Source organism: Macrobrachium rosenbergii, chromosome 43 (genome assembly GCF_040412425.1).
Source record: "Macrobrachium rosenbergii isolate ZJJX-2024 chromosome 43, ASM4041242v1, whole genome shotgun sequence".
NCBI classification, from domain to species: domain Eukaryota; kingdom Metazoa; phylum Arthropoda; class Malacostraca; order Decapoda; family Palaemonidae; genus Macrobrachium; species Macrobrachium rosenbergii.
The window spans coordinates 53,732,187-53,876,365 of record NC_089783.1 but is presented as its reverse complement, the minus strand read 5'-3'; the positions used below and the strand labels follow the sequence as shown (position 1 = coordinate 53,876,365).

General features: G+C 36.4%; 2 protein-coding genes across 10 annotated transcripts in view; one reads left to right on the top strand and one right to left on the bottom strand.

The window, feature by feature from the left end:
• Window positions 1-29,766: 29,766 nt before the first annotated feature.
• Window positions 29,767-111,898, top strand: Cdk8 (cyclin-dependent kinase 8). Of its 9 annotated transcripts, none has more exons than XM_067087258.1 (14): window positions 29,767-29,977; window positions 31,882-31,957; window positions 36,012-36,122; window positions 37,762-37,902; window positions 41,209-41,398; window positions 41,531-41,645; window positions 43,419-43,517; window positions 45,431-45,503; window positions 48,050-48,147; window positions 51,050-51,131; window positions 66,201-66,257; window positions 83,012-83,071; window positions 102,116-102,232; window positions 106,076-111,898. In XM_067087258.1, the coding sequence occupies exons 1-14, from the start codon at window positions 29,850-29,852 to the stop codon at window positions 106,157-106,159; spliced, it is 1,431 nt and encodes a 476-aa protein (XP_066943359.1). In that variant the 5' UTR covers window positions 29,767-29,849; the 3' UTR covers window positions 106,160-111,898. The 9 variants fall into 9 exon arrangements, with proteins under 9 accessions (XP_066943359.1, XP_066943358.1, XP_066943362.1 ...); XM_067087257.1 differs by having other exon boundaries at window positions 102,116-102,238; XM_067087261.1 differs by lacking the exon at window positions 66,201-66,257.
• A 5,062-nt stretch (window positions 111,899-116,960) lies between these two features.
• The window catches only part of Nsun2 (tRNA (cytosine(34)-C(5))-methyltransferase Nsun2), a 29,555-nt gene continuing 2,336 nt past the window's right edge, over window positions 116,961-144,179 (bottom strand). The window contains 12 exon segments of the mRNA XM_067087256.1: window positions 116,961-117,374; window positions 121,754-121,904; window positions 125,800-125,877; window positions 127,976-128,197; window positions 130,767-130,920; window positions 132,013-132,167; window positions 134,420-134,597; window positions 137,194-137,269; window positions 137,272-137,322; window positions 139,501-139,735; window positions 139,996-140,173; window positions 141,636-141,871. Coding sequence (XP_066943357.1) covers window positions 117,037-117,374; window positions 121,754-121,904; window positions 125,800-125,877; window positions 127,976-128,197; window positions 130,767-130,920; window positions 132,013-132,167; window positions 134,420-134,597; window positions 137,194-137,269; window positions 137,272-137,322; window positions 139,501-139,735; window positions 139,996-140,173; window positions 141,636-141,871 — 2,052 coding nt within the window. The 3' untranslated portion in view covers window positions 116,961-117,036.

Sequence of the window (144,179 nt, the reverse complement as noted above, 5' to 3'; positions counted from 1 at the left end):
TTTAAGTCTCTGATTTACTAATAAAGAGTATGGAAACGTATAAGTTATAAAACTGCCATCGTTGTCTAACATTGTTTTTTATGAGATTGTGACCATTGGGTTTCTTGAATTTAAAACATTGATTACCTAAATAGTTTGCGACATTTCAGCATCGAAACTTGAACACTGCTTCCAAGGAAAAGAGAATTACGTATTCGAACAAATTCAAATGTATACAATTGCCTTTCTTCAGTATTGTTCCACACGAATAAAATTAGCGATGCCATTTTACCATTCAAATGAAAATTGAAAAGAAGAGAATGCATATACTATAGTCCATTTACATTATATGAGAGATGAGATTGCGAGACTCACCCCACCTTCCCTTAGCTTTACAGCCTCTATGTTGCCCCTTCTCCCAGTATACAAAAGTAACCAATTAAACCCTGGCAAAACCCGGATATATACAGCATAAATAGGAATTTGATAACAGCCTAGCCACCGGAGGACTAAGCCACCCCAACTTGGTGCCAGTTTCAAACCCGTGTAAATAGGGAGGATTGGAGTCAATCTGCCGAAACCGAATATGTAATGTTGCGTTCAAGATAGAAATAGCTGGAGGAGGGTCTTCAATAACGGCGGCCCTTCCTGGGGATTAAGCTTAGGAGAAAATATCATTTGCGAATGTACCCATTAGTTAGTCGACTGTGACGCGGTACGAAAAGGGCAAAGAATAGATGAGGTTGCCAACCTCATCCCGCATGGAGATATTCTTTCTTTGTTGAAAAGATATATATATATATATATATATAATATTCGTGTGTGTGTTGTACGTCAGATCTCTCTGTAAAATCATATTTGATATTAGTAATATTTATATTATATATATATATATATATATATATATATATATATATATATATATATTATATTTATGTATATATATATGTATAGATATTTATATATACATATGTATGTCTATATATAAAATTATGAATATATATCACTAATATCAAGTATGGTTTTACAGAGAGACCTGACGCTACATTGCAAAGCTTACATTCTGAAACCAGTAAACAAGACAATCTCGACATCCATCATGACGTCGAATTCAATCAAAAGTTTCTGCAAACAGCAAAGCATTATTTTCTTCAGCAAAACCCCACAATTACCCTCGAATGAATGAGAGAAAAAAAAATCCTAAAAACAAAATAATTGAGCAGAAGTATAGGAGGGCGACGAAACAAAACGTCGAGATTGTCGAGACGAAAAAAAAAGCAAAATTCAAATTACAGTTTTTCGAGAAATTTTTAGAGGGATATCCTGCCACTTAGGTGCTTGCGATAACAATCATTTCTCTCGGTAATGATGTAAGTAGCAATCTGTTGTGCTTTTTCCCCCTTTGCAAGGACCATTATTGTTGACTCTTTCTTATTTTGATAACTATTATCTGTTTGGAGTCGTCTTTGTCGGGTACAATTTGCCTTATCACAACTGCGGTTATTTGTAGTGCTTCTCAGTTTACTTTAATGAGAGATATTACCGTGTTTTGTGGCAAGGTTCGCAGAACGACAAGGCTGCGATAGTGTGATTTTCGTCATTGTTCCAGGGGATTCCATCCTTCGAATTTGTCTGTTTATACTGTATGTATATGTATATATATACTGTATATATGTGTGTATGTATATATATATATATATATATATTCATATATGTATAATATACATATATATATATATATATTGTATATATATATATATATATATATATATATATATATATATATTTATTTATTTATTTATATATATGACCTTGTCATTTATACTCACCCCTTTTAGGTGGAGCCACCTGCATGTCTGGGGAAACAGCTTAATGATATATATGTATATATATATATATATATATATATATATATATATATATATATATATATATATATATATATATATATATATATATATATATATATATATATATATATATATATATATATATATATATATATATATATTTCTTTTATAAGAGCAGTCATTCATGTTACTACAGTCGAACATCCTCTTCGATCCTCCGGGTTACATTCTACAAAGTTTTTCGTACGGCCGTGACCCTTCTGACCTGGCCCATTGATTATATCAGGAGTGTGGTTCCCATATGTCTCTTTGGAGAGAAGGCATGTCATTTGTATGCCACCGATACCCAATCAGAATGCAAGGTTGTTCGGATGTTGGTATCATTTTTACTGATAGAATATTGGTTTTACTTGTGGGTATTAGAATATTGGTTTTCTTTTTAAATTGGTTTTAATTTCTTATGGTTTTAGAATATCCTTATGGTTATTAGGATATTGGTTTCTTTCTTATGGTTATTAGAATATTGGTTTTCTTTTCTTGTGGTTATTAGAAAGTCTAGAATATTGGTTTTTTTCTTATGGTTTTTTTAGAATATTGGTTTTCTTCTTATGGTTATTTATTGTTTTTCTTTTTAGAATATTGATTTTCTTTTCTTGTGGTTTTTTAGAATATTGGTTTCTTTTCTTTATTAGAATATTGGTTTTTTCTTATAGTTATTAGGATATTGGTTTTTTTCTTATGGTTATTAGTTGGTTTTCTTTTCTTAGAATCTTTTTCTTTGGTTATTTTCTTCATTTCTTCTGGTTATTAGAATATTGGTTTTCTTTTCTTATGGTTATTAGAATATTGGTTTTCTTTTCTTATGGTTATTAGAATATTGGTTTTCTTTTCTTATGGTTATAGGAACCAGCTATTATTTTTACGGATAATTTAGGAAAGAGCCGGTTTCAGGCTGACTGAGAAAGTCACTTTAGTCGTAGACTAGAGAAGAGTTGGAGCGTAATTGAATGGGTCCATTGGCAACTAAATGGCTTCACTTTCTGACGCTCATTTCATATCCATACCGATACCCATACTCATACCCATACCCATATCCATACCATACCCATATCCATATCTCTACTATACCAATACCAATACCCATACCATATCATATCATACCCATGGAAGAAATCCAGAATCTGTCTTCGAATCATTTCTTCCACCTCGTGGAGAAACGCCTACTGAATTATTTACTTACAAGTCTATTCCCAAGATGTCTGTTCACGAATGAAGGGCCTATCACTTATTTAACAGGGCAAGTTGTTAGATTTTTTTCCAAAATATCTTTAATACACTGACAGTTTGTTAAACTCTCCTCAAATTTTACCCTGAACCTTGGCTGAAAAACGTGGCAGTGGGGATTTTAGGATTAGTCAACATCCTAAACCAATCTTTCTCAACTTAACGTGACGCTGACCACAGTTTCCTGTTAGGATATGTTAGTGTCACACACACACACGGAAATTAACATAACATATATATATATATATATATATATATATATATATATATATATATATATATATATATATATATATATATATATATATATATATATATATATTTAAAATGGGCCAGGTTATAGGTTTGGATGGATCCCTGTAATTGCTGCCACATTTTCCAGCTGAGGTTATATATATTTGAAAATACATACATCATGTATATATATACACATAACAAACATCTTATTCAGTGGATCTCATGAAGCTAATCAAATGTCGTTTAGGGGTTTTGGGGTTTTGGGTTTTGGGGCAGAATCCACATGAGTCACCTACTGTAAGAGTAAATATGAACGTTCAGAAACATATTTTCAAAACATAATGGCAATTGGTAAAATTATCACCTAATTTGAAGGGAGTGGGAATGGTTTCTGTACAAAAGTCATAAATAGAATCGGTACCGCTGGGCTGTAATCGATGGCTTTAATACAGTGGTTTGACCCGAACCTTCGAAAAATGGAGTCGTTGGAAGGTACTAAACCAATCTTTCTCGACGTGGATCTTGAGAGCCGGCGGTACGGATCCATTTATATCTCAAAATATATCCTTCGGCGGTATATATCATATATATATATTATATATATATACATATACACATGTATATATATATGAATATATAAAATCGTTGAATTGGAATATCAAACGACATTTTTGTGATAAATAGATCGGTACCGCTGGGTGTCGATTGACCGTCGAATAGTATAAATCAAGGCGTGATAAAAATTTCGGTTTTATAAAATATATATATATATATATATATATATATAAATATGATAAAAATTTCTTTTATAAATATATATATATATATATATATATATATATATATATATATATATATATATATATATATATATATATATATATATATGACATGTTAATCCAGATAAAAAAAATCAGAATTTCTCTCTAATGTGCCCACTGCCCGATGCAGCGTAAGCTAGACTGCGTGGTTACGCAGCAGCAAGTTATTATGAGCAATAACTTTCCAGGACTCAACCACTGGTTTTTTCGTGTCATTTTGAAATCTTATTCGCAGTGCAGCTCTTCTTCCCTTGACATTCACGAATTGCTGTTGGTTATTCAGTTCAGGGAGCCTGATAGCTACCCTCATGCGGACTTAGCACCCCTCACTTTCCGTCATAAAACAATGAAGGTGCCCAGAAGCGTCCATTATCATTTTTGGAACTCCAATATATATATGTAAATAGTACGCCATAAAAAAAACAGTAACAGTAGCGCCGGGCTTTAAAACTACTTCCTTATGGTAAGCCCCTGTCAATAAAGACAGTGGAACCTTCAGTAATTGCCCGCAATATAAGGTGCAGAAAGGATTTACGTCTGCTAAAAACTCACCTCTGCGCGGGCTAAAAAGAAGATATGATCTTAAGAATTAGAGAAGCCAAGATCATCAGCATAAAGATAAAAAAGGAGCTGGCGCTCCCGACGAGGAACCTAAAAGACCTCCGGTTTGATGATTAAGAGGAAAAAGAGCCTGAGACCAGAAGAAGAAGAAGAAGAAGGAAATCAAGAATCTAAAATCCCACATGAAGAAACCTGAGACCTCTGTAAGAGAGGAGGAAGGAAATGCGACCTTCGGAATGAAAAGGAGAATAAAAGGCCTCAGATAAAAGCCATAGACTTACAGAAGATGAAGATGAAGACGTTAAAATCTTCAGAAGTCGAAAAAGAAAATACTCAAGACCAGAAGAAGAAGAAGAAGAAATGAAGGAAAAACTACAATCCTCTTAGAAGACGTAGCTCGTGAAAGTGGTGGGCATCCCCTCCTACCCAGCCAAAGACACCAGATGACCAATTAAGGATGGAAGGGCAGGAGCAGTTTGTGCCAGGCGTTTGTGCAATGACACTGGTTCATATTTCCAGAAGATGACGATAATGATATCTTTTTCTCACCTGCTGTGGTTTGATCCACAACTTTTTTTTTTCCCATCACGTTTTGTTTTGATCTGGTCATTTATGATATACCAGCAATTGGTTTTTTTTTTGGGGCCCGGAAAGGGTGGGTCATTTACGACCATTTTCAATTAGTTTGTGTTTTCATTTTGTCTTATGCTTATAAGAACTCGTAGAGAAAATTCATTTGTTCAGTTTCAAGAAAATATCTCAACCAACATACATAAATACATACACACACATATATAAATAATTGTATATATTATATGTATATATATATACAGTATATATATACATATGTACGTGTGTGTACGTTTCCATGAATCTTTATCACATCAACGTGACTTTTTTTTTTAACAGACATTAAGAAACAAATGTCCTTTAATATCCAACTCTCTCTTCCTCGGAAATAATACCGAAGGGGTATTATAACTGACAATTTGATGTTCACCTTGTGGACTCAACCCACCAGAGGTAACTATTATTTCCGGGGGAGAGAGAATTGGATATCAAATTATATTTGTAATTTAATGTTTTGATTATACATTTTGATATATATATATATATATATATATATATATATATATATATATATATATATATATATATACATACATATATATATACATATATACATACATACATACATACATATACCTAGCTGACGTACCCGGCACTGCACGGTGAAAAACTCAAAGTGTAGAGCACACCCAGACCATAGAATACACCCAAAGCATAGAGCACACCCATAACTTAGACTTCACCTGGTTATTTATTTATCCCAATCTTCTATTAGACAGGAAAAGGAATCAGATCTATCTATAGTGGAATATCAAAGAATTTTTATTTATAGGTTTTTAAAAATATAATTTCAGTATGCAAATTATAAAGTAAAATCTTTCACAAATTCACTATAGTACTACTTTAACAAAAATCTTGATTGTAAACATTTTTAGTTTCACCATCAGGAGCAAGAATAAATAAATTCTTTGGCGAACCCACCCTTGAGCAAGCAACATAAAGTTGTCCGTGGGAAAAACATGACTCTCTCAAATCCACTCCACAGTACTTAATAGACTGTCCCTCCCTGTGCCTTGTTGATCGTGATCGAGAACGCAAGTCTCCCTGAAAATTGCATTCTCTTAAAGTTAAAAGGGAGATCCGTCGGAATAAGTGGTATCTATGGAACAAAAACTGTTTCACCCTCTCCCTTTCCTGTAAGATAGTTCCTTCAATTACATTGGCCAACATTTTTGCCATTTTATATTTCGCTCCTTCTCACCCCGATTCCTATTAGGGCTGAACTTGGACTTAAATGGCATCAGAAGTGCCACTGTTCATCTCAGTGACCTCGAAAACTATGGATTAGACACTAATACCTGTCGTTTTTGACATTTTATTTTTCACCCTTTCTCACCCCCACTTCTTACGGGGGCTGAACTTGGACTTAAAGGGCATTGGGAGTGTCACTATTCATCTCAGCGACCTCGAAAACTATGGATTAGACGCTAATATCTGTCTGTCCCTTTCGGTTATTTTTACATGTCACCCCTTCCCACCCCCACCCCCTTTGATACCATTGATGTCTTACCCCCACAGTATTCTTTTCCAGATAGTAAGTCATATGTATGGTTTGGTTTGGTTGAAATTGCTCAGTGCGTTTCAGAGTTATGCTGGAACACACACACACATACATACACCAATTTTTATATACAGTGTATATATATATATATATATATATATATATATATATATATATATATATATATATATATATATATATATATATATATGTATGTATTAGTATATATAAGCCTAGGATGTTTTATATAACTGATGAGTCTAAACACTCCTGTAAAGTATATAGCACTGGAAAGTGAATATCGAGAGGTCTGCCTCCTTGTCAGTCATATCACATCCTTTGAAAGGCTGCGCGAATCTCTCAGAGGACGTCCCCATAAAACCTATCTAGACCCCATAATCTCGAGGTTATCCGTTACCCTTAACACCAAGAGGGAAATAGATGCAATCACGCCTTTCTATCATGATTTTTCTTAAGTTTCCTTCTTTTTTACCTTACCCACCTCATCGTTCGTTACCTTTTCTCTATATTAACCATATTTATTATCTATCCTCACTTTTTATGTAGGCGGTTAGTTTTCGTTGAAACATTTACCCTGTGCAGGATGTGCGTTTTATTCTTTGCAATGCTTTTATCAATTCATCCTGTTTCACAAACCTTGCTTCGTCTCGTATTCTGTTCTCTGGGCTGTCGGAAGTCACTTATTAGCGTGATCTTCTATAGGAAGAAAGCTACTTAACCGGAAGGCTTTTTTTTTTTTGTAATAAGGAGTAATGAATGCAATGATACCTCATATGTAAGCAATAAAATATATAAATGGCTACCTTAAACGCAGACAAAGGGGAAACTCGCCCATTACTCTCCCCCTAATTAGATCCATTAGATTTCGCAAGAGATCAGGATCGCTTGGTTACATAACAGATTACAAAATCCAGCAAGCAAGAGAAGAAAAAATAATATGGTAATTGAGCTCAATTTTTTCTGTACTTTTCCGCCCCCCCGCCCTCCCCCTCCGCCCCCCACACAATGCAAATGACTTCCCGTTCTCGCCGTCATTTTCCGAGCTAACAGTCACGGAAGTTTCGAGTACTCTTCATCAGGTGGTTTCAAGGCTGCGAGATGCGTAACAACATATTTGGGCTGTTCGAAGGAACAAGAGCACGTGCTGGCAAAAGGCCACCTTCGTGTGGCAACAGCAGAGCTGAGTTAACATTCTTGCTTGTGAATGTGACTTGCGTCAGTTTGAAACGCTGATTCACAATTTCCTTTAAATCATAGAAATCAGCTGATGCAAATAGTAAATTTGCAAGCTTGAAAACATGCCTCTCTCTCTCTCTCTCTCTCTCTCTCTCTCTCTCTCTCTCTCTCTCTCTCTCTCTCTCTCTGTGTGTGTGTCATGACATATTCAACTTTGTCAAACGCATCGTTGTATTCCAGTTTTTGTATAGTGCATGAGATAAAAAAAAAAAAAGGGGGGGGCCGTTCAAAAATTACATAACTCTTTTTTTTTGGTAATTTTTGACCCCCTTCTCACCCATGTCACGCCTCATAACCCATGTCCAGACCCCCCTAGAAAATTGTGTAACATCAACTGGTACCCCCACCCCCACCGCCCCCGAATTAGTATGCTTCCCTTGTTTAATGCAATAATATACTAAAGTCTAGCCTAATACTTGGAAATGATTACCTTTAGGTTTTTCTTAACGCTTTTATGTTATGATATTAAAGAATCACAGATAAATTTGAAATGAAGATGTTCTCTCTTATGCCATGTTTAGAAGAGGATTCATTTAATTTGTGATATTTTTCTAAGTCATTTTTATGCATAAAGTAGAGAATGTCGGAGCTCAGAAACAGGATGAGTTTGTGATATTAATCTATGTCATGTAATACATACATATCGTAGAAAATGTTGAAGTACAAACAAGGGTTGAGTTTGTGATATTTTTTAAACAAAAAATTATGCAGAAAAAAATTTAAATACCGTATTGTCAGTATTACTAAAATATAATAAAAGTCAGTTACAGAATCTTTACCATCTCTCTTTTATACTTCTACATTTACATCTTTTTAAAAGAAACAAAGGAATGAAATTATGAAAATGTTATGTAACTTATGGCTGCACACCCCCTCCCCCCCATTGTCACACTCATAACACTTCACCCTCACCCCCGTCACCCCTTAAAGCGTTACGTAATTTTTGAACGGCCCCCAAGGGATGAAATTGCACTGAGGTCGCTTGTAACTCTTTATAATTATTAGAATATCCTTCTTAAGAGATACTATCAAGTTCTTTTGTCATAATGAATATGAGCATAAGTTCACCAGAGACGAAACCTTCTGCTCAGTCGCTACAAAATGTCCTGATTGTTTTTGAGGTTGCAGAGATGAATCGTGAACCTTCTTGAAGGCATAATTAACTTATACGATGCGTTTTATTATGATAAGAAATATTATGGCTTTATTGCTGCAGGAAGCGAAAGATTTACTTTTTTCAGTATTTTTATTTTATTTTCTTTTTAATCATTTGTAATGTTTCAGTAAAATGGCAAGAGAATATTACTTTTTCTTCTCTCTTTCTCAATAACTTTTTTTCCGCTTTTCGTTTTATTGCTGTTCTTAATTTGACATGGTTTTATTGCATGTGAGGATCAGGCAACTTTGTCAAGGATGTAATAAAGCGATAAGGAGGCAGATTTCTCGATGCTGTTCACTTTCCAGTGCTGTTATTTTTGCGTTTACTGCACTTTCCAGTGCTGTTATTTTTGCGTTCATACTGCACTTTCCAGTGCTGTTATTTTGCGTTCATACTGCACTTTCCAGTGCTGTTCTTTTTGCGTTCGTATTGAAACATCTCAGTCATATAGAATACCTTAATCTGTTCAGACTTCCAAATCTTCTTTAATGCTTCCAGTATCCTATTCCGACTTCCGAATCCTATGAAGACTTTCTAAATCCTGTTCAAAATTCAGTCTTGCTCAGATTTCCAAGCCTCCTTTAGGGTTTCCTGTATCCTATTCCGACTTCCGAATCCTATGAAGACTTTCCAAATCCTGTTCAAAATTCAGTCTTGTACAGACTTCCAAGTCTTCTTTAGGCTTTCCAGTATCCTATTCCGACTTCCGAATCCCTATGAAGACTTTCCAAATCCTGTTCAGAGTTCAGTCTTGTTCAGACTTCCCATATCCTATTTATACATCCAAACCCTACTCAGGCTTCCCAGTAATATTTACAAATTCCAGATTCTAGCCAGAACTCTTCGTACAGTCTGTCCATATTTTGTTCCGTCTTTTAAAAACCAAATATTATTCAGATTTTCTAATTTTGTTCGAAGCTTCAAATCTTATTCAGAATATGGTAGAACAGCTTTCGCGTTATGGAAAATGATTAGAAAATGTGTAAAACACAAGTGGCTGTTGTATGAACAAGGAAAGGCAATTAGATATTTTAATGTCACGTGACAAAGAGCAGGTGCTGAAGATTGTCTGATTAATTTCTGTAAACTGGTGTCACAGCGGCGATGGTCACTGACTCCGACATTGTGGAAATGTATAATAACAAATCACTGGAGGTATATCTGGATTAAATTTCCGTAGGTTGCATTCCCCAAATTTTTAATGAGTATTTTATATAAAAAAAAAAAAGGTCGCATTCCAGAAATTTTTAATGAGTAATTTATAAAAAAAAATGTGTAAGAGCATTGTAAAAAAAATCACCGGCTTCGATTACTCCAGTCCCTTCGCCCAGCACCACACCGAAACAAAGGAAATAATTCTCACAAATCTGTATGAAATAAGATATTTTTAACTCACTTCGGTGTAACCACCCGAGACGTCTTGCCACCCAAGTAGCCTCCATCAACCCGACGTCTTCGAGATGTGGAAAACGCCATTAGAGCTTCATAGTCGCTCGCGTGTTTAAACTCCGACGGTTAGCGTAACCCGGTAATTGACACGTGACCTCCGTCTCCCCACTCGGGGGGAAAAACCGCTCGTCGGTCTCGATCGAGGTCGGGTCTTGGTCGAGTTTTTGAATGACGACGCGTAAGGTTTATAGTCTTGACTGATCGCCATCTGAATTGAGACGAATGGAACACGTGGTAGTTTTAACTCCTTTAACAAAATAAATTGACTCGCTTTACAAAAAAAAAATGTATGGTAGCTTGTTTTTTGTCCTCGGAATAACATAATTCTCGTCTGTATTTTTGAGAAATCAGACTTCATACTAGAATAGAATTATGAATATTATACTCTGTAGGAACAGAAAATGATTTATTTCTCACACTGGTGTTGAAAATCTTGACACCTTCCCATTGTTCTGTACTGAATCAAGGTCATAATTCTATGCTGACTTAGAGGGTAAAGAAGCCAAGGGGACGGGCTTCAGTGAAACTTGGTCATTATCATTCGTAAAGTAAAGCTACGCGATAAGAGATCAATTACCGAATCACATTATTCTCATTTGACTCTCCATAGTAGCTACAATGCACCTTTCCTTTGAATAAAAAAACTACAAGTCTCAAATTTATCCTTAACTTTAAGCTCATGAGTTTTTCTCTTATTTTTTCTCCTTATAATCTGAAAGTTTTATCATGAAAAAGTAGCAACAAAAATGACGTCTCCTAAAATGAAATGCAAAGCAGAAGCTCTCATGAGTTTTTCTTTTATTTTTTCTTCTTATACTCTGAAAGTTTTATCCTGAAAAAGTAGCAACAAAAGTGGCGTCTCCTAAGATGAAATGCAAAGCAGAAGCTCTCGGAGACCTGAATTCCCGAAGAAAGTCTGGGAAGGATAAATTTCCTTTAGTTTAAGTCTTCTCTGACATAAGCTTAAAACTTTCTCAATCTCTCAATCCATAAATGTATCCAGTGAGGCTCGAAGAAGGCAATTTATTTATTGGACTCTAAGAAACCGTATGAATCTAAAATACACATCCAAGATTTGTAAATTAATGGTCAGGTAATATAAAAAAAAAATTCTTAAAGTACACATACAACAAATTCTTTGCGTGTTCTAAGGTATGTACTCATAGGTGGTGTAAAATCTGAGGATAAAGATTACTGGGTAGCAGTTAGAAAGGCTCGAAATACTTAGATGAGAAATATAACGCGTAATTTAGAAAAGTTTTTAACACGTCATTGTTTAGGATAAGGGAAATTACTCTGGGACAGTTTAAGAATACGTTTTCCTAGAACGTAGACCGGAATCACCGAATACTGCAGGTAATTAAAGGCTCATATATGATTTATAATTGGAAGAGGGATAACATAGTATCTTCCTTTGGCAAAATCTAAGTCACCACAGATGCATATTCACTGAGGAGCATAATTTTATCCCCCGTAGTGAGATACCTCCTTCAGTGTACCTCATGTTGGCGTTACCCAAGGTTCTTTGCGGCGTCCCTTCGGTCCCTAGCTGCAACCCCTTTTATTCCTTTTACCGTACCTCCGTTCGTATTGGCTGTCTTATTGTTTCATAGTGCAATTGCAAGAATTTCCTCCTGTTACATCTTTCAAATCGTTTTACTCTCAGTTTCTCTTTCAACACCGAATGACCTCATAGGTCCCAGCGCTTGGCCTTTGACCTGAATTTTGCATTCCAATTCCAGTTCTGTAATTTTATTGATTTTAGTTTCCAAACATCTGCTGTTGATATCTTTAAGTAGCGGTATTAGTCTCCACGTTGAAAGTTGCATTCGCGTTTTTCTAAATATTAGTTCTTAAGTGCATGGCTCTATTTCAAAGCAATATTGACTAAATGAAACGATATAAGTTTGGTTTTTGTCTTAGTAATGTCGCCCCTCCCCCTTATTTACAGTTATTTTTATCTTGCATTGTATTTCCAAACATTATCTGATACTTAATTATTAGTTTACTGCCTTTCCATAGAACCAACTCTGTCTTATTTCTTTTTCTACAAAAGAGTATTTTAGCTTTTCGTTTACACAGAACGAACTTCGATAAGCAGGGAAGCTTCTTTGCTTTTATTTAGATAGAAGAAGATCCGTTGACAATGAGAAATAAGACATACTCGTAAGGGCCACGCACATGAAACTGAGTTTATAAACATTGCACTCTTTATACGAGAATGATAATAGAAAAAATCCCCTGTTGACAATCAAACATAACATTGGTAAAGTACGATACACGAATACAAGAAAATATAAAGAACGTTGCTGAAAAGACTGAAACTAACGGATGTTACTCTTGTAACACCGTTTGCAGACATTGGTCTAAGGAGACCCAGCGATCCTCTTGGACTCGAACCTCGCGCGGCTCTTGACATCTGCGTGGTGGTCGACGTCTGAGCTGGAATCATGATGAAAGTCTGAATCTTCCCGTTGCTGCAACGATCTTCCCCGTTGCTGGAATCTTCCAGGGACTTGCTGGAAGTTCACTTTAGGTGGGATGAGGTTGACGAGTGGATCCTGGATGTTTACTGGGATTTGCTGGTCGTTTCTTTCCCTGTTTGAGATCAAAAGGTTAAAACGCTTCTCTTCGAAAAACAGTATTTAGGAAAAAGTCTGTATACGCCGGGTATTATGCATTATATGCTCATACGTATGAGCATGTATTCTATATCCTGATTCAAGTTCTTAGAGTAATTTCGCTTGAAATCGCGTGATAGTTTCTGTCTCGACTAAATTCTTCCCGACTAGCTCCATGAATTGCAGAGACCAAGGCGAGAAAAGAGGACCAGGTTGCCTACCTCAAGAAGGCTTCCTCGGCTGCCTGTATCTGCTGGAGGGCGTGAAGAGGAGCCGGAGGGGGTGTTGGCAAATGGTCACCTTCTGCTCGGAAGCCAAACTCATCTGCAACATACCTTACTTCGATTGGAAGTCCCTCGGGCGAGATATACCTGTGTCGAACCAAGAAGCATTTTTTAGAGAACAATGATTTGAGTCTATGTAACGAGTTTGCATAAGTGACTGACTTCTTGAAATGTATTCATTCATGTCAGGGTGTTGTTGTTACTTACTTATTCATGTGTCATGCTTGTAGATCAGTCATTCTACTAAGCAAGCATGTATTAACCAATCGTTTCGTTATTTTAACTATAAACCACTATTCCTAAAAAAGTATGTTAACTTATGGAGCAGAAGATATGTTCTGTCATTTACCGAGTCATATGTCAAATCATTTAATCTATCAGATAGACATTAGATTAACCAGTCACTCATTTATCAATCACTCGGCCTAGAAACCGGCTACCAGATTAGCAGGCTACTTAATTATTCATCAGATCATTTTAAAGTCCGTCAGAATAGCGGTCAGTTAAAGAATTAAAACATACGAATAGGATGAATTAAAACCTACGAATAGGATGAAGTAAAGCCTACGAATAGGATTAATTAAAAACCTACGAATAGGATGGATGAAAACCTACGAATAGGATTAATTAAAACCTACGGATAGGATGAATTAAGCCTACGAATAGGATGAATTGAAGCCTACGAATAGGATGAATGAAAACCTACGAGTAGGATGAATTAAAACCCACGAATAGGATGAATTAAAACCAACGAATAGGATGAATGAAAACCTACGAATAGGATGAATGAAAACCTACGAATAGGATGAATGAAAACCTACAAATAGGATGAATTAAAAACCTACGAATAGGATGAATGAAAACCAACGAATAGGATGAATTAAAACCTACGAATAGGATGAATTAAAACCTACGAATAGGATGAATTAAAACCAACGAATAGGATGAATTAAAACCTACGAATAGGATGAATTAAAACCTACGAATAGGATCCCTGCACGGAAAATGCTTCTGGACCAGTCGGTTGGCTAGACTCCTGCCGTCTGATTCCGTCCGCGCTCTCGAAGCTGGAAAAGTAGAAGGAATGAAAATGAGATCAGCTGTAAACCAGTTCAGTGACATTTTATCCTAGTTAATATGTTAAGAATACAGTGTTCATTTTGCGTATTTGACTATGATTAGATCAGGCGAAACGTGTTAACATCAACAAATTACTTTATTTGGATGCGTGCCTTCGGGCAATTAAGCTTGGCTCTCATTTCTTCTCTTTCTCTTTATTGTCTTCCGTTCATTATTTTTTGGATTCAACGAGGCTGCTGTTTCATCTTTACTGCTTTTACTGCTTTTCATATCTCCATATAACATTAATGATGGTCTCTTTTTCATCAAAAATGTAAGTATAGCTGCACTCGAATTCGTTTTTTATTGTTTTCCAACATTTCACTTTCATATCAGTAAAACGAGATACCACCTAATTCGTGAGCCATTAAAGAGAAAGAAACTCGGATAGTACCTTTAACATGAGAAATTGCTCCCAAATGACTTCAGTATTTGATCGGTAATTACGTAAAGCGTTTTTCTAACTCTCGTTTGCCTTTCTTAAACTTGCACTACAGAATTTTAATCAATACCTGTTTATTACATGGCACTCAGTAATCATATTTAGAAAGAAGGGGTGGGACTGAGGAAGATTACCTAAAGCTATAAACTCCAGAAGCGTCAGGCCCATTCTTATCCTCGTAAAGAATGGGAACCGGAGGCGATGCAGCCTGCAAAGGAACCACTTTTGCCCCAAACTGGCCGTGAATATCCGAGCCGAAGCCGAACCCGCCGCCGTCGATCGAGCCTTGGATGAAGTCGCCCGGCGTGAAGCGAGTATTGAGCTGCTTTTGACGCACGTGACCCGTTCGAAATCCAGCCATTTTGAAGGGCTCTTTGCTCACCTGCGACAGGGGTAAACCCACAGCTGCTGAGGATAGCATGACCTGCAACAGATGGAGGAAGTGGGTTTCATGAAACTTTTTTATTTGTGCCTTTTCTTGTGTGGAATGAAATGGCAGGAATGGGAACTTAGCCTAGATTTTCTCTGAACAGAAATTCTCTCTCTCTCTCTCCATAGCGTCTAGATAAACGTAAAGCGTTAAAGAGTCGGTGGATACGCTCTAATTTCCTGCCCTGAGTGTAGAGGCTCTGTTGACAGGTAAATCTGCTGAATGTACGATAAGGCATCGCTCCATTCACCTGATCGGTCGCTAACTTTACCACTGACGACGACGTCTCTGTTGGTGGAACAGATTCTAGGTGTCTGCACCAGGCCTCTTACTTCCTGTCACACCTTACCGCATTTACGTGACGCCCTTTGGGCAGGGGTCTGTGTTGACATAAGACCAACTTGATCTGAACGGTCCAACCGTCAGTGAGTCGAGCATCCTCCCTACTAAAACAGAAGCTGTCATTGTTGTATTGTTAATGATATATTGTAATTGCCATCATTTCGGTTGTTGTTCTTTTATATTTGATAAGCTTTACTCTTGACCAACACCATGTTCCGAATAGAAAAGTATCTTCCGATCACATTAGGCTTATGTGCACTCTCAAGATGTTACATAGATCAATAACGAAAGTGTAGTTAGCAAGATTAAATAGTAAAAACACAGTTAAACTATATGAAATTGCTTTCCTTTATACCTTTAACTTTTAATACCCACACACACACACCAAGTGGGGAAGGGGTATTCATGGTAAAATAAATTATATATATATATATATATATATTGTATATCACTATCACGAATTAGTATGTTACTCAATACACGAAAATTTCAGTAGCAAACAGCAGGACCTCCTCGAACAATTCAAACTCACCAACTTCACTACAAACTCCATGGCGAAGACGAGAACAGAAGGCCACAATGTGTTCGAGACGAAGACTTCGAATGTGACGTCTCGGGAGGATATTCTCCTACTTATATCTTACCAAGGACGTAATTGCTCTTCCATTATCCTATAATGGCGCCTAATTCATCCATACCCTTAGCAATCACTTATAATTAGTTCCAAGCTTCTTCTCAGCTCAGATGGCGATTCAATCAATGGCCCGTTCTTCCTTATTACTTATCTATTAAGTGATTTTCTTCTTCCCATCACTTCAGGCAGCTCCAATCTTCCATGACGTGAGATAGGTCCTGGGTCTCGGTCCTTTTCGGGGCATCATATATCCATAATCCACAGCCGAACTAGATAAATTCATATTTGCTCGTGTTGAGGTTAGGTTCATAGAATTCTATGAAAAACAAAGAAAAGATCAGTTTCACGGAATAAGCTATCTCCATAGCACTCCATGCATTTCTTTTATAAATAATGAAAGTGTAGGACTGGGAATGAGCGACATACTGGCTGGGTGTTAACTGGTTTATTGGTTGTTCCTACTGAGATAAATGTACAGAATCTTGGAAGATGTTATTGAATGGCGAGCCGTTCGTCTACACACAGACAGGTAAAACGGACATAAAAGGTTCAGATCTGTGTTTGTCGGCAGACAAACCGATATCAAGAGACATGATTAACATACGGTGATGAAACATACATCAGTGGAAGGGTCCTCATATGGATTGCATGAGATTCAAGACACATTAATGGATACAATGCAATAGCATAATAAATGTGAAATGGAGAGACCTTTGGCGTCTTCACAAACAGAAACATACCACAGTTTGATACCGTTGGAACATTATGAGTACATGATTAGAATGCTTGCATGGCAATGCAAGTAGTGGTGATTGTTACGTTTACAACAATGCTTAGGGAGAAAAACGGAAATATTGTATGGTTGAAATCGGGTTCCTGTAGAGAAGAAAACGAGACGCTCCTGTTTTGTCCTGTCGACTCCGATGATGACGATCGACGAACACACGAACACACACGTGTTTGGAAGAGACAGCGTCGGGGCTCTTACAAAAGTACTGTCTAACAGGGGAATGATCTGTAACTATTATTTTCGGACTATTCCCATAAGCCCTCCCTCCGACTCTAAATAGGGAAGTTTTACGATTACCGTTTCTTGAAGAAAATATACATTCTTTAAGAAAGTGTTCTTAACGATTTAATTGTTTAGTACCCCTTATTCTGCTTTCCTTTGTTCCCAAGTTACTCGGTCTTCCAGCTCATGGTCACATTTCGTCCAGACGTAGTCATGTACTGGCGTCAAACGGAGGAGGTCATCAAAATGTATGGGGTTAGAGAAAAAAACTGCCTTTATGATAGCCTGCTCTTGTATACCTCCGGCAGTAAGAACACATAGCCATTATTATGGGTAAGAGGCCACAGCTCGCATCACGACCTTCTTTCCATAAGGACGAGTTGACCATTTCTCGTGCATTGCTGAAAGGAGCAAAAACAAGCTATGGTAGATAAAGCAACACAAGAAAGGAAGGAAGGGTGCCGCACGCTATTAGAAAGGGAAAGAGAAAGGGGGGCGTTTTATGAGGAGAACTTTTACTCTAGAGACCTTATAGTGTATCAAAAAAGGGAAATTAAGATACGTTAGCCGCATAGTGTTCAGCTCTGCAGATACCAGTTTGCGCGGACACTGTTAGAAATGCGGATAGGTTTCCACCAGTGCTCTGTTCCGTGATATGACTATAATTTAGACCCATCAGAAGCAAACCATTTTTATCTCCGGATTTTCTTCATAAAAATCTTTCTCCTGTCTTGAAGGAGCTGACGCGGGACGAATGATCACCATATGCTTTACTTCCAATTTCGTTTCAAGGTGAGAGATTGGTAATGGCCTCCCATTGTTTACCTTAGACTGAAGATTGGCCTGAAATCGAGCCGGAGAAAGAAACCTGGTTTTCCCAAACGAAGTTTATCGTAAGAAACTTAGTGGATAGAAATGCAAGTTTTTTATTTTTTTTCTTAGCTAAGAAGCTTTTTATGAGTGTCGAGAAAAAATATGATGTTAAGGTGGGAAGTGAAAGTACCATAACTGTCATCTGGGCAACACGTAATTAAGACAAAGACAATATTGTTTATTTTCCTTTGACTTTCACTAGTGTTCGTAATCAAACTTCTGGACGCCTTCTTTCGTGGAAACAAAAGAAAAGAAAGAAAATATATATGAACCCAAATAGTCTGAGAACTAATATTTCTCTTTTGTGTTCATGATACTAGATTATTTATGCACGTGGAAGTTAGCGTATGGAAAGTTCGGCCCCGTGGAAAACTCTCCTATTGCTACATCTAAAATACCCACAGTCTCCTTGGGCATTTTAGTTATCATAATTGGGTACGTTAAAAAATCTCAATGCACAACATACATTTCACTCTCAAAACTGTCTGTTATTTTTATCCACCAAGTACAATACATATCTTTACGACCCTAACGAAAACCAAGTTCCGAGAATAACGAATCAAGACGTTAAGAATTCTTTCAAGAATCGATATGTAAAAATTATATGAAATTTAACACTAAAATTTGTAAGAATTTTCTTGTGATATTCCTCTGCAATTCAGACACGGTTTAAACCATTTTCCTGTGGTTCTTCCATTCCCGAAATTGAATGAATAAATTAGTAAATAGTTGAATAAATTTGAATTGTTGCATAATATTTTGCAACCCCCTCGCAATTCTTTATTTTTCAAATAATATACTCCCTTCTATATTGTTGCCACTGGATTTGCAATCTTCGTTCACCGTATCATCAACTATTCAGAACCCATTTTAATTGCCGTTTTCATAAACTGAGCAAAACGAGAGAAAAGAAACAGTATTGAATTCTATTTCATGCCAAGCGTCTCGGCGAAAGATACGTAAAAGTGAGGAGTAGTAAGCGTGTGACCACGCCCCTTTTCACTTGCTGTGTCATAGATCTCTTACAATAATAGATGATGATGATTCGAGTGATGGGGCGAAGGTCGTGGTTCTTGATCATTTCCATATCTATTATACTCCACATGATTATATGGCATTCGTTCTCGTATCAGATATTCAAGTGCCATTTTTAATGATTTCATAAAAATCCTGCCATTATGTAATTATGCTTACTGTTCGCATCATTTTATTTTGCAAATTATATACCTAAATAATTTACCCTTTGTTTGAAGTTAATTGTCTGAAAATTGAGGAAATACTGTCCTACCGTACTTGATAGTTTTGCTCACATTCATTCGCGTTCCGCGAAGTTATTTGTTAGTTGACGTTAAGTTTTATCCGTTTTATTAATATCTCAACTGATACTTAATTTGGTTTTTAGTGATTTTCTAATTCTGTTCGTTTGTTGTTTAAGTCTTTATCTCACCTTATCTCTTTATTCTGATTTATGTGTTTGTTTTTTAATATCTTGGGTGAGCATTTAAAGAGCTATAAAATTTCGTGAAAAAGTATTTCAGAAATATTCTTATCCGGTCCATATACTTTATTGCTTGAAAAAAAAGAGTACTGAATGAATGTAAAGAATATTTCCGAAGTGATCCTCAGAGATTTGTGCCACGTTCAGGTAAAAGAAACTTCAATTGCACACCATTTATTCATTAAGAACTTCTTTTAAAGAAATAGCATTCAGGTACACGTGATGGCTTGAGTCATTATCATTTTTTATCTCTTAATATTTACGCCTCTACTGATATATTTGTGAGTAAATATCTTCTGTGGAAATGAAGTCTGAAGTCCTTTAATACTATTGATTCATCTTCATTTGCAACTGCAAGTTTGCCTGTGAGACAGTTGGTTTTTATCTAAGGCTTTGGATCTCCGACTTACTGCAAAGTAAGAGGCTTCAATGCGAAGTTTATAAAAGTATAAACGTATTGCTGTTTTAGTTATTTTTGTGTCAGTATAGTGTTTAAACGTCGCATTCCTAATAAATCATCTATGAGAATTTCAATATTTACTGTGAGATTATTACTATGGAGTCGATGATTTTCAGGATTTGAATGCTACCCAGGCTTCAACATTTTGACGTTCGCCACAAATAAGGAAATATATATATCTAGTATATATATATATATATATATATATATATATATATATATATATATATATATATATATATATATATATATATATATATATATATATATACACACACACGCTGTATATGCGTGTGTAGCGGGAGAGTGGGTATTAGAATTGCGCGCCAAAGTCGCCAAGATTGTATTCAAGTAGAATTTTGTTGATATTTCGTAATGCTTTAAACGATATGAATTAGCCTAAAGCATTGTGACTTACTTTGTTGTAAGACAGCGCGCTAAACTTTGCGTCAGGGGCATCGATATCATTATTGCCAAGGAACAAATATCACGGATCATAAACGCTAAAACTGTCATGTAATGTTTCTTAAGAACGTCTACATGCAAAGGTTCGAATAGATTCTGGAGTATAGACGTTAGCATCTTTCGACGGTTCATTTTCAGTAAAGGAAAGCTCTCTCTCTCTCTCTCTCTCTCTCTCTCTCTCTCTCTCTCTCTCTCTCTCTCTCTCTCTCAGTTCTGGTTCCATTCGCATTCCTAGAAATAAATATTAACGATGAAAGCCGAAGTAATTCAAGATCTTGTAGTGCAGAAATCGTTCAGAAACAAGCAAAAGGATTTCCAAAATAAAAAAAAATTTTAAACAGAAGCACGATTACATTTAAATATGACAAGTTGCAAAAGCCTGGAAGCGCAGACATTTGTTTGCAATCGAGGCGATGAAGCAGTGGAACGTGGATAGCTCGCTTTGACGCGAATCAAAAGAAACAGACGTAATGACATCACCCATTTCTCTTTCGGAAGTAAATAAGCCACGTTCAGAAAAATGACGCCCTCAGGGCGTTATTGATTTGGATGAAGCGATGGAAAAGGATACAGTCGATACGGGAGAATTATTTAAATGGATGGAAGTGAAAGATCAACAGCTAAGCGAAGGACCTTCGCCTGATGACTCTAACTTCAGAGAGGAATGCAAACCATTCTCCCCTCACAGCCATTCATCATTGCCGCAAACAAAGGCAAATAAGTGGAAATGAAATTTCAGTCTCTCGAAATTAAAATAATCCCAGCCTTGCTGAAAATAGCTGCAAATTGTCGGTGTTGACATTTTTGTAGCGGCTGCACTTGGTTTTGGGGTCGGAATGATGCTTGATTAAGGAATCAAATCAGCGCCATCAACAAAGACGGTGGTGCATTTAGCATAACTAACCCAGTTGTTGTTGCGCTCTGAGATCTTATGAAAAATAATCAGTGGAAAATAAAAGCATATGAAACATTGTTTTGAGCTATCAGGAAGTAGAAAGTTTGTAACTGCAACATAATTGAGCTGTAATGCAAGAGTGGATGGCGCATCAAAAGACGCGCTCACTACTTTGTGGTTTCCTGTTTGTTGTAAGTATTCAATAACACAAAGTCAGTGCCTTCAGTCATGTCCTTTACTTTATCTCCCCGTAAGGGTGAGACGAAGGACTGAGACTTAACACACTTAACATAGTTGGAACTCCTGGGGACATCCGTCATCTCGAGCCAATGAATCCTACCTGGGACGAGAAGAGGAAGAATGACGTAGATATTAAAGAGGACAGAGAAAGAGGAAGAATGACATAGATATTAAAAAGGACGAGGAACAGGAGGAAAAGAAGTAGGGAAAAGGTGCAGTGACAAATGCTGATGAGGCTTAAGATTACGAGATGTGGAGGAGCAGGGAATATTTGAATTTTAGCACGAATCTTGTGAATGAAAGCAAACAGCCTGAGACAGCAGACGAAAAAAGGCAGGCGCAGGAGAGCGTTGAAGGAAAATTTGACTTCTTATGGTAAATACCACAGTGCCGACTATGTCTCCGTTAATTACCGGGATTATGTGGCTCAATGCCAGTGCGGCTCTTTGGTCCGTGAGAATAATATTCTTTTACAGAGAAATGCTCTTCATTCTTCTTATTCCTTGTAACTAGTAATTTAACAAAGGAAACGCTTTCCGTCGACAAAATATGCAGGAGTGGAATTACAAATCTGCCAGTAGATTCTGACTTTATAAATGAAAATTTTATCTGCAAACATACCAAAATATGATTAGTACACTGCAGGAGCTTCAACGCGACAAAGATGGTAATCAAATCGTGGCTGAGAATGAGATCTGCATTCAAGGACTTTCTGTGTGTATACCGAAGTAACGCCATCCGCAAATTGCTGTCATTTTCCCCCTGAATGCAAATACGCCATTATTCGCGCGGGTGGAGCCCTCTTAAATTCATACTCATCAGAACAGAAATTCAGACTTGACTAGAAATCCTTAACCTTGAACCCTCGATCACTCCATTTCACCTTGAAAAATGTGCGTTCCTTGACGATGAAATTTTCTTGGTGATTGCGCCTTCTGTGCGTGACGTTCTCTCGCCTCAGAGATATTATATGATGTTCTTTTTTCGCCAAATGAATTGCCATTAGGGGCTTTGTCACCTAAAATGTCTATTCTCAGAAGCTAAATGAGCTTTACCTCCTACGGCTGCCTATTGTCCCTGAGTACCTTCATTTGACGGACGGCCTGACACTTCACGAGATGTAATCTTTGCGAGGGACTATTAACTAATTCATTTCTCTCTTGAATCTTGAATTTGTATCGCAAAAGCAATAATAAGTATGAACTTAGTATGAACTTATTAAAGAAGATAAACGTTGTGCTTTTTTTTCCCTTTCTGAAGCTATGTCGGATTCCAGTCTTGGAATGTCATTTTCGATAACTTACTTGAAGTTTTGACTAACTTAAAGAGAAAATTAACACTACCTATTGGGTTTTGCAAGGCAGAAGTTAAAGATATCTTTAACCTTTTCCGTCCTTCACATACATGCGTACATACATACATATACACGCGAGCGCAAGCACACATAGACACAAACAAAAATATATATATTTTTTTCATATACAACGTGACTTTTTTATATTCACAAATATTAATTATTCCCTTTGGTGTGTAAGTTAGTACTATGGTATCATCCACTAGATGTTAAAGATATTTTTGGCTTAACATTTGTGAATATACATACTATATGTTAAACGATGTGTTTTTGGCTTAATATTTGTGTCTTCATAATACGACATACAGTATCTCAATTGTCTCACTTTTCCTTCGTGGCTGTAACTTTTCGTATATATATATACGTGATTTAAAATCAAACATACATATATACATATATATATATATATATATATATATATATAAATTTCTGGCTCACATCGGGATCGAACCCAGGTCTTTCGAATGAAAGACCAGAGCGCTGCCAACCATTTGAAAGACCTGGCTTCGATCCTGATGTACATCCCAGGGACATTTTAAACTTTGTTGAAAACCAAACCTTCTTGTAATGGTGTGTGTTGGTGGTTGCTGTCACTGCAATGTTTGTAAATGAAACTGCAACAGCGATGGCAGACATGTTCACGAGCTGAACTGAGACGATTTAGTAAAATGTGATTCGGGTATCAATGACAAAATTGTCTCAAATTGAGATTCACGGAATTCTTCCCGTTATGTTGGTCTAGACACTGCTGTTCTTAATATGGTAACGACCTTTTTAGCAGACTATGTTGAAATATAGTCTGTGATTTAAGCTAAATGTACATTTCTTTGATATTTATAATTTAAAAAAACTATAAGCCTTCTCCCCTTAGAAGGTATGGCTTCGGAAGGTGTTCATCCTCCAGTTCTCGGGAATTATCTTTGGATGATTTCAAAAATCAAAGCGACTAACCAGCTTGTACACGATTCACAGCTTAGGCCAACAGAAGCACAACGCTTTTTTCAGAAAACGGGCAGAGTCATTTCTCCTCCGTAGGATTTAAATCTAGTGTCGTACACTGTTCGTGTTTGTGTGTGGATGAGTAACAAGTCGTTTGGCACAAGAAATTTAAGACTACCAGTGACATATTTTTCCTTTAGTTCTGAAGCAAAGATGATATAGAAAAATCCCTCACGAACATAGACTTCTAGCTCTAAATCATTTTGCCCTTAAACTTCTTCCCATGTTCTTGGTATTCTCATTACTCCGTGTGAAGTTTTTCCTTTAAGCCAGCCATCTCAGCGGTGACCCACGTTTTCTCTGGAAGGCCTGGCACATCTGGAGGGGCGTTTTATTGAAAGTTCAGCCGATGAAACACCAGAGACATTTACTCATCTCTGCAAAAAAGATGAAATTTTTTACTTAATTTGTTTTAAAAAAATTGACCTTACAGAGTACAAATGTGGCCTCCCAGAGGGAATACATCAGTTTTCAATTTATGGAACAACCCTCCAAAACCTGAAGACGAACGCAGAGGCATTAATGGAGGACGATGTACCGTATGTGCAAAAGATCTTAAGTAAATAAGAGACAATGTGCAAGAAATTTATATCTACCATTTAAACCTCGGTAAGCCGCACTCGACTTTGAATCTATTCGTTGCTTTATCCACGCAAGTTGATGTTTAGTTGAGCTGATGAGTCACGCCGTCAGTTCAGTCAGACTCAAAAAGATTTTTTCACTAAATGTGGTCTGAATAACAGCTGCGGAAAAAGACTAACATTTTGATTGCCTTCTCCTCAACTTATTTGGCTTAGTACTGATTCAGTGATGAGGTTTCTTTGATAAGTGCAGGAACAGAATCGCTACAGCCACGGAGGAGAGCTCCTAAGGGGGGCGTAACACCCACAAAAAAAAAGGAAAGAAAGGAAAGGCTGTTTTCACTTATCCTGCAATCACTCTGTTGATGAGACACCCGTCCATACTGCCTAAAGCAGTGCGTGACACTTCTTGTTGGTGTATGGGGCACAAAACTGACCTCCCTTTCTCTCACTGAGATCTTCTCTTTCGTGCACTCCTATTATCTTTACTTCATGAACGGTCAAAAAAAGAAAGAAAGAAAAAAAGGGAGTCTTCTCTCCTTGCCATCTAACCAGATGCTTTCTCACGATCAATCAGTTTCAACCATACAATTCCAAAGAGGTGTCTGGCAACCTAAATCACCCCTACCTATTCCCACATTTGTTACCTTTTACATCTTTTGGTACAATCATTTCATTTCTCGTAGTCCATTTACTGATACATTTAAGTATCCACACATCCTCTGGGAGGCTGTTCCGCAGTCCAGAAGGACCTCTGGAACTGTGGAGAAGTTCGACAGCGAGGCTAAACATTTACTGCATATTGGTGCTTCTTCTGTTCAGCGAATCTAGTTTCCCTCTGTGAATAAAGGGGATCAGGGATCAGCTGTGAATGCGAAAGATCTCTGCTGAAATACAACTTACGAAAAAGTGACAATCAAGAGATCATCCATATGCACATGACTTACTATCTGGTGAAGAATACTGTGGTGGTAGGACATCAATGGCGCCCAAGAGGGTGGGGTTGGAAACAGAGAGAGAGAGAGAGAGAGAGAGAGAGAGAGAGAGAGAGAGAGAGAGAGAGAGAGAGAGAGGGGGTGTTAGGGAGAAGAAAGAGGGAAAGAGTCAGGAGGGTTTGAGAGAGAGAGAGAGAGAGAGAGAGAGAGAGAGAATGAGAGAAAGAAGGATTGTGTTAGGGAGAGGAAGTGAAAGAGGGAGAGGAAGTGAGAGAGAGAGAAGGGGTGTTAGGGAGGAAAGAGAGGGAAAAAGTGAGTGAGAGAGAGAGAGTTTATCGGTTGTCATTCAGAGGTATCCGGGCAGCGCAGGGTTAGTCAGCTAGTGTGTATATATATATGTATATATATATATATATATATATATATATATATATATATATATATATATATATATATATATAGAATGCACTCGGTTATACAGTGTATATTTATATACATTTTTATAAATAATATTTTCGCAGTTTTCTTTCTTTTTATTTATTTTTATTTATTTAGTTTTAGTTAGTTAAATAGTCTTTTCAATGTTTTGCTCCAAGTTACAGACTATGGCGAGTCATTTCTTCTGCATGCAACCAATTTTCATTATTTTGATATAGTATATGTTCTTATGTTGTTCATTTTCTATTCTCATATCTCGAATTACGTTTTCTTTAATGAAGGTAGTTCGAGAAAGACTGGAAATCATCTTTCTGAAATCTTCAGCTAAAATCCCTTCTGGACAGAATCAACAGACCACAAACCCAAGAAGGTGCCAAAGGGAAATCAATCTGTAGAGAGAGACAAGTTATAGGAAAAGGTTATATATAATTAAAATTGAAGAAAAAGAAAATAAAATCGAGAGATCTCAGCTGAAACTATTCCACATTTACAAGATCAAGATAAAACGTCAGCAATCTGAATAGTATTAAATTGAATTTGCAGCCTGCTTAGCCCCGTGCTCAAAAATTCAGGTGCAGAAAGATGAGACGATTGTCATTACAGAGAGAAAAAAAAATTAGAAATTTGTAAGATCTTCAAAGCTTATGACGAAAGAGCTAATATATTATTAAAATGTTTGGTTACATGCTTCAGGCTAACTGTCTTCTTCATAGCTAAAAGAAAAAAAAAATTCAACAGAATGTAATGCATTTACTTTGAAAAACAATGTCGGAATATACTTTAATATATATATATATATATATATATATATATATATATACAGTATATATATAAATATATATATATATATATATAAATGAATGTTTGTATGATTGTATGTAACTTTGTGCGCTATAGAAATCCGAACCGTTTGACTGATCTAGACAAAATTTGGCACTTGCCCATCATTTGATCCAACTTAGATAACAGGGTAGGTTTCAAATCTGTACCCCTTCTCCTAATGTGGTAAATAAACTCTGTGGGTTTATCATACCTCATTCATTTACTTGATACCATAGAAATGTATTATTGAAAATGCATTTCTTTCCTGTGATTAATAATTATGTATCAAGATCTGTGTTTAGGTTTAGAGGAAGGTGTGTTTAGATTTAGTGTGGATGTATTTAGGTTTAGCAGGGGATGTGTTTATGTTTAGTAGGGGGTGTGTTTAGGTTCAGTGGGGGCTAAATGGGACAGTCACAACAGGAATATCTGGATAAAATGGGAGGTAACCACAATACTACCTGGATAAAAGAGACAGCCAGTACAGTAATACCTGGATAAATGGGACAGTCAGCACGGTAATACCTGGATAAATGGGACAGCCAGTACAGTAATACCAGGTTAAAAGGGACTGTCACCACAGTAATGTCTGGATAAATGGGACAGTGACTGAAGTAATATCTAGATAAAAGGGACAGTCAGTACAGTAATACATGGGTAAATGGGACAGTCAGTACAGTAATATCTGGATAAAATGGACAATCTGTACATAATACATGGATAAATGGGACAGTCAGAACAGTATACCTGGATAAAAGGAACAGTCACCACAGTAATATTTGGATAGATGGGACAGTTACCACAGTAATTTGTGAATAGGTGGGACAGTCAGCACAGTAATATTTGGATAAAAGGGAGATTTAGTATAGCAGTTCCTGGATAAATTGGAAAGTCACCACGGTAATACCTGGATAAATGGGACAGAGAGCACAGTAATATCTAGATAAAGGGGACAGTCAGCACAGTAATTCCTGGATAAAAGGAACAGTCAGCACAAGGAAGTGCAGGAAGATTTTTTCGAGTCCTTCAGAGTTTTCTCAGGCAGCGCTGGGTTGGTCAGCTACTGTGCATGTATATATATATATATATATATATATATATATATATATATATATATATATATATATATATATATACATGCTAAGTATATAGTGTGAAAAAATCGAGTTAAAATAAAAAAAACTGTCATGAAAAACATCCTTTACAATTAGGTAGTCTGGCTGGAAGCTGTATAGGGTTTAAAAATATTCAGAGACGATGACAAAAAATATGAGAGAGAGAGAGAGAGAGAGAGAGAGGTGTTGGGGTGGAGTTAGTAATAGTAACAGGCAATGTGTAATGGTGTGAAAGTCTGATTAATTATTAAGGGAAGGCGAAAGTTTCTCGGTGACAAGAGATTCTTCAAAAACAAATTAAAAGTAATCGATTGTTTTATTAAGTATTTTGAAATAGAGAATATTAGTTTTATAAGAATTTGAAGTGTTTTTTATGGCGACATTTTGATCATTATGGAAAAAAGAAAAATGAAAATGTTCATAAGTTAAAAAAAAATTTAGACCAGCCTGAAATGTCCTCAGATTCCTGGGAAATTAATGTATAATTCATTGCCCTAATTAAAAGATATTCATGTTTTAAGGCTGATTCACATTATAACATCACGTCACCGACACATCAAGTCACGTCCAAGTACGTGAGAATTTCATACATGTGATCAAATGGGACTTGTTCACACCATCACGTAACGTCACCATCAAGCACACGGCATCCACCGTCACATCACGACACGTTTTCTTGGAAAGAATATTTTGACGTGACGGGGCTTATGCAAGTTTCTTAACGCTAAATCTTGAGTCGCTGAGGTTGGGAACGAAGTTCAATATACCTTGGCTGATGGGACGGTGACGTGAGCACACCACAGTTTTCAGCGCTTTGTACCTTCAGGTTCATTGTAGGTTCGCCTTCAAAAACTATTCAGCTGAAGACAGACTTTTCGTGTTTCAAAACATTTTCTAATACATCTGTAATTGTAAAAGATGTTTGTGAATTATGCATTTGTCTATTTGTTTTTCATTTTATTTCGTTTTCCACTAATCTATACAGAAAGAATTCTATATGTTTAGTGATTTTATATATACTCAAAATATTTCCCGACATTATCCAAGTAAATGCTTTACTTTTGTTTATAAATTTTTATTTTACTTTAGCTTTTAAGGACCAAACGGTAAATCATGCAACTGAATATTTTAATATGTTAGTTCTTCAGGCAAATTTATGGGTAAAAATTCTCGATTTGATTGTATTAAATGTTTTTCATGTAACCCTGATGCTGGAAATGGATTCTTGCAACGCTTGTACAGATAAACAAAAGATTTTGTAGGTCTGAAAAGAGTTTGTTTTTAACGTTCGCATGGGACTACTGGCAGCGTTATCATAAAAATGAGGTATTTTTGAGTAATGTAGGACTTAAAGGATAATTTTAATGTAAATTCTATGAGTTTTAATAAAGAACAGACCTGTATATATAAGATAACATGCAGGTTGAAACATACTAAAACATTTCTTGATATAAGAAACGTATCCAAGTTCATCAACATCGACGACGACCGCCACTCCGCCACAACTAACCCGACTCGTCGCCGTCGAGAAGGATGTCAGTGTAGTTGTCGTTGTCGTTGTGATGGATTATGAATGGAAAGAGAAAAGGAACAATGAACGGGCCAAAGTCGAAGAATTGTTCGGATACGAAGGGTGCAAGGTGGGAAGAGGTACATACGGACACGTCTACAAAGCTAAAAGGAAAGATAGGTGAGCATTTTCTTCCGTTCCTGCCCCGATGGCAACCTAATACCCTATATGTTTCCCCAACCGTAGCCAATATTTATTTGGTTGTTCTGCAGAAATTACGTTTTCTTTTGACGACTAATTAGTATAGAGAAAAGAGGGGGAATTGTTAGGTATTGCGATATAATTTGGGTACAGTTTGCCAGCAGAATCGTCTCGTCCGCGGAAGTAGCGTAGGTCCGTCGAAGGTATTGACCGTGGTCGAATTGAAAGGGGCCATCGAAGAACCCCGTTCCCCTCTGGTTCCTACTCTATATTTAGATGAAAAAATAAGCGCATGGATAGATATACACGAAATGGATTCGTTTTCACCAACTGAAATAGCCAGAAGGGTTAAATTTTATAATTTGCCAATAAGACTCCAGCCAGCCATTTTTGCACGAAAAACCATTTTGGGTTTTTCATGCAGAAATGACTGGGAAATGATAGGGCACTTAAAGAACCTTAAAATTCCAATATAACTTAACCGACGGGTGTTTACTGGTTACAATTTTGCCATATTAGCCATGGAGGGCGAGTGGGCCCGTATTCTTACCTTATAAGTCGTAATTCTATTAATTTTTTATTTATCATTTACGCATAGTGTTTATGGGGGTTCAAAATAACGAGAATGAAGAGCCTGTTTAAAAAATGTAGGTTACAATTTCATGGCATGTATTGGCAACTTATAAAATAATACCATCAGAAGTACTTCGCTTAAAACAATGTAGCCTAACCCTTCATTCTAAAACTGATAAAATTTTTATTTGGTAATTTTCGTTGCCTGTCTAATCTTGCCAATTTTATTTCGCCATCCGTAGTTAATGATTGATTTACTCGGAAATTGGGCATATAGGTTAAACCGTCTGTGTCCATGCCTAAATTTGTTCGATGCTTGCTTAACCTTGACGGTGTTGAGCTGCCTCAAACACCTTGTTGCCACTGACGTTGAAGAAGCATCCAGGCTCTCAGTGATTTCTTAGATTAACTGCTAAAAAAGATACTGATCCATTTATATCTGCAGTCCTTCGGCTTTGAAAATCTTATGCTGTCAGTAGGTTGGAGAAGCTTTATTTTTTTTTATGAAGAATTTGGGGATAATTATGTTAAAAAATAAAGAATGTTTGTTTCATTTATATTATGTGGGTTTTGTATACAGTACTTTACTCCTCTGGTAAGTGTAAGTACAGTAGGTAAAGGTACATACACATTTTGTTAACAAAAATTTATTTTATAGTATATATCTGAACTCAAATAAGTAAATCAGTACTTTAAACTGAGTGATAATTACAAAATACTAGTTAGGATAGGTTCTTAGACATTTAATATGGAATTGCATTAGACTATAAGCTATGAGACTTAGCCCTAGTGTACCCTATTGAGTAGGTTATGTGCCATTCTTTTTTACATAGCTGATTTTGTTACCTACTGCAAGAGGGCAGACCCCCGATCTGTCCATTAAGTTGAGGTGATACTGTAACTCCAAATATACTTGAAAACTGGGTGTAGCAATGTCCTATGCTCGGGGAGAAGACATGTGAAATGACTCACAATTGTTGGTGGCTCTGGGATTCATTGATTGTGGGAGACAGGAGGCTGTTCTTAATCATATGATGTGTCTCTTGGAGTGGCCTTTATAAACTGGGATTGGTGGTAAAACATTCGGTTTAGTTTCTTGAACATACAATCCTTCAGATACAGTATAAAAACCCATTAGAGATCTTGAGCAGGTTTTTTTTTATGGTTAGTGACAGATACATCTTATGATTTTTATTTATACTGCTGAATATGAGGTGTTTTTATCTTTTTTCTTTTTTTAACTGATTAATCAATGACCATTATTGGTTAGGATTCTAGAAATTGATTCGATTGTACCTTATGCTTTTCAGTACGGATACAAAGGAGTATGCCCTCAAGCAGATAGAAGGCACTGGCTTATCTATGTCAGCATGCCGGGAAATTGCGGTAAGTAATTTTCTGTACTTTTGCTTTTATAGAAGGTAGTATTTGTTCCTATGAGGTTAAAAATCTTTGTCTTTTATATGGAGATACATTTGGTTGAAGGTGGCAGACAGGTGAGTTGTGGAGTATGGAGATACATTTGGTTAAAGGTGGCTGACAGGTGAGTAGTGGAGTAAGACCCGCTCACCTTTTGGTAACCCAGTCACTCTTTCTTAGGCGAACATTGATTGTATTCATCTACTCTGGTCATGGATCTCACCTTGGTTTTAAAGTTTAGTTTTGTATTTTGGTGTCGGGTTTTGCATAAGTGTTCAGTAATACAGGCAGTCCCCGGTTATTGGCAGGTGTTCCACTCCGACAGCATGATGATAAGCAAAAATCACCGATAACTGAAAACCAGCAATTTTTGGCACTTACTGGTGCTGATGAGCGGAGATCGGTGTCTCTGTTAGGTATGTATCGGCACCATTAAGCGGAAACAGCGATTTTCAGCGCTGAAAATCGCCGATTTTCATCACTAGACAAGTTCCGTAAAACCGGATCACCAATAACCGAGCCTACCAATAACTGGGGACTACCTGTACTGTACTTGAAGAGTGACTAATTATTTATCTTTTTTATTGCTTTTGTTGTGTTGTTCTTTATGTCCAGTAATACTAAAATAATTAATAATGTATTGTTCTGATCTTTGCAACATTCTTCATTTAACAGCATTGCTTTAAGGCTGCAGATTTTCCAATTAACAACTACTATCAAGAGTCATAAAATTTACCAACTCATCTTTACAGAATGAGTAGGGTTTGTGTATGAGAGAAACATTATCATTGACTGTTCTCATACGTTCTTCAACAAGTGTCGATTGTCAGAATTTTCCAGAGGAATGCTTGGGTTACAGTCTTCCCTCCTTCTCTACTTCCTTCTCAGTCTTTGCACTGGACTGCTGAAAAAAAGTGACGGTTGCTGGTGTCTCTCCTCGGGGTTATTCTTCGAGACTTCATGAGCATTCTCTTCTTTAAATGAAATGTTGGTCTTTGAACCCTTCTTGTGATCAAAGCTTCATGAGAGGCTGTTGATGGGTTGCAAGTTCATGACCAAATGTCAGATTCCTAGGAGGCTCAGTCTGGTTCTGTCTTTGACTGCCGTGTTATTCGTGACTGTGACCATCCCCATTGCTGATGTTTGTCCTTGGAGATGCTAAGGTGTTGACAGAAAGCTCAGTGACTCATCTTTCTCCAAGTAAGATCTTGTCTCCAGATAAACTCATCCCTCCCATGTTCCCAGTCTGATGGCACCTGGGAAGTTTTTGGAGATTTGAGTGAGCCCTTATGCACCTTGTGTCTTCCAGAGTGGTGACTGTGGCGCATGTAAATGCTCTCTTCACTTTGGTTTTTGTATTCCTTCACCAGCCATGATTCTGCTTTGCAATTCGTGGATTGTTCCAGTAGGAATGCCAACCATCACTTCTTATATAGGAGTATTCCTCAGCACAAGCTGGAATTGATCATTAAAACTTGGTAGTTAACTGGTGGTAGGTTAGTCAGGGTAAACACCAATCACTGCTGTCAGCTAGCACTTTCTCTTCGGCTGCTATCAAGTGAGGATGTCTTGCTGTGCTTCTGCTGTCTACCAAGTTTGAAATTTTTTTCCTTTCTGTATGTATGGTGATTTTCTTTGTGAATCATGGATGTTCCTAAGAAGAATGAACAGTGAAAATGTGAAGGACACAAGCAAATGTGTGGTTTTTTCATGACCTCTGTGGTTGTGGATCCCCACAGATTTTCCAAAGGGTAGGGCCTGCAGTCTTGATCATCTTTACAAGGAAGTTGAGGAAGATTAAAATCATTCACAGCCATTGGGAGACATACTCCCCCGTTTAACTCCTCCAAATCTTTTCTCCTCCCCTTACTTCTCCTTGTGCTTTGCAAGCATACACATATGGCCTGGTCCAAGGGAATTTATCCTGGAAGGTGGGTGATCAACTTTTTCATGGCTTGTCGATTGGTACTATCAGATCTGATCATGCACGTGCTCCCATGAGCAATCACAAGGGCCAGCTGATGTGTTGTCCCTTCTTGGGCTCTCAGGGGTTTGATAGGACCAGAGGGTTATGCTCTGTCAGAATCCTAGCAGGCTGAGTTGGAACAAGACTCTCAAGAGATCATTGAGCTCATTTGTGAACATGATCTTCGGTAGGTGGCCTGAATCTGATCGTATTGATTGAGCTCACCATTGTGTCTGCTCCTGGAGTAAGATAGTTTTTTAAATTGCCATGGTCATGGGCAATATGTGGTGTTTTAGACCAAGTACTCTGATATCCATAGCAGATCAACCAAGCCCCTTCCCCAGCTTTTGATATACCAAATGAAATTCTTTGTGCCAAAGAATGCCAAGACTACTCCCTTGCATTTAGACTCGTCCATCTGCAGACTTATAAACAACTTTCCCCTGGAGATCCTTTGGATAGGAAGGCATGGCCCTCTTGTCAACAGAGTTTGCTGCCAGGAGGCAGTTTTGTTGCTTGTCCTCTGTTTGACACACTAATTCTAAGACATTTGTGTCTCATATATGAGACTAAGTATCAGTCTGTGAACAAAGAGACAGGTGGATAACTCTTTAAAGATAGCAAAAATAAAGTTTGAAAAAGATCTTCCATTGCATATTAAAATTTTGTGAGAGAGGAAAGGCACAATGCAAAAATTTTATCTTGATATTATGTGCCAGTCTGAATTGTGGGCTAACTTTGTTTTGAGAAGATGTAACATAATGCTAAAAATCAGAAATAGAACTGTCTTCTTGAGAGTTCATTGTTCAGTTGAAATCCAGCAAAAAACTTGTGTCATTTGAACAAATAATATAGAGGATGGTTAGTTGAGAAAAGGTTTTGGGAACCCCATGTGACTCATTCCAAAGTGTAGAAAAATGAAGAAAACTGCCAAAATTGGCTCACCTTGAAAAGTGGAAAGATAAAAAAATATCTCCTCTGACAGCTGGGAGGGTGACCAAAATAAAAAAACAAAGAAAAAACTGATATTGGTCAACAAAAGATGCCATCAAATTCATCTTGGGTTGAATATTTAGAGATGTAATCAACCCATCACTGCTATTCACCACAACAAAAATCTGTGGGAAAACTTGAGAGAGAAGAACATGGTGACATGCCCATGTAATGTAGTAACATGCTTCATTGAATCCTGCAATGTAAACAATAATATAATAAAAGATAACCTAATCAATACAATTAGAAATTTTGTAAAGTTTCATTGAAATGTAGAAATATGTTGGATTCTTGCCCATGCAGCCATTAAAAGAAATGAAGAAGTGATAAAGTAGCCAAAGACTCAGCTACTGATAGTGATTATAAAACTTATTGTAAACTATGAATGCAGAATACTGTACAGTGTATGGAATGATGAACCTGATAGTAACAAAACAGGTCATAGCAAAAGGAAATAGAGACAAGTAATTTGACCTGTCCTAAATTGGTTACCCTTGTTTGACCCCTGGATATTTGATGAAAAGCCACATGATCCAGTCCCTATAGGTACAGAATGTCAAGTAATATTGACATTTAAAAATTTTTCGGGGAAGTTCCCAAAATATAATCAACAAAATGTCATGCTTTAGAAAATCATTTAATTTTTACTTAGTAAAAAAAAGTCTAACCTAAAAATGATCATGATGATAATGTATTTGTGGAATATGAAAATGTTAATAATTTTTAAATTTTGTTTTCTGATTTAGTTTTGTCCATTTGGTGTACTGTTAAGTATTTTCAAAATACTTGTGTGTTTGTGAGAGTTGTTAGTCTAAAACATAGTAACTTCTATTGTAAAACCTCATCAACTTAACATTCTGATAAGAATTCACGTGTTATCATGTTTGAGGTTAAATTTGAAGTTTACACGATGAATAGCTATTTTGTTTTCATTCAAACTTACAGAGTGGAGTGAAAGTGATTATGTGTGTTTTGAAGACTCATATTTTGTCTTTTGTGAATAAGATCTTGATAAAAGTGGTTTCAATTTGTTTTAATCATGTACTAATATTTCCCTTGCAGTTGCTGCGTGAACTCAAGCATCCCAATGTTATCAACCTTCAGAGAGTGTTCCTATCACATGCTGATCGTAAAGTCTGGCTGTTATTTGACTATGCAGAACATGATCTCTGGGTTAGTACTAGCTTTTAGTAAGAATCTCGCACATTTCATGAGCCATTGCATCGTAAGGTGTTCTGGTTTAGGTTTTGCAACATTAATTTACAATATGTGTAGTTTGGTGATTGCTCTTTCATTGGTAAATATTTAAAATTAATTTTTGAAATTAACCTTACCTCTCCATTATATAGCTTTTACTTCCACAACAGCGGTATTTCGACATAAAAAAAAAAAAAAAAGAGAACACTCGGTTTTCTATGAATGTCCGTTTTCTCTCCATCTACTTCCCCACCCTCACCAGGGAACCGATAGGTACAGTCCAACCTTTTAAGTCCAGGAACCTTGGGACCAGGCCACTGCTGGACCATAGAAAATTCCAATTAGTCTACTTCTATTGCAGGTTTTGGTAGGAGTTCGACAAAATGTACATGATTTTCTGTTGGTTTGTTCTTTATTGTTTTGAATATTCTTTCGGTAAGAACCTGTAAGGTACCAGTTGCCGTAATAGGCATGATTCCAGTTGTGTTGACCCTCATGATATGTTTTTGCTATATGAATCATAGTTGAATGAAATGTGGAAATTGATCGCAAACAGAAAGAGCTGGATAGGTTGTAGAAGCAACTATAGAGGATAATACTAGTAAGATTCAAGTTAAGGGATGCACGTCTTGTCTGCTTCTCCATTTAGTAACTGGTCAGGTCATCTGCTGCTTCTCTTCGATCTGTTACCCCATATAAGCTTCCCATTGATTCAGGGTATGAGACTTGATAGGATGGAGTAATTTTTTATTTACGTTCACTTGGTGTAAGTTTCATGGGTTATTATTATTGTTTTCTTTTCTGCACTGACCTCCCAAGAGTCTCGGTAAGTTTGGGTTGTCTACTGCGTTGGAGGAAGGGTCAACACCCTGGCTTTTTCTTGCCTTGTCCTTGGCATAATTTATCTTCCAACATTGTGGCTTGGAGTGACAGGGAACTGGGACATGTCAGAAAGTAGTGTGGATCTATGACCAATGTCCCCTTCCTCTGTTCAGTCTGGTAGGGAACCAGGTCCAGCATTATGTAGCGACACCAAGTCAAGCACCAGAATTCGTTCTCCGTTAGGATCGTTTGGGTAAGAATAAGAAGAGTCTCCTGATGTTTTTCCTTCTTTAATTTTACTGTATCAGATCGGCTTGGGAGCAGTATGCTTCATCTCTTTCTAGTAGTATTTTAAGAATGTTTAAGCTGCATTGTCGAGAAAAGTTACCTTTTCCTTTGATCAGTTTCGCTTCAGTCCCTTGTAGATAAGGATCTTCGCGGTTTAAGGCTATTATAAGTATCAGTTAGGTTCTAGTGAGACGCCTAGACTGTCTTTTTTTTTTTTTTTAATCTGTCGAACAACTGCTGATGCGGAAGTAAAAGCTATATTATGGAGAGGTAAGTACAGTATTTAAAAAATAAATATCAAATTCAGTATTTATATTTTTATTTCTAGGCAGGATATGTCACATATGTTATTTGCCTACTGATTTTGAAACTAGTCCAGATTGGCCTAGACAATGCAAGTTTTATATATGCTTTTAAATATGAAAATACATAGCTTACTTATGTTTTAGAATATGAAAACACATAGCTAAGTTTGTTATAACTAACTTTCTTTTTCTCTCCATAGCATATCATCAAATTCCACAGGGCTGCAAAGGCCAATAAGAAAACAGTCCAGGTTAACAAAGGAATGGTTAAAAGTCTCTTATATCAAATTTTAGATGGCATCCGTTATTTGCATTCCAACTGGGTACTACACAGAGACTTGGTAAGTGTTGGGTTATGTCATTGTTTTTAATTATAATGAGCTTTTTATGATTGTATGGAATTTATGTGGAAGAATACAAAAAGGGTTTAAGGAAGAGTTGTATAATATAAACTTTTATATAAGTAACTTACCAAGTAATTACAGTACATGGCTACAAGGTTTCCTAACGCAGCAGCATAAAAAATCAAAATTATCAGTAATGATTCAACTAGCTAGTGTAGGTGGTTAACCCTGCCCATTTTCGGGGTAAGAAGAGGTTCGATGTGGCAGAGAGCCTCATTCGTTTTTCTCCAGGATTTTGACCAACATCCTTCATTCCTACAGCCTGCCATCATCGTTGTTTGTGGTAGTCTTGGAATTTGCTGTAACTGAGAAGACATACCGGAGGTTGAAGGAAGGCCAGTAGAGTTTGCCCACGGGTAGTCTCCCCCTCAGTCGCACCTGTGTCCCCCCAGGTGTCGACATTATCCCAGTAGAAAGGTGTTAGAGTGCGTGCTCATCAGCTTTCCACCGACTCAAAAGACTCCAGCCCCAACAAGAGGCGCAGGTGGTGCTATCCTGCCTCCTCTCGCCTTCTTAACAGGCACTCCAATGGTGCAAATTTAAGCTCTCATGAATTCATTGTCATTGTTGCTGTTATCCGTCAGAGGCAGAGAGATAGAAGGGGAGGACACACACACACACAAATTGAGAACAAAGCTTATATGACATGGGTCATGACACACCTTCGTCAGTCACTGAAAATTGATGAACAAAACCGTATGTAATGACATGGTTGCATTTTAACTGATACTGTAACATTCATGAATACTCCCCACTCAGCTCTCCCAGCCCTCCCACCCTATAAACACTTTCCTTGGCCTACCCCCTACATTACTTGGCCATTCTAAAGTGAAAAATATTATGTGTAAGTGACGATGCTTTTGAGCTATATACGCATGCCTATATGAGTAAGAATATATGCATGCATACATGTCTCATTAGCAAAGCATTTTTCCTCTTAAATAGATAATTATCGTCTTGAGAACAAAGATTTAGTGAGTACATTTCAAATTGCTAAACAACATAAGGAATGTAGTGGGTGCTTTATTTTTAATGATTGAGACAAAATTACAAAGATTTTGCAACTGGTTCACTATAGCAGAGCTGCTAATTTAACATTTATCTTTTTTTTAGCATTACAACATTCTCAAATATCAATCAGTTACCTAAATATAAATAAAATTTGGTTCTCACAACAAAGTTCTGATTGTAACTGACTGACAAAAGCACTTGAGTAAGAAATGTCAAAATGATGGGCCACAGTGGCTTCACTTAATCTGGGTCTATGCATCTCTATAAATCTAACATCCTTGCTTCTAGCCCTCCCCACTCACCTCCCCCCCAACAGCTTACCCTGGCCTGTCACCCCACAATACTCCTTTCTCAGTGTGCTTACGACTGTAAACAGTGTTACCATAGAGTCTTTCTGTCTACACAGCTATTTATTGTATAAATATATATATTTTACTTATACACAGTATATACAGCAATCCTTCAGTTATCCAGATGGCCATTGTCTGGAACTCGACTTTATCTGACACACCTAAACCAGGGAACAAGCCCCCCAAAAATATAAAATTTTTAAATAAATGTGAGAAAACTACTCTATGATGGTTGGCAATGCTGCATGGCCTCAGGAAAATGCTGGTAACACTGCTTACACTCATAAACAGACTGAGAAAGGTTTTGGGAAGTGGGGAGACCTGGAGAATCTTCCAAGGTGGGGGAATGTGTTGGATGACTGGGTGCCATGGGAGAGCAGGAGAAATAAGGCTGTATAGATTTTTTATTTGCAACCAAAAAGATAAATGCAATGTTGTGCATATTTTGTAAATGTATTTTATTCTATTATGCACACATTTTTACTCATTTTCTAATTTTTTATTTTTGCAACCATTAGTAAACATAGGGCGTACATATGCACACATTGTTTGGTTTCATGATGTTACATTTAGGATTTTTTTATTTATATTGTACACCATTTTCATATATGTTTTTACGGTATTTTCTTATTTTTTATTTTTACAACCCAAAAGATAAATGTAATTGTGTGCGTTAGGGTATGTACGTATGTGCAGGCACATTCACTGGCATTGGTAAACTTGCTGGAGCCTGTTTTGTTTCAGGTTTGTACATGTATGATTTTCCACATTTTATTAAAGGATATGAACATACTGTGCTGTAACTTGTAATAAAGTATAAGCACAAAAAATGAGATAGATAGATAGATAGAGAACAACAGTGGATATGAAATATCGACAGTGATAAAAGATTCTCTTGTATATTATTATGATATGTGATGATCATAGAATCAACTGAACTTGGAATGAAATACTATGCAGTAAATGAAGCAAAGCAAAAAAGAAAGATGGCAAATGTGATACTGCGCTAAGAAACACACACATGCACACACACAAACTGTGGAGAGACAGTAAAATCATCACTGATGAAACATTATTCATTGAAAATGCTGGACGATCGGTTTTTAATAGACATTACAATGATGTTGTAACATGATGATAATGGAGCATAAATGGATTCAGTAAGTAAAACATCTGTTTCATTACCATTACTTTATCTTAAATGCAGCTATAATAGCCTACAGAATTTGACCTAAGCAAATGGATACTGTAAGTGTAACAACTATCCTAGGTCAGTAGTGTAGTTCACACATACACATTTTGTATCTCCTGTATGATAATGTGGTAACAACTGATAAGAAAGTTGCTGTATATAAAAACACATTAATGGTCATAAAGCCATGGCAGAAATTATTATTCCTTTATATTTTTTACAATTTTTTAAGTTAAAGTATATTTTCATAACCTAGTCAGTGTTATGATAGGATTTTCAATTGCCATAGAGGTAGCATGGCCTAATTGCTATATCTATGTCAGCATTTTGGACACATTTGCACCCCCCTTCTTGGATGCATTAATGCAAATAAAACAGGTGTTACTATGTAAACCTCTTATTGTATTTGAAATACCTCCAAGCCTCTCAAGCAGTTGTTTCCTGTTGCTGAAGTAGTAAGGAGGCTCCCTCTAGTGAAGCTACTGACCTTAAAGGGACATTCAAGACTTCTTTTTTTTTTTTACTGATGCTTACTAACATTTTACTGTATTATCTTTCCCAGTATAGCTTAAGTAAAATGTCTTTATTTGTGGGTTATATAAGTAATTTCAATGTTGATATCTTTTTGGATGCCTTCTCTCAAAAATTATTAAATGTGAAACAAATTTCTGTAAAAATTTTATATTGCAGAAACCAGCCAATATCTTGGTTATGGGCGAGGGAACGGAACGTGGTCGTGTGAAAATTGCTGACATGGGGTTTGCTCGATTGTTCAACTCTCCTCTGAAACCTCTCGCTGATTTGGATCCTGTCGTTGTTACTTTCTGGTACAGAGCCCCTGAACTTTTGCTTGGAGCGAGGCATTATACCAAGGCTATAGGTAAAGAATAGTTTTGTGTGGACATAAAATGTATTTCTGTTTGTACCACTGATTTTTTATGAGAAATAGTGTGTTTATCAACTTTTGTCATTACTGTTTTTTGTTTTTTTAAAGTCATCATTCATGTTCCAGATATCTGGGCTATTGGTTGTATATTTGCTGAATTGTTAACATCTGAGCCAATTTTCCATTGCCGTCAAGAGGACATCAAAACCAGTAATCCATACCACCATGATCAGTTAGACAGGTAAGTTCCCAACTTTATCATGGTTTTTGTGCTCTAACTTCTTTTAGTGCCTTTCCATCTAGATTTATGGCATCCAACCATTGCTGTTGGCCAGTAGGCCCTCATGATTTTGGCAGTGTTATACTGAACACCTGTATCTGCTGAACCACAGGGAAAAGGGTATATAGTACGTGACTTAAATTGCTCATGCCACGCCAAGTGAAAACATGATCAAAACAAAGCATTAGGCAAATTTTAATACCCATGCATGCAGCCATTTTCCTGTGCATTACTATCCTTTGTGCTGCTTCTTCCCATGCCAGTCATCATCATGCAACCTTGTTTCTCACCTTTCATGCTCTAAGTACTTGTCTCTTGTGTGCCACTAGCCTTTACACTGTTCCTTTTCTCATCGCTCTTGTTTGCACCACTATCCAGCACCTCGTTTTCTGTCTTCTCAGGAGGGTTTAAGTCACTTTTCTCCATCAGCTTTATGTTCACCATTGCGGAAACACCCTCGTGAGTCTTTGATTTCTCATTAGCTGGAGTTGATATCTGCGGAGTGTAAGGAGCCGTTATGTGCTCAGACTTCACTTTCCCCTGTATCTTCAACCCAATTTGTAGCAGTAATGCACAAACTTAAGGTTTTTTTGTAGTGTGCCTTGCTCTGTATGAGGATGTGAACCTGGATGATGTTGCAGCTCCTGCTTTGGTGCAACCTGTAAGTAGTGCAGTAACTGATCTGTTTGATCCTGCTTTCAGGTGATAGACAAGACCCTGCAGTGTTAGTGATCATCCTAGAGTTCCTCTTTGTTTTTGCAACCTTTCACAGGGAAGTGCAGAGCTGCATCTTAATGCTACAGACCAACTTTGCAAATTGGCTGTGGCTGTGGGAAGGGACTTCAGTCTTCTCTCTTTTAGAGCCACTCCATGGGAGAATAATTTCTTCTGGTAAAAATTTTCACTCAACAGGAGCTCAACTCCTTGACCAAGTCAGTTTTTCACTTTGTTTTAGGCCCTTTTTTTTTTTTATGAAGCTGTCAGTAGGTTTGATCAGCTTTTTGGTGCATGAGCTTGCTGCTTCAGTTTCTGCTTCATTTTCTTCTGCTGGCAAAGAGGTAGTTGATTGCTTAGGCAGTTTTGATTGGACAATTAAGGATGCCGTGGGAAAATGTTCTCACACGTTCTCCAGTCTTGTCCTTAAGAAGCAAGAACAACTCTGCAGTTGCTTGGCCAAGTCAATAAACGAAGCTTAGAAAGCTTCAGTTTTGTTTCAGCCGACTCTTGGTCGTGTTCCATATCCAGAGGTGTTCTCTGCTGTTGGGAGAAGTCAGGAAAGCTGAGATCAGATCTCTTCTCTGCGAGTTTGCACTCCTTCAGCTCTGCAGCAAGCTCTAGGCAGAACAGTATCAGTCAGTCCTTGTGAGGAGACTCCAGACACTTAGGTCTGCCCAAACATTGATGAGTTGAGCCCTCAGAATCAAATAGGAGGTAGACTGTCCCTGTTATGGACAGTATGGAGGGATCTGAGAGTTGACCCTTGGGTTGTGGAGGTTCTGAGGGATGGGTATGTGATCGTGTTTGTGGGCCCTCCTCTTCTCTCTTTGTTGCATGCAATGCTTAAGACTGTACAGGACATGTGTATGGACAATTAAACTGCGAGTGAGGTCTGTATTTTATTGATGTGTTTATGTACAGAAAAAATACATTTTATACTAAACTAAATTTTTCAGAAGTTCTTTGCATGTAATTCATTGCAGTTTTTGTTTTATTTATTGCTCAATTTTCTTTCAGAATATTCAACGTCATGGGATTCCCTCAAGAGAAAGACTGGGTTGACATCAAGAAAATGCCAGAACATGGAACGCTTATGAAAGATTTCAAGAAAAATAAGTGAGTTCTTTTATGATTTTATTTTCTTACAATTAGATTAAATTGTTACCTGTATTAGAAATTTCTATGAGAACTACTTAACCACTGATCATACAAATGGAGAGTAACCTTTTGAGATTTTAGAGAGGATCCAAAAAATTGTCCATGGTAATACACACACTGTTCTTGCTTAGTGTTCATGAGCTTAGAGGTAACTTTCTTTTATCATTTGCTATGAATTTTTTTTAAATAATAGAGTTCTGGTTTTTGCTGCACTCTAATTTGGTATCTTTAAGGATGTAAAAATGAAATTATATAGTCAAAATTATGCTTTGAAGTTGGAATTTCTCCACTTTTTGTGAACTGATATTAGAAGTATTATGGAGATTTATAAATTTTTTGCACCTTGAAAAAATGGGATAAATATCTTTTCTAGTGATATACAGTATTATTATTGCCATTTACCATATTTTTTGGTGTGTTATAAAAGGGTGCATTAGATGCACCCCTACCCCTATTATTTAAGGGTATTTTGAAGAAAATAACATATTTTATGATGTAGGCAGTGAGTGCGAAAAAAAGAGTTCGGCTGACCTAGTCCCATGTTCTTTAGCATAGGCTATGACTTCTAGCTTGATTTTAATGTTGTAGCAATGTCATCAGTCCTTCTGTGGCACGGATTTAAACTATGAGGAAATTTATGGTAAGAATTTCCAGGGATAAATTAACAGCTTAGGTTTGTTGTTGGTTACACCTTTCTACTCCATGGACTTCGATAGTTGCAGAAATTGCCACCAGTCTGTAAAATGATCTCTCTCACCCGGGGGAGGACACATAAGATCCACTCAGATTTTATTATATATGATAAAGACTCCAGATTAAAATAGAAGGTAAAGTTGGAAAGTGACACAAAACAAAATAAATGCAATAAAAGAAATAATTATACATAAAATCAGGAGGATAAACACCCATGGCAGGATTCAAACCCACACCTGATATGGTTGCTTGATGTTAACCTTAACCATTTGACTGCAAGGAACGATGTTAGCTCATTCCTGTCTGCTTACACATCTCATACATATATCTGTCAAATTCAGGTACATTTAACTAGTGCTGAAATAGACCCATCATGGCCATCACTCCAGAATTTAGAAGTATTTAATGCTTTTTGGGCTGAAGTATATGTAGAGAATCTACTGGTTGTGTTTACGAGAGACTGATATATTTATAAATATTTGTAATACAACAATGACCTTACTAACAATAGTACATAAAGAATATTATTTATGAAAAGGTGAGAAAGTATTATAATATTAAAATGATGATGGTAACTAAATTTTAGCAGTGTGGGCTTTCTTGTTGTCCCATATGCATTGTTACCCAAGCCTCACCCTGTGAATGGTATATTGGTTGAAACCTGTATGATTAGAATTTACCTTACTTAATGGATTAATTCTCATCCCAACATTCATGTGTCTATCTTGCATGGAAAATTTTGTAATACTCAATTAAATAAAAAAATTTTTTAGGATTTTTGGATGTCCACAGAAAGGTTATTGGTTCTTGATTGGGTTTTCAGGTACAGTATTTGATCATGTTAAAAAGTAAAGTAAGCTCTGCACTATGATATGAAAATCTCAAAACTCAAAGTTGTACTGTATTCAACACCTCTTGCACAGGAAGAGATAAATAATGTTGAAATTCTTAGAATGACAAAAATCAGTTGTAAATATAAGGGAGTTTTTCTTGTTCAGAGCCACTGCTCATATTGGAAGATAGCTATTGCCCTAGGAATTTTTTAGCCAACATATGAAAATGCAGTTGACTGATGTGTAAGTCAAGTAAAGAAGTAGGTCATGCAACATCTGTTGATTGGTATGCTAACACAGTATTTGATGTATAACTGTTTGATTCTTTCTTTCTTTATTTTACAGTTACTCCAGCTGTTCATTGATCAAGTACATGGACAGACACAAAATAAAACCAGAAGGGAAAGCTTTCATGCTGGTAAGTGGTAGAGAGTTTTTATGTTATTCATCTTGTGCTAGCTTGTTTTCCGTAGCTCATAATTACAGAGTATTTCCAGGCAGGAGTGAAATACAAGGTAGAAGACTTGTTGAGAGTAATTAAAACCTCATTGTTCCTGCACAATATACAAGTCATTGGTCCTTTACATTAGGAATTACTTACAGTGGAGCTGGAAATGGCCATTGAACTTTCAAACAAGGTGGTTAGGCAGTTAACTACCATCCGGCAGGGGGTGGTTCCTGCCCACCCAGATGTAAACATTCCAATTTGCCTTCGGCCATCATGCGGTGCAGATGTGTGTTCTCCCTTTCTGCCCTGATTGTTGTTGAGCTGTTTTTTCCCGGTGGGATCTTTCTTTCTTTGTTTTTGCCCCTGATGTATGTGTGTTTGTGTTTTATAATGCAAACCCACAAATCTGACAAGTGCTCGCAAGGCAACCTTCCCTCAGCATGTGTCCTGGGGTTGGCGGCAAGAAATGTGGTAGCTTTAGACCTTATGTTGAAGTTGATCCTCGGTTTCCGCTCCCGTCGCCAGTCTTAAGAAGCCCTCTTCTAAGACTGGTGCTGTGTCGGGTGCTCATTTGCGAGACACTCTGAGTACTCAAGTCTCCAAGGAGTCTCGAGTATCCCGAACCGGTGTCAGAGAGACCTCTCACTGTCTTGGTTCAGGCACAGGATGGGAGAAAGAGCTGAGTCATGCAGGTGTCTCTGTTCTTCCTGCTGGCACTACCATCAGTGCTCGGCCAGGCTCCCAGCCTGGTGTCTTGGTCCTGAGGGTCCGAACACCTGGAGAGACAGAGAGGAGGTCCCCTGTCCAGTCTTCTTCTCACAAGGTTTCGGCCTTCAAAGAAAACTGGGGCATATCAAGAGGACAGCGCAAGTTCTCGCCAGCCAGCCGCGCATTTGACCCCACCCAGCCCCTGATCGCGTTCCTGCGATTGGCTCGGCTCAGCTCATGCGAACCTCTACACACTCCTCGGGACTGCGGTTCACCGGGCTTAAGCACTCTCTTGGACCCGTGTTGCCATCACCACCATGGGTTGATGATTGCATGTGGCCTGCCCCTCCTGCTGGTTCTGCTAGCAGGACTGGTAGGAGTGCCTGATCTTCCTCTCCTGTCCCCTTAACCTCTTGGGGGTTTTACTGGGAGGCACGACTACAGAGGTCTACGTTCCAAAGACACAAGAAGATGATTAGGTATTGTATTTGAATATTGTCTGCTGTTCATTCACTTGTAACCGATGAAAAACTGCACACACACACACACACACACACACACACACACACACACACACACACACACACTCTCTCTCTCTCTCTCTCTCTCTCTCTCTCTCTCTCTCTCTCTCTCTCTCTCTCTCTCTCTCTCTCTCTCTCTCTCTCAAAAGATAATGATGTACAATAAAATTTAAAACTAGTATACAAAACAAATAAACATACCGTTAAATATGTATAAAAAAACAGGCACTCTCACAAATGATCTTCATCTTGGCGGCTGGGTTGTGCAGTTATTTTTATGTCTGTTTCCATCATATAAATGTAAAAGACTTGAATTTGGATGATGTATATATCAGTCATCAGTAGCGAAATGGTTAATGTGGAGATAGCAAATTGCACAATAAAATGTTAACTATTTGTTCAGAATAAAATCAGCGTGTGTATATGTACATGTTTGTGTGCATGTGCTGAAGTAAACTGTAATGCACACTTACTCTGCTCAGAAGGGAGTGAGTGCCATTGTTGCCCTGGAGATGATTTATTCACAAAGGACGAGGTGGAGGTGGTAAGTGCACTGGTACCAACTGACCAAAGCATTGGGAAATTACACCATGGAGGAAGTTTGCTTATTCTATAGTGCCTGTTCGTAAGGAAGGAGGAGGGTGGAACCACCTATGAAGAGGCTATTGAAATTTTAAGTCTGGATCTAATTGGAATTTTATCAGTGTTTCAATAAGCCTTTCATTTTCTCATACCCATAAGTTATTGTAACTGTGTCTGTGATAAGTTGTTATGGTAACAGTTGCAGTTTGAGTTCATGTTTATGTATTTTGTGTTGTACACTATGTATAGTAACACAGGTGGTAGTGATGATTTCATGTATGAAGCTGGATTTTTTTTTTTACATAATATTCACATTCTGGGTGTGCTCAGCACTCAGTGAATTAAGTTTTGCATTATGGAACTTGGAATTTTTATATATATACATATTTTCCCAGCAAGTGTTTACAAATTCATCTAAGTGAATTCCAGGTAAACCGAAGGCTACTTACAATATATCCACTTGTAATTACATATCTAAACATTATTGTTGGGAACTATTGAGTAACATCATAGTTGGGAGCAATGGATAGATATAAGATTAATATTGTTCAAAAGTTTTTATCAAAGTCAGTGTGCATCAACTTGACTCATAGAGAGTCATGGTTTTTTTTTTAGTTAAGTAATAGCAATAACTTGTGATTTTTTGTCGTTGCTGTTGTCCTTAATGTTCAATTAAGGTTGTTAATGGAGATGTACTCTTTTCAGCTGCAAAAACTACTGACAATGGACCCCACGAAACGTATAACTTCAGAGCTTGCAATGCAGGATCCGTATTTCTTAGAAGATCCAGTTCCCACTCAAGAGTTAGTATAAGTAAACTGTTTGTAGTTGATGTTACTGTTAGGGTTGATGGCATGTTGAAGGATAGTATTATTAAAATCTTGAAGCACTTGGTTCTTTTAAACAAACTTTGTTGTTCATGCTTCTTTAATTAGAAACATGGCATTATATCATGATTATCTGCAAAGATCTAGAATTACTGTTTTAAGATTACTTCTAAGCTCTTTTATTTGAGATGAATCCCTCCCGCTATTAAAGATAGCTTACATCCTGTGCCGGTAGATGAGTCAGCATTGAAACAGAAGAATATAGAATGGCTGACCACATGTGTTTCAAATATTTTAGTTTTTGTCAGAATTCTCTTTGCGACCATTGTGTATACTGTAGGTGCTCGTTGGTATTTCATGGTTTTTGGCTGTTTTCTGCTTTCACGCTACTGTAAATGTATTTTTCCCAGGATTCCTAGGAATCAAGGCTAAGAACACCAGGTTATGTAGGAATGATTACTGTGTTAGCAGGTTGTCAGTATTTAAGTAGATGGACACACTGTGCCAGCTGCAGGGGTATAGAGTGTGATCTTGAGAATAGATGTGAGGAATCTGAGGATTGTCGTCACTAGACAAGTGCCGTAAAACTGGATACCCAATGACAGAGGCTGCCAATAACCAGGAACTGCCTGTAGTTAGTCAGGGCATAAACCTGCCATTTCTCCCTTTCTCTAGGTCCTTTGTCTGCAGTTTTCCTTACTTGGTCTGTGGCTTTTTCCTCTGCTAATGCTGTATCTAGTACTGAGATTTCCTCTTTAGCTCTACCTTCCACTACCATTTCAGTTCAGGAAAAGCGAATTGAGAACAGGATGTAAACCTGTTAGTCTGAATTTAAGTTAGGGAACCGTTCCAGGTCCCTCCATAGTGTGCGAACATTTTGCATTCCTTTATAAAAGGTAAGGTGTCAGTGTCCTTTCCCACCTGTAGCCCAAACCTAGGACTGCCCTGCAACAGGTGGAAGAGTCTGCTGCCAGGAAACTGGGTCGGTTCTTGGGGCGATGTGGTTCTGTGCCCTTTATCACTTGCCTCTCATTTTTCACACACTGATTATTGTTTATTGCATTGGTCGAAAGAGCGTTTTGGTAAACATAATCTTCGCACCATGTACGACTTCTGTTGTCATCAGCATTTAGTAATTATGCTGTTAGCACCGATAGAACTGATGACTGGTACTATTAATAATATGTCTGTAGTGAGTTGTACTTATTCTGATGTATTGACTCAGTCGATTGTTACACCAATCTCTTCTACATATACTTCTCATTCTAAACCATTTTCTGCTATTTCTCTTCCTCCTCGAAATGCACGTTTATTCTTTACATGCTGTTTCGTTGGCTATTGGCAAGTCTCTTCCTTCTGCATCTGTTAATGTTTGTCTTTCCGATGCTACTAACAGCATCATGTGTTGTTTCCAGGTTAGATGTTATCCTAGCTGCTCTGCTTTCTATGGATGTGTCGATGGGAATGCTCTTAAGTCTGTTGAATCGCTTTCAGGTGAAGCTGGTGTGTTGGTAGTTGCTGTCGCTCCGCTTCTCTGCAACCCAACATTTCTTGTTTTCTTTTGCTCAGTCGACTTGTGTCAATTCAGGTGAGCCACTTCAGACAGCGTTTCCCTCAGCTCCCTTTCATTGAGTTGCAATTTCACTACAAGTAGTCAGCTGTTGTAGCCTCTATTGACCCACCTCCTCGTCTGGCAGAAGAAGAGTTTGAATTAGAGGAATCTCCTAGGGTTTATCAACATTTGCTGGATTGTTGTGCATTCAGTGGAAAGGAAGGAAGCCATGTAGAGAACAGGTCTCTTGTTATCTTCGAGTATTTCAGCATTATTAAATATTTAAAGAAATCCAAGCTTTCCTCTTCAGTTAGAGTGTGTTTTGTAAGTTTTCTTGTACTCAGGCACACAAAAGCTGTTGTTTATTTTTTTGTAAGTTATGGAGGGCCACCTCCTAAGATGCAGACACTTTACCGGCTCTTCTTTCTACTGATCTTTAATCCTCTGTCTTCCAGTACCTTCCTCCTCTACTCTAATTTTGACTCCACTACCCCTCTGTTGGTACTGCGTAACACGATGTCATCATCTCTCTCAACTATAACTAAAACATTATATATTGTAGCATTACTTCTTGGGCCATCACTGGGTGAGTGGGTTCCGTTCTCAGCTACCACTCTGTTGGTCGCGAGTTTGAATCTCCAACCAGCCAGTGAAGAACAAGAGGAATTTGTTTCTGGTGATAGAAATTCATTTCTCGCTATAATCTGGTTCGGATTCCACAATAAGCTATAGGTCCTGTTGCTAGGTAACCAGTTGGTTCTTAGCCACTTAAAAATAAATCTAATCCTTCGGGCCAGTCCTAGGAGAGCTATTAATCAGCTCAGTGGTCTGGTTAAACTAAGATATACTTAACTTAATTTTTTTTATTTCAGTAGTGTTGCATATAAGACCCACTTTCATTAACATCTTTATGACATATTTTTGCTTGTTTCTTTTTTCCTACAACTTTCTTTTGCTTATCATGGCTTTATTAAGCATCAAACAGTGAAGTGCTACTCAGTTTGCCTTTTTCAGGTGTTGAATGTATGTCATTATGTCAGTATAGAAACCTGCAAATAGTCTCCACTATACAGAATGTATTAAAAGTAGAAGTATGTGATGAGAACATAGCACTCTTAAGGATGAAGACATTCAGTCCTCGTGCATATACTAGTTCAAAAGTGTTAATGTAATTTAAAGTTTGTGTAAACTACTAACAAAATATGGTGTGGTAATTTTTTTCTTAGTTTCATTCATTCAGGTAAGATTGCCTTAATGATTCTCAATACTGTATAATATAATATTGAAATTTAATAGACTTTTTGTTCTCTCTCTCTCTTTTTTTAGCGTCTTTGCTGGTGGTCCCATTCCTTACCCAAAACGTGAGTTCTTGTCTGATGAAGAACAGGACGACAAATCGGAAAATAAGGTGAGATACTCCTTCAGGTTTTATATTCTGCAGCTACTGGGATTAACATTCCAATGGCCTGTTGTTTGAAAAACCATTGTTTCTTAAGGCTCAGTTGACCATCTCTGAATTTTTTGTTATTCAGACTTGAAAGTAAACCAGTAATTTGTTGTTTATTTCACATAAGTTAATTGTTAGGTTTTTGCATAGCTTTCCCATTTTATTACAAGGGAATGTGTTTTATTGTTTAATTGCATTAAATTGCTTTAAGAGACTTTGTTTACACAGGGCTATATTTATTAGAAGATGGGATTTTTTCTACAGTATGCAACCTGTCATTACTCTGATTCTTAATGTTGTTGGATGATTGAGTATACTGCACATTATATGGCCATTGTGGAAGACATTATTTTTATGTACTGCTGACTTGCTTAGTTTTGTTAAATGATTTTATGAATTTTATAAGTTTTCAATTATGTAATTTTCCTTACAGATTGTAAGTAGTTGCAGTGGAAAGAGTACATACACAGAAACATTTGTGTACATATACGTAAACACATACACAACATAAACATATACACAAACCATTGCCTGTTGTATAAGAGTATCTTTCAGCACAAGCTAGAAACCGATTGAAACTTTGTAACAAGGTGGTTAACAGGTGGAGGCAGGGGATGCATGACAGACTATCACATTCACTGTTCTTTCGACTGCAGTAGGAAACTCTGCTGCATTGATTACCAGTGAGAACTTGGATTTTTGGATGAGTATTCGGTATTTTCCTGTTCTCTTGTGTCGTCGCCTTGCTTCTTTTATTTTATTCTTAGGTGATAAAAACTTGAATGCCATTTTTGCTGAGACATGGCTGCCTTTGTGGGCTGTTTATTTCTCTGGTAATGACTTTGCTTTTCTAGTTATATTCGTTGCAGTGGAATTTCCTATTTTAGACCTCTCCTTGCTGGAAGCTCATTGTCTGAGATTTGCCAGGGATGTAGGAGCTTCTGAAGAAGGGTTTTACCAGCAACTGTGTCATTCTTTGACATATATACTTATATACTAATAATATTGATTTTCAGGTCTCCATATGACTTGGTAATTATGAAAGTTCCTGCGAGAGTTTGGCCTACCGTAGATTTAGTAATCCTTCCGTCATGGCCTACCTAATTTAACCTAGCGGAGGAAGAAGTCCATTACAATCTCGTGAGGTAGTTACTGATGGTTACTGTGATCTCAGCCTTGTTGCCAGCTGTATTGGAAAAGGATTTTCTGGTTGCAGTATTCCTGCCTGGGAGATTCCTCTGATGGGTGTGACTTAGTCTTTGGTTCAGGACCAACCAGTCCTGTGGTGCAAGGCAATTAAGGACATTGAAGGAAAGATTAGAAGAGCTCTTTTGTCTTGGTTTTATACTTCATTGTCTACCTCCACATTAACCCAGTTCTCCTTCCCCATGCACGTGGGTATATATTGAGAAAGGGGAGGTCTATACCTCATGTAAAAGGTCTTGATAGGCTTTTATGGCAAGCTCCCACTTGGGATAGTGTTGGGATGCACAGTCGCTGATGATGATCGGCTTTCCTAAGCTAGGGTCGGCACCAGGGTGTAAGTCCACTTATATTCAAAGTCTGTGGGTCAGGAATTAACTTCGTCTCCAGTGGATCTTGCGAATCTCTTCCCTGCTGCTTTCATACTAGAAGAGTTGTTCATAATTGAAATGGCAGAGGTGACTCCTTTGGCTCTTTGAACCAGCTTTCAGAACAGTTTATGTTCACCACAGTAATAATTGCTGTGTTGGAGATTGTCTCTACGACTTTCCTCTAGCCCGTTTAGTGGTTTGACCTATGGTTTTCGTGCTAATTGTCTATTCCATTTAAGGCATCTTATGTAGCACAGGGTGGCGAGTATGGAGATGATTGGAGCGAAGGGGTGGGGTGGTCCCCATTGGCCCTCCTAAATGCCATTTTACAGGGTGAACTTTGTTCTCCATAAGAAAGATACTTAGGTTCCGAGATATTAGGAACCCAACCTTTTTTTTTAGTACGTTTTATGATACAATTTATGACGTCAATGTGTTGCAAACTGAAAAGGTTTGAGGATGCTCTCTCTCTCTCTCTCTCTCTCTCTCTCTCTCTCTCTCTCTCTCTCTCTCTCTCTCTCTCTCTCTCTCTCTCTCTCTCTCTCTCTCTCTCTCTCTCTCTCTCTCTCTCTCTCTCTCTCTCTCTCTCTCTCTCTCTCTCTCTCTCTCTCTCTAAACCCGGATTTCTTTTCTCTAGCTAATTCTCATGCAGTCTGTGAGAATTACATAAGGTCCATGAGAATTTTAAGTTTATAGTGTATTCACTATGAACTAACATTTTATGATGAAAGTAAATGTATGGTACAACTTGGAATACATGTTAAGTGCTTACTTATATACAGTACATTAATGTGTTTCCATATGTTGTGAGTTTCCATGAATTTAAAAAGAGATAGGATGTGAACAGTAGTTTAGCATCAGATAAGATTCAGAGATGATGGCATCCACTTTTGTATTCAGAGGTAACTTTTATTTATTGTTTTCACATAGTTTCCTAATTAGAATATCAAATAATTATATCGTGGCACCAAAGTATGTCCCAAAGAAATGTTGGTGATATCTGCAAAAAAACATACAGAAGCATCATTTTGACTTAAAGAGAAGGTAATAGGACTACATGATTGAGGAAAACATGCAATAGTTTGATGTTTCAAATGTCAGATTAAAAGAAAGTATAGTAAATTGTTCTGTGAATGTAAATGAATTTAGTTGATTAATGTCATTAAACATTCATTTTTGGTACCAAGTTTTAATATACCATATATCTTCTTTGTTTTACATAATTGTTAAAAAGAAAAATATACACCCAAAACTGAAAATTTAAGAAAACATGCAATATGTGCAGTTGAGCTTTCCCAAGCTTTAGGTAAATGTTATATGGTACCAAAAGTTTATTGTTATTATTATTCAGTAGATGAAACGTTTTCATATGCAACAAGCCCACGGGGACCATTGACTTGAAATTCAAGCTTCCAAAGAATGTTGTGTTCATTAGGAAGAAATAAGAGGAAGTAAAGGGAAATGCAGAAAGAAGAGATCCCACTTATTAAAAAAGAAAGAATAAATTAATAAATAAATAAAATATCTAAAAATGTATTAAAATGCAAGAAGAAGAGTATTAGGGTAGTAATGTATTGCATTTTCGCTTGAACTTCTGGAGTTCCAACTGCACAACATCCTCTGGGAGGCTGTTCCACAGCCCAACAGTGTGAGGAATAAGGACCTCTGGAACTGAGAAGTTCAACAACGAGGCACATATATTGCATATTGGTGCTGCAGTTCAGCGAATCTGGTTGCTCTTGGCAGGTAAAGGGGATCAGGGATCAGTTGTGAATCTGACAGGTCTCTGTTGAAATACAACTTATGAAAAAGTGACAAACAAGAGACCATCTGTCGATGGTCCAAGTCATAACGGCTACTTTTAGGAAACAGAAATCTGCCACCACAAACCACTCTATCTAAAAGAGATAAAACTCTGGCAGAAGCAGACATCCACACCGGAGAACAGTATTCCAGTAAAGGAAGTACAAATGACCTAAAACAGGCTGTATTGATTTTATCACTTGTTATAAATATATGAGGCCTTATGAACAATACCTAACTTTGTCTCATGCCATTAGAGTAACTCGGCCCTCTTTCCTTGCCAGTCGCTCTCCCATTTTCATTGAGCAGTACACTTCGTGCAACTTTGAGCGGGAATTTTCCAGCAACTCCTGAGAGAACTAGTTTTCTTGCAGGATGGCAAGGAATATATTATTGTATCTTTTAAGATTTTGGTGAATGTGTATCAAGGAGAGGAGCTTTTTCTGTGGTCAGTATCAAAGAAGAGGTTATCTTATCAGATCATAGACTTTCCTGTTTGACCTAGCTGTGTCAGGTAAAGGCTAGTGTTTGCCTTTACAGTTGTTTATTGTATTGGGTTAGACTTCACCTCTTTGAGGTGTTATCTATACTTTTAAGTGTTAAACAGTCTTTGTCACTTTGGAACTTTGGTCTGAGTGACTTGTGTTCTTAATACTTAAGTATTACTAGAGCATCTTTCAAGACTCTGTTCTGGTGTTGAGCAGAGTCTTTATGCTCGGACTGTTCTTTCCTGGCTTTGGCATATACTGTAATTGGGAAAATCTTTAGGACTGATGTATAGCATTCGTCTTATGGTAGGACAGAGATTGCTCTCATTCCATTGGTCCTCAGCATGAATGGTGGCTTAGGACTTCTGTTTTGACGAGAGATTGAGTTTCCTCAATTCTTCCCTTCGAATCAAAGTGGAGCCCTGAATGAGTTACTGCTTTGCTGGCCTGCAATTTTCCATACTATTTGAAGTTATTCACTCCTGGAATTTGGACTGTTTTTTCTTTTATTAGTACTGGAGTAACTGGATTTCATTTATCCTTATTCCCGCTTTCAAGAGAAGCATATGGGCTGAAGTAAATGCTGGAGTCAGGCAAGGTACAGGTGATTGAGTTATGGCAATCTTCTCCCAGTTGGTGACTTGGAGGCACCTCCCCCATCCTCTCATATAACAAAGGGGAGTGGTACAAAGTAGAGTTTTGTCTGGCACCCAATTCTGGGTTTTACCGGGATCAAATTACCTTCTGACATGGAAGTCTCCTAGGGGAAACATCATGGTTCTCTGAATGGATCCTCACTTGAGTAACACCTTGCCTTAGGAGGGGCACTCAGTATGGCCAACCATTTTGCCAGACCAGTAGGAGATTCAGGAGTCATGACCTGCTTTGCTTGCAAGGCAACCAGGATCATGGCACTTTTGTGGTCGTTCTCAATTCCAGCCAATTGAAGGGAACTAACCTCCCACCTAGGAGCCAGTCTCTTACATAATAGGTGATGGTTTGTGTAACGGGCGGTGAGTACCCCCTATCTCCGCCTGCTAACCACCTTGTTATTGAGTTGCTGATTGTGCTGAAAGATATACCCATACAAAAGGCTTCTGGTCGTGTACCTCGGAAAAATACAAATTTATATGTATATATATACATATATATGTATACATAATATATATATGTATGTATACATATATATATATATATATATATATATATATATATATATATATATATATATATATATATATATATATATATATATATATATATATATATATATATATATATATATATATATATATATATTGCATACATTGCCAACTTCACAGTTTCTTCAAACTTTCTGGATATGCTTATCACTATGAAGCTAAGATCCAAATAAAGAACCAAATAAGTTAATGTATTTTGTAGGTAATTTTTGGTGCAGTTTAAAAACTCAACTTCATTTTTTATTTCCATTGTTTTGGTCAGATGATCTTGTTGTTGACTGCTATCAAGCTGTCAAGAATATGCACATATTGCTCACATTTATAGAGACAGTTTTGTAAATTAGCTAGAAGTTGTAAGAAAGTGCTTTGAAAAAAAGTTTGTGTATTGTTCATTCAATTATGCCTTGTTTTTTAACAATCGTTTACTCGAAGCATGGGCTCCAGCATGATGCTAAATGGCAGATGCATGAACCCACTTTACATGCTGTCACCAGAATTTGAAATTCAATCAAGTTTGAATTTTGCACTTATTTAAACAGGTGTGAAACAAATTGACACTGCCGTTCATTTCTTTGAAAGTTTGTAAGTTGAAGGTTTGTATGTAGAGGAATTATAGTATTTAATTTTTTGAGGATATTTGTCAGTTTATCTGCTTTCGAAGAACCTTGGGAATATAGTTTGATGGTGTTCAAAGGAAGTACAGATTAAGGATAGCAGTGTTCATTCATTATGTGCTTTTTATTAACAAAGAGAAACTTGGAGTTCTCAGGAGGGATAGAATCCATAGTATGTTATATGCTCCTGTATCTGAGAAACGTTTGGAAAGTAACACTTAAAATGTGTGAGACAGGACAGGACTGTGCTTTTAAGCTGTGAATTCTAGAGGCAAGATTGGTGCAGAATTTTAATATTTTGTTTCCATAAACCGTTTGAGATTGTGGGAAGTCCAAAATATTGTGTAGGAAGCATACAATGGCCATTTGAGGACCTAGCAATGTATTTTCTTTCATTGCTCATGAATTTTATTTTTATTTAGATGATTTAGTGTCATTTTGAAGCTAAATACCTCTTCATTGTAGTATGTTCAAGATAGAAAACAACTAAGTGATGCCAAAATTTCAAAAAAATGCTTGGCTGGAATCCCAAGGGTTAATGTTTACATTGTGGTGTTGGTTATAATTTTCCCTGAAATTTTGGAGGCTTTAGATATTTAATGAAGTTCTGTTGTTATTATTATTTGATAAATTGAATATTGTAACTTCAAATATCATCGTAGTTGCAAATTATTTTTTTATATACTAAACGGTGGCTTGTGTATAATTGTGTGGTGTTCAGTGGGTTTTTCAAGATATCCAGTACTGTATTATTAAGAATTTTTTTATATAATCAGATACATTTTGCATGAAACCTCTATGAAATTTTATGTAACCAAGCCTCTTCAAGATTGCCCACTGTAAACATTAGCACTGCATGATTTTCTACTTGGTTTTCATTCTTATTTTGCTAATCTGTTTAATTTTAATTTTTTTTTTTTTTTTTTTTTGCAAAAAAAAATTTAGACAGTGAAAGAAGTGGAAATAGAGAAAGTTGATTGAAAACTTTTAAATATTTAAAATTGACACAAAATCATTTCAGTTGGTACATATTGTAAAATGTGAAAGATAGCAAGCAAATTTAATTTTTCGTATTTGTTTTAATATTTTCATAACTGTATTTTACATATAAAATATAGATTATTACCTCTAGGAAGGTTTATGGAAAAGGTTTGATTGGACAGTGGAGAAATGACAGTATGGTTTAGAGGGTTTGGATGGTGCTGAGATAGTTGTTTCAGAAATTTGAGAAAAGCCAAAATATATTGAGTGCAGATTGAATTAAATAGAAATTGGATACAGTTGGTGTAATAGAAAGCATATTTGTTTTAGGAAAAGAGCGAAACCTGCAAAGTGTTAGGTTAATGGTGTTAAAGTCCTAAAATTAAAGGGTACATCTTGAAAGTTTAAGATTGTACATAAGGTAGAGGTGAATGGCTCTGTTTATGTAAAGATGGCTGAAAAGCAGTTGGTGGGATTTTTGTGTTCTGGGTGTAAAATAGCTGTGAAGCAGGGGAAATAGTTTTAGTTTTGTCTGTGATTCAGGGCTGAGAAGGTATGACAGTGCTTTTAGTGCTTTTTTTATTACGAACCTTTCCCATAGAAAAACTGCTAATTTGGTTGGTAAAATACTAATCAGAAAACTATCAATGCTATTTGTAGATGACAAGGCATACCATTCTTGGTCTTTGTTCATTTTGATGAGCTGTGTTTGTACCATAAAGCTAATTCAATGTTATTTTTTTTGTAAGCACATTTGAAACTAATTTTTTTGGATAATAAAGTATTGAAAGTTCTTTCAGATGTAAACAAAAATCTCATACATATTTCATACCAATTCAAGTCAAGTTTTGTCCTGCTTATACAGTATACACTCTGAGCTCAAATCACAGGCATACCAAATCGCTGTGTGCGATTACTAAAAAGACACCATTAGTTCCACATTATAAGCAGCTGAAGAGGACCTGTGGTCAGGCTGTACAGCACAGTATTTCCATATATTTGTGTTGGTGTGCAGAGAAAGTATCACTTGTAATCAAGGACATTCATTAAATAGTTCTAAGTCCAACAAATAGCAAAGTCCTTTCAGTTTGGATCTGCTACAGAAAGGTGCCGCTGTCAAAAGTGACAATCGGAATTAACTAAAATGACACAAGGAGGTAGATAGTGCTTATCATTTTATCAGGTAAGTTTTTCTCCTGGCTTCCTTGGTAATAAGCACGTGAATTAAACTTTTTGCATATAAGTTAGAAAATTTCCATGGCCATTTAGTAACTAACTATCATGGACGTCTGTCATCTGTTAGTTATTAATGGGTCTGTGCTTGGTTCTGTATCCTTTTGAAAAGTGTTGTGACTGTGTTTGAATGAGTCTGTTCGCATCCTGGTTTTTGCGTTGCCAGTGAAGTTGTTGCCTGAATTTATCTTGGGTAGAATTTGACAACATGATACTTTATTGGCATTGGGTAGAATTTGACAACATGATACTTTATTGGCATTTCATTCACTTGGGAGATATATATTTAAATAATGGTCTAATGCATTGATTATCATTGTATGTCATATGTAAGGACAAAACTGTTCTACAGTACACTGTAGTTGTTTTTAGCCATGTGTCAAGAAAGCCAGTGTTCGGTCACATGATACCAAAATGATTATAATGATTTGGACAAATAGTGAAATAATTTGGCCTTTGGAGAGTTCACTGTATCTGTTGTGAACACAGCACATTTAGACTTGCAAAGCTTTTTTTTTTTTTTAGTTGAAAAGTGAAAATTGAAGCAATTTCAAGTAAGAGGTTTAACATGTATGAAAGAATTAATAAAAAGGAAATGACAGAAAGTAAATCAGCTAGCCCAAGGGAACATAACAAAGACATTTTTGTACATCCGATAAAGTGCCAAGCAGTGCACATTGCAGCTAGTATTTCAGTGTAGATTTTCATAACTGAAGAAATTAGTAAAGTGAAAAGACAACATGTAAATGTCAACACCTTTAAATGCCTGGCTATATCAATGTGTAAATGTTCTTAAAATCTCTGGTGGATCAGTTGGCTGAAAAACAATGAAATGGAAAAACTTTTTGAATTTCTGAAAACATTTCTGTAGCTTTGTAGGGCATTCACAAATCTTTATACAAATTATTTTATCAGAATTTTACTTATTTGTATAATTATGGGGTACAGGTATTGTTCTACTTAGGATGAGGTTAGGTTCCAAAAAACCCATTGTTTGTCGGAAAAAAAATCGTAGTTTTAGCCTATCTATACATATATGGTAGCCTAGCCTACACTACAAAGTATACTCCATACATATACAGTATAGTAATTATTAATATCAGCTAATTCTGGAGATTCATGCAGATTGACTTATGATAATTCAATACAAAGAGAAATTGAATAACAAACAAGAATTAGCTCAGCCTACGCTATGGAATATCGCATACATACACGGTAGCCTAGCCTACATTATATTGTACTCTATATTCGCATATTAATATCATATTATACAAGCATCAACATAATGAACATGCATCTTTTCCATGGATCTTTTTCAAAAGTTATGCTTTACTACACTGTATCCAATAATATTGTATGTATTCTCATATTGCTTTTGTATTATTAATTGCTTGTGATCATAACGATCAATGTTTTAGTTTGGAAATTGATTACGCGGTAAGTTTATTTCGCCGTATTTAACTCGGTTTAGAGCGCTTTTCTTGCTTCTGGTTAGCGTAAATGAATCTCTAGATACTTTATGTATATGGGACAATGTTATTTTTCATTATATGAAGTGTTTTTAAGCCAAAATATAACTTAAATACATCTTCTTGTAAAATTAATTTAGCTATTTTTTTCATTAATAGATGACATTGGCCATTTGGCGGCATGTTTGTTTTGTGTAAAAAATCAAGATTCTGTTCACTATTTTCACTTGATTTCATCATTATACGAGCTTTACATATTTATCTTTTATTGGCGGGAAAACAGCAGTAATATGTATTCTTTCATGCCCAGTAGTTTTGATTAAAATACTTTTTTCTCCAATTTTATTTACGGTTGAGTTTCATCTATGTTGCTGATGCACGATAATTTATAGTCATTAGCAGCTTGAGCATAGTTTTCTCAGCTTCATCTACAACTTACTGCTTAAATTTAGCAATATATTTCCTTGCAGATCTTTTATCCGTACCGAATAAGGGTATAATGTAAAAATATATCAGTCGTATTCTACTTTATAGCAAAAAAGAAAATGGAACGGCTTCAATACTATGAGGAAAATAACTAACTCCATTAGTTGTCACACTTCTGTAAAACATTTATTTAATTTGTATTAAAGATTTTGTAGGTAGTTTGCTATGTTTATATTAATATTATTAGTAATTGATTGTTATAAGTCCATTATGCACAGGGAGGCATACACGGTATAAATTTAGCCAGTTGTGTTTGTTCTGAACTTGTATGCAGTCATCTTGTTTCAGCCTTCGGTCAGTGCTCTAGCCCTGTTCTTTCAGTTAGCTTTGCCATAGAGTGCAGTTCTTTACAAGCTTTGTGATATCAGTTACAGTGTCAGTTGGCAGTGTAATTAGAACTTTATTGCGTACAGTCACTCCCTGACTTATGAACAAGTTATGTTCCGGATGGCCGTTCGTGTCTTGAATTGTTTTGTGAATTGGTTAATATGCAGTTCATAATTTTTGTTGATGTTTACGTTCTCGAGTTAACTCTTGAATCATAGACTATACTGCTGTCACTGTATTTTTAAATCATAAAATTATTAAAAAGAATTTCTTTGGATGTTAGAAAGATAAAAAGAAGAAAATAAAATTTTGAATAATGCAACATTTAAAATTTGGTATTTTTTCCATGCTTTGCAAGTTCTGAACGAGGAGAGAATTTCGTAGGAGCAGTGTCTGACATTGGAAGTTCACAAATTAAGCAATGCACACCACCATCTATTGACAAAAATACATACTAAATATTTCCTATAGGGAGAGGAAATATGGAAAATGAGAATTCATCAAAAAACGAGTTAAATCAGGAGGATAGAAATAAGTAGGAATATTTTACGAGCACAGTATGAATGAGTATTCTCATGTAAGAAAAATACATGTTGGTTAATCATGAAAGTACTCAGGATAATCAGGAAGGGGTTAAAAGAACAGGTTCTTCTTCATCCTCGTGTTTTTCTGGTTTTTCCAAAAATTCTTACCAGAGGAATAGGTGCTCAGAGCAAAATTTGAATTGATGGGTGGCAAAGGGTAGCGCTCCAAACACAATTTTAATGTGACCTGTCTGTTCGTATCTGAATGTTCGTAACATGAATGTTCGTAAGTAGGGGTCTAACCACCAGGGCTCTATCCATTAAAAACATGAAATATAGCTCTTGACAAAGGGATGGTTCTTACCCAGGTATTGGTATGATGTACTAATAGACAAGATGGGTTTCATTCTACTGCAGTTGTGCTAATCAACAAGATGGTTATCATTCTACTGCAGTCTTATTTACTATTGAACTGAAGCTCAACAGAAGTAAAAACAGTCTTATGAAACATTTGCATAAGTAACTTTCTTTTAATAAGTTGGGCTTTCTTAATTTTGGTAGAAAGTAGATGGAGGTTATAAATGTGTGGACTACCATCAGTGTGCTTAGGTGACAAAGAATGTTTTTTGTGATTGTGATGTAGAAGGATTTCAGATCCAATTATTTGCATGGACAGTGCTTCCATACACTTTTTCCAGAAGCATATACCTGCAGTATTTGTATATGCTGCTCTCGTCTGTGGGCATTTTTATGATAATGTTGGGAAGAGAATATGATTTCATTTGAGTCATGGGTTTCCTTGATTATTTTTCTTGAGTAATTGGATGTAATGTGATAATCTTTGTAGGTTTTTGAGAGAATAGTTCTCAGCAAACACATATTTTTCAGAACTTTCCTTCTGTTCACTTTCTCCTTATCCTAAGAATTTCAAATGTAATTTTCATTTGGCTTTGTCGAGAGTCGTATGCTAAAATTAAAGACTTTTGAGTCCTGAAATAGTCTACTTTTGGCATGTATATCAATCAGTACACTAGACAAAACTTAAAAACCCAGTCCCCATGTTGGCTGAGTATGGGAGCTATTTCATAGGATGACCATGAATCTAACGTTATATTGTTTATCAATGGTTAATATTGTTAACATTTCCTTTGGTTAACTATCTGTTTTCTGATAGAAGATTAACTAGCATGTTGTTAATGTTATAGTTGTAATATTGTAGCCATTTTACTTGTGTGATATTATGCTAAGAACAGTCTGTTGCAGGACTCCAAGTTCTTTTATTATAACAAATGCATTTTTTTATTTGAGTTCATGACTTATCCAAAATAACATGAATGAGTTATATAAAAACATTATGTGAAATAGTAATATATTTGCTCTCAGTAATCCTAATAGGTACGATGTGGGGTTGATGACATGTCAGGCCTACTTCTTCCTGAGGTTACAGTATGTTTGCAGGGAGTTTGTTAATAGTATTTTACATCACATGGTTGCTCCCATTACATATACTTAAACTGCCCTTCATGGTAAAATTTTCCTGGTGTATGTAAGGTGCTTTAGCAGATAACCAGATTGAATCTTCATTCAGGCATTAGAGGAATTTGGTCTTAAAATAGACTTAGCTGATTTCTTTACTACATAGTTTTCATGAATTCTAAAGGGAAATTTGGAATAGGTTAGCATTAATTATATTATTTAAAAATCTGTGGAATCGGAATTTGTTTCACCGCAAATGCATTATTTACTTCAGCCCATATTCATGGTCTTCATGAATCTTAGAGACATTATTCACAATTCAACAGATCATCTGCTGGCTGGATGGCCTCACCTTTCCTGCATTTTATGGACCCTGGGAGTATGTCCAGATAGGTCCTTACTTTTCATGTGTGTAGCTTGTTGACAAGCTCTGTAATCAGATTGTATCGTAACAATTTCATTAATTGACATTATACTGTATTTCCTGCTTTGATCTTTTTTATTTTTTCTGCTTTGTCTTATGAAAAAGAAAAAACTTGACTTCAAGTACAGGCAGCAACTCAAAATTGTTAGATTTCGGTTTTAGGGGCTTGTCTAGCGATGATTGGGTATTGGCAATTTTGCCAAAAATTACAGAATTTTGCTTATTGGCTCCGAAACATACCTGACAAACATACCTAACAACCGAAAATCGGCAATTTTCAGTGCCGATAAGCCCCAGAAAGCTGTAATTTTCGGTTATCGTTGCGCCGTCAAAACGGAATCCCCACCGATAACCAAGGACTGCCTGTATAAGACCTCACCTATAACAGGTGGGGTTTTAGCTGGCTTCCTCCACCATGTTCAGTACTATAGCATTTCACAAAGGAAGAGAATTTTAGTGGGCTGACATTCTGCTGAAGAGAAGGGAATCCCTGCTTTCTTTAGCTCAGGGACAGATCTCTTCTGACAGTTGGCTGAATCTCAGAAATAGTCTCTTATCTAGTGGGTCAAGTTACTTCTTCCTGGAGCCTCTGAACCAAGCAGTTGTGGACAGGAGGAGGCCAGGGACATTCTCTCCTCTCGACCTGTTAAGTCAAGCTCCTAGAAGAGAATCTTCATTGCCAACCCTCAAAGCAGACAGGCGAGGTCCTCAAGATAAACTTTTCAGCAGAAATTTCATCAACAGGGCTCTTAGTCTTACAGAGGAAGGACGCGTGAAGAAGGAAGATAACCTTACTGTTCCTCTTTCCCCATCCACTTAGGCAGATGCACAGGAATAGCAAAGAGAGGAGGTAACAGATACTGTATGAGAGACAGGCTCCCCATCCACTACAACAGACTGAAGTGGGTGGCTGTATGGGGACCAAGTGGGTAGAGTGGCAGAGGACAGTAGCAGAGGATTGGACTGTACAAACTTTCAGGAAAGGATACATCCTCCCCTTCAGTCAAAAACCACTCTCGACTTTCATCCCATTCAAGTTCCCCTCTTACGAGAAAGACTATTCCAAGCAGAGAGCACTTTTACAAGAGTTCTAGACATGCTAAACTAGGGCACTGTAGAAATAGTGAAAGACAACATTCCAGGTTTCCTGCTGGCTCGACTTGTTGCTAAGGAGCAAAGACATGGGAAGTTGTGGTCCGCAAGCAGGTGCGAGACAGGTGGCGACAGACTGTCAGCGAAGCTTGGGAAACTTCCGTGGCACAAATCTCAGTCTTGTACAGTAGCTTTAAATTGGCCTTTAATTTCAGTCGGCTAATTTTAAGGGTCTTCTCAAGTATCTCATTTCTCTTACCATGGGTTTATTGTGAATTGGTTTTCTTTAAAAATGTAGTTTTTTTTCAGTTCAGGCCCATTAATATCAAATATGTCGCCCAACTTGATTGATTACTTAGACCTACTATAGCCTTGTCTACATGAGAAGTGAAGCTCTTACCTGCCTGGAAACCAGGACCCATTGGGATGCATAAAGAGTGAAAGTTGTCCAGCCATCAGATGATCATTATCTTCATGATAAGCAACAGTGTTTCTAAGTTTTGTGAAAACTACAAATATTGGCTAATGTAAATGATGGGTTTGTGTTGGAAAAATTCTTGTAAAAAAAAAAAACTACATATGATATAGTTAATGAGTGAATGATGTCAGTTGAAATTAAAATTTTTCTGTGCAGTGTTAGGAGATGAAATTGGGTATAGGACAAGTATGTAACACTTAAAGTAGACTGCTGCCTATAAAAAGCATTTGAATGATCATATTATATTGGCTTGCTACTTTATGAACTATTTCTCAGAATTTTTAAGCTGTTTTATTGTGTAGAAGTTCTTGTTCTAATATTTTGTGCAAACAAATGAATAAAACAGAAGATGACGTATATTGAGAGGATGGTGCAATATCTTTATTCCTTTTTGTTTATGTTATATTACCATAGCCATGATTCAGTCAGGGAAGTCTTAATTGAATTTTGTTCAGTAGTTATGATTTTAAGGTGGATGGATTATATTTACGAGTTAGTTTGCTTATAGCCACTTTCTTAGAGAATTACATATATTTTGGACTCTGTAACCAATTTCAGCAAGAACATTATGTAATGGGAACAACGAAACCACTTTTATAACTGAACTATACCAACTTAGGATCTTATAAACTTGTATGTATACATGTTGGAGCAGATTATCTCAAACCCCATGTCATATATTTTATTCAATAGAGTTGGTTTCTCGGAAGTTCAGAAAATTTGAGTAGAAACATTGAAGTGGCTTTGTCACCTGGTGATCATGACTTTTTCTCATTCACATTTTGTTATGTGTGAAATGAACTGTAGTGTTTGGTGGCCATGGCCTAGTGATGGACACTGTTTCTCTTGGTTATTACAGAAGAAGGTTTTCATGGAGCAAGCCTGGACAAATCAGCAGAGAGCAGCAGCAGCAAAGGTTAGACAGAGTTTTTGGCAGGGGGGGTTTTTTCATTCACTCATCCAAAATATGCAGAATAATTCATGGGAATTTGTGTGTGAGACTAAAATCCTATTGTTGATATTGAGCTCATCTACTGTTGGTTATTATTGTACTATGTTTTTCTCACTCTTTTTAGCTTCATTACAGTACAGTATATGTCTGCAGCAACCAACTGTTCAGTATTTCATTTTCTTGTAGATTTCTTTCTGAGTATTTTTATTTGCTAATTTGTATGCTACAAAGCACAGAAAATTATCATAGACTTGGAGGCTATGGTTACTATAGCTTATTTTGAAGTTTAAACCCATATTTCAATCTTTGCATCACTTAGATTCTGTAATTTTACCTTAGAAGTGTGGTTGTTTGCTACAGTAGTTTAACAAAAGTTGACTTTTTTCTATTTGAAATTCGGTGTTTGTAATTGCAGATGTGATTGAGGATGCATATTATTTTGGTTTTTAGGTAGGATTTCAAGTATGTAATGTGGATGATGCAGTGCTTAGTACCCATCATCGATTACCTATATGTTTAAAAGTTCATGCGATGCTTTTTCAGTACATGCAATTTTTTTGCCATTGCTTGATGTCCTCTGTTGTTTAGCAACAATAGGAAGGCTTCCTAATTTAAAAAAAAAAAAAAAGCCTATATCAAGTACTTTCCTCAAGTTTCAAGATCAAATTATTTTAAACGCTGCTGAAAATATTGCATTGTGTCATTTTCTGCTTGTGCGTTGTGCCCAAGCTGTAAAATTAGTAGAGTCTTTATTGGATTTTTGAAATTTCACTCTTGAACATTACCAATTTGAGAGCTATAGTGCCTATGTGTGTGTGGTTAAGTTTCCAATTTCCTGCTTTGCAGAAATTTAAATTAAACTACAGTACAGTATTTGTATCGGGGACATGCTAGTTGTATCATGAATATTAATAGGGTACATATGAAATTCGGAAGATATCATGAACATTTTTGAAGGGTTAAGCAAATGTCAATCTGTTAAGGTTTTCAAGATAAGTTGCTATGAACATGAAAACAATTCTGAAAGAAATCATAGTTAGAAATCTAGCTAGGCATTAACTAGTACTGTAAAATCTTTCATATGTATAAGAGGATTTATATTTTTATATGAAAATTAGCCTTTGAAGACTTTTTCTTTACTCTTTTTACTGGTAATATAAAGTAGACATATATATATATATATATATAAATATATATATATATATATATATATATATATATATATATATATATATATATATATATATATATATATATATATATATATGTATATATATATATATACAGGCAGTCCCAGTTAATGGCGGGGTTCCATCCCAGGCCAAGCGCCACTAACCAAAAAACCCCGGTTAATGGTGCTGTTAATCGGAGATCACACCGAAAGCCCCACTCAACGGCACTGTTAACCGGAGATCGCGCCGAAAGCCCCTCTGAACAGCACTGTTAACCGGAGATCGGTGCCAAAATCCCCACTTAACGGCGCTGTGAACTGGAGATCGGCGCCGAAAGCCCCACTTACCGCACTGTTAACCGGAAAACGGCGCCGTTAACCAGATAGGAGCCGTTAACTGCGGATCAGCGCCGAGAATCTGGTTATGCCATGGCCGCTAACCAAGTGCACTTAACATATAAATATATATATATAATGCCATATATATATAGCTAGGACTGCCTGTATATATATATATATATATATATATATATATATATATATATATATATATATATATATATATATATATATATATATATATATATATATTGTAGCTTTATGAGTAATAATGAGCAGCTAAGATTAAAGAATTTCTTTCAGTGAATAAGAGGTCTCCACATTCTAGATGGCTTTTGGATAATATTTACAAAATTGACAATCCTAAAAGTTGCAGTAAATGAGACTACAAACACATACTAATAGTCTTTACAGAAAGTAGGTGTAATTGAGAAATAGATGGCGTATTGTTGAGGAAATTGCAGAAAGGTTAAATGGTGACAGTCCTTGCAAGATAAGGCAAAAGTTTGAGTTTATTGTCGGCAGTTTTAGGACATGCAAGAATTTTATCTTGAGATTATTGATGTTTTCTTTAAGAATGTTTAGAGTATATGCAGTTTGTGTCATTAGTGTACACATTTAATAGTCGTGGAGATGAAAGTGAGCGTGAGTGGTACTGTTGCAAATTGGAAATTTTATATTGGGTAACTGTTTCATTATTTAATCTATTGTTAATTATTTTTTTAATTTGATTGTACTTCAGTGTAGATATTACCTTATTCAGCTTTCAGCTTGACATTTAGGAAATTAAGAGTTTTCTTTAAAGTACAGAAATTGTCTGTAGGTGTAGGGTCGGTAATGATGATTAATAGGATCTGAGCGCTGAAAGAAAAGCACCATTTTGTCCCTGGAACTGAACAATGAATTTGCAGATGTGTGTCATCAGAACTTGAAATCTAGAATTAGAAACCTAAATTGAATGAATATCTCTTATAGAGAGACCTTTTCATTTTTAAATACAGCATTATTTTGTTCTCCAGAAATCTTTTGTTACGAGCAGTGTAACTGTTAATAAGACTAGTAACACATTGGTTTGTTAAGTAGATTTAAGAGGGCTTTTGAAGTTTCTTACTGATGTTATTAGCTTACAGTTTACAGCTTAATGTTTTAGAAATAATAGTGGCCAGGGTACAAGTTATGTATAGTACAGTATCAATGTAAATCTTGTAAGGTTTTTTAGGATTTTCGACATTGCTGTGTGAGCTATGGTCTTTATTGTCTTGATTATAAGAAAGGCTAGGGAATGACCCATTGATTGTTCTAGAATGAGGTGGATATAATATCCTTGTATTTGTGTGTCCTCTTTGGCAAGGTTTGACTTTAATATTGGAGTATTTTCATAAAAGGTCTTAAAATATAAACATTAAAGTATGAGAGTGATTACTGTGCTATGTTCTTATATTTTAAGTTGTTTGTCTTTTCAAATACTCATTACCTGGATTTCATGCACATTCAGATGTAATTTTGAAGAAGTGTACTGTACAGGAAAATGGAAGCTACATTCTGGAAAATGGCCTTGTGGATGCTGCTTAAGAGAATGGTGAATGCAACACCTTATATCAAATGTAATGAATAGTGTTGCAGATACTTGTGACTGTAAGAATGAAGTAAAATAAGGGATTTTCAATACCCGTCATCATCTGTAGGAAGAGGTAATGGTGCACATTTGCTGTGGTTGAGCGGTAGAATTTTTTTTAACTTGGACATTATACGGGACTTTGAGGTCACTAAAAACTAAAAAAAAAAAAAAAAAAAAGGGACAAGATTGATCAGTCAGATGAAAAGAGCATTCTATTTGTAAACAGGATAAGACCTATAGGCAGCCGAGACACGAGTATTTTCAAGGAAAGTTGGAGATTATGAAGTTAGAAATACTGAGATTCATGACTGAAATTAGCAGAGATGTGGTATTGAAAAGCTGGTAATGTAAGTGTGGTGGCATGGATGCTTTGATAACTAGGAGGATAGTAGATATGTAAGTAGCAGAATGTACAATGGTAGAAAGGCCCTGAAGAGATTGCAGAACAAGCACTGGTGGAAACTGAATCAGATGGGCTTTTAGGCAGAGAATGTACAAGGTAGAAGAGAGTTGAGCTCATCAAGACATCTAGTTAGATGTGTAAAACCAAGTATAAAACGTTACTGATGTTGTGTACTTTAATTTTTGTAATGTTCATTGGTAGTGGATTGCACTTACTTGTAAAATTTAATTTTAAGTTTTACTACACTGTAAAACAGTGATTTAGTGGTGTCTTTGAGGGCGATGTTATTCTCATATGTCTGTCCAATCCTGTCACTTTTTTTGTCACTTTTTTGTTGCTCTTTTTCTTCTTTTCAGCACTTACTTTTCAAAGTTATTTGAATTACAACCACATTTTAGAAGGAAAGCGTGACTCGATTTTTTCAACCATTTTTCTTTACCCATTCCAATTGGCTAGAAATGTGGCACCCATTTCATTGAGTAACCTATTGCACGTAGAATTGTCATATTAGACTACCTGTACACTCCAGTTAGAATTTGGAGATGATTGGCAATTAGGCTTTGAGAGCTGTCATTAGCTGTTACAGGGTATGGTTAATAGATTGGAACAATTTTTGTTGTTGTTACTGTGCTGGAGTTATGTTTTATTAAGGCCATTTTGTCAGTGGATGCAGCGTTTCATTACAGGGTACATATAACGTGCACGATAATCTGAATTAGTTTGAATTTAATGATAAGGAGCATAATAATTCTTCAGAGGTTTTGCAGAACAATTTCATTAAACACAGTTGAGTGTAATGTTGCAAGGTGAAGAGTTTGACAAGTTTGAAAATTGCTTTTGAAGATAATTAGCATGTGTTATAAGTGTGATGAATTCTTTCTGTGTAGTAATGGTTATATTAATTGTACATTGTAAGTGCTTTATTTCAGAAGAATGTTGGAACTTTTTTGCATTTTTTTCCAGTTTACTCAGGCAAGGAAGATAGTGTGTATACTGCAGATTTGCTTCCTATTTCTTGTTTGCAGCTTAAAGGTTAACCTTTCCTTAAATACCTTTAATAAAAATCATTCGTTTCCAACAAACACATTACTTATAATTGTCCCATATTCATGGTGGGAGAAAGATGATAGTCACCACTGTACATGTATGAATGGATTTCCACATCCGTGGCAGTTATAACTAGTCAGTGACTGCCTGTGTCTAGTGGCAAACACTGGGTTAATTGTTAGTATAGTATTATCTTATTTTTTTTTTCAAGAATGTTATGCTTTTGTTTTTTTTTTTTCAAGAATGTTGTGCTTTTCTGTTCTGTTGTATTTTTGACACCTCCTTTTGTGTGTATCTTTGCGTATGTTTTAAGCAGTTGACAAAATAGCCTTTTTAAATGGATAAGAAAAGATACTGCTTAATGATCATAGAGCAGGTGATTATTGTTCAGCAGGCATCAAGGATATTTGAGCTCCAACCAGATCAAATTCCCAAGAATGGGTAAGTATGCCTTTAGTGTGATTTTGAGAAATGTTACTTTTATCATATAATCTTGAACACTTTTATATTGTTCGTTAACTAATTGGCAGTAAACTTAACATAAGCTCATGTCCTTGTATTTATCACTTGTGGGACCCATGGATATATGATGAATATTCCACATGATGTAATCCCAGAATGCAGAGACGGCAGACCACTGACAATCAGTGATTTGACAATACTTGATCGTCCAACTTTCAATCAACAATGTTTATCATGCATTGGAAACCTATATTTGAAAGAAATTGTCATAATCCTTAGTATTTCAGGTATCCAGCTATAGAATTTTCAATGTTACAATATATTAAATAAGATCTAATGTAGCTCATGAAAAAACAAACCCTTCAGGCCACCTTAAGAAGACAGAGTTATTTTCAGTTGTCTTGTTATTTCAGTCATAATTATGATTGTTAAAACGATTTCTGTTAGTTTGTTTTGTTATTACCCATCATTACAAGAGCCTCAAATACACATTGGCTGATTTTCCATACCTGCTCAGAAATGGAAGAAGGGTTCTACTTTGCATCTGCACACTTGGGCTCCAGTGTCCCCTCAGATGGCAGTAAATTATTCTAGTTTTGTTGTCACCTTCAGCAAATGTATTTTGTGCGCTCCCAGAATTTTCCAATTTTCCCATTTATTTTCACTTTGAAAATTCTTCTTAGTATTGTAATTTAAATTTCACTCTGGTGGTGGGTTTTGGTAATGTTTCTAAAGAAAAACATTAAACAGTTATAGTTAAGTTTGATATGGGGACAGTTACTTGCTGGTAAGCTTCTGTAAAAGTAAGAGGCTCTTTTACTTCTTAATATCAGCTATCCTAGCTTTTCCATACCAAGGCACAACTTTTACCCAGCTTGGGTCGATGGTTGTTCCACCTAACTATGACAGAGGACAGATGCCACCAGTTCTTTTCACACACGATTTTATTGAAATTTTTACTGGTTCCAACTTTTGCGCTAGAAGATTTGTCTCAATGTTAAGACTGCAGGTTTGTTAGTTATGAAAAATACAAATTATTTTTAAAATATATGATCTTTCCTGCTTTGCATTTTTTCGCAAGTGTTCTGTGCAAACTGCTTCATTAAGTAATGCTTCACAACTTAGTGTTTCACTGGTTTGTAGCAAATTTAATGCTCGAGATTAAGGCTTATGAAATGATTAATGGTTTTCCACATTTTTCATAAGCTTCTCATAATTGAGTGCCTAGTATTTTTTTGCAATTTGTTTATGAGTACAGTGCCACATAATGTTTGATGAGGTTAACCTTTGTCAATCTTTATGATTTTTCATTGGAGCTTAGTGGGCAGAGAAGATTTATTAAAGTGGCTGGTAAACATTACATATTTAGTATTGAGCAAGATTGTTGTTTGAAATGTAGGGTTTATAGAGGCCTTTGGATAGCACTCTTCCATGGATGGAGGCACATCCTGTGCATTAAAGTCTTCGAAGAGTCTCTAAGTCCATCTCATGGTGGTCATTGCCAAATCACACTTTTGGGATGAAAAGAACAGAAATTTGTAATTATAATAATTAAGTAACTTTTTTACTCGGCACAAGCAGAATTTTTTATCTTCATTTTGGGATATGGATGACAAAGCCCCACCTCTTCTTACTGAAGCAAATCACTTCATTTGAGGGAATTAGAAATCTGCTACAAGTGTGGAGGTGCATCCCAGCCACTTGTTTGCATGAGCATGTAACAAGAACTAGCTCATAGAGAGCAAGCAGTCTTTAAGGTTTGTTGTCTGTTGAACAGGTGGATGTTCCTGCTGGTGGTGTTTCCCAAGTCACTGGCTCTATTACACATTAACTTACGACTCCAAAAGTTAGCACTTCCATTTGGAAAATAAGTTTTTTTAACAGATCCTAAGGGAAGAACTGATGTCAGTTATAACTACAGTTATCTGCAGGAAATTCTCTTGCAGGTAGTACTCATGCAAGGATTCGTTTCTAAAACTCCTTCGTTTAGATCTTAAATCCAAACCTTGGCTCCATAGCTGGATGAAAAAAAAGTTTAGTTTAGGGTCTCCAGACACTGTGATCTTATGGAAACAACAGCATCCTTAAGATTTATTAATTTTTTGTAGGGAAACCATCATTCCCCTGCTATTTCTAACAGGTGCAGAATTAATGCAGGATTGAGCTGTGTCATGGGAACCTTAGAATTCCACCTACTGTTCCAGTTAAGGAACCCAGTACTGCTCTAGTCCAGCAGCTTCACATTTATCATACAAAACAAGTAAACATACCATAGAAATTCGCTCATCTCAGCAAGAGAAAGAGAGTGCGAGAGAACTGAGATAGGAAGAGAGAAAAGAGAGAGAGAGGATTATTATTTTTATTTAATATTATTTAATCCTATTAAACTTAATATTAATATTTGAAAATTAGTACTGTAAATCATTATTTTATCATAAAATGTACCATCTAAAAATGCTTATACAACAGGGTTCACTTTATTGAGGTTCCCCTCCATGCTGTAAAGGGGTCTCCTGAATGGAGGGGAGGAAACCAGTTTTTTACCATCTGTTTCTCTGTGTCTTTGAGTTAGTATTGTTTCATCTTATTATTTATTATTTAATCTTACAGTATTATTATTATTATTATTATTATTAATCTTAATAATATTATTTGAAAGTTAGTAAGTAATTTTTTTATCATAAAAAATTTAGTCATGAAAATAACACTGAAATACACTAATTAGTGAATATTTCTTGACGAAAAGGCCCGCGAAGTACCAAATTTTTTGCTAATAATTTATAGATATGTTCCACAGAAAATCCCGCTAATCATGAGAAAGCAAATACAGGGGGTTCACTACTGCTTCTTTTGTTCATTGAGAGGTTTATACTGCCTATGCTTCATTTGGCATTACAGCAGTTTGCCATTTTCACATTTTTATGGTATTTGGTAGTTTAGTGTCAGCAGCTCTAAGCAGTTGCAAGTTAGACAGTTAGTTACTTGAAATTTGTTCAGTTTACCAGAGGCCAAGTGAGGTTGGCAAAGGCTGTGAACTTTAGCTTGCATTTTGATCTGAGTAGATGCACCCAGCGAAGGCAAATGTCTACATTGTGGAGCTAGAGAAGACTCATCCTCTCCAAAACCAAGGAGGAAGGGGATGAGTGGGCTAAATGTTCATTATTGGTTGTTGAAGGGTTTCGTGCATCTGCTCTGGAGCAGAAGCAGTAAGACTGCTTGAGCTAGTTCCAGACTACTTCCTTCTCTGATGAGGCATCTGCTAAGGAGTGGCACTTGAGCAAGCTTCGTAGTACAGGCAGGCCCCATTTATCGGCGGCCTTGGTTAACAGCGATCTGGTTTTATGGCACTTGTCTAGCGACAGTAACTGGATTTTCGGTTATTGGCGCTGATAACCAAAGACAACGCCGATACCCACCTAACAGAGGCGCCGATATTCGTCAGTTTTCTGTTATCGTCACGCCGTTGGGAACAGAACCCCCGCCGATAACTGGGGACTGCCTGCACTAATGGAAGACAAGTGGCACTCGGCACAAGAGGGAAGCTCCTTAAAAAATGTGATGGAATGATTTACTTAAAACACAAAAACAAAAGTATGAAATTAACTACTGTATAGAATAAAAATTTTACCAACATGTCTGAAGCCATAAATAATGAATGGGCAAAAAATACAAATATCCCCTCCCCATAGCCTTTTTAGAAATTCTAGATATTTAGATGAAAAACTGACAAGCACTCAGGCCTTCAATATATGACTAGGCTAGTTTATTAATAAGACTAGAGGTTCTTTCTCAAAATAACTTTGACTGGTAGAAATTGGCATCATACCTCAGGCAACCTTAGGACTCACAACTTTTATTGTTAGGTATGGGACATCAGGCTCATAGAAGTGTTTGTTGCAATGAAACAAGATACAGTATATGGACTACCGTATCTGTAATTTTTAAAACAGGTGGGAGGTTGGTAAGATAACTAATTCCTGTGACTAGTTCTTCACTTATTTTTCATACAAAATCTAAGCTATGGGTGGTGGGATATTACTGCTCTATGTCTCCTCAGAAACCAAAAGGGTTAGCTCTGCACTTTTGAGATTCTCCAGCAATGTCTTTGACTAAAATATTTTGACAATTTCTGCAGGGATAATCAACAGGCTGTAAATGTCCACCCTTTCCAAATGGAAGGGACCACCTTACATGCCGCCCCTACATCCTTAGCTGCTCATTTATCACTGCTTTATACAAAAGAATAAATAACTCTTTATCCTTGGGATATCAGGTCAATGTTCATTTTGTGTCATTGTAGCTTCGTGTTCTCCCCAGCTTCAAGAAATATTCATTCATTTCTGATACTTTGCTGAAGTGGCATTGCACCTTTATATTTTGCAGGCTTTATAGAGCTGTTCGTCGTCCCATAAAAAAACATTCATTAGGCTCTTGAGCATGAGATTTTCTTTCTTGCACTCTGCTTCTTTCAAAGCAACTTTTTTTTTTTGTCCCGAGTAAAACCCACATACTTGACTAAAAATCAACAAGTCTTTTCTTTGTTCCTTATACCACAAGGCAATAATATTTCTCAGATTCTGCAAGCCAGTAGGTTCAAGCAATCTCTTGATGAGGTTATTACTCTATTTTTTCGTACTGTTTAAACACCTGCAAAGAAACTTGTTCAGTATTAAGTTTTCCTTTTTAAACAGCTGTTTTAATTAACTGTAGGTCTTTTGCCATGGAATACTAGTTTCTGTAAACTTTAACTTTGCACAAAAGAATGTTTGCATATCCCACATCAGTACAGTAATGGGTTCAAGAGAAGTATTATGGTTTGTGTTTTTATTAAAACATTTAATTTTTTTATAGATAATTCCCAGCATACCAGTCCAGATTTTATCAGGAAGCTCTCTTCTTTATATTAGAGATAGGAATGATATTCTCCTCATAGGAATGGCTCTTTTTCTCGTGGTGCAAATGCTGTTGTTGTAATGTAGTATTATATGTTATTTTAGTTTTTAAGGGGTCAAATTCTTCACCGCTGCCAGATTATGCAGTTGTATGCCAGAAAACATTAAAAGTGTTGCAGAGTTGGATCACTTTTAAAGGTCCTCTTTATTACCTCAGTGAACTAGTTAAACTAAATAATTGATAGTAATAATAATAATAATAATAATAGAACACTATCTTGAAAACAAACTGAGGATGCAGTGTTATTTCAATCTTTGAGTTTGTTTCTAATCTATTCTTTGTTCAGAAGATAATCCTAAATCATTGATTTGTTTCATCATGAAATCTATTACTTTACAATAGTCTGTTACTTTACAATGGCCTTTTAAGCGCCCAACCAAACTTTCAGACACTCCACAGAACCAGAAGGAAGAGATCCTCCAGTTTCGCCAGTTACTTCATACACATGGGCTGCATTGGCCCTCTAGTGATGGACTTCATTTGCGTATGCCATCACAAATCTATTACTTTACACTAGTCTGTTATTTTACAATGGCCTTTTAAGCTTCCAATCAAACTTTCAGACACTCCAAAGAGGCAGAAGAGACCATCCAGTTCCAGCTGTTACCTCATACATCTGTGCCACATTGGCCCTCTAGTGATGGACTTGACCACATGTTTACTATGCCATACTGTATTGTAAATGCATAGCAAACTGTGCTCCCATATTAATCACCATTTTTCACCCTCCCGTCATAAATTTGTATCCTTCTGCAATCATATTTTTTGTCATTTAAAGTGCCTTCATTTGTCCTAAGAATGAAGTTTCTTCACTGGTCTTGGTTTCAGTGACTACTATATAAATTCCTGGCTAATGTAAGTGTGAAGACTGGCTTTGGATCAGCTGTGTTGTTTCTTGCCTTATGGTCTATTGTAAGTTTGGCATAGATATTTGTATTTTTTGGCTATTCACTATTTATGGCCTAAGATGTGTTGGTAAAATTCTTATTCTATATACTACTTAATTTTATACTTCTGTTTTTGTGTTTTAAAGTAAATCATTCCATCACATTTTTTAACCAGTATATTCTTGATTGTATTATCTTTCCATATAAACTTAATATCCTACGATGATTTTGTGTATTGAACAAGTAAGTTTTTCCGTCCGTTACTTTTTTGTGAGATATCCTATGTTGTATAGTTTCTGATTTGCTTTTTTGAGTATATTCCTGTTAAGGCAGTTATATCCTTACTTTGCAGTTTTATATGTACAGTACACATTTACTATGTTCCCATTGTAGTGTTTTGCTACCAATAATTTTACAAATATTTTTAAATTACTTGAATATTTTTGTTATTTTTATAGTACAATGCAAGTGCATCCTTCAAAGAATCTCATTCAGTATTGCCTGTTTTTTTTTTTTTAAACAGCTGTGTTAATAAGCAGTAGATCTTTTACCTTAGAATATTCCTCTTTCTATAATTATATATTCAGTAGAGGGCTACTGTTCTTCTCAAGGTTGTTGTTGCCTATGCTATAAAGTACAATTTCTTACCTGGAGTTGAGGATTTATGATCAAATTTGTATATTGATCAGTTCACCAAAAATTCTTTGATTCTAAAATGGCAATACTCAGAAAATTTATTATTATTATTATTATTATTATTATTATTATTATTAAAGAGAATGGTGGCATCAGTGGATTTGATTTTATATATGGTCTTTTCAACTCTTCTTATTATTTTCTTCTCATCAGGACTGATATTTGCTAATAACTGGCCGATGTTCATAGTATGGGTAAGGAAATGGTTTTTTGTAGGTTAATTTTAGTATTATCACATATGAAGTTAAAATTGGTGTGTGGTCGCCGTAGAGTTTCTGGGACTCGCAAATTAAATTTGGGAACCTCCTTTGCCATGTTTCTAAGGGCATAGTGGAATTCCAACATTTCTAACCACATCATCAGTTCATTCTTGAGGAAGGGTGGGCTTGTTCTGGTTGGAATGGGGTGGTTACCGGTATTTATAGCATCCCAGGTACTTTGTGTTGTGAAAACTGATTTTTCATTGGCTGGTTCAGGGGATTAAGTTCCTGAGTGAGAATCTCAGAGATTGATGCTCGCAGTGATCTTCACATGCGGATGTTGGAGACTTGGGGGTTAGTATTGGAAAGGTCACTGCCAGTAGATGGGGGCATCACCTGATTGGTCCATTCGTTTGGCTCAGGGGTGCCGCAGGCGGGGCCCTACGCACCACCGTCGGGAGGAGGGAAGTCTCTTGAGTGGTGTTAAGACTAGGTCTCTCCTTTCCGACATGTAGGGCCTGCAGGAGACAAAAGCGGTGGTGGTCTCCTGCCATATCTATAATTCTGATGTTAGGAATTATATCCTTCCATGTTATTCTTATATTATGGGTGTTCTTCGCATGGTTATGGATGGCGCCTTCCAGAGCATGGCAGGAGATCCTTTTGGAAAATCTCATCGTGGTCATACCAGTGTAGGTGCCAAGGCATTCCCGGACAGGGCATTTGTACTGGTAGACCACGTTGGTTCTCTTCAGAGGATCCTTCACTGGGAGTTGGGTTATTTTGCATTATCAGGCCACTGGTCTTTTTGCTTTTGTAATAAATTACCAGTTGAAACTTTTTTCCCGGGTCCGTAGGGGGGTACGTTTCCTTCAGTGATATTACGAAGGGCGCGCTCGTCCTCTTTGTATTTCTTGTGGAACACTCCCTTGTAGAAGAGAGGGACGTCTTCAAGGGCGGCAGGCCGAGGCTCCTGTTGATAGTATTTATCAGTGGTTTTACCTATGCATCTCGCGATGTCCTGGTTGGCATACCCATTGTTAATTAAAACCTGGGCAACACGCTCTAATTCGGTGTGAGTGTCTTTAACAAGACTTGCTTGAAAGAAGGTGTGCTATCTTCATATGTTATTATTATTATTATTATTATTATTATTATTATTATTATTATTATTTATTCACATAATGAATAAATTTTTAGGGTAACTTTTGGTGTCTTTGATGTTCTGTACATTATAAGGGCTGAGTTGTTCTCTTGACCTGTAATGCAACAGATCCTGTATTAATAGATGTGGCTTATTATTCTTCGACTGCATTTTAATCAAGTCTCTCTCTCTCTCTCTCTCTCTCTCTCTGTTTACCCAAAGGATTCTAGTAGAATGTGGGAGATGGATGAATAGATAGATAGATAGAGAGGGCTGGAAGTAGGAATCACACTGCAGTGTATGTTACCTTGATGCTGATTGGCGTGCAACACGACACGCTATTGGTTGGAAAAGATAGTAGCAACCAATCACACAGCCAGATACCAGCTTTGCTGGTTGCTGATTGGCTTGTAACTCTGATGCTTTGTGAGGGTGTGTTCCCTCTTTTTTTTATGATTGATTTTAGTTTAATGTTTGCTGATACTCTATATTCTTACAACTAGATTTTGTGAATTAATCTTTATTTACCTTTGTGTATGTCCTGTCACTGGTGTATTAAATATTTTTAATGTGCAAATGTATTTCTCTCTCTCTCTCTCTCTCTCTCTCTCTCTCTCTCTCTCTCTCTCTCTCTCTCTCTCTCTCTCTCTCTCTCTCTCTCTCTCTCTCTCTCTCTCTGTGGGGTAACATCACACACAGCCATATGTTTTTAAGGGTAATGTTGTAAAATGACTTGGAAATTATATTGAAGGGGTATTAGGATGATGGTTCAATGTATATTTGGTGTTTGAACTATTAAAATAGGCAGTTATAAGTGTTTTTAGAGGGGGGTCTTTGATGTTTGAACTATTAAAGCAGGCAGTTATAAGCGTTTTTAGAGGTGTGTTCCAACTTACCACAGATTTTCACTTAACGCTGTCAGGGTGTGGTCCCTAACCCCCTGCAATTACTGGGGACCCACTGTATAAATAAGTCATGTAATCATATAAACAGGGTTCTGAGTACAACTCCAAAGGTTAACCCTTGGAGTGCACAGTTAATCATGGAAAAAGGAAAGAGGTATTTTTTTTTTCCTACCACCATTCTCTAGAAATACCCGAGTCCCATTGTTGCTGGTTTTCTTGGAGTCCCATTATTGCTGGTTTTCTTGGAAGTAAGCATAATGTTCTTTCTAAAAAATAGGAAAAACTGAAAACTGATGATTATTTCACATTGGTAGAAAACGTGAAAATGATGTTTTAAAGTCTAGACTATTTAAACTGTCGCTAGCAACCCATGGGTTAAGGAAGAACCAAGAGGCTTGATGGGTCAAAATCTATAACAGGTTGTAAATGTGGTTCCTCCGATTAGTGAAGTTATCTAACAAACAGTCTTGTCAAGACATGAATAAGTGATTGCTTGTAACACTGGATTCTGTTGCCACATCTTTCTACAGTAGCAGTGACAGAATTTAGATATCAGCCCACAATCCCTACTAGTCCATATATCCAGCAAACACATACACTACCCATCTCCCACGTGTTACCAGAATCAGAATCAAAGTAGTTCCACAGCCACTGCAGGAGAGGATGGGGTGCTTAGTCTCCTGTTGGCCAGTCATTTTGTTAGGTCCCATTTGCAGACTCATCAGATCTTCACGCAAGACATGAGTGCAGATCTAGAAGAGATCATAGCATGGAAGAATGATGCAGGCCTACCATGGCTTATGAACCAGCCTCATCACAGATTTCTGCAAGGGTCACAGAGCTTCCTTGTGAGAAACACTAACATAGGGTTGATGTAGTATATCAGGTCCACAATAATATTCAGTGGTGAATTATGTTGATTTTATAAAGAACGTTACAAGGGTTGATGGTTAAGTATTTTCTTTTAGCCCTGCAAGCCTTCCTTCATCATCTAAAAGACAAAGGTAGAGGCTCATATTGACCAATTTAACTACATTGACTTACTAAGATTGGTCATTGGCACCCAATAAGCTCCCTTGAGCAGTGCAGAACAGTGTGACTATGGTATCCAGATATCTGCTAGGGAAATTTAACATGGAAACCATATGCCTTTTCTTCTTGGCCCCATTCATTCAGTCAGCAACGTGAGTTCTCCAGTTACACTGTGTAGTGGTGATACCAATGCTTGTATTATGGCCTGAGTAGTAGTGGTTTCTAGTCCTATGGTGTACAGTGTTGTATTAATTTTGTGCTGCAAGACATTGCTATGCAAGCTGCTTCAAAACATTGCCTCCAGAAGCTGGCCCTCAACTTGAGTTTTGGAGGCCATGAGATGAGATTATATCAACAGAGGCTATCCAGCTAGAGAAATTAACCAAGGTCATTGCTAACCAGGAAAGACAGTCATCTTCCCATCTACACCAATAAAATCTGCTCGGCTGAAATTAGTTGAATGGAGAAGTCATCAGTCACCTCTGAACCAGGGTGCTGAAGATAGCAGACTACCATTCTTACATCCTGGTAAGCTGCCACGTCAGCTATTAAGATAATGTATGTATCACCCCCCAGAATAAGTGCTCACTGAACACCATGAATAGAGGAGAAAGTCTTAGCAGGCATTGCTGAGCCACCTGGTTGGGATTGTTCTTTTGTCTTGGAACATCAGATTACCTCAGCTTTTGAATCAATGGAATGTTCTTCATTAGAGAACCTGACCTTCTAGGGCAGTGTCTTGTTCCAGAGGCTCCTTTGCTTTTGCCTGGAAAGGCTAAATAAAAGATGATCTTTTATGTCCATTCAAAGCTCTGATTATTTGTCCTTGGATGATGAACATTGTGGACAAGGGATTCAGTACTGTCCACGTCCACTGTCAGGTCCTTGATAGAAATAAGAATGAGATCTATTTTAAGTTCAGATTGGTATGTGAGTTGCTAGTGATGTTCCTGTAGATCCTGATTGTAGACAAAGTTTCATTAAATTATTGCTGTTTCAGCCTCTTTGGATTTTAGCAGTGTTGTAGCATTTCCATTTTCAGAGCTGCCCTACGAGAATCTTCAAAACCCGCTTTGCTATCTTGTACTGTATTCTGAACCATTAAGCTTATTTGGTGCTTTGGGGGTATAAGCAAAGTGTTTTCAGTAAAAAAAAAAATCTTTGGAGGCTATAAGCTCATTGACCTGTTTAATCAGTCTAAACCATGTATCCGTGACTTACAAAAATATTTCTGTCCAGTTTCTGACCCATTCTTAGTTCCTAGAACTTCCTCCCGAAGTTCTTTGGCTCCACCAGCCCCTGTCTTTTTCCTAAATAGGTTTTCATGCTGTTGTAAAGTAATGGGTTTGTTATGAAGCAAGGACAGTCTTATACAAGCAAAATTTTTGTCATATACAAACTCATTACTTTGCAGGGCTGCCCTCCTCCCAACACCTCCGTACCTTGCAGCTGGTCAAGACAACAAACAGTGATAGTCTGTTGCTAGAAGGCAGGTGGAGCCCAGATGTATGGATAGCCATCTGAAAGTGGATGATTTCTTCTCCTGTGAAATGTCATAAAGTTTGTGTAGATGCACATGGGGCATATTGTAAAGTAATGGATTTGTACATGAAAAAATTAAATTTTTTCCTTGAAAATATTTTTATTCTGCTACTGAAGCCTTTTTCGTGAAGGAAAGCACAAGATGTTTATTTAGATGTAATTGTCTCATGTTCTTATCATTGTAGGACAGGCCTGGCTCTCAGATATGTTTTTCAGTGAGTTTTGTCCATAGTGATCCATTGCAGTTTTCTAAAAGGAAAACTTCAGAATGTAAGTCGCCTTTATTTACAAAGTTATGTTTCTTTTCTTCGTATTTCAGAAGAAGGTATTTATGGATCAGACATGGACAAACCAACAAAGAATTCATGCAGCTTCAAAGGTTAGGAAATCACTGTCATTATGATTAACATCTTTTTCCTGTTTTGGGCATACTTTTATCATGTGATCTGAGACCCCTAATTTAACCCCATCCTTTGGTTAACCCTTTCTTGTATCTCCTAATACCCATTATGTTGTATTTTTTTGTAAAAGTGTATTTGAAGTTTGGATTGTAACTTTGGCCGGATGCTCAGCACAGCAATTGGAGTTGTTAAAAGCAAACTGTTGATGATCTTTGCTAGCTGCGTATTTGTATAGCTTCTTATTTTGTTTGCTCTGATAACTAAAATGACATTCTGCCAGTCTTAAGTTGACCATGGTTACTCATGCATAGTTTTGGCTGTTTATTTGCCTTTTAGTAGGTAGTGCAGTCAGTTTTTTGTGTGGAGTGTTTTGGAGTTCATTGAAATTAGTGGTAGGTAATATGCATATGCATGAGCAATCTCTATATTCTAAAATATGAAAATACAAAATGGAAAGACATTACTACAGTACAACTATGCAGCCGTGTTTATCAGTGTGCTCTTCATGTTCAGTAAATATATATATATATACATATATATACATACATACATATATATATATATACAGTATATATATAATATATGTATATATACATACATACATATATATATATATATATATATATATATATATATATATATATATATATATATATATATATATATATATATATATATATATTAATTAATATGTACAGGCAGTCCCTAGTTATCGGGGATCTGGTTTTATCGACAACGATAACTGGATTTTCTGCGCTGATCTCCGGAACCGGAGATCAGCACTAATATCGCCGATTTTCGGTTATCGTCACACGTTGGGAACAGAACCCCGGAACCCCCGCCAATAACCGTGGACTGCCTGTATAGTATATATATGTTATATACATATATACAATAGAACCCCGGTCCTCGACCATATTAGAACTCGACATAATCGAATTTCAAAACGAAATTTCAAGTAAATTTTGGATTGGAGCTCGAACGACAAACCAGAATCCAATCCGATGAATCATGTGATGTTTGTAAACAAAAGTGTTACAGTCAGCCGCCACTAGTTGGCTTTGCTGGTGGTGTTGTTCCATTTAAAGCCAGCTCACTCAGCTGTTGTTGTTTTGAAAGATATTTTAAAGTGATTTTGTATACACTACTCCAGTAGACTGTATGAAATTTGCCATATTACTGTAATAGGCCGCTAGAGTGGCACTTTGGTTTGTTTACTTTCGCTCATGCCACAAGCTGCCGTAACTTAAGCAGTTTTTCTCAAGTTTATAATAACAGACATAATTTGGGTTATTTTTAATATTTTATTAGTTTACTTAAATAATTAGGCTTGTTTTTCAATGTTTTATTATTAGCAACAGTTTTTGTGCCTATCCGTCACAGTACGTATTGGTGCCTAGCCTAGCCTGTGGCGCTTGGTCAACCATTGGCAATACAGCCACATTGGACGTATGCCAGTGTTTTTGATACAGTATTCATTTAAAAATGAAAAAAAGGTGTGTCTAATACGGTAAGTTGTTTAACTCTGAACTTGTTTCATTGTAATTTATATATATAATGTTGTGTATAAAATGGCAAAGTTAGGGTAATGACTGGTGGTCAAGAATGGATTAATCCATTTTCATTTATTTCTTATGGGAAAAATTGATTCGGATCTCGACGGAATTGAATGTCAACGCTTCTTCTGGAATGGATTAGCGTCGAGGACCGGGTTTCTACTGTATAATATATATATATATATATATATATATATATATATATATATATATATATATATATATATATATATATATATATATATATATATATATATATATATATATATATATATATATATATATATATATATATATATATATATATATATATATATATATATATATATATATATATATATATATATATATATATATATATATATATATATATATATATATATATATATATATATATATATACATATACATAATATACATACACACACAAACATTGTCACCTCAGGTTAGCAGATTTCATTCCTAAAGGAGTCACCCGAATCTGATAAAAATATTTTGTACTTGCAAGAGAAGTGCAGTAAGTATGTGATAAGGTTATCGGACAGTAGACCAAGGCCTTTCAAGTTTGTGCCTCTGAGGATGGAGGGTGAATGAATGAACAAATGCATTCGTGATGCCTGGCACTCTCTTGGCTGTGCCCATGTAGGTGGGTAGCAGACAAATGCACGCGCACCACAAAAGCTTTCCTCTTTGTTCATCATGTTAGGAAACGGCACACTCTTACCGTGGGCCCAACCTCTCTCTCTCTCTCTCTCTCTCTCTCTCTCTCTCTCTCTCTCTCTCTCTCTCTCTCTCTCTCTCTCTCTCTCCCTAATACAGTACTGTATTTCATACAGTACATGAATTCAGTGTTGAATATTTTTCAGTATGTGTTCATGTGTACAAAGATAAACACACACACAGGCATCATGTTAGGATAAACTATACACTTAGAATATGTTTACTTTCATATCTCTCTCTCTCTCTCTCTCTCTCTCTCTCTCTCTCTCTCTCTCTCTCTCTCTCTCTCTCTCTCTCTCTCTCAGTATACATATCTTTATTGAGCAAACACAACAAAATATTTATAACACATTATTTCACTTACAGAATCCACTTATATCTTATCACTGTAAAAATATTTAAAATCAGAGTTTCACATGTAGGCTCCAGTAGCAGTTTTCTGTTATGATCTCTCTCTCTCTCTCTCTCTCTCTCTCTCTCTCTCTCTCTCTCTCTCTCTCTCTCTCTCTCTCTCTCTCTCTCTCTCTCTCATATATCAGTACTGTACTGTACATATCCTTTAATGGAAATATCAATTTTACCATAAACATAAAAAACATGAAAATAAACAAATCTAGCAAGTTCACAACAAATCGACGGAGGTATTGTTGCCATATTTTTTGGTTTGTCTGATTTATTGTATTTCATTACAGGTTTAGTTGACTATGATTATCACACATACTATAACAGTACACAAGAGAACATTTTATCACTTGATATTTCATCTCTAATCACCTTAAAAATATATAAAATCCGAATTTCATACATAGGCAACACTCGACACTCCTCCCCTCTCTCTCCTTTAATGAAAAAGGAATATCAATAAAAACGCTATTTCACTTACAGAACTCTTAGACTTTGACTCTCTCTCTCTCTCTCTCTCTCTCAGTATACATATATTTTAATAAAAAAATACAGGAATCAGTGAATTAATAATGTTGCTCTACAAAAAAAGCGAATTAGTGGCAGTTTTAGAGATGCACCGACACAGAAAAATTCACGAATTAGTGAAAGTTCCTTCGGGAAAAGTGAATGACGTGTTCCACAAAAGTCCACAACAAAGCGGAGCGTGAAAAAGTGGGGTAGCACTGTATATATAGGGTGTCCCATAAGTTTCCATACATAGGAAAAATAAATGTTTTCTGTGAAAAACCATATTTATTTATATAATTTGCTCTACATGACTGCCAGTGTGTTGAAAACACATTTCAGTGCATGTCCTCCACTGCTGAAGAACATGTTCAAGCACAGCTGGAGTTACGCTTGTAATGGCATTTGTGATACGTTGCTGGAGATGATTTATGTATTGTATCTTTTCCTGATACACTGTGGCCTTCCAATGCCCCCAAAAGTAAAAATTAAGTAGGGTAAGGTCTGGGGATCTGGGAGGCCATTCCACAGGACCACGCTGACCAATCCACGCACCTGGAAACTGCTGATGTAACCACTGACGTACATGAATACCAAAATGAGATGGAGCTCCATCTTGCTGAAAGTAAACTGGGAAGTTGCCATCCTCGTATAGCAGGGATGGAAAAATCTCTTGCGACATGTTAAGATACTTATCAGCATTAAGATTCCCATCATCAAAAAATGGTCCAGTAATTCTGTCACCCAATATCTCGGCCCACACCATCCCTTTACCAGCACTTTGCATCTTCATCGGACTCATCCAGTGAGGGTTACCATTACTCCAATAAAGTAGGGTTCGGAGATTAACCTCTCCATTGACATAAAAATTCGCTTCATCAGTAAACAGTATCTTAGCTGAAATGTTTGCATCCTCTCTCAGCTTGCTTAATACCCATTCACAGAATTCCATTCATCTATCTGGGTCGTCTTGACCCATATGCTGTGCCATTTGCAATTTGTATGGATGCCATTTTTTCGTTCTCAAAATGCATCTGGTACTCGATTTGCTGACACCAGTTTCTGCAAACAACCATCATATACTTTTCTGGGGACTCCGTGTAAGCGCTGAGAGTATCGTAGCTGTTGTACCTTCGTCGGTGGCTGTACGTCTTCAACCACATCTCACTTGATCTGTAACACTTTGTGTTTTTTTAAACTTTAAAGTAAGTTTTGCCATGGTTTTGTATTTGATGTTCATTCCATTTTTTCTGTTAAATGCATTTGCAACCATGCAACTGCTTCCTGAACCTGCCCTCAGGATGGTTTCAATTTGTTGCTCTATTCAAACGCATTTTCTAGGATATCTGAAATATGAAAAAATACGCTTCATTCCCATCCCCCTCCCAGCCAGGGGAAACTTCGTTCCTCCGCCACCCACCTTCCAAAACAACCCTATCTCTGGCGGAATCTTTGTCTAAAGAGCCGTACTGCCCCTCCTCTCCAATGGTGCCCATCCATCCTCTCCCCACCCCACCTTGGAAACTTCTCCAGGCTTCCCACACCCTCTAAACCCTTTCTCAGTCACTTCATGAGTGTAAGTGGTGTTACCAGTATTTCCTTAGGCTACACAGCATTGCCAACCATTGGAGAATTGTTTTATCAAATTTCTTTAAATTTGTATATACAGTACTGTATTATATATCTTTGGTCCCTGGTCTGATGTTGCTGTATAATGAAGACTGGATAGTCAAGATATATATATATATATATATATATATATATATATAATGTATATATAATAGGCATTTTTATGGCATCCTTTTATTAGATGGAATTCTGCTTTAACAGAAAATATTTGTCATATATATATGTAGCAATCCCTTGATTATTTCGATCCTCATTATACGGAACTCAACATTATCCGACACACCCAGTCCAGGGACCAAGGCCTGAAGGTATATGATATAGAATTTTTTAAAATTATGAAAAAACCTCTTCAATGGTTGGCAATGCTGCCCAGCCTCAAGAAAGTATTGGTAATGCTGCTTACACATAAACAGGCTGAGAAAGGCTTTGGGGGATTGGGGAGGCCTAGAGAAGTTTACAAGATAAGGGGTGGGTTGGATGGCTGAGTTCCATAGGAGAGAAAGGGCAGAAAGGCTGTGTAGAGGAACTCTATCATTATGTCTCTGTTACCTGGCATATTTCATTACCTACCAGAAAAGGCAGACCCTGAACAATCTGCTAAGTTGAGGTGACACACACACACACAATATATATATATATATATATATATATATATATATGATATAAATTTATATATATTATATATATATATGTGTGTGTATATATGTATATATATGTATACATATATATATAATAAATATGTATATACATGTATAATATACATACACATTTATATACAAATGTACATATATACAGTATATATGTTTGTCTGTATATTATATATGTATATATATATATTATATATGTATAAATACAAGGAAAATTTTTTATGCAACATTGTTTAAGATAGGGTAAAGTTCCGTTGTATGTATTATAATTAGAAATGTTTGTATTTCAAGTTTGATGTAATAAGATGCATATCAAGCTGAATAAAGGGGGAATTAAGTGATTGTCTCAACCATCTGGCAATGAGATCTGTATTTTTAACCATTAGAGGTTACTATGAAGAGTCTCATAAAGTCTCTTCTTCTAGCGCATTGGAAATTAAAAGGCATAATGCTGTCTTAGTGGGAAGGGCTTTTACAGTGGGAGCCTGTGACAGCATTCATTTTTCCCATCTATCCTTAAGATGAATTCATCCGTTGATGAATTTCTGGGGATCAGGATGATAAGTGAATAGTTCTGAAAATTAGAATCATTAAAAAATGCATGACAATGATAGAAAATGAGATTACAGAAATGCTTGATTATTTTTAAAATTATATCTAAACCACTTCAGCTGGATGTTGAATAATGCTATAGAGATAAATGGAATTTTGAATGAAGATTTAAATGAAAGTTGTGGATTTTTCAACATTTTGGGTGTTTTGCTTATTCACAATAAAATTTCTTCCGACTATTGGATAATGTCAGAAACAGTTATGCTTTCCAGTATCATCCAGGCTTAGTAATTTGAAAATCCTATTCCTTGCTCCAGTATTGTGTTTGTTATTTTTTATTAGGGTGGTAATTGTTCAAGGTGTACAAAATATTCTTTGGCATTTTTAAATGAAATTTTTTTAACATTACTGTAACAGGTTAAGAACAAAAAAGTGAAGTTACTGGAGTTTAAAATCTTTCCTTTTATATATCCTCAATCTCCTCATAATTATGGCTTTGTAATTATTGTTTTTAGATATTCAAAAGTTTTGTATCAGTTTTCTGTAATTGTTTATTGACATTATCGGAATCTCAAGGGTTGAAATTTTCATTTTATCAGTGGATAGCATCAGAATCTAAAAGATTTAAATATAAATTTAAGAATAAACAATCAAGAATGGTCTTAAAGTGTTCTTATGTTTCTTAATTTTAATACATAATGGATTTGGTTTTATATTTTGAGCAAAAATGTATTGATGAATGTCCATGGTTTTAGATTTTGGACAATTGTATTGACAAGTATCCCTTGATTGTTGTATAGTTAAGAAGATATAACTTGTAGTTTCCCTGATGGAAACACTTACCTTAAAATATCCTGTCTGCCCCAGTGTCTTTAATTGTGCCACATTTGTTAAAGATGTATTGTTAAAGAATGTGACGTAGCTTCCTTTTGTTTGTGGAAATGTGTTTCGGGAAATTTTCGTAAGCAGACATATATAGAATAAAATGCAAAGTTTTCACGGTATAGTGCAAGTGTTTTTGTACTAATCTACTAATCATGAGTAGTTTCATTTCATTTCTGTAGACAAGGAAATGCCCAGTCACTTACGCTTGTGCTATTCAAGACCGATAGACCTGTGCTGCGAATGCCCAAACCAATGTTTTAAAGTTCCCTGTACTCCTCAGTATTTCATTTAACAAGAAATGCACATCCAGACCATAGGAAAGGAAAGAGGGCATTCTTTCTTATGTTAATGGGTTAGTATGAAAAAAAAGCCATGATTGGTTTAACAAAACGAATGGTTGTTTCATCACAGTCACTTAATCCTATATTATGTGTGCTGGAAATTAGGAGGGAGAATGAAGGAGAAAAAACTAATGGAACTTTGGTAAATGTCTTCAGGAAAGCCATGTTTGAGACCATGGAAATACTAAGAATTTTGTTGTACTTGCTAAGAAAGTTGCACATTTGCCCGACAGCGTGAGGCACTAAGGTAGGTAACTCTTGAGAGTCTTACTTTGAAGTGCACCTCATTAATCTGACTCAACAAGAAGACATCTTTATGTTTGAGTTGCAACTCTTCAGTGCAGTTATTAAAGGTAGAATACATCTTCACATTTCTGTTCAAAGTATGGTAGCAAGCCCCAAATTATGGTACAGAAAATTTAAAAATTTATTTTCCTTGTACCATGTGCATTTGCATATCATCCTCTTTCCGGTGATAGTTTTTTTTCAATTGGTCTTGAGATATTGTTAATGTATATTTAGCCTGGCCTGTAAGTGGTAAATTGGCTCCTCTTTGACAATTGTACTGACTGTCCATCTTTCTAAGGATGTCACAAATGGATGCAGACTGATTCTGCCCTTAGGTCTCAAGTTGATATTAAGATGATGATCTTCCTGAAACAAGCTCCCTTTCATTGGAGAATCCAGAGTTGAGCACCCTTAACCCTGAGACAACCTTTCTAAAACACAAGAACTTAAGGTCTGAAAGGACTGATGGAATGCTCTGTTGTTGGCAGTGGTCCTGTCACTGTTGAAGTTCATGCAGCACCTAGTCTGTCACAGGCTTTGGAAAGTTCACTGCTGGTGTTTTCCAACAGTTTGTAAACAGAAGCAGTTGCTAGACAACGCCTTATGCAACATCAAGTGATTGTCCACTACCTGCCAAGATGGGTGTCAGCTGTGAATTTCAGTGAAACTCTTGGATGGAAGTGGTTAGGCAGTTTATCATGTCTTTAAAAGAACAATCACACTCCATTCCCATGATGTTGGATTAAGTTGCTACATTGGAGGCAGTCAGGTCAGACTTCTTCCAATTCACCTGCAGCTCCAAAGAGCAACATTAACAAAAGAGGTGACAAGAAGTGAAGTGTCTCTTGCCTTGATAAGACCATAGTCAAGTTAATGATAGAGACAGATTTTGAGACCAAGCACCAGCAATTGCTAGCATTATTACAAAATTTGTGGGGCCTCCAGCAGGCCAAAGTAAAGGAAAATGCTAAACATTTCCTTCTCACATAGCTGGATCATGGAAAATCATACTAAAAATATTATAGGTTCTAGGAACTTTTTGTCAGCTACTTTTGAGTACATTTCATACTTGCTGCTTGACAAATGTTTTTCAGTTCATTGCAGCATTGTATGATCAGAGTTTCATTTTAGATTTAGAAATATGTTTTAACCATGAGAAAGTAATTGCTTACAAATTTAACAGTAAATAAAATTTATTTTTGTTTTAGGGATATTTATACCTAAATTTATTATAATGAAGTATAGTATATAGATAGATCTTATGGGTGTTCTCTGTAGTCCTAATGTTACCCAGTTGTATTTACATTTTTGGAAGCTAAATTATTAGCTTATAGTCATATTAATGATAGATGATGGTAGATTAGAACACTTTGTAGTTACACCTGTAGATATATTGATGATTTGCTTAAAAGTAAGTGGATTTGCTAATGTTTGTATGAAAGGCAAGGACTCTGTTAACTGTTAAATTTTTATTAGTAACCATATTCATAATAGATTTCCCTCTTGGGTATCCAAAAAAAAAAAACTTGCTTACAAATAAATGTGACTATAAAAAGTTACTTATATAAATATTTAAACTGTAATAGAGGTTTTTATAGATTTTAGATGAGCTCTTACTATAATACCAAGATTTATGAAATTTGCATATTGGTTTTGTAAATATGAAAATATTACTTGGAAGTTGTGTCTCGTTGTCCATCAGGTAGTCTACTATATACAGTGTTGTAAATGTGATGGGTATTGTTGCTTACCCAACTGATGAAAGATATTGGTGTTTAAAAATAATTTTAGTAACTGTAATTTATATTTTACAGCATATTTTGCATACTTGTAGTTAGTCGTATTAAGTAGTGTTTTTTTTTTCCTTTTGTGCTTTTTGGAATTCAAAGATGGTTGATAAGGTTTATTATTCATAATAAGAGCTTCAACCCAGTACCTCACTGCCTGGTTTCAAGTCCAGGTCTGCATGCATTTATGAAATTCTGATTGCTTAATTTATTCATGTGCTTGTAATTTATTTGGATATATTAAATGTAATGTTATTCTTCCTTTTTTTCTTTCTTATCTCTACATTTCTTAGTTTCTTTTATACAACCTAGGTCTAATTAAAATTATCTTTTGTCTAATTATTGAATTACTATTAACATAGTCATGTTCAACATAATTAATCCATTTTTTAATTAATATTTTAACAGTTTTCAAGATTGTCAGCTGTTTGTTAGAAAGTGTAATATTGAGTGGTATTAAGAACAATGACTTCCTCTTGATTCCGTAAGCATCTTTGTAACAAACCCCTTGGTACCCATAAGTTCCCCCCCCCCAATCTTCAGGCTATGTATTACCATGTGCACCTTGACAGCAACACGATGTCCAGACAATACCTTAACTCTTTAATTGTACAAGCTAAGACTAGACTAGTTTGGTCCTCACTCACTGCTTTGTTAAGATCCTGAGTAAAAAGTCCATTGGAGTACAGTGCTAAACGTGGAATCTTTTCGATACAGAAATGTAGTTTGTGGATATAGAGTAATGGAGAAATGAGAGTCTAAAGTCCCCACAACTTTAGTCTCATCCATTGGCCTTGTTTGTAAATTCATTGATCTTTGTGCTGTCCAGTACTCCCTAAGATCATTATTGTACAGTATCCTTGTTGTATTCATTCCTCTGTTATATGATTAATCAGTAGTGAAGTTGATTTTAATAGTTATTTATTGACCAGAGTATTCCTTTTAATGTTAACATTTAAAATCGTGTGACATTCAGTAATTTATCATTTTATTTTTAATAACAATAATACAGGATAATATTGAGGGTGACATTGTGCCTATTGTCTGAGATTCTGCTCATGAATTTTTATGCCTTACTCTGTTGCAGGCTGATATCTGGTTGAAAATATAGTTAGCTGCTGTTTTTATGCAAGTAGGGAAATTGTCAATTGGTAGTGTGATTTTAATTAGGTTGTTTTCTTTGCCCCATGATTATCTTCTTTTTTTTTTCACTATACTAGCCACAATCAGTAAGTAAGATAAAGAGAGAAGAAAAGGACAGTGATAATGCTTGTGTTGTATTTTTAAGAAACTTAATCTTCAAGTAGCCTTCAATATCTATGTAGTGATTATTTTATTGCTGTATGGTTTGGAGTTTTTAGATTTTTATTATTTTGAAATTATTATATGCAGTAGTCTTTTTGTCTGAAACCACAAAATTAATTGCATTTGTATTTGTAGAGAATACGGCAGTCTCTATTAGGAAAGAATTTCATTGTCATGAAGACATTCTATGCAGTGATAATTTTCAATGACTACTTCATAAAGAATATAATGAAACTTTTTTTCACCAATAAGCTGTTTATTTGGGATGAATTCATAGAAAAATAATAGTTAATTCCAGATTTATCCTCTACTGCATATGTATGCTAGATGAAAGACCAACCTCGGTAAAAGAATTCAATTATATCAGTTGTTCTTGCATCTGCGCTTTGAGTTCATCAGTATCATATTAACACACACTCATCTTGCAAGTGTAATGTACTATTTCGCCTTCTATCTTGTATGCTGTCTTTCATTTCCTGAACATTGCAGATATTTCTTCCTAGTACTTTTGCCATTGTACCAAAGTAGAACTTCCAGGTCTTTATCACATTTTCTAACCAAGTTTTCTTTTAATTATACACCTTTTTACCAACCACTCTTTGTGACCAGAGTGCCTTAAAGTACTGATGCATCATTTTTGATTTATACTACACCTTTTTCACTAACCTGTCCTCATGACTCTTGGACCCCAAAACGCTTGTCCAGCACCTCAGAATTAGTTATACATCTTTTTGCCAACCCCTCTTCTTGACTCAAGGATCCCAAAGCACTTATCTATTGTTTCTGAATTACATACACCTTTGTCACCAACCTGGTTTCATGACCAAAGCACCTCAAAGCATTAAGTCATCATAGCTGAATTATACACCTTTTATACATTAACACACACACTCACATATCCATCTTATAAGTGTAATATACTATTCACCTCATATTTTGTATGCTCTGGTACATTTCCTGAATATTACAGATCTTTCATCCCGGTACCTCAGTCATTGTGCCAAAGTAGAACTCTCCAGGTCTTTCTCAGATCTTTCCAACCTAGGTTATACACCATTTTACCAACTTGTCTTTGTGACCGATGCACCTCAAAGCACTGATCCTTCATTTCTAAATTATACATTTTTCACAACCCACCTTCATGACCCAACGACCCCAGAGCACTGATCCATCATCTCTCAGTGATACACCTTTGTCACCAACCTATCTTCATAACCAAAACACCTTAAACCATTAATCCTCATTGTTGAATTGTACACCTTATCCACTAACCTGTCTCTGTAAACCAAGAACTTCAAAGTGCTGATCCATTATTCTGAATTTCAAACACCATTGTTATCAACCTGTCTCCGTGACCAAGGCACCCCGAGAAACTGTTCTGCCACTTGCAACCAAAGCACCAGACAACATTGATCCATCATTTCACCTTTAAACTGTTAAATGCATTGTCTTTTACCCCAACATGATGGTTTAGTGTTAAAATAGCAGATGTTCGTTTGAAAAAATTTAGCATTCCCCAAGTATTTAATGATAATAAAAAATTTTGTTTACATTTTATGAAAGAAGTGAGTGAGTGGTTTTTGATCATCACAGTCAGTTTTATTACTTTAATTCATATGACTATCAATTAGTTCTTTTTATTTTTTTTACTTTTAGCCCAGATCTTTTTATTAGTTGGGCAAAGATCCCTTTGTGTTTTCTGTGGGATATAATGCCATCTCTTGGAAAGTTGAGCACAGGTGCCTCTTGAGGTTTGGAAGACCTATAGTAAAGCAAAAATAGTGGAAGTTAAAAATAACCTTTATGTCAAGGGGGGTAGCCATTTTGTTGCTTCAGTATTTTCAGTATGATTATATATGCATTACAATAAAGGTAGAGAAATGAAATTACATTGGAATTGTTGGAACTCGAAATATTAAAAGAAAAACCTTAATTTTCTAAAAAGTTAAAAAAAAATTTTAAATGAAAATGCCAAGAATGTACTTATTTTATTATTTTTACATTAAGCAACCTACTGTAAAAACTTAAAAATTACAGTACATAATTATACAGACAGTCCCTGGTTTATAACGGGTTCCGTTCTGACGCCGCGTTGTAAGCCAAAGATCGTTATAACTAGAAATATCGTCGAAAATTGTAAGAAAACCTTATTTGTTCCTACACAAATACAAACCCTTCGTCTTCACATATGGATAACTTTCGGCGAAGCTGGAAAGTCTGGCTGTTAAACTTTCACAAGGCAGTTATGGTAACAGTTAGCTATGGTAGAGGCGGAAGTACCACCCACCCAACCAGTATGCATTCAATCTCTTCAGTTTGCTTTTGGCTGCACTCGACAAGACGTGCTTTTCTTCTCTGTCTTGCTGTTCGGCCTTTTTCCTCTTGTTGTATATTTTACATTTGTAATTTGAAATATTGATTTGGATATATTGGAACATTTGTGTATTTTGATAAATTAAGACATTTCAAAATGTTTTATTCTATGTCTTCAATGATATATTTACTTACTCATACTGCGTAGTACTCTTAGGTGGGGAGTTTTTCTCTCCTTATATCATTGTTGTTGTTTCTCAAACACCTTCATCTAGGAGTGTGTTCAATTTTTTCTCTTTTAGACACAATGTTTTGATTCAAACTACACAATTTCTGGGAATGTGGTAATGTTTTAGTCTTTCAGATGTTGTGTAGATCGAGACGTTATGGGTTCGTGTTGCAACCAAGGGTTTTGTTCGAGGATTCATCTTAACTTAACGTAGCAAGTTTTCCTCCACTCCCTCAACATGCATGTTAATGGCGCAAGTTCTACGGTTGCGTTAATCCCAACTACATGCTCGAGGCAACATCTCTAGCCACAGTCATCTATCAATCAATGTCATTCAGGAAGAACCCGTCGATCTGGTACTAGGATAGAATGTAATTGTGCAGCTCACATTCTTATCCTTTTACCTTGGGTCCTTGGATCCTTGGTGGATGCTCAATAAGTCACGTACAGTACCTAGATCTCAAGGACAGGTTGCATCTCGTCTAATATGTGCGGCTACAGAGAGAAGGTGTTGGGGAGGGGACTGGCCTCCTACCTTCCTCCTGTTTTTCGTCCTCTTCCAGCGGACAGAGGAAGAGTGAACAAGCCATAAAAAGCTGGACTGGCGTGCAAGCTGGTGATCTGCATGTCCGAGTATCCTGTCTATAATCCAGTTTTGTTTGGATTAGTAGATTCATTTCTTACCTTCTCTCTAGCAAGGTGAGAGAAGGACTGACTATGGGCAAGCCAGTTGGTTATTTTTAGCTACATAGTCTTCGACATTGTGGGTTCATCCATACCTTTTGAATCAAGGGTTTTCATGCTTTCCTTTTATTTGAGGTGCCCAGAAGTGTGTCAATTGAACACCCCTTGTTCAGTAGATCAGAAGTTATGGTGTTCTTCCTTTGCTGTCTCGTGACCAGGAAGAGAATACCAGGTCAGCCGAAGTGCCAGTCAGTTCAGAGAATTACTTGGAATCCTCCCTCCAATAGTAAGTCCCCATATGTAAAGATGAAGGGTTTGTGTTCGTGCAGGAACAAATGAAAAATTTTTAATTAATTTGTATTTTTCCTAACATACAAACCTGAGGTCTTTACATGGAAAGCCCACCTCTTACCACCCCTCATTCTTTTACCTGCTCCCCTACCATAGGCAACTTACCATAACCCCCTTGCAAAAGTTTAACAGCTGGACTTTCCAGCTTCGCTGAAAGTTATCCATATGTAAAGACCTCAGGTTTGTATGTTAGGAAAGGTACAAATTAATTAAAAATGTGTCACTTTTCATCCTTTGGGTGTCTTGAAAATGATGTAACTTGTATTTTTATTGAGTTTCAAAAAATTCTAAATTTTGACCATTCTGCAATTTTGGAGTCATATTTCTTCCGTTGCCGGCATCGTAACCCCAGAACGTGCATTGTAACCCGGGAAATATATTTTGATGAATATATTTGAAGAGCGACGTAAGCCGAGCCCGTCGTAACCCAGGGACTGCCTGTATACAGTGGACCCTCGCCTATTCACTGCTTCACCAATTTGCGGATTTCCCTGTGGAACATGTATACACAATATTTGCAGAAAATTGACCATTCACTGTATTTTTCATAGAGAAATATTCACAAATTACTGTAATTTCATATTTTCATGACTAAATGCACTTTTTGTGATAAAACTATTAAAATATCCAGGTATAAGCATTTTTAGAGGGTTTTTTGGTGTTTTGAACTATCAAAATGGGCAATGAAAAGCTTTTTTAGAGGGTTGTCAAGTACTCGCAGGTTTTAGCTGTTTGTGGGGGTTAGTGGTACGCATCCCCCACGAATATCAGGACTGACTGTATATGTTTCTTAGCACATTCCATTTCCACTCAGGAAAGTGAATGCTGTAGCCTAGGCTAACACTGAAAATCTTGCACTCAAAGAAATGAAAACTATCTGTTCTTCATATATTCAGTAACATAGACACACCATGATACTGTAATGTATTTTTAGCTATTTATTCGTGAAAGTAAAATTCTTAAAAAAAATTTTCACCATTCTCAGTGAATTTTAGAGGGAATAACATTTTTATTCGTTTCTTTAAGAATGATTTTTCAGTTTATTGCAGTATAGTATTTAATTAACAATGAATAGCACACACAGATGATGTAACATATAATTCTTGATAGAAACATTCCTTTATAAAAAAAAATGTATGCTTAAATATAAGCAGTGCAGAATGACCATAAAAATTATTTTAAATCTGAGATTCCTGATTGACTTGACTTAAGCGTGTTACTGTCCATGTCAGTGTTTAGTGCAGACTTATTGTGCTCATTTTGTTATTTTACGTTGAATGTAATAATGTACAGTAATTATGTAATCATATGATTTGTGAGAACACGGTTAAATAACCAAAAATCTTTTAGAGTTCATTCCATTTCCACTAATGGCGACCATGGAAAAAAATATGCTCTCAAATTAATGAAAAACATTAATGATGTACTCCAAATGTAATAATTCTGTTCTTCATATACTATACTGTATTCAATAATGCACACACTTTAATAAAAGTACATAATCATAGCTACAGTATTCCTAAAATAACTGTAAGTTACATGCAAATTTTCATAACCTTGGCACATTCCTGTGAGTAGAACATTTGAATTTATTTCGTTAAGAATAAATTTTCAACTTATTGTACCGTGGTTCTTAATGATGAATGGTGTGCTTACAGTTGCTCTACAGTATAATTCTTAATATAAACATTACTATATGTAAAAATCAATGTACTGTACTCATAAATAATGCATCTACAGGACAAAAACAAAAAAGGGACTAAAAATTATTTTAATCTTATGATTCTTAATGGACTCAAACTTAAGCTTGGTACTATCTGTTTCAATGTCAAGTGGAAGCTTTATGGATTTAAGTGTTAGTTTATTGTGTACAAAAATGTGATTAATATAGGGTATTCTAAAGTGTTCCAATAATACAATACTTAACAAAGTCCAACGTAAAACATCCAAACAATATCAACACTTTTGGACAGTTACACTGTCTGTTACTGTATTTCGGTGTTTGCTACTGCCAATAGATGTTTTATAAATGCACAGTATATTTGGATTGTAGATTTTTTATGATTTTCTTGAATGAGGAATGTTGAAATAGTTGTTAAATGAGTGCTGCATGTATGCAGGTTCATCAGCATGTTCTTAATTTGCTTCTCATCCTTTAAAATGGTCAAGATCATCGATTGTGGAGGCCTTAGTTCCTGTGTGATATTGATAGACATTATGGGTATTTCATCATTCTTCCCAGTCATGAGCAGTGGCCTTCTTACCATTAGCAGGAGATACATAGGGCATTACGTTGACATGATAGAGGCTTAAAATCACAACGTAACATAGAGTATAAAGAGAAAAGCAACACGGAAGACTGTAGCGAGGGGTGTGCAGTACTGTGTACACTAGCAACCACATGATAGACTGAGAACAAAAGATGCTGCTGCTGCCTGGCTGGCCCATGTTCACGGGAGAATATTGTGCCAAGCACCGCTAGGCTGGAAAAAAATAACTCAAAATTTGGAGTACAGGTTTTGCAGATGCATATTTCTGCTAATGCCATCATAAAATAAAAATGTAAAGCAAATAATCTTGAGGGCTTTGCTGTGTACTATATGGTGATAAATATTTTTTTGTTGGCTACCAGTTTTCTTGGTACTGTAGTATGCGTTTAAAAACTAATGGACAGTAAAACCAGAAAAGCAGTATTCATGTGGACCAATTATAAGACTAATCGACAGATATACAGTTTCTTTTATGTGGGTAAATATCCGTTTGAAATAACAGCAGGTATTGTTATAACCTTAGCTTTTAGCAGTTGAACATAGTTTTTAGTAGGCGTTATGGGTAGCATCCAGCCTCTAGAGCAATGATGTGTTCTTTTTGTTATAGTCCCCTATCATTACAGTACTGTACTTTGTGTATCAGTTGTGAGAGAGAGAGAGAGTGAGTTTTTTTAGCTTGATTGATTGACATAACTTTGATTCAGTATTTAAAAGAAATTAACTAGGATTAGTAATATGCATAGGTTGGGTTAAATTTTATACCTTGGGACAAAGCTTTAGTTTTTACAGATACCATGATAATAATAACAACTGTTATCTTTTTAATTTGTTATTTTGTTCCTGCAATAAATAGCTGCCAGGTGGTTGTAATTACAAAACAGACATAATGCAATTGAATGTTTAATTGTACATCACTGCTTTCTAGTACAAAAGTTTCAACTAAACGTTCGTGGTTTTTGGAATATTTATTTTTCATACTGCTGTATCTTGTCTGATTGAAAAATTCACAGATTTATGAAATCGTAAAGTTGTTCACAAAGCAAACTTTTGTACTCATGAAGACTTCATTCTATGTAACTTAAAGTCAATCAAAACATTTTTAGTGTGTAAAATAATGCATATTTATTTAATATTTGGTTGTATGACATGTGTTCTGTGGTTGTGAATATTTGAATAATGCTGGACTGACTACTGATACTACAAGAAATTTCCTATTGATTGAAACCTCCAATTACTGATGATGTTTGTCGATACTGTAGTAGCATTAATATGCTTGAGCTGTGACCGTATGGGTCAAGCTTTTTTATGGTATTGTGTTTGAAGTTACATATTGAAGAGCATTATGCTTTGTAGCATTACAGTACATTTTTTGGAGTTGGCTGAAATTTCTTCTATGTTAGACATACCAAGTTTTATGCTTTTACTTCTTCAGTCACCATGTACGTAGTTAATTTACAAATTGAAATTTGGTGGTATTCCAGTTATTTTTCATATTTACATTTTATCAGTGTTTTTGCTTCATAGAATTTACAAAGATGCCTGTTAATACTAAATTTCAGTGAATACAGCTTAAGTGTTGTTTTTATTCACAGTATTAAGATAATGGTAAAGCATTGACATTTTTGTTATCCCTTTTTAAATGAAATTTAAGGTATAAAATAACCATTGTTTTGTTTCAAAGAGATAATGTATGAGACTTACAAAAGAGAATATTTGAAAGCACCCCTTCCAACTCACACGAGTTCTGGTACAGTTTCAGTAGTTATGAAGTAATTGTAATGCCATTTTGGTGTTTGAAGGCAGAAGCAAATTTTTTGTCCTTTGAACGGGATTTAACCTGTACAGAATAGTGTCATCAAAACACACATCTGTGTCAAAGAATTCATTAAAGGGAGGATGAAATGGTATGTGAAAGAGGGAGACTTGTAAGTAATAAGGAGAGTGAGGTAAGATAGTTTTTTCCCTTAAATTTGTGAGGCTTGGACTTTGTTTGTGCACTGATATGTCACTGGTTCATTTACAGCACTTGACAGGGTTTTATTTTGGCATGGGACTGATTATTGTGGAGTGCTTTTGATTAAGATCTGAGTTGGGGAATGGTGCACAGAAAGGAAATTTTGCTTGGATAGGCAACAGCTTTTGAATTCTGTAAGGTATTCATTTTATGAGGTGCTAACCAGTATTATTTTAACAGCCTTACCATATTTAGCAGTGAAAGTATTACGGTGTTCAAAGTTTGCATTAAATTTTCTACAAGGGTTGAGGGGTTAATGGACATGAATTTCTAAATGGATGTTTTACAAAGAAATTTGGCACAAAGGATTTCAATTTTGTGAGTGTACATCATATAGTATTTTGGTTGGATTAAGTCTTAGGTTTTGTAGCTTGCTGAAAAGAAACAGTGAATTCTGTTTTTGTCATCTCTTCTCTTTTTTATGTTATCAGTGCTTTGGAGTTTGTTTGCTTTTGGCTAATTGTTGCCAGGTGAGTATAGCATCATTAAAGCTTTAAGATGTTAATTTTTTAAATTGCATATTGTCACCGTTGTCTTTTCAGGCTGGGGGTGGTGGAGAACCAGCTGCAAAGAGAGTTCGCTTGGGAGGTCATCACCAAGGGAGCATGGGTGGTCAGCAGAGCTTCTCCCACATGACACAGCGAAGTCATCCCAATCAGGCAAGTGTAGGTGAAATTTTGATTCAGTAAACTCTCAGTAGTATTCGTTGTTTTCAGCCATATAAATTTGTATTATAACCCTAAGTGAAATGTCTAGGGAATTCTGTTTGGAAAATCTTGTTGGAAGTTTTAATATTAGTATAAAGCTTTACACCTTTACATTTGAATGTCATTTCTGTATGAGAAAGTAAATACTGCAGTCAGTCCCATGTTTCTAATACAGTATTTGTGGCTGATAGGCTTCTGTGTACTGTAAAGAAATATTTTTTAATCATTACTTATATTACCTGTAAGATTTACATGGGTTTTTGCTACTCCAACCCCATCAGTCATGAAATTTCATATCCCTGTGAAGAAAATTCCTTGTTGCATCAGCCTGCTACAACAAAAAGGATGCGTCAGTTGTAGTGTTCATCCACCCTACATCACACTCAGAATCCCACCTTGTTCTTTTGTTTAACTTATGGCATTCACAGGTTTCCAAAATTTCATCAGCTGTGTTTGCATAATTCAGCCACCTTTTTTTATTCTCATTATTACTATTTTTTCCTTCTAATTTTTCTAATAACTGCATTATAATCATTCAGTGCATTTTTGTGATAAGAGGTCTTCTGTGTACAAACTGATAATGATATCATTGGCATTCTGTATGCTATTGAGCTTATACGTATTGCGCTTTCTCAACTTAGCGTACAATTCCTGTCATTTCAGCAGGTAAATTATAAAACAACTGTCCAAAGTTCATTTATTATCGTGATGCTTCGGTAGTCCTCGCTACCATTTATAAAGGGTGATTGGCACCAAGGGTATATGCAGGGAATATATATACTGTACCCAAAAACAGGTTTACAAAGATGGACAATTTTCATTTGGTTGGTCATATTTAGGGAGCTCTCCTGTTGGCTGTGAGTCTGGCTAACCATGGAGGCACTGATTGGTTAGCACTGGGGACCTCTGCTCATGGCTTGAGGAGGAGGGCAGCTGTAGTGTTGTCTCAGGCATGCCTCTTTGTTCTCCTGACGGTGGTCAGTAGGAGGAGGTTTTCCTGAGTAATGTTGAGAGTAGGTTTCCACTGAAGAATGGCAAGGGCCTCCTTTTAGCGGAGGCAGCATTGGCCCATGTTGCTGTCAAGGATTGTGGTATTCCTTATGATCTGCTGGCGTTGGGGAGCATTGCCATGTTTCCCGCATGCAACGTAGGTATATCACCTCTTCATTTAGATGGATGGCAGTCCTTGTAGAGAGGTGGGTCGTTGTCATGCCAATGTACCACTCCTCTCCCCTTGGTGGGATTGTTGCTGATGGAGGGGCTCTTCTTCATGAGGCACTAGGCAGTCCTTTGATCTTTATAAGAGATTGTAAGGTTGACCACTGTGTCTACTTCAGCAGGGGTTGTATGAACCCAAATGATGTTCTTCAGGGCTGCCTCATCCTCCTCCTACTCTGCATTCAGCTGTTCCCTTTGAATAATTTTATGGTCCTTGTGCCCTCCAGGGGGACACGGCTCTCCTGTCAGTACCACCTATCGACACCATTCCTTGACACCCTTGTGACTTGGGTGTCAAGGCACTCGGTGAAATTAAACAACACATCATTTACTGATGGAGAGGAGAGAGAGAGAGAGAGATGTCCAGACAGTTACTGCATGATGAAACATGGGATCTCATATACTCAGTAGAGAAAGACAAGGCCATTTATGAATGTGATAGCTAATTGTAATCACCATGAAGAGAAAGCTGCCATATCACAACTCGCCACTCTTAGACCCAGGTGCTAGGAAGATGCTCATGTGCATATTTGAGTGTTGCTCAACAAATTTATATTATATAACTAAAGGACTGAAATTAACCATAGTACAGTAGTACTATTGCAGCTTCAGTTGGAAAGATTTACTGTATATATCAGAAAAACTTGAAATGTGGCTCAGTCTGCAGGCAACATTTACAACTATAAGTTACTGTGCAGGTTTTCAGAATACTGTACTAAGAACCAGCAATATGTGATCAGAATTGGACTTTTACTAAGTAGGACGGACCACCTGCAGTAATTGGTGCATAGAAAGTGATTCTGTTGTCACAATCACTTTGCATTTAAGCAAACTTCTGTTTCTTCATTTGTGAAGAAAAGGCCCTATCTGTATCCACCATGAAGTGCAGTATTTAGAAACTCCAACATGTATATAAAAATTGTTGAACTGTTTGGGAAAACAATAAGGTTAATTTCAACAGTGCCTGAGGCTTTTAAGGGGAAGTTGTTCCAAGCCTATGAAGTTTTAAGTTTCATGGTTTCCCGATAACCCCGTAAGCTCATTTGGCAGTGTGGCAGTTTGTGTTAATGAGGCGGATCTTTTTCTGTTAAATCTTACAGCTTCTCACAGTAGTTTCATACATATGAGGAACTGTATATAAGGCATTTCAATTTCAGTTTTTTGTGTAACTATTTTTTCTGTAAATTGTTGGTAAAGTCTAGTTATAATATCTTTAACAGATTACACTATTGTATGTGATGGCATATAAGAATCCCCCCCCATTTTCAGAAGGGAATATTAAGGAAAACATTGTGTTTATTCAAAACCATTTAACGGTATTGAAGTATATAGCTATAGTATGGCAGAAAAAACTTGGACAAAGCATTCAGCTATGACAGAAGGAAAGTTCTGTATTACATGATGATTCTACTGCAATATACAAGAAAAAATAAAAGAGAAAAAAGCAGTGAAGGTAAAACAAGCCTGTACTGTATCCCCCCCTCCCCTCATTGGTATGGTATTTTTATTCGCATTTATTGAATACAGTACAATACCATACAGGCAGTCCTCGCTTATCGGCAGCGCCAGTTAATGGCATTCCGGTTTTACGGCGCTTGGCTAATGACATCATAAAGCAGATTTTCGGCGACAGTAAGTGATCTTCAGTGTCGGTAAGAGGTTTATCGACATTGGTAGGCAGTTTATTGCTGTTGGTAAGAGGTTTAGCAGCGCCGATAAGCGGTTTATTGGTGCTTACGACGTCGTAAATGCCATTTGCCACCATAATTATCGCTGATTTTCCGTTAGCGGCACTAAAAGGAAACGGAACCCTGCCGTTAACCGGGGACTGCCTGTACTCAATGAAGTAATCTAGCATCAGATATATTTTTAGTTTATATATATGTGCATGTGTTCATGCATGCATTGCATTAAAGTTAAAGATGCACAATGTGCATTTGTTCTTCTTTCTGTGGACTTTAATAAAGTAATTTCAGATTATGAAAAAAATAGATGAGAGAGAGAGCAAAGTAAGTGCTTTGTTTCAGTGTGTTTGCGTCAGTTTGTATGCATGTTTGCTTGTGTCAGTCTGTTGTATTTATGCATGAATGAAAGTACTCCACACTATGGTCAGATTTAGGTGGGCATAGGATAATTTTCAATTGTAAGATTGTTTATTGATGATGAATGATGAAGTGACATTTCAGGATACTTGTATGGCATTTTAGAAGGGTATCTCATTCAAACAAAATTCAAATAACCAGCAACCCTTTGGTCCCAAGGGTGCCAGTTTTGAGGGATTTTACTGTAATACAGTAATAATAATGTTATTTGAGTCAATACTGGTAATATTACAGTATTAAGGAGTTAGACTAGGCACCATTGTTGGTAGTGCACAGTGTCTGGGTTTAGCATAACTAGTGAAGACCTCAACTTCCCATATATGACCCTGTCGATGTATTTTGAGCCACTTTTGGAGGAAAAAGGGGGGTCTTATATGCAATCAAAGACATAAAGTACTTTATAATTTGTGAATCCTTTTTATTTTATTTCTTATTATACATAAATTTTCTTAGATCTTTTCACTTATTCTTACAGCAACATCCTGCCCACGTTCAGCAAGGTGGGATCATGAATTACACGAGTGCACAACAGAGCAGCAATTTCAACCAGCGATACTAATCTTGCAACGGACACTCAGTTGCAAATGGATTCAGCAGATACTGGGTCTTCCACTGGTTGTTGGGTAGCCTCGTTTCTTGTCTCTTAAAGAGACAGCTATTTTTCCTTTTAGCTTTGTAGACAGATGTGTTGTTTTAAAACATTATTTATGTACGTGATACAGCTGCCATACAAACATGAGTATCACAAACAACAAATTTAGAAAATTGGTGTTGCCAGTTTTGAAAGTGTGAAAAAAAAATGTAAGTAGAAATAACAGTTTGTATTTCTGCTGTTGTAAGTAAAGGTAGGTATATCAGTCTTGTATTTTTTTTCCATAATCATCAAAGTTATGTAGGGTACTTTGTGTGTATAGACTATAAAATAATAAATCCTGTACATGTTATAAGTTATGAATTTAGAGTAGTTTGCCCTCCATGAGTTTTTGAGAAGTTGTAAATGTGGGAGATCCTTCCTTATAATGTCAGTGAAATTGTTACAGTAGTTCAATACAGTATACATGATCATCCTTATCAATTTTCTTTAGAATTGGAAGTTATTAAAGTGGATGTCTTTAACTAGTTTAAGAACATTGTATGAAAGATGAATTTGATAAATTTTGGTCATTTTGTTAACCAGTACAAAATCAAAATGCTTTTTGAATTATGTAGTTGTCACATGAGATTAAATTGTAAGATAGTTTTCAGTATATCTTGAACCTTTGTATGCAGATTTAATTATGTTTGTTTTGTTACAGGACTTGATCATAAATATTCCCAATATAAAATGAACAACAGGCAGGAGAATTTGAAAAACTAAGCTTCAATTCTTGTCTTGTTATGATAATCTTCAATTCTTGTCTTATGAGCCTATTGTGGTGGAAATTAGAATCAGTATATCAAATTGACTTTTATAGGCAGTTAGTTTTCATGGTCCAATTTGTTTGGTGAGATATGTCATAAGATTGAAGTGTTAGTTGAAATCCTCATTACTTTAGTATAATTTGTTCTTTCATATATGAAGTATGCACTTTGAGCCCGAGTGGTTGGTGAATCTTGGTAATAAGTAGTTGAAATAGTGATGTTGGAAAAAAGGTGGGTGACCCTTTCCTGTTGTACACTTTCCACTTCATTTTTTCTTTGGCTGCCATTGATAGAGGATCCATCTGCTGTCTTTTAAGCGCTCATTGGATTTTTGATGAGTAGCCTGCTACCATTATTCCTTTTACCTTGTTCCTTGCCCTGTGCATTGTGTGATTAGTTTTTGCTTGTTTGCTGTGTCCTTTGGTCCTGTTTTTCTCGGTCATGAAGAATAAGAAAGACCAATCGTGCTACTTGTAGTGGCATTCCCTTCTGTGTGATGAATGTGCTGTTTAGATTTCACATCAGTGGGTTTAGTATGGGGAGGAAGCCTAGAAAGGTTTCACCAGGTTCAATCAAAGGGTATCACTGTTAATAACACCACCAGATCTTTTTAGGACCTTCTTGACTCCCATCCCTCTTCATCCTACCCCTGGGTTATCCCTCCTCAGAAGGGTTATGTTGCAAATGAACTACAAACCTGTTCATCTCTCATCAAAAGTGAGGACACTAAGGAGCTGTCCTCCTTTGACTGCCTCAGAAAAACGCGACCAATTTTGAATATTACGGGTATTCTCTCTGCATTCTTGGACATGCTCACAGGAAGAAAAATTGACTAAATAACCAGTCATGTCAGAACAAGTTGATATTGTGACTTCTCCTGCAGCCTTGATCTCCCCTCAAGAGAAGTGTGAATAGTGTTCTTTTCTCCTCTTCACCCTCTGATTCTCATAATTGGCCTAGGAAGAAGGGGAAGTTCAGTAGGAAGAAGTCCAGACAGACTTGCCCTTATTGCTCTCCGTCATGGCAGAAGAGCGGAGGTGCCAGTTCACCACCTGTTGAATATTGTGCTTCTAGCAGGGCTAGTGCTTCAGCCAATGCTCACTTGGACTTGAGGACCAACCCCATGCCTTTCCACTATGTGCTGTGGGGCTTGTACCAGGACAGCGTTGTCCTCCCTCTACCAGTGGAGGTTCTACACACCAGAGAATGGGCAGGCTTTGCCTATCTGGTTGGATGCATCAGCCTGCCAACTGACAAACAACCTACCTTTTTAGACTCCATGAGGAGGGCTTCTTCTTCACTACTGTGGCCAGTGCTTTGGAATCTGTAGTGATGGCTTCAGTGCAAGCAGTGTCTTGGCCAAAAATCTGTGCCATGGGTGCCGTCACTGACAATGTCATCACAGGTATTTTGTCTGAAGATGAAAGGGCACCATTTAGGTATCCAACCAGCACATAATTGTGGTCTTGCAAAGGAGAGATGATGATACTTCATTGTTTTCCCACCAGGTATCCCATGAGCACAGCCTCCTCTGCAGAATAGTTCAGGATTGGGTTTGCCTTTGTACTTTCTTCTGGAAGTGGTAGAGGCAGAAGTTTAACTTTGTTGGGAGGACTCTGACTTACTGTTCACCCTTCCATGGGACAAAGGTACCTGGTGCTAAATATTCAGGTTTGGAAAACACTTATGTCTCGTGTGCAGAAGAAACCCCAGCTTCAGAAGCCCAGACAGGACTAGCAGCCTCCTCCCCCTGCTACAGAGCTTTTTAAGCCCTTTCATCTCCCTTTTCTCTAGCCAGTCCAAGATGGGGAGAGAGGGAAGAAGAAAGGTGGTTGCTGGAAGTGGCAGTCCCCCTTCCTCCACTGCAATGGGGGGTTTGCCAGTCACACTGTTGGTAAAGGGCAGCAACAAGGAGTGGAGCTTTGGGGTTGTACGAGTCCTTTGGGACAAATACAGGATTCCACTAAAGACCTTCATCCTTTCCTCTCCATAGTGGATTCTATTCCCAATTTATTCTCCAGATTCAAGGAAATTTCAATCCTTATTGGAAGTGATGATGGAGAAAGGCACAGTTTTAGTTGCAAATAGTTGGTCTCAAGGGTTTTGCAGCCACGTTTTCTTTAGAGAAGGTACCTGGGCCTAGAGACCAGTCATTGACTGCTAAGCATTGATTGGAGTATGCTCAACTAACTCCATTCACAATGGAAACTGCATGTTCGGTGTTAGATGTCATCAGAAAGGGCAACTTCATAACTTCAGATTTCATGAGAGAGGGCAATTTTGTGATTTCAATACACTTTCAGAATACATACTTCAAATGCCCATTCATCAGGACTTGGGAGTACCTCTTATTTTGTCTCCAACAAGACAGTATTCTAGTTCTAGGCTCTGTGCTTGAGACTGGTGACAGCTCCTGAGGTTTAACTTGGGTATTCACCTTCTGTGGTACCTGAGTGATTGGTTATTCCTGGCCTCCTCCAAGGGTAGTCTTCTGCAGGACAAGGATTGTCTGTTAGCTTCTCACAATTTAGAGATTGTGATCAACTGGCAGAAATCAGATCTCATCCTCAAGCAGCAGATTAAGTATCTGGGTATGCTTCTGGACACAACAGTAATAAGAACCTTCCAATGGGCTGTTGCCCAGAAAACTTCAGTTAGATAGCAGCACAGCCCATGTTGTGACACAACAAACCACTCGGCGGCGGCACCTGTTGTCATTGGAAAAGCTTGGTCCCCATGGACAGAGCCACCTTTGGTTACTTTAGAAGCAACAGAAGTGTGTTTTCCTCTCAGGATCCTGCCACTCAACAGATGCCCATGAGTGGTTAGATGACGAACACCTTACACGAGGAATTCCAGTTGGACTGCACACCTAAGAGGAGGATTTGTCAGGTTTGCAGTTGGAGACTTGCTGCATCTGCACATCAACTTGTTGGTTAGCAGATACCTCTTACCTCATATGCCAGGCATTCCACTGAGTTCCCCTCCTATGGAAATATTTCTGTTTTTGGAGTCATCGAAGGAGGGATGGGTCACACACACGAGAGGAGTTTTTTTTTTCTGGTGTGTAAATGGATGACTTGCTGCACTGTACATCAGCTTCTTGAAAATGCAAGCATTCTGGTTAATGTTGCAAGCATTTCAAAATGGTTTGAGAGGGCAACAACACTTAGTTGCCTAGTAAACAAGTGGGAAGGGAAAAGTCTTGAACCCCATGCCAGTGGATTGCAGATTCATGAGTGGGCAGCTAGAATGTTCTGACAGTTAATCTGAGTCAACGGAGTCAGGTAGTGAGGACAGTGTCCCTGGGTCCCCAGGTAGCGGAGAGGTTCTTTGATTTATGGGGGTCCCCCATGATCAATCTGTTTGCAACCAGACTGAACATGAAATGTCCTGTCTACCATTCCCCATGAGGTTATCAAAAGGGCCTATGATTCTTCGCCAGAGGAACCTGGCCTCCCTTCCTGCTCCAGAGCACACACAGCCAGGGGTATGGGACCATCTCTTGCCGTTCAGAAAAACTTTTTGGCATTTCATGTGACAAGGGCAGGTGCCTGGTGTAGCCAGATTACCTCATTCTGCTTGAAGGATGTCACCCACAGATCCCTGGATACATTCTTGGTACTGGTGGTAGCTACTCCTGCTTGAAGGATGTCACCCGCAGGTCCCTGGGTACATTCTTCTTGGTACTGGTGGTAGCTACTCAAGGTGTGTAGTTACTGGGTCCCAGTGGAGTACTCCACCCCTCATCCACGTGCATAAGCTTAGTAGTATGTCTCTGCAAGAAGAGTGAATGAATATTAAATGGTTATTCCTTCCTGAGTGTTGGGTCAAAGTAGACACGAATCAAATGAGGTTAAAGAAAGTACACAGCAGCGCTTGTTCAAAGTAGCTTAAAATGCTTTGCCCTCTGTCTTTTGCTTTCAACAAAGGGTGGTAGAGTTCTCGCATAGCCTATTATTTAATAGCTAGAAAATGCTGCCTACTGGTCTTCTTTTCACCAGCCAAGTAGGAGGTTACAGGCTTCATTGCATCCCTTGCTTGTGCAAGCAACCGGGTGCACGACCCTGTGTGTGGAATTCAGCTCCCTTCCCTTCTGCAGGGACAATCTTCTACCTTCCCAAAGCAATGGTTGCATCTTGTAGGACAAAAAACAAATTTTTTTATGCAATTTGTATTTTTCATAGGTATACAAACCTTTGATTGAGTTGGATCCATCTCAACTACCCTGCTTTGTCCCTATGGCCAAAGGAGAGAATGAAGTAGCAAGTGCGAGACAGGCTAGTGGGGTCACTCTCCCCCACCCTCTCCCTCCACCTTTTCAACTACAGTACCTTGTTACAAAGATTCAACAGCTTTTCCGACTCACAAACCAGAGCCTTTCATGTGTGGAGTACCCTTCAGTGTATGTATTTGGAGAAAACAGAAATTACAGTGTTATTTTTCATTCAGGTAAACAGTACTGAATAATGCTGGCATGTTGTAAAATATTGAGATTAATTGTTGCCAGATAATGGGTCCATGACTTATGGTCTTAGTATAGCTTTTTTTTTTTCTCTCTCATGTTAAATTTTAAGATTTTTTCTAGTATCCATGGTTATATTTTTAAATTTAAAGTTGTGATTTCAGTAACTGGCTTATTTATAGTGTTATTAACATCATTTTAGTGTTGTAATGTATAAAATTGGTAGTGTTTTTCAATACAGACTTGATATAGCAGTTTCAGCTTTCTTAATAACAGTATGCATATTGCCCTTGACAAGTCAGTTGATTTTTTCATTATAATGATATAATTTGACATTTCATGTAATTTATCTTTTTGATATGTTATACATCATTGTGATATGTCATGAATGTAAACTGAATGAAATAAAGAACTATTTTTATTACAATAAAAGTTTTCATAACCTATGGACATAAGTGAATTGAAAAATTTTTAATACAGTTTTAGGAACATTGTCAAGAGATTTTTGTTCTGCTTAATGTGACATAAGTACAAAGTTCTTTAAATTTCAAATGTTTCTATTGTCATGAGATTTTTGTGACATAAATAAGTACAAAGTTCTTTAAATTTTAAATGTTTCTATAACCAAGTAGAGAGAGGAGCTTGTAAAATGCTCACTTGCCTTCATCTGGGCTGGATATTTAAAAATTATACATATTTCCCAGAACATCATCAACAGCATGTAGTATTTACACAGGTTCAAACTGGGAAATACACACTGATGGGTAGAAATTCTTATCAAGCATAGGATTTGCAGCCATGTTACCCAACAAAACGTAACAATTTTCATTGCCTAACGATGGTAGTCTTTATAACAGAATTATGTGAAACAGGGTCAGCCATGAAAATGGTTTTGGTTTTAAGATATGCAGTTAACCATCACAGAAATCTGTAATATTACAGTCTGTTGCAATCCATCTGTCCACTTACTGATGTAGGTTTCAAGTTGTGGCACACTCGCAGCTATAAGCTCTTGGTTGGCTGAAATCAATGTTTCTGATTTAGGCCTACTGTGATAAAAGATTCAAACTATTTCTTCAGTGACACACTCAAAATGTGTATATATGCAAAAAGGATCCTCACACACAGTTATTCACATCATAAACATGCTGATTTACATTGATAATATAACAATACAAGCACACAATTGACAAGCTTGTAACAAACGGTCTACACAGGTCATGTGCAGACAAATGATGGGCTGTAAATTATTTTTTATCATCTCCGTGTTGGTAAATTAAAAGACAATTGGTTATGCAAGTGAAAATAAGTGTTTTAATTTCTTGCATGCAAACAACATGAATATGCTAATATTTGAAACAGTGTGATATATTGCTGTCCTTGGCCTGAGGAGGTGAATGGGATAGCCACTGCTGTACTGATCAAAAGGCAGGATATTTCAGTTAAAACGTGGCTTGATAGCAGTGTCTATTCATAATACTTTGCATATTTATATAATTTTTCTTGGGTATCCAAATCATTACAATAGCTCACGAGACTGGACACTTGGCAAATAAATTATTGAACAAAAATGACATACATATGGCTAAAAGGCTATCCTAGACATTTTTTTTTGTTGGGCATTGGAAGGATACTTGGACAAAATGAACAAACAAAGATTGTAATAACAAAGGGAATTTATTGAAATGGAATGAAAGCATGCTTAAAAGGTCAGTAAAGTGAAATATATGGCAAATTAGTAGCATAGGCCTAGCTTCATCAGTCCATGCTTTCGTGTTCTAGGAGCAAACAATATTAAAAAAGTTATTTTTCAGTTTACGGACATAGATATTACTTTGGTATCAGGATCAAGTTATTTTTATATGCATAAAATGGAACTGTGCAGCATACAGAATAAAGTTTGATAGTTAACAAAATCATGATTTGAACAGTTTGTGAGCATATCCTTAAGTGTAGCCCTGGCTATACTGCGATAAATTGTAATTGTTGTCAGCTCATCATCTGTTTGTATTTGATCTGAGTCCATTGTTTGACACAAGCTCACCTTTCATGTACTTGCATTTTAATATTATCAATATCAATCTGCATGTTTATGTTTATGATTTACATAAAAAGGGGCAAGGGTCCTTCAAATTTATGTATATATTCAAATATATTATTAAAGACATTGATTAATATTCATCAAAATAACCCAACAATATTGCAAGCATTAATTGTCAGCCAATCACGTGCTACCCAAGGGCCTGTGCCACATCTTCACCCATGAGTGGACAGGTGAAATGAAACTAACTATGGTAATTGTTATAAAAACTTTCAAAATTATAATCCAACATACACCCTTGCATGACAAATTGAATTTTCAATTAAAAAATTGTATGAAGATGGTATGAATGTATGAATATGCTATATACCTCCCCACATGGGCATTGAAAGATGATCATCCAGAATAGAAATAGGGGAGAGAGTAAGCCCAGTCACTATATTCATCCCCGACTTACATGAAGCAAAAGTACACAGGCAAGATACTAGTCTGCCCAGGCAAAGCTGTGTGTCTGCACCACCTGTGAAGCAACCACTGCAGGTCCAAAGAAAAAATCTAGGGGCTGTGGGTGACATCCCTCTGGCAGAATGAGGAAAGGAATACCTCCAAGCTGTCCTAATTGGCCAGAAGCACTAGTCCTACATTCTGACTGGAATTCTTGAACAAGTGCAGAAAGTGGTCCCCTCCTCAGAAGTCATAAATTTCTTGGGTATCTCACAAAGCCACAGAAGGATGTACCTGGACACTTCCTATGCTAGCCCAAGACAAAAAAAGGAAGGTAGTAAGTAGTCCCTGCTCACCAGCAGGGACTACTGTATGCATAAAAATTTGAGAGAATTACTATTTTTATTACTTAATGTTATCATTTAATCTCATTAAACTTAATATTTGAAAATTAGTACTGTAAATCATTATCATAAAATGTACATGTAGGTACAGTACAGTATTTAGTCATAAAAATATGAAAATACAGAATATTGTTCTACGAAAAAATCCGCGAATGGGTGACTTTTCCCACGAATAATTTATAGGTAGGTTCCACAGAAAATTCCATGAATCACCGAGTCTGTGAATTGCGAGCACGCGAATCTTGGGGGTTGACTGTACTACAGTTTACACATGAAAACTTATTTAAGCAAAAAATACCAGGAATACTGAAAGGTCACCAATAATATATGACTGAGTCAACAAAAAACATATACAAACACTATGAAAATATGATTAGCAAAAACACTGTAATTCTTAAATCACAACTAAAGTAAATTAACCCCATGAAAACAAGAAGAATAAATGCTGTACAGGAGAGAGGTTGCCAAAGAAACTGACATAAAAATAGAGTAAGTAATATAGACATTAAGCAGGCAACCTTGCATTGCAACAAAAGATAAAAAATTTTAACTAATTTTCTCTTTTAGAGATTTGAGCAAATAACAAGTGATTCAATAGGGCACCAACATTCCCTCATCCACAAACTGCATAAAAGGATTGGGACCTCTTATGCTACTGAACATATTCAGTATTCATAGCAGGCCTACCAAATTCTTAATTATGGTTTTACCCACGCTCTCCCCCTCCAGCGATGTGTAGATATCTACTACTTCTCCCCAAGAGAATTGGGTAAAGTATGCATTATAAGCAAACAATTTTATCACAGGTCAGCAGTCCAGATCTCTGGTGAGGTAATAATATTAAGAGAAGTGAAAGCGTAACTGAATTTACAGAAACTAGCCACTTCTGCAGCAAAGGAAACAAGTACATCACAGTACTTAACAACAATGTTTGTTATATTCTCTATACCAAAATGGATGTATGCTAAATATATAAAAATAATGAAGAGTCTGTTACCAAAAACACAAAGAAAACACCTACCTGATGTTGTAGCAAATAAAACACCTACACCTGATGTTGTAGCAAATAAAACACCTACACCTGATGTTGTAGCAAATAAACAGTGAATGTGGCTATTTAATGGATAACAGGTGCACCTTCAGAAACTAACTCCTGCCTTTTTTGAAGAAAACTATCATAATGAAATAATAAAAGCAATGCAGATTAAAGGAAAAATCATAGAAGCAGCTGATACTACAACACCTGATTCTCAAAATATGGTACAGTATATGAAATGGCATGGTACTGATTCCTTGTTGGGGACACAAAGGGGTACAATCACTAAGGGTACTGATTTACAATGCATACCTAGTCAATTGAAAGGCTGTACATTCTTTTTGGAGTGTGTCGGAAGGAGCTGCTGACTGTAGAAACGTTACTATAAACTGATGGGTTTGTTTTAGCAAAATCTAATGTTACATACATCATATTAATAAGGCGAGGTGATTTAGTAAAAGAAGCATCCAAGGGAGTAATATATCAAGGTCATGATTTTTCATTAAATTATATTACCTGCATGAAAGACAATAATGACTTTTGTTGTGCAAGTTTTAACTTTGTACCAGTTTTTGTAGTTGGGGTGTTTGGGGTGTATGTTAATGGTAAATATCTTTATACATAAATTTCTAGTAATGAACTAAGGAAAGAGTTAAAATAAAAAAATTCAAAACATTAGATTCTAACAGCATAAAAAATCAAGCATCACATTCTGTGTTTGTACTGTACAAAAATTATTTGACAAACTAAGAAATCATAAAGACATTTGAAGTCTTACAAAGAATCCACAAAAAATTTGTGCGCACCATACTAAAATAAAAAAGGACGCAAGATGAAATTCTTTTGTAATGTACTAAGATATAAACATAATATAAAAAAACACTAGATATAAAGCAGTTCTATGAAACACAGACAAAAGAGCTACTACATTGACATATTGCTGTCCCTTGTACCTTCCTTACCAGTATTCTTTGTACAGTAGCATCCCCTCGCAGAACTTAAAAAGAAAACTAAGAAAATATCTGATGTGTGACTACAAAAGTTGAGAATTATGGTTGGAATGCATTTGGAATATTACGATACAGATGAGGATCCTCCTGAGAGATGTGGGATCCAATGATGAAAAACAGAAAGATATCTCAAAGATTGACAGGGTTTAGGCATGCAATTAGATTAGGACAGGAGCAATCAGTTACAGGTAGTAGATGCGGCAACAGTTTGAAAAAACCAATGGGAAGGCACAGAAAATAATGGAGAAAGGATACAGCTGAAGACCTGGACCAACAACCCTGAAGACCTGGACCAACTGGAAATTACACAAGTAATTACACTAGACAGAAGAGTGTGGATAACTAATTACATGTCAAGACCTGTAAATAAACAACCTGACGCAAAAATTATAATGAAGATTTCCTGAGAAACCATACACTTGTCTACAACTTAATTTGCATTTACTTCTTTTTGACAACGTGGCTGGGCACTACTTCAATGCTGTTTCTTTAGCTAAGAAAACATGCCCCCCAAGGTAGAAATACATATGAAGGAATTTTGTGTCAGTAATACAACAGCAAATTTTTCAATTTAATAAGTAAAATTGTAAAAAGTAACAAATTACTACATTTACTAAAACCTTTTCACCCAAAAATTAACTTGATGATGCTTCATTTTCTGCAGCTATACAACTGGAAGTATCAACATCCCCATTAGTGTTTTTTACCTCTGCTTCTTCAGATTCTTGGCTAGTAATCGGTTCTTCTTCTTCTTCTTCTTTATCCATTTCTGTGGGATTACTGGCCATCTGATTCCTCTGTAGCTCAAATTTGTTTTTTTCATATTTAGAAGTGTCTGCACCTAATAACCTCAAGTAATGAATGCGATCATTTTTGGCAACATATGCTCGTAAAGATTTTTTGCCCTTCCATCCAACGAATTTGATCGTAACGCTGTCATCAGCCTGGTACAAGAAGGCAACTGCTCCTGTACCTGTTGTCAAAGTAAAGTACTTTTAAAAAATTCTTCATTGTGCATATTAAAAACTAAATGACAAATCAGGTTTGAAGCATAGTAAAATCCTTCTGGGTATTTCTATCTACTCCAAAAAGAACTGGAAAATATACCATTCTTCTTCAAACATAAGGATGCTACAAAGGAAAAATAACAAGCTAATAATGTTGAATCTACTGCCTAAGGCTGCTACTAGGCTAAGGTAACACCCCACCACCATGGCACCCATTTTATTTCTTTTAATTTTGACAGCTCAAACATTTTTCAACAAGTAATTATAGCTGAAAACTAACTGCATTTCTCTAATTTTCCCAATTTTCTTGTCCATGTACAGTATCCATGACTTTTAATATGAAAAAAAGTCACATACACAACTGTCAAGACCCAACATTGGTGACATAAACCCAATATGAAAAGTCCATGTAACCAAAACTCAGGTTTTCACAAGCCATACTTTGGATAAGATTTATTTTTTTCCCATTTATCACTATGTAAATCTTAGAAAATCACTCAAATGTGCAGCAGCATTTGGCTTTACTATTTTTTGCAGTTAAGATCTCCATCTGTTTTTCAAGAAAAATTTAACTTCACTACTCCCTATTGCTAATAATTGATAAATAAGTAGGGTACAATAAGAATAAAAGCAAATGCTTCTCCCACTAAAAATTGTTTGAACAAAAGAGGCATGTTAAGTAACCATCTTCTACAGTACTCCTCCCATTACAGTTAATTGTTTGACTAAATCAATACATATAAGGATCCAATTCCCTTCAATACTAAAATTACATCTTTCTTAGACTACAGTACCTGTAATATCCAAACTAGTACTTACCTGTATAATTTGTCCAAAGTTTTCCACATATTCCTGATCATCACAAACAACACTAACATATAAAATACAAAGGTTCATACAGGTGGTTCAAAATCTTTATTTGGCTTAAGATTAGCGACAATATCACCTGATAAAACTAATTCTTTAACAATAAGTATTACAAATATGCAAACAAAAAATTTTATTTTCAGTAGCTCTATAGAAGCCATTCAAAACTACTGCCTATTCCACAAAACTGCACAAGCCTGGTGCAAATCTTTATTTGGCACAACAGAAATGATGCCGATAAAGCAACAACTACAATGACTAGATAAAAAATAGCCACTCTTGTGAGTAAATATTTAACACCTCTAAAATACATCATCTTTAATAAATGGCAGATTTAATGGTATAATCTGATGAAATGTTAAGAGATCAAACCTATCTAGATTAGGTTCTTCCTGCACCATAATTAAATAATTTTATCTCTTTGAATTGGTCACATTTTTTTGATCCACTGATGCTCAATGAATAACACACCCAATTCCTCTAGGCAAAAAATACTCAAGCAGTAAAAATTAAAGATACCTTTGTAATTGTTTAAACTTTACCTACCAGTGAATGTCGAGTTTTGGGAACAGATCAAAAAAGGAAGTTTTTCAGAACATCCCAGTTACACTACTAAATTTTCAAAAATTACAAATTTTAAAGGTATTTATTTTTCTAACATAAACCTGAGGTCTTTTCATATCAGGTGTGCAGCTGAAAAACCAGCCATTCAATTCTATTAAACCCACCTTTTGATCGCATTCACTTGCCTTCTGGCCCAGGTATCAGAATGAGGGGTGGCTTGAGGAGGGCAGTTTATGTAAAGACTTCATGTTTGTACATTAAGAAAAATACAAAATACTTTAAAAATATGTCATTTCTTCCAACGTGAAAACAAACCCTCGGGCTTTACATATGGAAGACTTACTGGTGGGAGGATCTGAGTAAGCTTCTGAACCGACTGGCGGTTCGCCTCACCTGGGCCTCCTTCCTACTCTGTTGAGCATGTGTGTGTGTGTGTTCAAATGCCAGACTTCTGGGCCTTTCAGATCAATGGGTTTGAGAAGCATCATTGATACGAAAAAGGTTTAGATGAACCTTGTATGTCGAAGACAATAAAGCTAAAGATAACCAATAGGTTTTTTTTACTGTCAGCCCCTCTCTCCCCTTGCTAGAGAGAGGGGGACTTGCTCATATTTCTAAATTAGAAAAATCGAAAGGGTGCTCAAAAATTAAACTACTGCACACACCACGTCCATTCCAGCACATGACGGTACACCAACTAATCCTCTGCCCGCAGGGAGAGGAGGAGAATAAAAGACGGGGAGGAGGCCAGTCATACACACTCCCTCTCTCTTTCATAACCATGCATCTTAGGTGAGATGCAACTCTGTCCCATTAGGGGAACTGGATGAGCTAAACAATGTGCTGAGCAGCTACCACAGGACCCAAGGAATAAGTGTCCAAGGACCTATGGGCAACATCTCGTAGGTAGGAGGTGAATGTGGTCTGTGCGACCACACTCCTACATTCAGTACCTGGTGAAATGACAGGTTCTTCCTGAATGCGAAGGATGGACCAATGCCCCTGACCTCGTGAACTCTGGGCCGGAATGTACTGTCACCCACTTCATCAGGTGTAGAGTATACCCATTTGATCACCTCACGAAGCCAGAAATAGTGTTCTTGGACACTTCTTTCTTGGTCGAGCTAATACTAACTAAGAGTCGCAGACACCCAAGCCTGAGTTGTTGAGTCCTCTTCAGGTAGCACCGCAGCACTCTAACTGGACACAGTAGCACCTCATCTAGATTATTACCAACAAAGTCCTCTAAGGAGGGGATCGAGAAGGACCCAAATCTGGCATCAGGGACCGATGGATTCTGAGTCTTCATTAAGAATTCTAGGGCAAATTCAAGCATAACAGATCCCCATTCCCTCAAGTGCTTAACATCATAAGGAAGACTGTGAAGTTCACCTACTCCCTCTGCTGATGCCAAGGCAGGCAAGAGAACAGTCTCGATGGTCATATCCCTGTCTGGCGACTCTCGTAGAGGATCGTAGTGTGCATGAGTTAGACTCCGAAGGACGAGAGTTACATCCCACTCAGGGGGCCTGAGTTCCCTGGGAGGGCAAGACTTTTTGAAGCTTCTCATCAGCATAGAGATCTCCAATGAGGAGGAGAGATTGATGCCTTTTGTACATTGTTGTTTTGCACTTTATTAAACTATTCTGAAAATATATGTATATATATATATATTGTATACATATACATACATAAGCCAGTATTGATAAAACTTGGCATGAATTATTACTGATTATGTTCTTAGTAACTTAATGACTGTTGCATTTAGCACTTTATAACATGGGTCCCCCTTAGCCAAAGACTCCATGACCAGACCTGCAATGACTCAGTCCTTGCTGGAGGTCTCTCCATTGGGGTCTGAAATACTGTTGCCTGCTGGCTTGACCAACTTTTTCCTGACTGGTTCTGGGATTATTACTGTAACTCATAATGTGCACACATTACAAAACTGAAGGATAAGATAGGTAAATTTCCACAGAAAAGAATATCCAAGTAAAAAGGACACTGTAAAATGTACATTAAAAATAAACATCAGTTAAGAAATAATGATACTCTAAAAAATAAAGACACAAAGAGCATGTTTTAATGGCAGTACAGCTAGTCCCCCGTTAACGGCAGGGGTTCTGTCCCTGGCTGAGAGCCGCTAACCAAAAATCACCGGTAACTGAAAATTGGCAATAATAGTGCCAAAAACCAATCTTAACAGCGTCGTTACCGAAGATCAGCGCCGAAATCCCAACTTAACGGTACTGTTAACCGGAGATCAGCACTGAAATCCCCACTTAATGGCACCGTTAGCCAGAGATTGGCACCAAAAATCTGGTTACAATGTCATTAGCCAAGCGCCATAACTCCAAAACGCTGTTAACCAATGCCGCCAGTAAGCGGGGACTACCTGTATGACAATCCCATCATACTGCAGCCAAATTGATTTTTTCACTTAACGGACCAAATGACCTCTTACATTGGATAGTGTGACATCTTGGGCACAGTATCTCAAGGGTCACACTAACTGAGGACAATACTGCCAAAACAATGGCAGTTCCTACAGAAATAAAGAACCAGATAAAATACAATAACAACTTTGAACCAGCAAAGATAATCATGAAGTTGGTGAAAAAAGATAGGAAGTCTGTGAAGAGAACTCAATATAATGTAATTTCAACTACCCAGGAAACTGAGACAAGAACTGGATGCCTTTGGTAGTCAAAATGGGCTCCCTAGCAGTTGGTCATCCACAGTTGGTAGTATGGTGAGGTCCCATAGCATGGGAATATTTTATCATTGTCTTATTACCATTTCATTCATTTCAGTCACTTATTCCTCATTCAGCCTATCTCCATTTCACTAAAAGCTTGAGTAAAAGAAACAGGATATGTAATCTACAGGAACAAGCACATATCTTAATACTCACATAATTCAGAACACTGCCCTTGTGTCTTTTGGTCCATAGTCACTGTTTCAGGTGGCATTTCCATATCATCATTTAAAAGCAAGGTCACTAAATCACTATGAGTCACAGTTATTTTCCTTTTGGTTATTAAAGGAAGCAGTACTTCTGATCCCTGGAAATGAGATAATATACTTTAAATATTACTGAAACATTTAAAATACAATGTAACTATCAAGTAATTAAACTAAAAAGAATTGAAAACAGCATTGAAGGATTAATACCTAAAATCCATTAAATAAGTCAGCACATAAGTTAGCAGGAGAGCACAAGTTTCTCCAACAATTACAGTACACAATATACACTGAACAACAAGGTATTCTTCCATTCCCTATCACATTACCTTCCCAGAGACAATACAATATTAAATTTTTTTAAACCAATAAAATATTCCATTTTTTAAAGACAAAATATAAATTTTCATAATAAAATTTATTATTTGGATACTTACCTACTGTTAAAATTAGCTTACATTGCGCCGATAAGCGAGTCAGCATTCAAACAAAAGATCGAATAGCTGCCTGGATGGCTATCCAGTTCACCTGTTCTCCATCAGGTGTGTTTTTCGAATGTTTAAGCTCTTATCAGAATTCTCCTTGACAGCCCACTAAGTTGCGGTGAGGCTGGGTGGGGTCTATTTTAACAGTAGGTAAGTATCCAAATAATAAAATTTATTATGAAAATTTAATTATTTGGGATGAATCTTACCAACTGTTAAAAGTTAGTCGATTCCCACATTGAGAAGAGGATGGTGTGTAATGCAGCTAGATCAAATCCACTCAGCCAATTGAGCTAAAGGTTTCTTGTACGAAACCCAAAACACTCTTACCTGATCTGGAATCCTTCCTGGATCTAACTACCCTCAGAAGATGGGTTTCATTCAGGGGGCAAGGCTCTCATACGTGTGCAGCAAAGAGCAGCCCTGCGGAGAAAACTGCTTCAGTTCAGCTAGAATGAAACACAAGCAGTGTGAAGGGAACCCTGTGCCTAGGTCCAAAAGCCTTATAGAATGACAGTCACTAAAAAATAAATACCTTTACAATATAAAGGTATGCTCCTATCAATGTACTGTATGTACCTTCATGCTCCACAAAATACTAAAACCCAGGATTTAAGAAATAAGAACCTAAAGATTGCTTTTTCCTTAGTAGCAGATTACAGGCTTTACTTTTTCAAACATGATTCTACATACTTAAGGTGTTGAATAGTATAACCAAATTGCACTTCTGCGTTGCACTAAACACATCCTCATGTAACAATTGTCATCAAACTAAATGAGGTAGCAACAGCTCTTGCATTATGAATATTTACCTTCAATAAAAGTAAATGACATGGATCTACTTCTCATACTATAGCCCAATCAAATACAATCACAGAGAACCTTGTGTTCCTGACAAAGAAATTCTCAGTTTCTAAAACCAAAAAACAAAAGGTTAACTTTGCCTCCTCCAGGCTTAACCTTTGACAAAGACATTCTAGGTTTCTAAAACCACAAAATAAAAGGTTAATTTTGCCTCTTCCAGGCTTAACCTTTGACACACATGTTCTAGGTTCTAAAATCATAAAATAAAAGAATAACTGCCTCTTTCAGGTTTAACCTAAGTATGTAAGTTTTAATTGCCCCAACATGACAGAGAATTGTTTCCTTTCCTTCCCCACCAGAGGTTAAATGGAATTCTTACAGTTCTCTGAAAAGTCAGCCTTAATCTCATTCTCAGCTATAGTGCAAAAAGATAAAATAGCATTCCCTTACAACAGCCTTAAGGAGAGTGCTTGCAATAAATTTACTCTTTTTTAACTGTTGATAGTGCTGAATAAAAGAATTTTTTATAGTAAATAATTCAATGAAAACTCATTCCAGAAGCTCAAAAAGAATCTGCAGATAAACTTTTGACCTGCGTCTAAACCCAGAGAGAGATTGATACATACTGAGTTGAAGGATCTTCCATCTCGACTGATTTCAAAACCTTAACGTGCTGATCATCACCCAGATCTAATAGCACATGACGCAATACCAAGTAAAGTATGTGCAATACCAAGGAAAGTATGGAACAACAACCTCGAAAATACACAGCACAAAAGTCTTACTATTTCCAAGACAACAGAGAAACTTTGGTGCCTACAAGGATCCAGGTGCTGAAAATTCCTCTAGAAAGGCACCCTGAGTAATGTACAAACTGCTGCTTCTGAATTTCTAACACAAGGCCACCGTTGTTCTCCACTTGATTAAGGATAGAACCCATGACACCTTTGAAAATCCCCTGTTGGGAGGAGACAGTCAAGCATTTCCAAGCAGCTGAATGTGAGATGCAGAAGTTAGTGGAAGTACATGAAATTCCGTAGTTTGAGTTCAATTCCCCTTAACCCTTAAGGGACGGGCTAAATATATATTAAGCACACCCCCAGACCGGGCAAACTTTAAGGTTGGCCCATTTAAGAAAAAAACACATCAATGGGAAGAAGAATATATGCAAATGCACAAGGTGTAAGAAAAAATATTCTAAAAATTTTTCCCTACCTTCTATGGGAAGTTGAAAGTGACTATTTACAACCCTCTGTGGGGCCTCTTTTACAAGGCACTCATAAAAATATGGTAACTTTACCAATTTATGCATGTTTTTTCTAATTATTTATTTTATTTTATTCTTTAAAATTATAATTACTGCTCACACAACATCATAACAGATAAGAACTAAAGTCAGTAACAAATTCTGAGTATATTTTTGTAAAATATTTACGAGATTTACAAGGATGGAGAGATACAGTAACTTTTTGTGCAGTATACATGTTTTTTCTAATATTTATTTGCAAAATTAATATTCAGACAAACCTACTTCCTCACATGTAGTCTGAAGATCACATTTAAATCCATTGCAGCAGGCGTAAACAGTGTTATCTCCTAAAAAATCAACATCCTACTAACACAGTAATCATTCCTACAGAACCTGATGTTCTTAGCCTTGATTCCAGTGGAGGCAACCTACAAAAAATAAATGTACAGTACCGTGGCAGCAGCAAAAAGCCACGAGATACCAACAAGTGCCTATACCCAATGGCAGCAAGGAGAATTCTGGCAAGAGCTTAAACATTCAAAACACACCTGGTGGAGAACAGGTGAACTGGACAGTCATTCAATCTTTTGTTTGAATGCTGCCTTGCCTATCAGTGCGGAGATGTAAGCTACTTTTAACACCAGGTAAGATTCATCCAAAATAATTTCCTTTCAGTGGTATTCTACAATGTCACTGTCCCTTATAAGTGTGTCTCTTATAGACTGTCAACTAGCCTTTCTAAAATGTTGTTCATCAGCACCTGCAGACCCTGTAAACAGATGGTCTTTAATCTCACTTATTCAATACTCAAATACTTAATCATTTGCTCTTCCAGGTGACTGACCGCCCATCTTTTACCACTATTAGCAAATGTCAACCATTTTGTAGTTGTTGGCTATCATTTCTTCTTCTTTCTTGAGGTACTATTTTGCCATAATTCTACTGAATTCAAGAAATATGCCCTTCTTGGTAATACGGACTCTAAAAACACCAGACATACATTCTTTTGTCAAGATCAGCAACTGTCACTCTACAGTACTCATTTCAAAGACTGATTCTTTTCTTCTATTAGCAAGTTTTTGCATTTCTCCTGTTCTCTTTCCTCTGATACAGTATTTATATTTCCTCCACGCAGTTCAATATCAGTACATCTTTAACCATATCAGGAGCATGAAATATTACTCTCTGGGAAAATATCTGTTAATATTAGAGTTTCATGCTTAACCTTACTATGAACACAGGAAATTTCTAAGGTGTACAGTTAATATCTAATGTGTGTGTATAATTTTAATTCCACATATACTGCTATAAAAGAAAAAACCATTAATGAAGTTTTCCTTTGACTTGTGATCACTTCTAAAATAAAAGATTAAACTACAAATGTTTGACTAAATTTAAATTGTCTACATAAATGCTAATAAATAATCTCCAATAGTTCAAATCAACTGCTGTACTTACATCCTGGGCCAATCTGAAGTCACAAGTTGCACCTCTGTTGTCACTGCGGACCAAAACTTTTACACCGGTATTAATGATCTGAAAAAGCAGGCAATTAATAAAGATTAAGGTATAGTAATATTTATTTATAACAAATACTTAGTACTGTAGTGGGAATTCAATAAAGCATCGGATAAAAGAAATGCTTTAAAGTAAGAGAAACACAAAATCTTAACTTCGATAGTTGTGTTAGTCACATAAAAAAAAAGAGAATCTAGTGGAAACTAATAATTATGTATAATCAGCAACAACAGTTAAGCAACAGTTTCCATTAGCTTTCGTTCATCAAATTTTCCAATTTTTTTTTTACCGAAAACACAATCTTGCTAAAATTCACACTTGAATATGAAAATACAAAGCAACTTATGAGTAAAATCTGCAAAACGAAAATGTTTAGATGCTTAAAAACACCATGTATGTCAGAAGTAATTGGAATTTCTCACATACATTCATTCATAAAGATCTGGAAAAGTGGGGACTGCTGGTGGCATTACTCCACATCACAATGACAATATTTACTCATTTTCCTTTATGAACTGGACTACAATTTCATCATCTTAAGCGGTAATGTTACTTACTCTGGTTTCTACAAATTTATGTTTGTATTTTAAAATGTTTAAAGTTAGCAGCATCAATGGGAGTAAATGTTGTGATGACTTGGGTAGGTTGAACCAATCAAGTTGAATCCACAAGCGTCCTCTATGATGTGAGGAACCCTCAGACTTTAGGCAGGAAAACACAAGTCACTGGACGTTACTTGATGTATCGACTGTCACACTTCAATGACTGACATTGACATGGATCAAATGCTAGCTGTTTATAAAAATACCGTCATGCAAGGAAAACTTTATCAAGGTTAAAGCAGCCTGTCAACTTGAAAATTTTCTGGTTATGCTCCCATTACAGGCAGTTCAGAGTTAGCCTATACAGCTAAAAAAACCTCATTACTTGCTGCAAAACTAAAATATCTCCCAGTGCATAGGTGATTTTTTGCACAATAATAAACTTTTACTGTCTGTGCAGTAGATATCAAGTTATTTGTGACGAAAAGTATTTTTACTTTACACAGCTTTTTTCATGAATGTTTTGTCAATGAAAATTTATTTTCAAAAGTACTTAATGTATCAAGATGGTAAGAGTGACCATAGCCTATGGTTGAATTTTTCCACTTCTTTTAACAATCTCTGAATGCTGCAGCAACTGCCGAATCATATCAAGACTAAGATATGAATTTCTTAGAGAATTAATCTGAATACCATGGTTACTTTAAATTTTATCTAGTATACAGTAATAAAGCACAATCTTGGCAGCCCTATCACCTGGTATCCCAGGAATCTGTGTACAGACTTATCACTCTGCATCCCTTTTCCCATCACAAGTCTACCACCAACATACTATTGTATAATTCTCTCTCTCTCTCTCTCTCACAATAATTGATAAATAGTTTCACTCAATTAAGTAAGGACAACCCTTAATTTGGGAGCATGATTTAGTGTTTAAACTTTAGAAACAACCATTTATTTGCATTTTTAGAGACCTGTGCCAAACTTACTCGAAAATTCGCCTTGTGCAAAGGGTTCTGGAACCTAACCTCGCATAAGTTCGAGGTGGGTATGACTGTACTGCATAACTGAACACTAAATATGCTTATAAACAACAACATTCAGATTTATACCAAAAACGTGATGGAAAAAGAAATTAGCTAGCTTATTTTCCTATATTTTAAACAAAATGACTGTATAACTACACTGTGGAAAAAAGCAAACCCAATTTTCTCTTGTATGCAATATACAATATAGTAGGGTACTATTTATTTATAGTACACTACTAAATATAGTAACATTAGTATCACTTTGTTTCCTATATTGCCTAAGCCCCTAAAAGTGTATAGTAAAACACTTTAAATACTGTACATTGATAACAATAAAATAACAAATGTTGCTTTAAATTCCAATAATTAAGAATAGAATAGTTGCCCTATTTATGGAGGTAGAAAAAACAGTGCACTGTACTTGATTTTTTTCAGTAAATAAAAAAAAACAAATTCTAATCTACAATAAAAACTTACAGGGACACAAAAGAAAACACAAGTTTTTATTCTTACTTTCAAAGAGGAAAACACTGCAATATAACTTACCTTAATGAAATCCTGATTCAGCTGCACAATATCCTTCACTAAACTGTTAGTGAAATATAAGTTCCGCTTCTTCCCCTCTTTGGTCCGTGTTAAAAACAGACCAGGATCAACATCTTTGCGAATTCCATAAAAGGAGTCGATTCCAGGCCAGACAACTTCATCTGCTTCAAAATAATAGTATGGCTCTTCCTTGAAACCCTGCCGGCGTTTCTTCTTTGGAGGCTAATAACAAAGATTAACTTAGGTTAGTGCTCAGTTTGACAGCCTCCCAGCAACTGACATTACAAATTTTTTGTAGAGTCCCTTCAGACCCAGCTACCCCATTTATACCTTGTATTTTTCACTTAGTTGTCCAACTTCTTTACCTTTAATATTTTCTACTGTCAATTCTTAATGAAAAATAATTCCTTTGGGAAACCCCAGTAAGAGTCTAACTCTATGTCTCCATGGTTTCATTACTACTACTTAATATACATATATAGTACAAATTTTGCTAACAGTTATAAAGGGTATCAAATCATCCTAATTTTTCTCAGAAGTTAACAGCACTGGCTTCATTTATTGTGAACTTTATACAACAAGGCTTCTTTCAAACAAAACCAAGTTTCCCTGTCTATCCCTTATCAATCTTTGAGGTAGGAGAGATAAAGGAGGATCAACAACAACTGATAAGATACAGAACATCGAAACTGCTTTTAGTAGCCTGGATGTGTTCCAAAGAGATGAACCCTTCCCTCTTATAAAACAAATCACTGTACATAAAGTTGACAATTCAAGAAATTTGCCCTTCTGTGATAAACCTAAATAGCTTGGAGAAGACACACGTGGGGTTCTAGAATTCCTACAAAACATATAAGCCATATTAAGTTATTGTATGCTTAGTCTCATATTAATGCAGGAGAAAACATTTTTTATTGACATTACTACAAGCCCTATTCTGTAGCCCTATCAAGATGATATAAGATACACTGTCTTGCTTCACTACAGTACTCATGCATACTAAGTGCGTAGTCAAGTGATATTCAGCATTTTCTCCAAGCCCTCACAATACTCTCCAACATGTGCACTTCATCACTCTTTACTTTAAACTCATTCCTTCTGATCTCTTCCCGCCAAGCTGCCTAATCACTCCAACTTTATTTTTTGCTTTGTCAGCTAGACAGAACCACTCAATACCAATTTTTAGATGGGGAACCTAATGCACAAAATCAACATTTTATCTACTAAATTTATGTTTTTATACATATTTTCTTTTAACTGCAGAAAACATATTTTCTTTTTCTTCCTATCCAGTTTTCTACAGCTCCAAGCCCACAATTATAAAATGCACAGATATTTCTTCAAATGCATGTTGTGCAGAATACAGTACTAAAGGTTCTTTTCAGGGTTCCTCTAAGGCCCAGCTGCGCTGCTTTTTGTCCTTTACTTTACTTCTGTGTTTTACCACCTGTCGTTTTCTATACGTAACATTCTCTTGCTTCCATTCATTTCACTCATGAACAACTCCTTCACGCACGATCAATGAGTCCAGAAATATGACTTGGCATATTTTTTAAGTAAATTATAATATCTGTGGACACGAACAACAACAACTTACTCAAAAACAACAAAGAACAAAGTAACTGACAAGTCAAACTTATCTGCAGGTTAATATAATGTCATCAAACCAAGAACTCTTAACTTCATAAAACAGACTTTTTAGTGGACCTCTAAAAACTGTAAAAATCATAAACCACAGATAGTAATGAAAATCATGGGACAAAAACCTTGCAGGAAAATATTCTGGATAATTTTTTCTAGAGGTACAAATGATTAAACAGACTCATTTGAAAAGAACTTCAAACAACTTACTGTTAACTTCAAATAAACTATGAACCAAAGAAAGGGACAATGGCAGCAAAGCTAACTATCACAGGAGTTTCATGCTATAATTATTTATTCAAGACAGGATAAATACCAAACAGAATACAACAGAGAGAGAGAGAGAGAGAGAGAGAGAGAGAGAGAGAGAGAGAGAGAGAGAGAGAGAGAGAGAGAGAGAGAGTCTGTTTACACAGGGCACAATGAATACAAAGTTACAAAGTTGGATCTTACAACAACATTAACAGCAATCAGTACAAAATTATAGCTAAAACCCAGGAGACTTGGAAGCTTTGAGCTGCAGCTAATCATCAGTTAACCAGCTTACTGGAACTTATATTCACACAAAATTATTTAATTATCCAGTAATTATTCATTAATTACCTTATTGAATAATTACTTTATTGAACAAACATACAAATAACATTCCAGCTAGAATGCAGTCTGAACTGAAATTATTATTCAGATGAACCCTTTTCATATAGAACAAGCCCATGGGGGCCACTGACTTGAAATTCAAGCTTCCAAAGAATATGGTGTTCATTCTAAAGACGTAACAGAAGGTAATGGGAAATACAGAAGATCAGTTATTAGAAAAACAGATAAACTAACAAATTAATAAACAAAAATGTAAGTAAATTATTGAAATACAAGGAGAATTGCATTACGGTAATAATGCATTTGCATTTTCGCTTGAACTTCTGAAGTTCCAACTCCATGACATCTTCAAGGAGGCTGTACCACAGTCCAAAAGCTTGAGGAATAAAGGACCTCTGGAACTGAGAAGTTTGACAGCGAGACAAAGAAATCACGACTTCATTCCTTCAGAACCAATAACAAGAGGAATAACAGCAAAAGGGAATAAATTACATGGAGCTAAGCCTTCATGCTGAACCTTCACACATGAAGGATCAGCTTCATGATAAATTACCTGACGGATCCGCTGAGTGCTTGTTACAGATGCACTTTTATCAACTGGTTGGTCAGATTCTATATACACCTTTTCCCCAGGAAGTGGTCTCACTTTTTCAAGTAAGGCAACAAAGAATCCTCCTGTGTCTTGGTGGTGAGGCAAGATCCGAATACTGGAAAAATACATATGATACTGTAGTCCATAGAACATGGCATACTTTATACATTTATCAACACATACATTACATAAATATATAAATATTCAATACTGATTATAGTTACAGGCATGATTCTGTAAATAATTTAAATATAAACATCAAAATCAAGACTGGTTATTAAAGACATGATTTAAAAAATGATTTTTTTAAATATAAACATGAAAATCAAGATTAATAACCAAATGTAGATACCATATATATTAACATATCACGTGACTTTTGAAGACCTGATTTTGAAGCTAAATTTAAGGGTGTCGCACCATACACGAGATATAAAATTTGCATATGTAATATTCACAGATTAGCATCATATTATAAAATACAAACATACTGAATATGCATCTTTTCCATGGATCTTTTGAAAAGTTAGGCTTTACTTCACTGTATCCAGTAATATTGTATGTATTCTCATATTACTATTGTATTATAAAATACAAACATAGTGATCATCAGCAATTTGCATTGTTTAGGTTTTTGTGAACGTGGACAATGATACCATTCGGGAATTTCTGTTTAGGTATCACTTCAATTTCCACTTAAAGATAGCAATAGCAACAGGGGAAAGTTTCGTCCCATCTGCCATATACTTTCAAACAACAGTAAAATATGTTCTTTCATGCCCAGTAATTTTCATTAATATACTATTCTAAGGTTGGCCAGTTTAAGAAAAAAACACTTGAATGGAAAGAGTTGGAAAGGGGAAGATGTGCAAATGCACACCGAGTAAGAAAAAAAATCCTAAAAAATTTTCTGTACCTTCCAAAGGAAGTTGAAAGTGAATATTTACAACCTGAAAAAGTTTATGATGAAGGTGCTACCCTGATGACATAAATGCTGAAAGTGAAAAGCTTGGTTGGAATCAAGGGGTGGTTCACTGCAACAAAGCAACTCTTTGAATGTACTCAACCTAATCGTTACTCATCAACAATACTGTACTAAATTCTATCACTACCTCTGGGGGCTGTTAAGAGTTTTATAATACTGTACATGACTTTTTGTCAGCAATGTAGTACTGTAAAATATATTTAAAAGTAAGAACATACTCACCACTTATGTAAGCTGAGCTTCTCTTTCTCTTCTGCTGTAGGAGGGAATAAATGTTTGTTATATAAATTAGTGTTTTTCAGAGGGATGTTTTCTGGGGTGTCAATTTCTTCCATTTCCCTGTTGATTATTTTCCAGTCTTCCAAACCAGGCATAAACTGAAAAAAAGAAACCAACAGTTTTCAATAACAAACCATAAAACAAAAGTTTTGCAGCACACTTAACACCCAATTTTGACAAGGAGAGCATTTACATTTAAACTGCTCATCTTCATGGTAATGCCTCTGATACTTTAACAACTCCTTGTACAAACTACCACCAAGATGGGCTATCAACACACATGGCCATGGGCCAGATGGATCACAACAAAGTAATGACTGCAATTTGACCTAAAAAACTTATGACCCAAGTTATCCTGGTCCCTTTTTCTGTTGCTAATAAGAAAGCTCAAACATTGTCTTTTGCTCTACTATGCTGGTTTAAGCTTAAATCTTTCACTTATGACTCATAAACAGTTATATCAGTGGGAAGTGGCAGTTACTCAAGCAGTAGGCATAAAATTGTTTGCCTTTTTTTGTTCAAAGATGAGTAGCTCCATTTTCAAGGTTGACAGCTCAAATTTGTTTATTTTGCAGGTGAATGATTGCTCTATACAATGGCATAAAAAAAAAAACCAAAATAACTTTACATAACTGGAATAATAAGAAGAAATTATGAGACAAAAATTTTGCACTTTTCCCCCTAAAAAATTTGCCAAAAGTACTATTTCCTATAAAGTTTTTTTGCTTTTTATCCTAACAAACCCAGATGAATTACCTAGTTATTGCACTGCAAAAAGTTGTAAATATAACAAGGAAAATATGAAAAAATTAATGACAAAGTAGCATCATGTTTTCCTTAAGAAAAGGGACAGTCACCCATGCGATATACACAAAAACTCTGTCTTTTTGTTCAAACGAGTAGCTCCAACAATTTTCAAGATAAAATTGTTTTGTTTCATTTTGCAGATAACTGCTCTATACAGTGGCATGAAAAAGCCCCCAAAATTGCAAAATGAGAAAATTTTGCACTTTCTCTCTAAAAAAATTATCTGCAACAGTCTTCGACTTTTTATCCATAACACACCCAGATAAATTACCTAATTACCGAAATGCAAAAAGTTGTAATTATAGCAAGAAAAAAAAAAAAAATGAATGACAAAGTGGCATTGCATTTTCCATAAAAAAGGCAATACAGGTGAAAACTATAATTTTTTTTAAACATGCATAGCTCAGACAATTTTCAAGGTAGTCCGTTCAATTTTGTTTCATTTCACAGCTAAATAATTACTCAATACAATAGCATACAAGCCCCAAAAATTACTTTATATAGGTGGAATAATGAGTAGAAATTATGAGATACAAGAAATTTGCACTTTCCCCAAAAAAACTGCTAAAAAAAGTTTCATACATAGCACACCCAGATAAATTACCTGTTATAAATACATAGCACCCAGAAATAAATTACTGAGTTACTACAATGCAACAGTTGTAATTATAGCAAGAAAAATACTGTATGAAAAAACTGTATGAAAAAATGAATGACAAGTCTCTCTCTCTCTCTCAAATTAAGGATTTAATAATAGAATAAAAATTATTAAAAATTATACAAAACAAATAAACATACATCTTACACGTGTAAAAAATATCAGAAATACTTAATAAAAATGATCCTTAGTTTTGCTACTAGTTTGTGCAATTTTTTTTAATGTTTGTACAATTTTTTTTTATGTTTGTATACATCATCAAAATGTGAAATGGTTAAGAGGTGGCGCCTTTCTGTAAAGTGCATCTCTGCTGCCCAGTATTTGGTGATCTGATACAGCAAGCTGTTCCTATTAATGATGTAATCATTGTCTGGGAGAGAATATGGGAGACCACCTACTGAGATGACCTGAAAATTGGGGATGCAAGTCACGACTATGCCTGGGGCACTGAGAACACTTGCAAGTGGTCCAAGTCAACCAAAGGTTCTATATGTTCTCCTCCTTGCAGTATCAGTGGAGGAAGCCTCCTTCCAACAGCAAGTCAGAACACCTCTAAGGAAGGTTGACTCATCACCTAGTGGCTGCTGCACAAATACAGCAGTGTCCAAACCAGTTGGGAGGGAAATATTTTAACCAAAGAACTGCAGAATATGATTTGGTCTCCTGAGATACAGCTTATTCTTTTATTCCGTAAGTAGTCCTGCTTCCATGTCAGTGGTATGGCATTCATAGTCATAGTGACAGAGCTCTAGAGCAGTATTAACTATCACATTACTGTATATCCTACCCAACGATCTGTTTAAAATTTTGACATCTGAACATACTTAAGATTCTGAACCATTAGATTCAAACATAAATCTAAGAATTCAATAAACAAAAATTTACCTTAAGGCCTGGCAACTGCTCCGAAATGTTTACCAACTGGACTGCACCATCAGCTTCAAGTAACAGTCGTTTTATCACAGCTTCATCCTCAAGGGGATTAAGAGAGCAAGTTGAGTACACCATGCGACCACCAACAGCAAGCATTTCCAGACCACGGCGTGCTATTCTTAACTGAAGTCTGGAATATTAAAAAAGTATCAAAACTGAAAATAATTTTTTTTTTTTTTTTTTTTTTTAGAAAATATTCATTTCTCCATACCAACATATATAAGTTATATTGCTCTTTTAGTTTATCACAAAACGTTCCAAGAAGAAAAATTGTTCTAAATTAAAAGAAAACTGAAAGCAAATACTGTACATGAGCACACATACCCCTTGGGGTGGTAATTACCATGCTAAATTCCTAGCCAAATACATGAACCTTACGTTTTACAATTATCTATCTTCAGTTTTATGCATTTCTAGCCATTATTGATGGTGAAAACCATTTTTGTTTGTTTTTCTCTCCCCTCTATATCCTTTTTTCGTTTTTAGAAACTCTGGTGAATAGATATGTGAGAAGAATCAAATAGCCATATTTTTTGAAAGGCCAGGGGAAACCCTGGTTTCTGAAATATGGAAAACCATATACAAGAACAATGGACCAGTCATATAGGTAAGAAATGCATAAATCACAATACAATCGGTCACAAAAAATGCATAGTTCATGCATATCAACAGCAGCAACCAACAAAACCTATACAATGCATCCTAATCTTACATAGGGTGGTGGGTCCTAACCTGACCCAGAGTCCCATAAAAGCCATAGAGCAATACAGTGATGGATCCTAACCTAATCTATGATGCCAGGTTCTTAACTAGCCAGGAATACTTTGCCCAAGATTGTAGGCAACAAATATTTTTAAAAATTTAACAGTGGACTTATTATTTTCACTTGCCCCTACAAACCTTAAAGAAACAATGCCAACATGAGCATCATTCGAACATTTCTAATATTAAACTTGGTGTTGGATAGACATTAAAGTATCATAGTATTAGCCCCTGCCTTCCTTGAATGTCAGTCCAATTCCAATCAAAAACACTTGGCACCATCTATCGACCACCAAGTAAACTTGTCTAGTGGCTGCAGGAATTTTATAGTTTTGATGGGCACTTTAAAGTTTTGATTAATTTGTCTGGTTCCAGTGCCAGCAACTACAGAAAAATCGATGATATACCTGTACTATAAATCAATCTAAGAGTTACCTCGTCATACAATCTATAGACAACTCAGAAGTTAAAAGTAATGAAACATGAAAATGAAGTGTACAAGGAATTCATATTGCCCAACAATGAAGAGAACCAATTAAAAATTTTTTTGATCAAAACTCCCTGAAAAAAACACAATGAGCAAAACTGAGAAATCTATAATATTCCAAGCAAGAGCAAGACAATTAAAGAAACTTCTTTGACACAGCAAAAATTAAATTGGATGGATAAGATCTTCCACTGAAAAGCAAAATTTCAGGTCAAAATAGAGAAGTAAGACAATATATGCCTAGATCCTAACAACACAAAAATTGCAGTAAATATGGGCAGAGAGAAAAAAATAAAAATATGCATACTTTGGATAAAAACAAAAAACTGGAACTGTGGTGAACCAACCTGCATAAACAGTAGTCAAAATCACCATGCAACAAAGAACTAGAAACACCAAGATAGAACTGGAATGTCTATATGGAGAGCCAAACTGAAACTAAAACTAAGAGGGTCAAATGATCTGGTAAAAAAAATGCACAAAACAGTGACACAAAAATTTAATTAAAATAAAATAATCATTTAACAGATAAACCAAAACAAAAAACAATACACAATAAAAATATTGAAATAAAGATTATATGATGACGATACCATTCATAAAGCATATGGCATTACATACCCAAACCCATATGGTATACAGCACTACCACAAATGAAAGGTGAGGAAGTTAACCATAACATCATAGAAAAGTAACAAGAAAACCACAGCAACGTTTCTAAACCTAAAGATAATAAAAAAAGCCAAAAGAATCTTCTTTCTCTGCATCTTTTCCCACTTCTAAATTCAGCAAAAAAAATGCTAATGACGACAATGAAATTAATCCACCTGTCAAACCAGGCAAAAAGTACTTTAAGACAACAACCAACTACTTATCAAGAAGGGAGACCCTCCAACTGTCTATGACGCTGAAGTGCCACCATATCACAAACCATACTGTAGATTTGAAGCATATTAGCATTAGATCTTCCTCTCAATATATAAGAAGGGCATACACACTAAATTTTTGCACATTACATCAGACATGAGGACACCATAATTATCCCTCTGATAGAGAAACACATCAAGCACTATGTCTACTAAATACAAATTTGAGATGAGGAGCCAAAAAACGCAATGTATAGTAGCACTGGCCTAAGGATGAATGCAAAGCTCACCACTGACAAACCAACACTGACTGAAATGTTACTGTCGAGCACGTAACTTCTATACCTCATTTCGCACATATAATACCCGGATGATTTCAGCCCCAAGCTATGCATAAATTGTAAGGAATGGGTTTGTTGCAAAACAAACAAAGAGGGCTAAACAATACTCAACAATTTAAAATCAAAAACCTTGGAAGATAAAATAAAAAAAAAATTGGGGTTATACACTCAGGAGCCCCACTACTGAATGCACATAACTGTCCAACCATAGATGTGTACTTACCTGTAATTTACAACATTAATAAAAGCTTCAAAAACTTTTTTGCTTACCCATGAAGATTTGCACCATTAGCAGGATTCCACTTGCCCCAAACATCAAAGTTTTTCCGCATGGTACCATCCCCGAACATGGGACATCACAGAGGATTCTATCAAATTTCAATGGTCCAGTGCTACCATCTGCAAATTGTTCATTGTGTAATATTAAGTATAAAATCATCTACAGTGATTAAACATTTCTGATAATTCATTTTATTACAGTAAACCCTTAAAAAACCACAATACATAGGATCCCTGCCAGGACTTGTGAGTTTTATAACATGTTAGCCTATAATATACTAACCTACTATTTAATCATAAGGCATCACTATTTTCCCTTAGTGATTTCCAAACAGTTATTAAAAATAAAACTGATATAAAATTCATAAAGCAGATTTTAATCCCAAAGTAACACAGTTATTAAAAATAAAACTGATATAAAATTCATAAAGCAGATTTTAATCCCAAAGTAACAAACATTATTGTAGCTTATGAGAAAGAGTGAATCAAAATGAATATTTCATGAATGGTATCATCCCAGTGAGGGTGAATCAAAATTAATATTTCATATATTTAAATGGTATCATCCCAGTGAGGGTGAATCAAAATGAATTTTTCATAAATGGTATCATCCCAGTGGAATGAGGATTACCTCATTGAAGACCCCAGTATTGATGGCACTATAAATTTTAACAAAGTTATAAACAAAAAGCTATTGCCTCTCTCCTGTTCGGTCATGCTTAGTGAATAAGAGAATTCAAAGGATGGAGACCTAAGCCTCTGATCTGTTAGACATATGGGTATCCAACTGTCAGATTACTTGGCTAAGTCCAATGCAGAAATTCACTGCATTAGAGGACGTTAAAGAGCTACATCTGTTTAGATGAGAAAACGAGGATGGTGAAGATGGCAAAGACGAAGAAGATCTATGCCATCTCCTCTTAAGAAAACGAAAACAGCTGTATTTCACTCGAAGGGTTGAACTGACAGTGTCAAGAACAGCCTGAACGAGAGGGGAAGCAGACGACGCAGCCGCAGATGACATCATAGTAGAGCTAGGCTGTGACATCATGGGAGCAGATGAACTCTGTACGCAAGCTGTGGGAGCAACCATAGGCTGAACAGGTGGTGACCCAGGATGATGTGTAGAGAGAACCAGTGGCATCTCGCTAGAAGGCATAACGTGAGACCCAGTAGAGTGAAGACTGGGAGGATTGAGAACTGACATGGCAGCCGACACTGGGATGTGTGAAGACATGAAATGGAACAGCAGGCCATCAAAGGTTGGTATCCCTGATAAGCCTAACAAAGCCCAAACAACCAACATCTACGCATCTGAGCCAGAAACAGAGGAAAAAGATGGCGTTGCCACCACCCTCCAGAAAGGAGAAACATTCCCACGACAAGGAAGGAGAAGCAGGGGGGGGAAGAACAACAATGAGCACCTGAGAAAAATCCATTGAAAGAGGAGAAAATCCTTCCCAAGTTGGTGCCTCTGACTTCCTCTTGTGCTGCTTCATGGCAAATCTCTTCCATTGCACAGAAGGCCAGGAATGACACTCAGGGCAAGGGTTAGTCATTTTATAATCATCTGATCTGCACCTACTACAAGCTGAATGGGTCAGTCTGAATGGGTAGGAGTCTCCACCAGGACAGTCATACGGAATAGCTGTTTTGGGATTAAGGATAAAAACCAGAACCACACCAGGACATCTGAACACAAAACACAGAGAAACACAGGAACTTTTAACTGGCTTTGGGATTGAAGGAGAGAAAGAACCAGAACATGGTAAGAAGAAAAACTAAGACGTCATGGGATTGAGGCAAAGTCACTGGCTGCTTCCTATCCCATCTCCATGACGGATGCCAGATGCCACCAATTCCATGCATAAACAATTCTTTTTTTATTTTTACTGGTTTCCAGCTGGTGCCAGAAGATTTATCCAAATATTAAGACCCAGGTTTGTTCTGCGTATGAACAACTGGAGATGTTTGCTTGAATAAAGTGCACCTGCTTCAATATTGTCACTGTATTTCAGAAAAGGCAATCACACAACCACCAATGTACAAAAAATTCCCTTACATAACATTTCTTTTGAAATTATCTTCTTTATGTCAGCAAGTTGTCTCTCTCAAACCTTTTATTTGTCAAGAATGAGAGAGAGAGAGAGAGAGAGAGAGAGAGAGAGAGAGAGAGAGAGAGAGAGAGACGAATTTTGTGCTTGAATACTTTCGTTGACTGTCCATGGACTAGTTTTAACCAGCAACCTTGACAGATGTGAAAAAAAAAAAAAAATGGCATTCACACAAAATCATTACCTTTTCGACTATGATGAAAATTTGGCATAAATGCTGCATCATGGTTAGTGATCAGGATGGAGGGACTCTGCAACCTTTTTGTCTGGTGAGTCAACATGTAACAGCGTCTGTTGTCCGCATCATTAGCGACCACTAATCCTGGAGGAATGGCAGCCAAAAATTCATCTTCAGAGCTATGCAGAAATTCTATGATCTGTGCAGTCTTACTCCCTGGAGCAGCGCAAAGGTCAAGGACCTGCAAAATTAAAAAAAAAAAAAAAAATGTTACATATATACAAACCTCTCATTTTACGTGTTGACACACCTTTCCAACCATCAAGCAGAACTACAATAAGAGGTTTATTCACTGTACATACATTAACTGAATACCACCTCACAAAAATAAACCATATTCATGTAACTGTATACTAGATACACTCTGAGAAAGAATATATAAAACTCAACAATAACTACTATGCACCTGAGATCACATAAAAATTACAGAACACTATATACCTTATGGTGTGGCTCAACACCTAACACTATTGGTGGTATCATACTGACAGCTTCCTGACGTGAAATGTTACCAGTTTCTGTTTCTGAGATTAAAAACTGGTGCAACTGCCAATATGCTTCACAGCGGCGTATATCTCTTCTTGTCAGGTTAAGTTGCCATGCAAGATTGTCTGGATACCTGTAAAAGAAGTACGGTGAAACCAGTATGACCAGTCTTAAGAATTGCTCATAGACATAAATTCTATATACTTTATGACCAGTCTTAAGAATTGCTCATAGACATAAATTCTATATACTTTAACATACTCAATGACACATTCAAAAAGGAAAACATAAACTGCTCATACACTAAAGCAATTTTAACATTTCCTTATACTGTATTCAATAAAAATCACCAATTTTTCATTAAATTTAAATTTTCTAGGTACACAAATCCAAGCCTTTAATCTAAGAGCATTCCTCAGCACAAACTGGAATCAGCTGTTAAAACATGGAAACAAAGTGGTACAGCCATACTCAAAAGTGACACTACATGACTGCATAGGATTTTGTTCAAAAACCATTAACTGGCAACCTAACACGCTGCATATTTATCTTTTATTTCAATGCAAAAACACAATTATTCTATAAAATACAGCCATAATACATAATTTTCTCATTTGTATTTATATTTATTCTTCTTTTCCTAACTTCTATGGTCTCTCCATCAATTAATAAACGAACTTGACACAGAACAGATACCTGAGTAACTTTACACCAGAGTAATCACTATACAGTACTGTTGATATGTATATGCAAGTTTTAATTTCATTATATAAGAATCTTCTTTGCAAATATATATTTTAACACTCTTGACCTTTAAGCTTTTTGATCTTTGGGGCTCGTACTAGGATGTCTTCATGCCTCAAGAACAACTTGAGTAATCAACCCCTTCCCTTTCAGGTTTTTATGCAATGTGTGAACAAAAATAAGGTTTTTTTCCATTAATTTTTAGTATGTTCTTTATATGATAATATGCTGTGCATACTTTTTTATCATCAGTAATTTGGAAGCTATTAAACTTTGAAATAAGCACATTTACATTCTCAAGTTGAGTCAACTTCTGAACTTTCCACAGAATCTAAAAACAAATATTTATTGTTATTTTCATCTCCTCAATTCATTAGGTCATCATAATTGTTGCTACTAGTTTCACTGTCATTCGTTTTGACTGTGGAAGGTAATGAGACCACAAAAACAAGAATAAATTTTGGCAAACATTCGAGGCATCTGACACCTAAGCTCTTTCATACAGTAAACGAGACAACTCCCTATGCTTTGAAAAATGCACACTAAACACTCGCTAATGGGCGAGGAAGAATACAAATTGGGATTGCATCAAAGAATAAGTAAAATCAGGATCATAACAGTAGGGATAAAATAAGTATGGATATTGTAGGGTAGTGAATGAGGATTTTCATGACTGTAAAAAAGTACATGGCCACAGTTTATACATATTCTCAGGATAGTCAGGGAAGGGTTTAATATGAATTTCCTTTTGTACAACAGCAAATAAATACATGATTACTAAGAAAGTTAAATATGTTCACTTCTAACTGTAAAAATATTCTTTTACATATAACAAGAGTAAAATCACTAACCATGGTAAGCACATGGGCTTAAGAGGCTTAATGGGTTCCTCTCCAGCAGCAATTTCCTCGGCTGTAAGTTCTGGAGGAGTCAGTTGCGATAATGGCTCAAAAAATGTTTTCTGCATGACATGTAACAATGCCTGGGCCATTTTCTTGGTACCAGTGATTCTGAATGCAGCAGGCAAATTCTCCTTCATGCAGGATATGAAGTCATTCCATTCATTCTCAGGAACAATTTTCTGAGCCTTAAAAGAAATTATGAACAAACTCTTTATTTTAGAATACTGGGGAATAGATCGTCATACACAAAAACATGCTACAAAAAATCTAGCTCAAGATATCTGGTAATGTACTTACATTTATTCACTGTCTACTCTTATAAAAAGACACTAGAGAGAGAGAGAGAGAGAGAGAGAGAGAGAGAGAGAGAGAGAGAGAGAGAGAGAGAGAGAGAGAGAGAGAGAGAGAGAGAGCTGAAGAAAATTTTAAGGTACTGCAATGAATTCTCCAAAATGAAACTGCAGCATTTACAAAAACCCTAAGTTAAATTCAAAGTATAGTTAGGAGCGATTTCACACATGCACACTAATGGTCCATCTATAGGTATTAACTATCCTCATCATTGCATGTTTCACGACTACAGTGATACCTCAGAACTCAGGCTTAATCTATTCCACAAGGCTGTCTGAATGACAAACTGTCCAAACACTAAACAAATTCTTCCTATAAGGAATAATGTAAATTTGATTAATCTGTTCCAGAACCCAAACCTTCTTGAATGCTGGTGAATGGGGACATGAAAGTAAGCGTCCTTCATGTCCACCGTAAATCATCCATGCCTCTTTCTCCCAAGGTGGCTAAGGCCATGGAGGCTGACTCCATGGAAAAAGGGGACAGTTGGACACAGAGGCTGAGCGTGGATACATCCAAAAAGGTCTCCAACCTCTCATTGCCCTTGGAACTAGGAAAAGCCTGTTGTAAAAACCTGGCGAAGTAGCTGGTATTTCCTCTATGGCTGCCTTCTCTAACAGAGAAGAGACTTCCTGACTCAAGATCCTCCTCTTCTCTGAGTTGCCTTTGTAAGACCGAAAGGCTATGGGTTGGTTTGACAGAGGAGGCGAACTCCTGAAAGGAATGCAATAGCCTTCCAAAAGTACTTTCGCTACCCAAGCTTCTACACCTAAGCATTCCCACACTTGAGCGAAGAGGCCTAACCTGGCCCCTACAGGTACCTGAGGTTCAAGGAGCTATTCTTCATTAGACTTACAACTCGTTAACAGGAGATAAACTTCCATCCCCTTGCAGAATAGGATCTGGGACTTTGTTGGCAAAAGGATACTTTCCTCTTTCCAGCACTTGGAAAGGAAGACCTAGAAAAGAAAGTAGCATTGCCCAAGGGCCATTTAAAAGAAGAGGAGGAAGAAGCAGGAGCCTTCCCTTTCAAAGATTGGGACTGATAGATAAAAGACCTATTCTCTGTCTTCTCAGTTTCAGAGGCTATAGACACAGACAGTTTTTCTTCAATAATCTCCCCAAAAGGATGAGAAGAAATTAAAGACTGTTTACTAAGTGGAGAAACTGAAGGAACCAGCAGAGAGCAAAGCTACTCTCTTCTGAGAACTTTAAGGTTGCTCATGACATGGGACAGTTCCCCTATCACATCCTGAAATGCCTTATTCAGAGAAGCAAAAAACCCTAAGGCCTTAACAAAAGGATCTCTGGCCAAGGGAGGAAGAAGCTCACCAAACTCCTTGAAACACTGTTCGACTGTGTTCAGTACAATTTCACCGAAGGACATAGCTTCGATAAAATAATAAAAAATAAACATTTTTAAAACATGCTTTTATTAAAATTCACTAAAAAGTTTAAAATAATTGTTTGAGACACCAGGATTTTCTTACACTTAATCATGTCTACAAAAACAAAAGCATAGGTGCTAAACATTGAAAGAAATGTTACAAGAAAAAAATATATTTTTCTTTATTTCTTGTAGCATTTCCTTCCATGTTTGGCGGCCACACTTTTATTTTTGTAGACATGATTAATTGTAAGGCAATCTTGGTGTCTCAAAAAATTACTTTGTACTTTTTAGTGCAGTGATTCTTACACTGGGGGGTGCCAGAAACTACCTGGGCAGGGGCTGCAATCAGGGTTGCCAGATGGTGCCTATTATTTTTTTATTTGTAATGTTATTTGGAAAATTTCCAAAAACATTATCACTGCTTCTGTATGTTTTCTAATAATTATCTCAAAACATGCCAAATGGATTAAGATAAAATTTTGTTTCATCAAATGTTTGTTTTACCCGTTTTCTATGAACATTGTTTATTCCATTGAAATATAGCACAGTGCATACTTATAAAAAAATTTAACAGCAATGAAGTATATTGTATAAGAAGTATAGTATATACAAATAGACATATTGTTTATAGTTTATAGTTAGCAAAAATTTCAGGGGTAGGGGGGTGTGGGATCTAGAAAGCAAAAACTTTTAAGAACCACTGTTTTTGTGCATTTTAATAAAAGAATGTTTAAAATTTTTTTATATTTCCT

Excerpts from the sequence above, each read along its gene's own strand:
- Cdk8 (XM_067087257.1), top strand. The coding sequence starts at position 29,850 with ATGGATTATGAATGGAAAGAGAAAAGGAACAATGAACGGGCCAAAGTC. Across the intron at positions 29,978-31,881 it reads AAAGCTAAAAGGAAAGATAG|TACGGATACAAAGGAGTATG; the intron begins GTGAGCATTTTC and ends TATGCTTTTCAG. Across the intron at positions 36,123-37,761 it reads ATGCAGAACATGATCTCTGG|CATATCATCAAATTCCACAG; the intron begins GTTAGTACTAGC and ends TTCTCTCCATAG.